The following is a 125,831-nucleotide window of genomic DNA, read 5'->3' on the forward strand; positions in this document are numbered from 1 at the left end:
CCACAATTACACACATCCTCAATTTTCAGCAATTTATTCTCAGGACTTTCAACTGTTATCTGTATAGTTACACAGTTTTTTTTATTGGGCATCTAAACAAAGAGGTTAAATAAGTATCTGGCTTTTTTAACTTTAATAAGTTATATATATTTTAACTCATTGGTTCCTCAAAAATCTACTGAAAACTGAATTCTTCAAAATCTTTTTAAAAAGATATAAATAGCCAAGCCTCAATAAAACACTAGTGAGGAATCCTTTCCCTCACTGTGAAAAATTCATATGCATGAATGCATTTCATTTTGAATTCAAAATCAATATGACTGCGCATAAAAACTCAAAGATATTTAGTTATTATGTCCATGTGAATACATTTTCCCAATTTGGTTGTGGAAGAGTTTTGACCTATAATTATGACTTTTCGTTACAATTTCGTTTGTATGTTTGATCAAATTATTTTTTATTTTTGTCAACAAAGCAATGGGAAATTACTCAGGGAAGAACGAGTCTCTAGAGCTGTTTTCTGCGGATCCGGGTCACTCTTACTCCTGCAGTGCTGAGACCGTGTACATGGGGAACGGTGTGAGTCTAGTTCTGACCAATTACAAACTTCAGGCCTTCAACATCAAAAACAAGGGATTTGGACCAAGTAAGTATAGAGTAATGACACTTCAATATCTTAAAGCACCCCATCCTTGTAGTCCTTAAAGAAACCTCTATGTTACACTCTACATCAAGTTATGTTGCTATTTGGACTATCCTCTTTGCCTTTTTTATGCACTGTATAGCTTATGTCCTGGTCACAGTGATCTTACCAAGTAAGACATGTTCCTGGATCACCATATTTTGTGTCATATTCTTAACTCTCCCCATAAATTATCCCTAAAATCAGAGGGAAATGATGGTGAATAACACTGATGTAGAAGCACTGGTTGTAAGCCATGAACTGTAAACTGAAATCTGATTGGTTGATTGGAAATCCGGTTCCAGGATCAACAAAGATGCTGTTATAAAGTCCAAAGGCTACCTAACATATTATTAACTAATGTAGATGCATGTTTTTTATTAAAGGGGTGGTTGATTATGATTTCACTTTTCTAACTTTAGTTAGTGTGTAATGCTGCTGTTTGAGCATAAACAACATCTGCAAAGTTACAACGCTCAAAGTTCAAATCAAAGGGAGATATTTGGAAATCATTTTTTAAAGACTACAACAAACGGCCGGTAGGGACTACACGACATTCCTCCCGGGTCTCTTCTTGAGTCTCTCCATCATTGTCCGACTCCAGTTTAAACATAAAAGGCAGAACATTTTAGTGCTTGTCTGCGTGAGGTAATCAGAGTTGCTAACATACACACCAGCTCTTGAGGCTCCGCCCTCTGTGCCAGGAGCAGCAGCTCATTTACATTTAAAGGGGCACACAAAAAACAACGTGTTTTTACTGACCCTCAAAAGGGGACAACTTTAATATGCTGTAAAAAATTATCTGTAGGGTATTTTGAGCTAAAACTTCACATACACACTCTGGGGACAACATAGACTTATTTTACATATTGTAAAAAGGGGCATTATACCCTTTGAAAATCTGCTACCTTTTTAAATAGCTTTTTTATTATTTGACATCATGACAACTTTAAATGTCATGCACATTCAATTATTATCTGTAATACAACTGTAAATGGGCAGTTGTGTCTGCAATTTTGGCCACCTTTTTAAGTATTATGTATATCTGTATCTACTGAATTATTGCTATTTTAAGACTGGAAAAATCTACACAACTTTTGGCCAGATTTTCAGTTTGGATGAGTCGATGCTAGTTGCTGAAAGTCAGAGCCAGTCTTCAGATTTGAGTTGACAGATTTTACAGAAAATTGCATAGTGTAAAATGATCACAGACTTTTGTTTCTTTTAGTTTCAGACTATAATTCTGTCCAGTCAGAGAATCAAACATTTGTTGTTTAGTGTTGGATTCCCAGTTTTTCTTGAACCACTCACAACGTTGGCAAGTTTATGCCTAGTGTTTTAAAAATGAAGTCGTGTAGTGTGTTCCACCCTTTAATTTTTGCCTTTAAAACTAGAAAATTGAACTGTTTTCGTTTCTTCCAATGAGATACAAGTTCACTGTGCTCTATTTGTGTTTGTCCAACAGCTGATCTATGCAAGGCTGATAAACCGGACTACCGCATTCCCATCGCCGTGGGCATAATCCTCATCATTCTCATCGTCATTGTAGTCATTGCTTATCTTATCAGCAGAAAACTGAGAAGTAATGGGTACCAGTCACTATAGAGGCCTATAAGTCCTGATTTATACCAGCGATTCAGGCTTACAGGAGATTTAATGCTGTTGTGTACGTCTTAAGTGAATGTTACTCATATACTGATGATGAACATGGATGGCTTAGGATCTGTCCAAACAATGTTTACTATTCAGAGACCGTATGCCACATCCTAACACAAGCTGCAATCATACAAACAAATGACAAAGTTTGTAAAAAAAATCAACTTTTTTTGAAAGAACCTAACCTAATCCTGAAATTACAGAAGGATGTGCAAAATCTACTTTTGCTTCATCTTGTGTAAGTGTTCTTTTCTGTAGGTGCTCTTCACTGCTTGTCTCATGCATTGCTTTTTCTGTGATTGGCTGATCAGCCCATGTTAATCTGATTAATATGTCCAAATTTGGATTTAAACCTATAGGCTGCATAAAAGGGAATTCAGTTGCTCATGTTTATGTTGGGATATATATTGGCCTTCACTGTGCTTGTAATTAATAATAGAATAGCTTTTTTTTTGCAAACTGAAGGGTTTTACTATATTGTATTGTCTGATCCTTTAACTCAAGTTGCACTGAATAATGGGAATAATGTGTAATTTTGGATACAAGTAATAAAAAAGAATTCCCCCAAAAAGGTTACTTTTTTAATATGCAGCATTATATAGAAAACTATTCTATAGTTTTCATGGTATGTCATTGTAATGCATCTATAAAGCTGGTCCTGATTTGTCTTTCTCAGTTTTTGTAGTTTACCCACTTTAATTCATTTCATGTGGATTATCTTTTGTATATTAGTGAAAAAAGAAAAGTTCTGTGGTGTAGAAATGGAAGAGGAAGAGGAGAAAACACAAGCATTATTTTTGGCAGTGTGTTATGTGGCGGCACAGATGCAGAATCGTGCAAAAGCATATTTAGAACAGTTTTCTATTCATTTCACCATAATATGAGTCCACGCTTTAAAAAATTTTTTTAAAGCAACATATCTGAAATCATCCTATAAATTCTGTCTTTTTTCTTCTAAATTTGTTTTGGATTTTAGTAAGTCCTGCTTGAGAAAATCAACTTTTTAAAACCTTTTTATGCCTTTATAAGGTTAAACATTGAGAGTATTTTTTTATTTAAGATTTTTTGTGCCATTTTCAAACTGCGTGCAATCGAGGTGGCGCTCGAGAGCTCGTGCAGCACAGATGCATCTTTAGAAATATTTGGGAATTGCTAGGAAATTTGAAACCACATACACTAGTCTTTTCTGCCTTATCTTAAAGTTGTCTTTCTCTTTCAATACATTTTACTTTGTATTTTCTTTTTACCTAGCATATTCTTATGTCTGTGCAGCTTAGTAGTGTTTGTTGACATCTCTATTGCAAAACTATTTTCTTAGTTTTCTTACTTCTTTTATAAAGTAGAGTCCCGCACTGTAAAATATGACAGTGGTTTCATGTTCAGCCTTTCCATCTGTATTGTCGAAAGACCTATGGCAAGCCGTTTTAACATCTAATCCTTAAACATTAATCCTTGCTACTAGTGCTTTTTTTTTTAGATACTATTATCTATTCCATTAGGTACTAGTACTTATTCATTTCATTTGCTACTAGTGCTTATTCTTTATTCTTTAGGTACTAGTACCTTCTTAAAGATACTAGTCTTTATTTTTTGGATAAAATTTGGATAAAATAGTGCAAATTTTTGGATGAGTGATAAGGATAAGGTCACCCATGCAATGGATAAATTAACAGCTTAAGGATGTAAAGGCAACTTAACTACTTTAATATTAATGGAAAATAAAAGTGACTTGCATAATTCTTGTTCTCCTTGTGTGTTTCTATGCGTGTTAACAATTTAGCAGCAAGCCAAAATCAACTCAAACAAAGTCCATAATGTGCATTTTCATAATGTTCACGCACCTTTTGCTGAACACCAGCCCGCTCTCCCCTCATCACACTGGCCCCGTCGTATGCTTGCGCGATGGGTTTAGCTTTGTCATCATCAGTGAAAAGACTTTTCCGCCTCTCCAGAATGGCAATCGACTCGGCTGTTGTATTCAAGATAGGGATGAAAGCATAGAAACGTTTTTGCACAGCATGGTCCCTGTCAATGTATCTGAACACAAGCACTAACTGAGTCTGTGGGAAACATCAGTAGTGTCATCTGCTTGAATTGCTACGAATCTAGCTGACTTCACCTCTTCCATTATATACTCCCTGATGACTGATAGCATGCAATCCAACAACTCATTTTGTACATTCTTTGATATACCTTTGAAGACTGTGGCAGTTTTCAAGTGCTCCTCAAATACCTCGCGACGCTACCAAGTAGACCAGTCCATGAAAAATGCCAGTTTGGCTTGAGCCTTCATTCTTCATCTTTGCCCCTCAATGCTAATTCGAACAGGCCACAAAACTTCACACAGTCGATAAGACGACCTAGAATTTGGCGGTTCTTAACCTTCTCATTGTGACGACGTACAGCTATCCGGTAACTGTCGTCCAACTGTGTGGCAATGTTGACCGTCCCGAAAGCCGCCAATTTTAGGCATCTGTTCATATGCATTTTCGCTGTTTCATGCTTTTTCAACTTCTCTGAGAGATGATGCATATCAGTGACACCTGTAGTTGTCCATACGATGTCCGTCCGGTTCTCGGGATGGAACAGAATGCAGGGGTAGCAGAATAAAGCATTAGCTATACTTCGCAAACTGCTAGCCATTTTTTCTGCTCGTACCAGTTCCTCGAGAATCCTCTATTGGATTTCCAATTCACCTTATTTTTAACGGAAATACGGACGCAGCCAGTTGACGGTATTTTGTGCGAGACTTCCGGTCAGGCACTTCCGGTAACTGGCGCGCTGATCACTTTTCACCATATCGGTTAATTAAACAAGTGTTCCTAACAACTAACTCATCGTCATGGCTTCGGGGAAGACCGGGATTGTTTGTGCAGTTAGAGGTTGTCATAAACTGATACAAAAGAAAGGTTTACTTGGAGCAGGAGTGTTTTAATCATCGAAATCATTGACATTTTAATCAGGCGCCCTACGACCAGAGACACACTGGCTGCGTGGCGTTTCTGTTGCGTGGCGTTTTACATGTCTTTGCCATGGTCTTTGCACACCAGAAACGTGTCTGACGCGGCACTGCTAGGTGACATATGATCCTCATTCATTGGTGATTATATTCGACATAATGGGGAGAGAGTTGTGGAAGGCCTTTAATGTTAAACATATATATAGCAGCAAAGACAACGTCGGCAGTATTGACGGCAAAACAGGCTACAGAATATTTCGTTCTGTATTGACAGGTGCAATATTAGAAAATCGATTTTTTTTTCATTGCATTTATATCTGCATTTGTCAAAACCTAAAATTTCAAACATCAAAATGTAATTTATTAATATGTATTCATGTAAAATTAAATACAAAGATCTTTTCCTATTCTGTTTTGTCTGGAAACGCTTCCAAAACGCTTGCGTGTCGCGTGAAAAATAGGCGTCGATTCTATTTATAGCATGCACGCGTTTTCCGCGCCTGTCACGCAGGCAGTGTGCACGTTCTAACCTGTTAACATGGGAGCCGAAATAAAAACGGACACGCAGTGTGTCGCCGGCCTGAGGAATCCCTTCGCCTGTGGTTAAAAGCTTTACATTTGAAGAAACCATCGAAACGACCGTATGTTTGTTCTTTTCATTTCGTGAGCACCTATAGAAGACCACCCGATACCAGAAAAGTGGCTGGGCTATGAAGTCTCAATAAAAACCATGATAAAAACTCAAAGGAGAAACAAAATCATTATAGTAACCCCTGTATAAAATCTAGTGATCATGGCATAATGGCATGATCATGGCATTTATTTTGTATGATTTACAACTATTTATAGCCATCTACTTATTGCTATCCATCCTATGCTTTGGTTGCATTCTTATGGCATTATTAATACATTTGACATGACAAAATACCTCCATATTAGTCCAGCGTTGGCTCGACTATGTTTAGGGCGGGGCTGAAGGCGCCGGTGAAGTTTTGTCACTCTGCCAGCTAGATGCATGAGTGTTTTCAACCAGGTCCGGTACCCTAACTGAGTGAGGCGGGGCTTTAGTTCTTTGTAGTATTCATCTGCTACGGCATGTGTAACATTTTTCTATCAACTCTGCATAATCCTTCGCGATCGATATGTTATTTAGCCCAGGGAAGCGAGGAAACGGAAGTGCCGCACAAAAACCGGATATTGGACCCATGTTTACTTCCGCGTTCGAAAATAAGGTGGATAGAGTACACATAGACATAATATACATAGACGCCCTATTGGCCGCTGGATCGTACGTCAACGGCGCCGCCATACTGCGGAGGGCAACTTTCCCATACCTCTCATAACGAGAATTGAGAAAAATGCCTATTTCTTGTGCTGCTTGGGGCTTTACAAATCGCCACACAATTGAAAACAGGTCTCAGGGAATTACCTTTCTCAAGCAAAACTGAAAATTTGTTTCTGGTTGCATTTCATTTACTATTTTTATTATCAGAGGAGAAAGGCCACGAAATTTAAAAATACTACTGTTATTGTGTCACGAAATGTAGTTTTAAGAGTTTTTCAGTCGACAATGTAGTTGTTTAAAGCTCAAATCTGTGGTTTATTTATAAAGATAGCGCCTTTTTAAAAATGTTATCTGACGGTTTCGGAGTTGTGAGATCCAGCGATCCCCGCGGGCGTTCAGCGCTCATGTACCCCGCCGAGAACAGCCTTGCCTCGGCTATAGTGCATGTCGTACACCGCTTCTGAGTTCTGACGTTCGTCGCTGTCAGTCTAGTGAGAATAATTCGTCTTGTGTTTATCTAACGGGCGATCTTTGGTTTCATTAATCTATAATTTGTTCCTTGGCAGATTGTTTTGGCTGAGGGCAAAGTGAAGTTTCATAACTTAATATATTTAGGCTATTATAACAGTGTAGCCTGCTGTATGTTTGACTGGATCGTTTACTTTATTTCTTGATTTGTATAGCTTCTTATACCTTTTAAAAACTGAAATTTAACAAAAAGAGACAGGGTTGCGTCATTTTATTTTATATAGCCTATGTAATAATATTTTAAAATGTATAAATTTACATTATTTATTATTGTTATTATAATAATATACCACTTACAATTATCAATCTATTATAGTTATGCTGTCAAATTATTTTACTATTCATAGTAACTATTTAACCTATTATTTTTTATTGTCTATATTCTGTAATTGATATTTCATATTCTACTGCTATTATTATAGTATACATAAACTATATGCTATTATCAATATATTATTATTATTATTATATTAGTACTTATGATATTATATAATTATACTTTTCATTACTATTTTATTTACTGTATACTGTTTGTTTATTTTATTGACTAAACTATTTACTATTAGCCTACCTCTCACTTTATCTTATATTTACTATTTGCATTGCACTGTAGTTGTACCATATCATATTACCATAAATGATCCATCAGTTATCTTTGTTATTGCTAAAATCGGGTCAATGACAGAATATGCTTTTCCCACAATAAGAAAACTTTATTTAATTTAATGTGAAAATTAAATTATATCTCAGTATGGGGGTGTTCACAATTCTTATCCAAGAATGAAAAGCTAAATACATGACAAGCCAGAGCTTTCGCCATTCCTTATTAAAAAAAAATATATATATATAAGTCTATCTATCGAGAGTTTAACTAACTACAGATGGAACTTTTTTGTACACCACATACAAACCACCGAAATCGGTTGATAAATGTAATTTTTTTTGGTTTTTATACAGAAAAACCGCAGCTCAGCAGTTTACTTGCATTTGATTACAGCGCAGTCTTGCCCTCCACAAAATGGCGGACGCGTTGACGTATCGCAGCAACGTTCCAAAGCGGCCAATAGGGCGTCTATGTATATTATGTCTATGAGAGTACATATACATAATATACATAGACGCCCTATTGGCCGCTTTGGAACGTTGCTGCGATACGTCAACGCGTCCGCCATTTTGTGGAGGGCAAGACTGCGCTGTAATCAAATGCAAGTAAACTGCTGAGCTGCGGTTTTTCTGTATAAAAACCAAAAAAAAAATTACATTTATCAACCGATTTCAGTGGTTTGTATGTGGTGTACAAAAAAAGTTCCATCTGTAGTTAGTTAAACTCTCGATAGTTAGACTTATATATATATATATATTTTTTTAATAAGGAATGGCCAAAGCTCTGGCTTGTCATGTATTTAGCTTTTCATTCTTGGATAAGAATTGTGAACACCCCCATACTGAGATATAATTTAATTTTCACATTAAATTAAATAAAGTTTTCTTATTGTGGGAAAAGCATATTCTGTCATTGACCCGATTTTAGCAATAACAAAGATAACTGATGGATCATTTATGGTAATATGATATGGTACAACTACAGTGCAATGCAAATAGTAAATATAAGATAAAGTGAGAGGTAGGCTAATAGTAAATAGTTTAGTCAATAAAATAAACAAACAGTATACAGTAAATAAAATAGTAATGAAAAGTATAATTATATAATATCATAAGTACTAATATAATAATAATAATAATAATAATAATATATTGATAATAGCATATAGTTTATGTATACTTTAATAATAGCAGTAGAATATGAAATATCAATTACAGAATATAGACAATAAAAATAATAGGTTAAATAGTTACTATGAATAGTAAAATAATTTGACAGCATAACTATAATAGATTGATAATTGTAAGTGGTATATTATTATAATAACAATAATAAATAATGTAAATTTATACATTTTAAAATATTATTACATAGGCTATATAAAATAAAAAATGACGCAACCCTGTCTCTTTTTGTTAAATTTCAGTTTTTAAAAGGTATAAGAAGCTATACAAATCAAGAAATAAAGTAAACGATCCAGTCAAACATACAGCAGGCTACACTGTTATAATAGCCTAAATATATTAAGTTATGAAACTTCACTTTGCCCTCAGCCAAAACAATCTGCCAAGGAACAAATTATAGATTAATGAAACCAAAGATCGCCCTTTAGATAAACACAAGACGAATTATTCTCACTAGACTGACAGCGACTAACGTCAGAACTCAGAAGCGGTGTACGACATGCACTATAGCCGAGGCAAGGCTGTTCTCGGCGGGGTACATGAGCGCTGAGCGCCCGCGGGGATCGCTGGATCTCACAACTCCGAAACCGTCAGATAACATTTTTAAAAAGGCGCTATCTTTATAAATAAACCACAGATTTGAGCTTTAAACAACTACATTGTCGACTGAAAAACTCTTAAAACTACATTTCGTGACACAATAACAGTAGTATTTTTAAATTTCGTGGCCTTTCTCCTCTGAAAATAAAAATAGTAAATGAAATGCAACCAGAAACAAATTTTCAGTTTTGCTTGTGAAAGGTAATTCCCTGAGACCTGTTTTCAATTGTGTGGCGATTTGTAAAGCCCCAAGCAGCACAAGAAATAGGCATTTTTCTCAATTCTCGTTATGAGAGGTATGGGAAAGTTGCCCTCCGCAGTATGGCGGCGCCGTTGACGTACGATCCAGCGGCCAATAGGGCGTCTATGTATATTATGTCTATGGATAGAGTAGAGGATTATGATTTCCCGCCCTTTGTAGATACTTGTTTTATTTTTAAAATTGCTCTTGGTTGCTCTCTTATGGAAGTAGTGTTTCATAATTCACAATTCAAAATTGTTTTAAAATATTATTGGATGTCACTTAATCTTAAAGATTATTAATAGAGGTATATTTGGTCCCACCAATCGCTGCACAAGTTGATGTTACGTATGATGACGAAAGCATGTTAGTGCGAGCCCTCCCGGAGCCCATAGAGAATGCATTGCAGTGCCTGCAGTTCGGAAAAAAGAAATCTTTGCATGGAAGTCTATGGGAACACTCTGGGCGATTCTCGGCCAGAGTGAAATCGCCCAAAAAGAGGCGGTACTCCACAGAACGTGACTTGATGCTGATTGGACTATATCCAGAGGCAGAACAATCAGTCTCTAGAACATTTACAGCTAGCGTAAACACTGTTGAATATTGAAAAAAAAAAAAAATCCCTACCTTTCGCACTTTGGTGATGCGTTGCCCAATCGCCCTAATGAAGAAACCGTGTGCTGAGCTTACAATCATGTTTCGTGTATATACTAGGGGAGCGCGGGGCACAACCTAACGTGGGGTTAGTTGTAACACGCTTGTTTTAAATTTTCATGTGTTCGTAGTCAGAACTCAAAAATTAGTTTATATTTCATTATTAAAAATTGCCATTATTTTATATGAAAAAGTTTTTTAATTTTAGTTTGTTTTGTATTTTTTTTATTAGATCAGATAACATTTTAAGCTGTCATATGTTATGCTACAATGTGCCCCACACGTTACAATGTACCCCAACTATTTCACTTCCATTCTTTCGGGGTATATCAAGAAAAAAGTATATACTGTATTAATAAAACAAAAACACATAATTGTACTAGACATGTGGGAAATTAATGTGGGAAAAAATAAATACTCTGATCCATAAGTAAATTTACACAAACTGAGAAAGTCAAAAAGCGTTAGGTTGTGCCCCGCTCTTCCCTATGTGTTTATTAATAATTTTGGTGTATTTTATTGTTCATTTTTGTGTGTTTTTCAAAATAAATGAAATGAACTGAATTCATTTTGAGTTTGCATTCATCATTAAATTAGTTTGGGCAAATGAGAACATAAATTAGGTTAACCTACTGCATGTCCGCCCATAGAAAAATAAATAAATATAAAAATTACCAACTGATTCAAGAAGAATGATCCAGGAATTTCACTTTTCCGTTTACATGACGAAAGTTTGGTCACCATGATTACATTATGTAACAGTCACTTATTTTTGTTAGCTGGGTAAATTGTAAGGTTTAAATGTTAAAATGGACTGCCATAGAAGTCTGTATGAACTCCGCAAGCTCCAGATGGGAGAAGGGCGGAAACATTCAGAAAACCCCATAACGGAGTCTTTTTCAGGGATTTGGGCCGCTATATAATATAACTATTGTTTTGAACGCATAAAGACCAGCCGAAGAAAATGACATGTAAGATATCTTATAAATAATGTGTATTTTAGAAATTGTTATTAGCAGGGTTCGAAATGACTTAGGACTCTTGGGGGGTCCCCTAAAATTGTATTATTTAATTATTAAAAATTCTGAAGACTACCTTGCTACACTATATACTGTAGGCAAATATGGACAAATGTTGAAGGTGGGATAATGGTCTTGGGATGTTTTTCATGGTTTGGGCTAGGCCCAGTAGCTGACAAACGTACTCTTCTAAACATTACACTGGGTATCTAGTTAATGCACTTCTTCTGACGCTGTTCCTCAGGCGAATTTTTCAGGTTAGGCCTATAAAGCAAATACTCAACTGCAAATCGAAAATTCAAGCACTGTGTTCACCAGTGGAGTTTTGCTGGCATCCAATGGGGAAAGTCTGGTACTGCGCCCAAACAAAATCTTACTGAAAGCTTATTTTTTGAGATATCGTCTTCAAATTCGGAACACAACCTGTTTAGATTTATGGCTTTGAATTTATATCAGTTTTAGACTTCCAAATGTTTCATAAAATATAATTCATTTCATAAAATGTTGCATGAATTGCATGTTTTTTGTGTATTTTTATTGTAATTTTACTATTTTACCCCCATTTCATTTGAAAAAAAAATTTTTTGCACTAGTTACACAAAATATTTATTTATAATTTATATAAAATATTCATTATAATGTTCATAAATATTTTTCATAAACTTAAACTTCTATGACTTTTTTTTTGGTTGCACTTTTTTCACTTTTTTCACTTCAACAACAATCTACCAAGGGTCTTCTTTAAAATGAGACCAAACATAAGTATTTGCTCCCAAGCGTAACATTTTTATGAGAGTTTTTTGACATGGACATTTTTGTCCACTTTGGACCTATGAGTAAGTTTTTGTTTTTTTGTTAATGTTAACTGCATGAATTTTGAGCTATTATAGAGCCAGTTGGATAAATTATGCAATGATAATTGTGTGGGTGTGTTGGTATGGATGTCAGAGTGTGGTTGGTATGTGTGTTATATAAAAAAATGTGTTTGTGTGCATGTGTGTGTTTGTAGTATTAGAGTTTTAAAATATTAAAATATACCTCTGCAAATAACAAAGCCAATCACTGTGTGACCAGTGGAGTTTTGCTGGGATCCAATGGGGACAGTTTGGTACTGCGGCCAAACAATATCTTACTGAAAGCTCATTTTTTGAGATATCAACCTCAAATTTGGAACACAATTTATTTAGATTTATGGTTTTGATTTTCTAGCCGTTTTAGAGTTCAACTTGTTTCATAAAATATATATTTTATATAAAATAATATTCATAAATCATTTTCATAAACTTAAACCTATATAACTTTTTTTGGATTTACTTATTAAAAAAAATTAACTTCAGCAATAATCTGCCAAGGGTATTCTTTAAAATGATACCAAAGTTAAGTCTGTGCTCCCAAGCTTCAACTTTTTATGACAGTTTTTTGACATGGACATTTTTGTCCTCTTTGGACCTATGTGTAACTTTTTTAAATTGATGCACAAGGGTTAAAATCATTACTGTAAGACTGGAGAAACTGGAAGAACTGGAAGAGAGGGCTATACTTTCTGAGAAAACAAAGGAAATTAACATTTGAACTTTCTTGCTATATTACCATCCCCATTCGAGACACGATCACACCTGACTTGATCACCTCCCAATTTACACATCATTCCCTTCACCCATCCCTACCTGAATTCACCCCAAAATCTATATGGTTTAATATGAACAATTATCAAGCACTGCACGAAGCACTGCTACTTGGGCGGAGTGATTTGCTCGCAGCACCTGAGAAGCCCCGTGATGAGGAGCAGAGAGTTCGCTCAGAGTTGGAGTAAATCACTCTGCAGAAGTAGCAGTGCTTCGCTTTCCGAGAATATAGTTCTCAGTATATATACGGTTAGAAGATGGCTGTGTCTCATCATGTGACCTTGTTATTTGTACACGCTGTGACTATACAAATCACAACATGTAAATAGGAAAATGTTGGCGTTATTTTGTCACTTATTGGGAGCAATATGCTAGCTAGAACCATTTACCTCTAGTCTTTGTGCTAAGCTAGGCTAGTGGTGGGTGCGTCAGACAGAGTTACATGTTTCGCTGTATATCCTATGTTTTTATTAATAATTTTGGTGTATTTTATTGTTCCTTTTTGTGTGTTTTTCAAAATGAACTGAATTCATTTTGAGTCTGCATTCATCATTCACAGCTGTAGAAATAACCTTTAAATTAGTTTGGGCAAATGAGGACATAAATTAGGTTAACCTACTGCATGTACCCATAGAAAAATAAATAAATATAAAAATGACCAACTGATTCAAGAAGAATGATCCAGGAATTTCACTTTTCCGGTTACATGACGAAAGTTTGGTCACCATGATTACGTTATATGTAACAGTCACTTATTTTTGTTAGCTGGGTAAATTGTAGGCTAAGGGTTAAATGTTAAAATGGACTGCCATAGAAGTCTGTATGAACTCCGCAAGCTTCAGATGGGAGAAGGGCGGAAACATTCCGAAAACCCCATATCGGAGTCTTTTTCAGGGATTTTGGCCGCAATATAACTATTGTTTTGAACGCATACTTAAAGAACAGCCGAAGAAAATGACGAGTAAGATATCTTATAAATAATGTGTATTTTATAAATTGTTATTTGCAACAACCGAACCTGGACTGATCCGAGACTTCTTCTGACGCTGTTCCTCAGGCGAACCCGAGGCAGATGTGTCGGATGTTGCAGCGCAGAGCGCGAGCGATTCAGGCGAAGCGGGGACGTTAGTGGAAGTTACTTTCCAGAAGAACCCACGTCAAAAATACAAATACCTGGAGGCAGAACCCAAGATTTTAGGGGTAACGTTACACGTAAAGTTCGCGTCAAAGTGGAATGCAATATGTTGTGAAACACGTCCACTACTGAAGAGTTGTATACATGATATGTCTCATGATCCACAGGTGACGGAGATCGCGCTGACTGTCTTCTTCATTGGTTGCAGAATTACGTTTTTTATAGGAATGTCTTTTGACTACAGATTTCGGTATGATTTCAAGATGTCTTTTGAATGGATGATAGACACCATCATGCTAGCGTTTTCCGTCGTCGTAAGTGTGTTTTAACTGTAGCCATAATTATTATATATTTTTTAACATATTTAATAAGCCTGCTTATAAGCCATTTTAAGTTGGTTTGCTGGTCTTAACCAATTTAAGCTGTTCCAATACCTGGTTCATGCCTTGACGGCTAAATCAGAGATTGGAGGGTCACTGTCCTGCAGCCAGAGCCGCCTTAACCTAATGTTAGGCCCCGGGGCTGAGAGGTTTTGTAGGCCCCCCATTCACTCGATTTATAGAGTCTCATTTTAAAAAAGTGTAATGAGTTTTCCCTCTTTGAACCAGAAAACACCATAAAATTGTTATTAACATATCACTGAGCCAACTTGAGCATAAACACAAGACACTTTATTTAACAACCACACACAGTAACTAAATTTCAACTTTATGCAAATGAGAAGCGAGCGACAACCAATAGGAAAGAAGCCTTGTGGAGCTCAGCTCCCCGTCACCATCTCGAGTGCAGTGCAGGCAAGACAGAAGAGTTCGAGGGCGATTTCACTGTTTTATATGATTTGACTGTAACTAACCACAAACATGGATATAATAAAATGATGCATGGAAAAGAAACTGTCGACAGTCTCAGTGAGTTTAATTCATACATTTATAGTTCGAGTGTTGTAGTTTTATGATGCAAGTTTAGCACTGCTGCAGTTGATTTTAGTTTCCCTTGCATTATGTCGACTATTAGAGACAAGAAAATGTATTATTTGTTAAATTCGGATGACGTTTTAGTAATTTATGACAGTATGAGTGAGTTTAATTTGTAGATTGATCGATCGTTATTCTAGTAAATTATTTAATCCCTGAACACTGCTGTGTGGTAATATAAAAACACTCTCCCTAACAGCATACTGTTTCTTTTGAGCCTAATTCCTAGTTAAATTAAAATAATATAGTTCTATCACTTGTGATGGTGTTTTGTATGTGGCCAGACGAGCAGTCTACCAATAACATTAGAGCGACAGCACTACCAACGGCCACAAGCGACTTCACAGTATAGAGACTAGCGACATACAGCGACAAAACCTGACAAGTTACAAAACAATATGACCTTTTCAGCTCATCATGAACCTGAACATGGGAGGCCCCTGAACTTGGGAGGCCCCCGGGCTTCAGCCCAGGTAAGCCCGTGCATTAAGGCGGCCTTGCCTGCAGCTGTGACCCTGAAAAACTCTATAACCTGCTTTCCAGTGATCCTGAAGACATTGGCTGCGTCTGAAATCGCTTACTGTCTTGTGTACTTGTGTAGGCTACTGTTGAATAGCCTAAGTAATTACTTCACGGTTGTTAAAAAAAGTATGTTCTGGGTCATTCCTGGGATTCGGTAATATTTCAGTCCCTTAGATTTTTGAAAGTGGTGGTTCACCAAAATGAAATGTTAAAAGCTTTTCACAATACTTTGGAATGTCCTTTATAATGATTACAAATAATTATTGCATTTAAATAATTTTTATCATTAAAAAAAATCTTATTTCTGTCTTACAGCAAGCATTTTGTCATGTCCCTGAGGTTCTTCGCTGAATTTGTACTTGGAAAATAATTAATAAAATGTGCACAGTGTTTATAATTTTCGGCAATAATGCAAGTATTTATTTGTGTTCTTTGCTTTTGAAAAGAAAAACATTTAAAAAATGCAAGATATTTTATAAAAAACAACTTATAAAGTTACGTCCCTCAGTCTGAACTCAACCCCGTCACGCCAACCATTCTCCGCCCATAATAATTTAGACTCCACCCATATGTGACATCATTCACTGGAAGTTGCATCATTCAGCTCTCTTCAACAGCATGGTGCAGAAGAAGTTGAGTGATATCACACTTTTTATTCATTTTTTGAGGTGTATTATAGTCAGGGAGGTTACTGTCAAGCTTAACAACTCAACCCCATCACACTCAACCCCGTCACATATGTCATTGTTTCGGGGTTGTAACCTTTGTGACAGGGTTGAGTTATTCATTTAATTTAATCAATGATTTCAGTTTATAAAATTAATTTCAGTAAATATTATTACCAAATTATTACCAAAATCATAACTAATAAGTTGAGAGTAGAAAATTAGTTTAGAGCATGTACCATACCATACCATCTTCTTCCGCTTATCCGGGGCTGGGTCACGGGGGTAGCAGTCTAAGCAGAGATGCCCAGACTTCCCTCTCCCTAGACACTTCCTCCAGCTCTTCCGGGGGGACACCAAGGCATTCCTAGGCCAGCCGGGAGACTCCTCCCAGTGGGACGCGCCGGGAACACCTTCCCGGGAAGGCAGGAGGCAACCGGAAAAGATGCCCGAGCCACCTCAGCTGGCCCTTCTCGATGTGGAGGAGCAGCGGCTCTACTCTGAGCTCCTCCCGAGTGACCGAGCTCCTCACCCTATCTCTAAGGGATCGCCCAGCCACCCTGCGGAGAAAGCTCATTTCGGCCGCCTGTATCCGGGATCTTGTCCTTTCAGTCATGACCCAAAGCTCATAACCATAGGTGAGGGTAGGAACGTAGATTGACCGGTAAATCGAGAGCTTCGCCTTGCGGCTCAACTCTTTCTTCACCACGACAGACTGGTACATCGACCGCATTACTGCAGAGGCTGCTCTGATCCGTCTGTCAATCTCCCGTTCCATCCTTCCCTCACTCGTGAACAAGACCCCAAGATACTTGAACTCCTCCACTTGAGGCAGGAACTCTCCACCAACCTGAAGTGGGCAAGCCACCCTTTTCCGACTGAGAACCATGGCCTCGGATTTAGAGGTGCCGATTCTCATCCCAGCCGCTTCACACTTGGCTGCAAAGCGTCCCAGTGCATGCTGAAGGTCCTGGTCTGATGGAGCCAGCATGACAACATGTCCCCAAACCTGACCCCCTCCGGCCCCTGGCTGCGCCTAGAAATTCTGTCCATAAAAATTATGAACAGAACCGGCGACAAAGGGCAGCCCTGCCGGAGTCCAACATGCACTGGGAACAAGTCTGACTTACTGCCGGCAATGCGAACCAAGCTCCTGCTCCGGTCGCACAGGGACCGGACAGCCCTTAGCAAAGGACCCCAGACCCCATACTCCCGGAGCATCCTCCACAGGCCACCGTGAGGGACACAGTCGAATGCCTTCTCCAAATCCACAAAGCACATGTGGACTGGTTGGGCAAACTCCCATGAACCCTCCAGCACCCTGTAGAGGGTATAGAGCTGGTCCAGTGTTCCACGACCGGGACGAAAACCACACTGTTCCTGCTAAATCCGAGGTTCTACTATCGGCCGTATTCTCCTCAGAAGTGTGATCCCCCTGTAGTTGGAACACTACAGCACCACCGGTCCCCCTTCTTAAAAAGAGGGAGCACCATCCCGGTCTGCCAATCCAAAGGCACTGTCCCCGACCGCCACGTGATGCTGCAGAGGCATGTCAGCCAAGACAGCTCCACAACATCCAGAGGCTTGAGGTACTCAGGGCGGATCTCATCCACCCCCGGTGCCTTGCCACCGAGGAGTTTCTTGACTACATCTGTGACTTCAGCTTTGGTGATGGACGAGTCCACCTCTGACTCTGAGCCCTCAGCCTCTGCTTCCTCAATGGAAGACGTGACAGCGGGATTGAGGAGATCCTCGAAGTATTCCTTCCACCGTCCAACGACATCCCCAGTCGAGGTCAACAGCTCCCCACCTCCACTGTAGACAGCGTTGGTACGGCACTGCTTCCCTCTCCTGAGGCGCCGGATAGTTTGCCAGAATCTCTATGGGGCCAGCTGGAAGAGATTGGCCTTCCAATCTGCCGTTATCTGCTGCAGTTTTGTTTTATGTTCTAGCACTGAGGAAAGTTTTAGACACTAGTAAATTTACCTATTGTGCCCATTTGATAAAAGAATGTTTGGTAATCTATTTTTGTTTTTTCTTAGCAAAAATATTTGAAAGTTACTAACGACCGTACTGTCTGCAGTAGTTTTCTTTGTTTAAATTCTCACTGCAGTTCAGATAATAAAGTAAAAACGAAAAAAACTAAATATGACTGTCTTTATTACATGGTTGCCAAAAATAAAATAGTTTTGTTTGAGTCTCCAAGAGGGATTTTCGTATTAAACTAATACAAATTAAAAGTAGGCCAATGTGTCCTTTCAACCCTGTAACAGTATTCAACCCCATCACAGTATTCTCAACCCTGTCACATTAATATTTTTGGAAAATAAAATAAGGAAGACAATTAAAAATTAAAGCATTTCTTGCTGATTACCACCCGACATGTTAAGGGCTAACACAGTAAAATTGTGGTTTTAGTGAAACATCTAAATTAAATTTTTTCTTACTAAAATAAAGAGACCACGGACAAACAATTTGGATATTTTTAACTTCCATCAAATAAAAATGTGAAAATTATCATAAATGTTACATTTGAAGTCATTGAATTGGGATGAGGGACACATGAGCAGTAGGTAGATGTTTGTTTTATAACAAGTTTTGTGTAAAATCCTGTTTAAACTAATTAAATTTTGTCCGTTACGGGGTTGAGAATAAAAGGTGTACAAATCTGAAAAAAAACTGAAAATAATAAAAAGTCTTTAATGCCTGAGATGGGAAAATATGATTTTTTGAAGGTTTGATATGTGCCTAATAATGTGGGATATTTAGAAAAGTAATCATATGTAGTTCAAAAATGAAAAAAGTTCAAGTTGAGATATTACCGAATCCCAGGAATCCCTTCTATTTTATAAGTGTGTGTGTAGGCTACTCTAGTATGAATGTAATCCAAACAAAGTACATTCGCCACAATGTCATTATCATGTGACCCCAGGGTCAGTTGCGTCCTCTCCTGTGGCCTCATGGGATAAAGTGTCCATAATATGCACACTTCAGAATCTCGCAGGATGAAGTAGGTCATCAGTGTACTTTTTCTCTACTCTTTTATGAGTACTGTGTATTCATACATGAGAGTTTTGTCACATACTGTTTTTCGCCTACTATGAATTATGCGATTTCAGATGCAGCCATTGATTAGCTCGTTCAGGTGTTTGATTAGGGTTGGAGGCGGAGCTAAACTCTGCAGGACAGTGACCCTTCAGGACAGAAGTTGCTCATCCTTGGTGTAACACTATGTTTTCCTTAAACAGGGCATTGTTGCTGGCAGTGTGGCGATAGCAGCGCAGAAACTCCACCTACCGACAGTAAGAGTATCTGGCAACAAAAAAAGAAGGAAATTTCATATTAAAAAAGTGTCATCATGCTAGTTATGCTCTATACGTAGAATGAACCCACTGACATTTTGAGTACCCATTCAGAATGTGTCAGGAAATAAGCATTTCTGAGCTTATGTGTGTCAATTTATTTCTTAACAGCTCAAGGCATGTTTGGGGATGCAGGTGGTCACATGTGTGACATATACTTTCTGTCTCCTCGCCACGGCTAGTCGACATAAATACCCTGGTGTTTGCTGGCATTACTACCATTATAACGAGACAATTCCTGAAAACAGCACATGTACATTTGTAGGGGTAAGCTAAACTGTTTTACAGAGTAAATGTCAATGCTATTATTGTCACTGTATGCTGTTCTCCTTTGAAAATAATGCTTTCTAAATGTAGAAATTAAAGGGAAAGTTCTCCCAAACATTCTGTCATTAATTACTAACCCTCATGTTGTTAATTTTCAAAACACAAATGAAGATCTTTTTGATGAAATCTGAGTTTTCTGTCCCTCCATTGACAGCTATGCAACTACCACTTTGACGCTTCAAAAGGTTCATAAAGAGATCATAAAACTAATTCATATGAATTGAGCGGTTTAGTCCAAATTTTCTAAAGAGACTCAGTCACTTTATATGATGAACAGATTAAATTCACATATAAACATTTATCAACTCACACATTAGGGTTGGTAAACAGAAGCTCTAGGACTCGGGGATTGACAAAACAGCAATTACATGATTATGAAATATTTGCCATTAAATGATTAATATATCATTTACCCTCCTTACTCACACAGCAGGGATTCGATTATCTGACTTCAATGGATCAACTCATGGAGGCGACTCAGATCGCTCTCTCTCTCACTCTCGCCGCGTACTGTTGCAAGGTGATTCCCTGCTGCACTGCCAGATCTCATGTGGTAAGCGATGCTTATTTCATAAACCTTGCCATGTTGGCGACCAGAACGAATGATGTGAAATATGATGCAGAGTTCTCGATTGTAAACCGTTTCTGTCTTTTTCAGCCTGTCATCGCCATGATGCCACCCACAGCTCCACAGTGAAAGTGAGAGTGTGTGCACCTAAAAAGGCGTAATTGTATCTAATAATACTAATAAAACTGGCACATTATTAGACACACCAATACATTATACTATATTCAAACATAATATCACTATTTCTATACATTTATTTTAAGAGCATGAAAACATCAACCCAAGTTTGTCATTTCTTAAATAATGTGCACTATTTCTGAACACATAATTGTATAATAACCAATATGAAGTAATCAATATGAATTAATATCTTTACAATACAAAATGTAAAACGTGTAAGAATGGCCTTTTACAGAACATATACTGTAAGAATCAGTCGCTATATGGACAGTGTCAATACTCAAATAAGAGGTTATTAAAATGTAACAATTTAAAAAATTACAGGTATAATGAATGATTTTCTGTGTAGCAGCATTCTTCTAGCATACATGCATGACAACAATTATATTAATGTATTAATAGCTATGCTTCCATCCACCCATTTTAATGTGAATTTTGGGATATCGCATAAAAAAAACGCTGGATGGAAACGGCAAGATGCGCATAAAAACTTGAGAGGACAAACAGTTGGCAAAAATCCACTGTGCATGATGCTTAACACTATCTTATCATATTTATCCCAAGAAAAAACAAATAAGTTTTAATTATTCATATTGTGCATATCTTAAAATCATTACTGTAAGACTGGAGAAACTGGAAGAACTGGAAGAGAGGGCTATACTTTCTGAGAAAACAAATGAAATTAACATTTGAACTCTCTTGCTATATTACCATCCCCGAGACACGATCACACCTGACTTGATCACCTCCCAATTTACACATCATTCCCTTCACCCATCCCTACCTGAATTCACCCCAAAATCTATATGGCTTAATATGAACAATTATCAAGCACTGCACGAAGCACTGCTACTTGGTCGGAGTGATTTGCAGAAGTAGCAGTGCTTCGCTTTCTGAGAATATAGTTCTCAGTATATATACGGTTAGAAGATGGCTGTGTCTCATCATGTGACCTTGTTATTTGTACACGCTGTGACTATACAAATCACAACATGTAAATAGGAAAATGTTGGTGTTATTTTGTCACTTATTGGGAGCAGTATAGCTAGAACCATTTAGTCTTTGTGCTAAGCTAGGCTAGAGGTGGGTGCGTCAGACAGAGTTAGGGCACGCACGGAGATGAAAAGGGTATGTATGGACTTATCTAACTCTGGGGGATACGATAATTAAGCTAAGGTCCCAAAAAGTCGGCGTGTTCCTTTAAGGTCCTTGCACACTGAGTCCGAAACTTTCGTATTTGTTTTTTTCGTATCCGTCAGTCGGTGGCTGTGAATTGTCAAAACACCTCTCAAAATACTCAAGAAAGTAAGTTTCGGAGGCAGTGTGCAAAAGTGATTGACAAAACGTGAGGTTGTATTTATTTTTTAATGTGCGAAAATTTCTGACTCAATATGCAAGGACCTTTACACTTTACAACGAACAAATAGCTTTTATAAAAATGTTTCTTGTCAGTTATATCAAAAAAGTGAAACAACTGCATCAGATTGGTTAAGTAACATTACCCACAGTCTAGTACTTTTGTTCATTTTTATACCTGATTATATGGTGTCTTCCCTTAAAGGAGACATATCATGCTTTTAAATCGTTCCTTTTAACATATAAATCATACATTTGTAGTCTATATAAAGCAGAACTGCAATGCTTGGGTCTGAATTCCTCATTATTATAGCTCCACAGGCCCCCTTTTACCCCTTTTCTGGTGTGCGTCTGACATCAACTCGTTTTGGTGCGGTCTCTTTAAATACAACTGAGACACTTCATACCCCGCCCCCTCTCCAGTTTGTAGAGGTTCAACTCCACCCCGTTCGGCCATTTTTGTAGTTTGATAGCAGAGATACGATTATAGCGGCACAGAAACTTTTTATTCACACGTTATTAACAAAATGTCAACAACGGAAGACTTGTCCAGCCAGCCTTACATGTTCGAGCCAGAGTCCGGAGCCGGAGCGAGATGAAAATGAAGACGACGAACCTGCAGAAGAACGTCTTCATATGGATGTATCGCAATGGTGTGTTACTTACTGTATTTACACATGAAACTTTGGTCTTCCGACCTTTTACCACCGTGTCGATTTATTTTGATTAATATGTGCGAGGGAGAGAGAGCAAGACAGCGTCTAGTATGGAGAAGGTTTACACTTTCGCCAGGGTCTGAAGAGAGAGAGTGAACGCGCGCGCGACCGGGTCTCTCTCTCTCTGCTCGTTCTTTCAGTTAAACATGCGCACTGTCATAAGCGCGGCAGTTCATCTACATTAGACGGTGTAATGAAGCGTATGGGTTACTACATCCAACAACCGAACATTTTAACTTACCCTCTCGTAACTTCTGCATCTTTTAGCTTGGACTACAAAATTGCAGCGAGAAATAATAATGGCGGATCGCTCGAAGTGTTGGGCTGGAAGTCAATGTCCTTATTTGGCAGTTCCGCTGCAAATACTGTGACGTGATTGTTCACAAAACGTCATAGATAACAGAAAAATCTGAACAGGTTGAAAAATATGACCAAAACAGAATATAAAGATATCAACGAAGCACCTGAAGAGAATAATTTCAACTTTTCTGTACTTCTAAACACTCCAAATATACAACAAAATGCATTTAAGGGCTAAAAAAGTGGATTTAGCATGATATGTCCCCTTTAATCATCTTAAATGTCTACTAGCAAATGTTACGCTGCTAGCATAGCATAATGGTTTATAACGCTGAGCTTACAATCATGTTTCGCTGTATATCCTATGTTTTTATAAATAATTTTGGTGTATTTTATTGTTCCTTTTTGTGTGTTTTTCAAAATGAACTGAATTAATTTTGAGTCTGCATTCATCATTCACAGCTGTTGAAATAATCTTTAAATTTGTTTGGGCAAATGAGAACATAAATTAGGTTAACCTACTGCATGTACCCATAGAAAAATAAATAAATATAAAAATTACCAACTGATTCAAGAAGAATGATCCAGGAATTTCACTTTTCCGTTAACATGACGAAAGTTTGGTCACCATGATTACTATGTAACAGTCACTTATTTTTGTTAGCTGGGTAAATTGTAGGCTAGGGGTTAAATGTTAAAATGGACTGCCATAGAAGTCTGTATGAACTCCGCAAGCTCCAGATGGGAGAAGGGCGGAAACATTCCGAAAACCCCATAACGGAGTCTTTTTCAGGGATTTGGGCCGCAATATAATATAACTATTGTTTTGAACGCATAAAGACCAGCCGAAGAAAATGACGAGTAAGATATCTTATAAATAATGTGTATTTTATAAATTGTTATTTGCAACAACCGAACCTGGACTGATCGGAGACTTCTTCTGACGCTGTTCCTCAGGCGAACCCGAGGCAGATGTGTCGGATGTTGCAGCGCAGAGCGCGAGCGATTCAGGCGAAGCGGGGACGTTAGTGGAAGTTACTTTCCAGAAGAACCCACGTCAAAAATACAAATACCTGGAGGCAGAACCCAAGATTTTAGGGGTACACTTAAAGTTCGCGTCAAAGTAGAATACAATGTGTTGAACACATTGTATTCTACTTTGTGTTGTGAAACACGTCCACTACTGAAGAGTTGTAGGCTACTATATGATATGTCTCATGATCCACAGGTGACGGAGATCGCGCTGACTGTCTTCTTCATTGGTTGCAGAATTCCGTTTTTTATAGGAATATCTTTTGACTACAGATTTTGGTATGATTTCAGAATGTTTCTTGAATGGATGACAGACACCATCATGCTAGCGTTTTCCGTCGTTGTAAGTGTTCATCGTTTGTGCTTTAGCTGTAGGCATATAGGCTTATATATTTTTTACATATTTAATAAGCCTGCTAAAAGCAATTTTAAGTCCATGCCTTGACGGCTAAATCAGAGATTGGAGGGCCACTGTCCTGTTGTGACCCTGATGAAAACTCTCTACTTTCTAGTGATGAAGATATTGGCTGCGTCTGAAACCGCTTAGGCTAGGCTACTGTCTTGTTGCTACTTATGTTGAATAGCCTAAGTAATTACTTAACGATTGTTAAAAAAAGTATGTTCTATATTATAAGTGTGTGTGTAGGCTAGGGGAGACCGGGGACAGTTGCAACACTTTTTGCATTTCTCTCAGTTACCCGGAGACTATTTGACTACTAGACCAACCAAATTTATATATTAAACTTGTATCTGTCTGCTAATTACCCATACCATTTAAAGATGATTATTATGACATATCGTTCACAGTATTTATTTGAATGGAAGAAGTCAGGAACCCAGGGACGGTTGCAACATGTTAAAAATACCTTAAATTTCTCTAATTAACTTTAGCTTTTTGTCTCAATGAGCATAGAATTCTGAATATATGAACTGTTTTAGGCCTACTATAATATTATAGTATTATTTATTTAAATAATATTATTGTAGCCTATAATTTATTTATTTAGTCATATTTATCAAATAACAGTTATTGAGTTTTGTTTGTTTATGTGTAGAACATAGGTCTACATAGATTCAGTGATCAGGTGTTACAGATGCTATTCAATATGTTGTTTTATTAACAAGGTTCGGGAGGAGCACGTTAAGATAATTAACACAAGTGGAGAGCACTCAGCAATCAATGGTAAGAGGTGTATACAGAGTCGGCGCCAGGGCAGATCTACTGGAGGGGCATTGGGTCATCGGCGGGGGGGGCACTGACGTTTGACAAATATTATGACGCAGTGGCGACATCATAGTCCAACACAGCACAAATGCTATATAAAACTAAACACGTTTATTATAATTATTATTATTATTATTACAATTACATGGCTTGGTTGAATTCTAATATATAACGCGGTCTGTTATTTCTTGATAACAGCCGCTGCTAAGTATAACGTTAACACACCATTGCCATGAAAAACAGAGCGTTGCTATGGACGCAGGACTTAACCGTAGAGACGGAACGGATTATTTTCTTTAGCGGAAGCAATACAATAGTTTTTAAATAAATAAACTCCTTTTTAAATCAATATTTTGTGTCAAATTATTGATTTATTTTGTTGGTAGCCATGTAATACAACCGCCTCGCTCTACATGATCCCTTACATATCTTCTTACAGGCAGCCAAGGATACACAAATGCAGATATTACTACACATTAATTGCGCAGATATTAACATAAATAAATACATAATCTCTGTATTACATACATACTACATTACATACATAGTCTCCAATACCATCTCTGCTGTTCTTCTTCGTGCAAATTTTTTTATTCCCCAAAACTACTTCAGAGGACACTAACGTTAACAACTCGCTGGCAGACAAGACAGACCAGCTTTTGATATGAAACAAAGTCTCATTTGGTAATTTCAAACACTTCAACTTTCAAATTTGGTAATTTTTTAAAGAAAAGTAAACCGTTTTGTGGCTCTTGAATGTGTCGGACAGATCGCAGTAGAGCCTCAGTTAAAGCTGCTCGTGAAACAACCATCTCTACCTTCTAGTTAATTTATATTTATAGCGTCAAATAAACATGAATGAATATAAAAAGGAATGTTGTTTTGACCATGGAACGACGTTTGTTGCCTACCCTCCGTTTTTCAAGTTCAAATCCTCATGTTAATCTACTATGATTGGTCAGATCGCCTGTCAAACAAACTGCTGTTTGAATACACCAAACACTGATCCCTAAAACTACCCGTCATTGTAACCTTAACCAATGAAATAAGCTGCAGGGCGGGATTTCTGCTTAACTGGTTTGCGCCCAGTGGGATTTTTTAAAAATATTTTTATAGAAAGATTAAAAATACGGGAGAAATTCAGGGAAATATTTAAACGGGATGATAGCGGGATAGTAAGGTATAATACGGGAGAATCCCGGGAAAAACAGTAGGGTTGACAGGTATGGGTAGGAGGGGCATCAATAACCGCTAGGGGGGGCACGGCCCTCGAATGCCCCACCACAGCGCCGACGCTGGGTGTATATATACTCCGCAGTCTCACCTCATTCCATTGACAGTTTTTGCAGCATCCCTCCACCACCCCTTCTCCACGCTTCTAGTCCTAAACACTTACATACGGGGGGAGTACTCTGAGTTCGGGCCGAACTCCGAGTTCGGAGCCCTCCCTCCGGACAGCACGCCAAATACGCATTAAACTTTACCCCTTCAAATTATATGTAAGTGTGAACTTGTGAACTCTCCATATTTCATTGTCAGACAGGAAGAATTGAACAATTTGCAATGCAAAAAAGTTTTATTAAACATGCAACTTGTTGCAACTGTCCCCAACCCTATCAGCCATGACAGAACATCATGTGCCTGCTAGACACACTGACTTTGACACATAAAAAACCATGTCACTTAGAAGTCAACAAAACAATAATTCAAACTAAGTAGGTTTTGATTAATTCATACAAAATTTCAGGACAGTATGACAAAAATATATCTCATGAAAAAATTTACTTTCATACCTCCAAAACAAGTTTTGTTCAATAAATGCAGCAGCAGATGTTGAATATGTCTACTGTCTTTTTGGTGGGGGGAGGGTCTAACTGTGCATGTTCAGTATGAGTGTCATTAAAAATGACATGTTGCAACCATCCCCTGTTACAACTGTCCCCGGTCTCCCCTACTCTAGTATGAATGTAATCCGGACAAACTACATTCGCCACAATGTCATTTTCATGTGACACCAGGGTCAGTTGCGTTGCTCACTGTGTTTCACAAATCCTCTCCTGTGGCCTCATTAAAGTTTCCATAATATGCACACTTCAGAATCTCGTCGGATGAAGTTGGTCATCAGGGTACTTATTCTCTACTCTTTTATGAGTAGCCTACTGTGTATTCGGACATGAGTGTTTTGTCACATACTGTTTTTCGCCTACTATGAATTATGCGATTTCAGATGCAGCCATTGATTAGCTCGTTCAGGTGTTTGATTAGGGTTGGAGGCGGAGCTAAACTCTGCAGGACAGTGACCCTTCAGGACAGAAGTTGCTCATCCTTGGTGTAACACTATGTTTTCCTTAAACAGGGCATTGTTGCTGGCAGTGTGGCGATAGCAGCGCAGAAACTCCACCTACCGACAGTAAGAGTATCTGGACACATGGCTACAAAAAAAAAAGCCCACTGAAATTTTGAGTACCCATTCAGAACGTGTCAGGAAATAAGCATTTCTGAGCTTATGTGTGTCAATTTATTTCTTAACAGCTCAAGGCATGTTTGGGAATGCAGGTGGTCACATGTGTGACATATACTTTCTGTCTCCTCTTCACGGTTCATCGACATGAAAACCCTGGTGCCTGCTGGCTTTACTACCATTATAACGAGACAATTCCTGAAAACAGCACATGTATACTTTTAGAGGTAAGCTAAAGAGAAAAAGATTTTTTAAAGAGAAAATGTCATTGCTATTATTGTCACTGTATGCTGTTCTCCTTTGAAAATAATGCTCTCCATACTGGATGTGGGAAAGCAAAAACTTAACTGAAACGGTTTCTAAATGTAGAAATTAAAGGGAAAGTTCTCCCAAACATTCTGTCATTAATTACTAACCCTCATGTTGTTAATTTTCAAAACACAAATGAAGATCTTTTTGATGAAATCTGAGTTTTCTGTCCCTCCATTGACAGCTATGCAACTACCACTTTGACGCTTCAAAAGGTTCATAAAGAGATCATAAAACTAATTCATATGAATTGAGCGGTTTAGTCCAAATTTTCTGAAGAGGCTCAGTCACTTTATATGATGAACAGATTTAATTCACATATAAACATTTATCAACTCACACATCAGGGTTGGTAAACAGAAGCTCTAGGGCTCGGGGATTGACAAAACAGCAATTACTTGATTATGAAATATTTGCCATTAAATGATTAATATATCATTTACCCTCCTTACTCACACAGCAGGGATTCGATTATCTGACTTCAATAGATCAACTCATGGAGGCGACTCAGATCGCTCTCTCTCTCACTCTCGCCGCGTACTGTTGCAAGGTGATTCCCTGCTGCACTGCCAGATCTCATGTGGTAAGCGATGCTTATTTCATAAACCTTTCCATGTTGGCGGCCAGAACGAATGATGTGAAATATGATCCAGAGTTCTCGATTGTAAACCGTTTCTGTCTTTTTCAGCCTGTCATCGCCATGATGCCACCCACAGCTCCACAGTGAAAGTGAGAGTGTGTGCACCTAAAAAGACGTAATTTTATCTAATAATACTAATAATACTGGCACATTATTAGACACACCAATACATTATACTATATTCAAACATAATATCACTATATCTATACATTTATTTTAAGAGCATGAAAACATCAACCCAAGTTTGTCTTTTTTTAAATAATGTGCACTATTTCTGAACACAAAATTGTATAATAACCAGTATGAAGTAATCAATATGAATTAATATCTTTACAATACAAAATGTAAAACGTGTAAGAATGGCCTTTTACAGAACATATACTGTAAGAATCAGTCGCTATAAGGACAGTGTCAATACTCAAATAAGAGGTTATTAAAATGTAACAATTTAAAAAATTACAGGTATAATGAATGATTTTCTGTGTAGCAGCATTCTTCTAGCATACATGCATGACAACAGTTCTATTAATGTATTAATAGCTATGTTTCCATCCACCCATTTTAATGTGAATTTTGGGATATCGCATAAAAAAAAAACGCTAGATGGAAACGGCAAGATGCGCATAAAAACTTGCACTCAATTGAGTAGGATAAGTTTTTTCAACCGATAAGAAGACGTGCATAAACTATGATAGAAACAAATTTACCTTATAAATCCTAGCCTGACTTCGTCATAAGCCCTATTCGGACGGGACTAGTTTCACAGGGGGACGTTAGAGAAATATCTGTTTCACAGACGTACTTTGAGATTTTAATCCTGTCCGAATCTGCCATGTCTGTCTTTTTCTCACACGACCTCTGTAAAAATTCCAGAGCAAATTACCTACTGTTTTTCGTTAAACTCGGCGGTCCTCAGAGAAATCTAATCCCGTCCGAATGCGAATGTCTGTGATTACCGGACATTTTTTTTCCAAAACGCTTTTTCTTATGTGTTTTGGTCAACGTGAACTGCCATACAATCTCTCGCTATCGCGCCAGTATTCAAGTTTCTGCTTTTTGCGCACCGATAATGGATGTAAATGTGTTTGGTAGCCTACACTGCGAAGAAAAAATAAAATAAAAAATGAAATCAACAAGAAGAGCCAAATCACGTAAACAGTTAAGACTGGCTACTGCAATATCAGTTTCAGGTAAGATTACTTTCATTTCTGCACTTAATTACATAACGTGTAAATTATATAAGTTAAAACTTTTTATTCCGGTGGGTTTATTATAAGAACCCAGTTCTATAAAATCATGATGATACTAGTCAGAATGTGAGTCTTATACCGCTCCATAGAGATTTGATTATGGGGCGTGTCTCAACCGAACTAGGAAAAAAAAAACCTCTGCACTCAATTGGACAGACCTACAACCAATCAGAGCAACGGAGTAAATGACGCATGTCCTTCATTCATATTTTCAACCAACAAAATGTCGCGGGCGCGGCTCTCTGTTCCTCTTTTAAAATGAATGCGCTGTCGATATCTTCTATAACAGACGCGATGGCAGAATCTACACATGATGTTTCATAAACAAAGTTCGGGAGGAGCACGTACAAATAATCAATCCAATATCAACTTGTCATCAAACAATACCATGTCTAACGTTACCAAGGAAGCATATTCACTCTGTCAACTTACCTAACAACACTCCTTGACAGTTTTTCAGCATCCCTCGGTCCCTCCACCGCCCCGAATCCTCACTCTTGTCTTGTTCTCTCACAACCAGGAACACGGGGGGAGTATGGCTACCGAGCCCACAGCCCTCTCCTCGGACAGCATGTCATATACGCATTTATTCTATCTTACTTATTTGTGTGAACTCGTGACATCTCATATAGCCAACGCATTTATTCTATCTGACTTTTTTGTAAATGTGAACTCGTGAAATCTCCAGCTGCAGTCATCTTTGTTGTAAACTAATTCAAATCAAGCGCTCTTTGGTGACGTGGGTGATTACGTAACCGCAGACCATCTGTCCATCATCGATTAAAGCCCGCCCTGGCAATTTGATTGGCTCGGCCTTCTAGGAGCCGAGCATAATTACTCCTCAATGGATCGAGTCCAGACCGAACTTCCCGACCAAAAAATGTTGTGGGCGGGGTTCGGGCTGGCACCCAGGCCATATAAATCCCTCAATGCACTGCAAAAATCTCACGTGACTTTGCCCCAACCGTGGATGTGATATAACCACATAACTGGACTAACCAGTGGATCAGTTTCATCGCAGCATCTCAAATGTTGGTTTGATCATTCTGAAACGCCTGAGCCCAAATCTGTCATCAGAATGATTTGGTTTAATTCCCTCCCTGAAGCGTCTCACATGATTGTTCACAAACACCAGCATCCGAACACAAGATGAACGTGACAGCATTTATTGTGTTTCATCCGTGCGCTCTGAGACTCAAGTCATTTATGATGTAAGAAAAAAGAACCACAGTTTCTTCCCCAATTGCAGCAACTTCCATTTTTATTACAGATACTTTGCGTCAATTTCCAAGGAAGAGAAGATTTTGTCCTCTTCAACACATGGGATGGAAACGCTGCTTTATTCACATGTTTATTTGATTTTTCAATTTTGCGCACAAGGTAAAATCACGACTTTGGATGGAAACATAGCCAATGATGATGAAGTTTTTGCACTTAACTTGAACTAAGAAAGTTTACATTTACACACTGACCTGGAGTAGAGAATGTATTTGTTCTTTTTAAATAAGCAGAGGACAAACAGTTGGCAAAAATCTACTGTGCATGATGCTTAACACTATCTTATCATATTTATCCCAAGAAAAAACAAAGAAGTTTTAATTATTCATATTGTGCACATCTTAAAATCATTACTGTAAGACTGGAGAAACTGGAAGAACTGGAAGAGAGGGCTATACTTTCTGAGAAAACAAAGGAAATTAACATTTGAACTCTCTTGCCAGGATCTCTTACCATCCTCATTCGAGACACGATCACACCTGACTTGATCACCTCCCAATTTACACATCATTCCCTTCACCCATCCCTACCTGAATTCACCCCAAAATCTATATGGTTTAATATGAACAATTATCAAGTACTGCACGAAGCACTGCTACTTGGGCGGAGTGATTTGCTCGCAGCACCTGAGAAGCCCCGTGATGAGGAGCAGAGTTTTCGCTCAGAGTTGGAGTAAATCACTCTGCCCAAGTTGCAGTGCTTCGCTTTCTGAGAATATATTTCCCAGTATGTATACTGTTAGAAGATGGCTGTGTCTCATGTGACCTTGTTATTTGTACACGCTGTGACTATACAAATCACAACATGTAAATAGGAAAATGTTGGTGTTATTTTGTCACTTATTGGGCGCAGTTAGCTATATAGAACTATTTACCTCCATTCTTTGTGCTAAGCTAGGCTAGTGGTGGGTGCGTCAGACAGAGTTACGGCACGCACGGAGATGAAAAGGGTATGTATGGACTTATCTATCTCTTGGGGATACGGTGATTAAAGGGTTAGTTCACCCAAAAATTGAAAATGATGTCATTAATGACTCACCCTCATGTCGTTCCAAGCCCGTAAGACCTCCGAAGATCTTCGGAACACAGTTTAAGATATTTTAGATTTAGCCCGAGAGCTTTCTGTTCCTCCATTGAAAATGTATGTACGGTATACTGTCCATCTCCAGAAAGCTAATAAAGACATCATCAAAGTAGTCCAAGTGACTACAGTGGCTCAATCTTAAGTTTATAAAGCGACAAGAATACTTTTTGTGCGCAAAAAAACAAACAAAAATAACGACTTTATTCCACTATTCATTTCCTTCTCTCTGGGCCTCGAGTTAGTTCACGTAGTATAACTGCGTAGCGCTTCTGGGTTGTACGTCACACGCATTACACACATGTCCAGCGTCGGCCAATAGTGAGCCTAAGTGTGACGTACAACACACTCGTCGCTTTATGAGGACATAAATTAGGTTAAACTACTGCATGTACCCATAGAAAAAAAAGTAAGGAATAATTGACGACAGGCCGTTGAATTATTAGAAAAATAATGCACACCCGAGGTGGTAATGCGGTCACGACGCAAAGCGGAGTGGCCGTTACACCTCAGGTGTGCATTATTTTTCTAATAATTCAACGGCCTGAAGTCAATTATTCCGCTTATACTACAGTTACCACACCTCGAAACATTGTTCAGATTATGTATTTCAAGACGTTTGTAAAGTTTTTGTCATTAAACCGCTCTTGTATGTAGGACTAATTTCTTACGCATCTAATCCAATGCCTCCGTTGCTAATTCCAAAACGTAATTTTAGAGTTAGTAACGGAGGTTTGAGCCACTGATAGCAGACTATGCTGGGGACACACGACTTGCTGACACATTCTCTGACTGTTTTCATCGCAGCATATTTATACACCGACTTTGAACACAGACTGAACGCGCTGAACACGCATTTGGGCATGATCAGTCATCAAATTACATTCATAACCGGCCTTAAAGTGTCCTCGGCTCGGCTTTATGCAGTTATTAGAAAGAGATGTTGCAATAATGAGACAGAAAAGCATGTGCGTCAAAATTATTATTTATTTATTAATTCAATTCGTTTTAATTAATTCGTTCATTCTTTTTTTTTATTATTATTATTGACAGATGACAGTAGACTAGCCAAATAAATGAAAAAAAAGCCTTTTAACAAGTAAGGCCTATCAATAATTATTTATTTGTTATATTATCTGCAATAAAAATCCGTGCTGCAGGACTATCCATTTATTTAGCCTATATTCAGTTTAATTTTCTATTGATTATATAGGAATATACTTTATTTATTAAAATAAAACTGCATGTTTCCATTGATTGTGAAAATTGCAGATCAAGCACATGCGGCTAAATGTTTTTTCTTGTTATGAATTGTATCCTATTTTCCATTATTACAGTTGACTACGCGAAGTGATATGGAACTGTAATGCGGTCAAGACCTGCCTGGAACTACTTTAGCTGTACGTTTCCCTGAAAATAATGCACACCTTAGAACGTTCGTCAACCAATCAGATTCAAGCATTCAACGGCCCTGTAGTATAAATAAATATAAAAATTACCAACTGATTCAAGAAGAATGATCCAGGAATTTCACTTTTCCGTTTACATGACGAAACCATGATTACATTACGTTATGTAATGTAACAGTCACTTAGTTTTGTTAGCTGGGTAAATTGTAACGGTTAAATGTTATAATTGACTGCCAAGTTTGTATAACCTCCGTAAGCTCCAGACGGGAGAAGGGCGGAAACATTGAGATCCTCACTGCAGAGCATAAAATCCGGGGGGAGGAGTCGGATAAAATCCAACTCCTCCCACCTTACATACCTAAACCTACCAATCTCCACCCCCTGATCCCTAAACCCACCCCTAAACCTACCCATCTCCACCCCTAAACCTACCAATCTCCACCCCTTATATATGATCCGACTCCTCCCCTCGGATCTTGTGTACTGCATTGAGGTGCTACTGGAGACATTCCGAAAACCCCATAACGGAGTCTTTTTCAGGGATTTGGGCCGCAATATAATATAACTATTATTTGAACGCATAGAGACCAGCCGAAGAAAATGACGAGTAAGATATCTTATAAATAATGTGTATTTTATATTGTTATTTGCAACAACCGAACCTGGACTGATCGGAGACTTCTTCTGACGCTGTTCCTCAGGCGAACCCGAGGCAGATGTGTCGGATGTTGCAGCGCAGAGCGCGAGCGATTCAGGCGAAGCGGGGACGTTAGTGGAAGTTACTTTCCAGAAGAACCCACGTCAAAAATACAAATACCTGGAGGCAGAGCCCAAGATTTTAGGGGTACACGTAAAGTTCGCGTCAAAGTAGAATACAATGTGTTGTGAAACACGTCCACTACTGAAGAGTTGCATGTCTCATGATCCACAGGTGACGGAGATCGCGCTGACTGTCTTCTTCATTGGTTGCAGAATTCCGGTTTTTATAGGAATGTCTTTTGAACACAGATATCCGTATGATTTCAGAATGTCTTTTGAATGGATGACAGACACCATCTTGCTAGCGTTTTCCTTCGTTGTAAGTGTATTTTAACTGTAATTACTTTTTTATTTATTTTTTACATAGCCTATTTAATAATCCTGCTTAAAAGCAATTTTAAGTTGGTTAGCTGGTCTTAACCAATTTAAGCTGTTCCAATACCTGGTTCATGTCCTGCTGCTGTGACCCTGATAAAAACTCTTTCTCTCACCTGCTTTCTGACTGGAGACATTGGCTGCGTCTGAAATCGCTTAATAAAAAGTAATTACTTAACGATTGTTAAAAAAAAATGTGTGTGTGTGTAGGCTACTCTAGTATGAATGTAATCGGACAAACTACATTCGCCACACATTATCATGTGACACCAGGGTCAGTTGCGTTGCTCACTGTGATTCACAAATCCTCTCCTGTGGCCTCATGGGATAAAGTGTCCATAATGCACACTTTAGAATCTCACTGGTCATCAGGGTACTTTTTCTCTACTCTTTTATGAGTAGCCTATACTGTGTATTCGGACATGAGTGTTTTGTCACATACTGTTTTTCGCCTACTATGAATTATGCGATTTCAGATGCAGCCATTGATTAGCTCGTTCAGGTGTTTGATTAGGGTTGGAGGCGGAGCTAAACTCTGCAGGACAGTGACCCTTCAGGACAGAAGTTGCTCATCCCTGGTGTAACACTATGTTAAATTTCCTTAAACAGGGCATTGTTGCTGGCAGTGTGGCGATAGCAGCGCAGAAACTCCACCTACCAACAGTAAGAGTATCTGGACACATGGCTACAAAAAAAAAAGGAAATTTCATATTAAAAAAGTGTCATCATGCTAGTTATTCTCTATACGTAGAATGAACCCACTGAAATTTTGAGTACCCATTCAGAACGTGTCAGGAAATAAGCATTTCTGAGCTTATGTGTGTCATTTTATTTCTTAACAGCTCAAGGCATGTTTGGGGATGCAGGTGGTCACATGTGTGACATATACTTTCTGTCTCCTCTCCACGGCTCATCAACATGTATACCCTGGTGCCTGCTGGCTTTACTACCATTATAACGAGACAATTTCTGAAAACAACGCATGTATACTTTTAGAGGTAAGCTAAACTGTTTTACAGAGTAAATGTCAATGCTATTATTGTCACTGTATGCTGTTCTCCTTTGAAAATAATGCTCTCCATACTGGATGTGGGAAAGCAAAAACTTAACTGAAACGGTTTCTAAATGTAGAAATTAAAGGGAAAGTTCTCCCAAACATTCTGTCATTAATTACTAACCCTCATGTTGTTAATTTTCAAAACACAAATGAAGATCTTTTTGATGAAATCTGAGTTTTCTGTCGCTCCATTGACAGCTATGCAACTACCACTTTGACGCTTCAAAAGGTTCATAAAGAGATCATAAAACTAATTCATATGAATTGAGCGGTTTAGTCCAAATTTTCTGAAGAGGCTCAGTCACTTTATATGATGAACAGATTTAATTCACATATAAACATTTATCAACTCACACATCAGGGTTGGTAAACAGAAGCTCTAGGACTCGGGGATTGACAAAACAGCAATTACTTGATTATGAAATATTTGCCATTAAATGATTTATATATCGTTTACCCTCCTTACTCACACAGCAGGGATTCGATTATCTGACTTCAATAGATCAACTCATGGAGGCGACTCAGATCGCTCTCTCTCTCACTCTCGCCGCGTACTGTTGCAAGGTGATTCCCTGCTGCACTGCCAGATCTCATGTGGTAAGCGATGCTCATTTCATAAACCTTGCCATGTTGGCGACCAGAACGAATGATGTGAAATATGATGCAGAGTTCTCGATTGTAAACCGTTTCTGTCTTTTTCAGCCTGTCATCGCCATGATGCCACCCACAGCTCCACAGTGAAAGTGAGAGTGTGTGCACCTAAAAAGACGTAATTTTATCTAATAATACTAATAAAACTTATGTTTTGGACACATTATCAGATACATTAAGACATTATATCATTATAAAACACATCACTATAATATCTCAACATAATATTTTAAGAGCATGAAAACAACCCAAATATGATGTTAACGTTAGTCTTTTAATTCAATGTGCAGACTGTAGTCCTTTTTCTAAATGAACAAGTGTATAAATTAAATCTTCAATAGATCAACTCATGGAGGCGACTCAGATCGCTCTCTCTCTCAGCCTTACAACACAAAATGTGAAATCTGAACAAATAAAGCCTTTTACAGAACATTTAGGCCTATTTTTTTTTCCTGTGTAGATTTCTGTGCATCGTAATACAGTCTTCATGGTGTCTTAGGGTGAATGAAGGGTGATTGGGACATATAAGTTTGGGTGGATGGGACAGCATTATTTTGGGTGATTGGGACAGTTCTTAAAGGCTTTGCTAATTAAGAGAATTATTAACCTTGCAAAATATAACCATTGTGTATGCTCTAAATTGGTGTTTCCTAACCTCTTCATTTGTGCAACCCCTAATCAACCACAAAATGTGCATGAACTTATATGCTAAAATTAAACAACCTAATTCTGACAATAGAAACATTACAAAAAATAGAAAATAGTTTACATTTTTTACACGAATCTTGTTGCAGTAATATACTATATTCATGTTTTCATAAAAGGTTTGTGAAGGTTACATGTGTTATGTAATGCATCCTTTCATTATAATATAAACTTAACATCTTATAACATCTTCAGTATTACAGAAATGTATCATGTGTTGGGATGATGTTTTTTAATTTATGGCAAGTAACCTTAAACGAGACATAAATTCAAAAACTGCCCCAATCACCCTTAATTCACCCCTACTTAAATGTATTGGCAGAAATTCTCACCATATAGTAGCCTGTGTTGTAGTGTAGTGATAGCAATGAGGCTTTCCTCTCCACTGTACCAAAGATTCTTCATAAGCTTTCAAACGTGTTCCTTATGGCCATCTGTATGGCGGCCAAAAGGTTGAATGGCACTTATACAAAATTGCTGTTTCTTTATACCCCCTGCTTTCACATCTGGTTCTGCAATAAAGATCCTTCATGAATGTTTGATTTTGATTTGTTTTAAAGCAATAAAAGTAATTATTTTAGTTGATTTAGACTAATAACCAAAGAGGTATTTGGGTTGTATTGCCACTAAAAAAAAAAACAAAAAAACATACATTTATCTACAAATACCCTCCCCTCGGAGAAATCAGGACAGAAGTGGACAAAAGAGACGGTTTAAAACACCAAGTGTAAACGGGAATGTGTCTCCCTCGTCTATTTGTGAACCGAACAAACAAAATGCATCTTAGGCCCCGAAGAATACAATGATTGGAGCACTTCTTTCCTCCTTTTATAGCAATCAATCTGGTCTTATAATCCATCCATTTCACCTGTCTACTCATTCACACTTCCCATGTGCTGATGATATGATTAGTGAAAGTCACTTCTCTCCAAGCAAAACATCAAGGAAAGACTGAAATTCTGCAGGAAGTACAAGGATTGGACAGCAGAAGGCTGGTGCAAAGATATTATCTCTGATGAGTCCTTGTCAGACTGTCTGGGACAATCTGGAAAGTTTATTGTCCAGAGAAGAAAAGTTGAATGCTACCATGTGTCCAGTGCCGTGCCTACAGTGAAGCATCCTTAGAACATCCATGTGTGAGGTTTCTTTTCATCCAAGGGAGAGGGCTCTCTCACAAGTCCAAAAACACTGGAATAAAGAATGATATCACAACATCCTGCAATACCAACTGCTCCGACCTCCGTTTATACATAGAGCAAGGTTCACCAATCTCGGTCCTGGAGGGCCGCTGTCCCTGCAGAGTTTAGCTCCAACACACCTGTTTGAAAGTTTCTAGTATGCCTAGTGAGACCTTGATTAGCTGGTTCAGGTGTGTTTAATTGGGGTTGGAGCTAAACTCTGCAGGACACCGGCCCTCCAGGACCGAGATTGATGAACCCTGCCATAGAGGTTTATACCCTACTCGGAAAGTCTCAAAAACACACACACACAACCAAGGCGATTCACACACGTGAATGACGATTTGCACATTCACATTCAAGGATAAACTCGTACATTTTAAACATTCAAAGGTTTTTGTGCACAGTTGTATTTCTACGAATTGTGCTTTGCATTTGTGAAATATATTTTACGAATATATAATTTTATTTTGTGCACGTGAATTTCTTTTTGTGAATGTATTTTTTTTTCACGCACGTGAATTTTTTTTGGGGGTACGTGAATTAGGTTTCATGCATGTGAAACTGTCTACGCATGTATGAATCATGTTTTTTGCATGAATAATAAGGATCATGTGACACTGAAGACTGGAGTAATGATGCTGAAATTCAGCTTTGCTCACAGGAATAAATTACATTTTGCAATATATTCAAATAGAAAACAGTTATTTTAAATTATAATATTATTTCACAATATTGCTGTTTTACTAGCCTTGGTGAGCAGAAGAGACTTCAAAAACATGAAAAAAAATCTTACCGACCCTAAACATTTTTGTACATCCATTACATTTAATATTTTGGCTTTCATCACTATTTACATTTGTCTTTCTTCAGAAAAAAATATGGTAACACTTTACAATAAGGTTCATTAGTTAACGTTAGTTAATGTATTAACTAACATGAACTAACCATGAGCAATACATTTGTTACAGTATTTATTAATATTTGTTAGTGTTAGTTAATAAAAATCCAGCTGTTCATTGTTTGTTCATGTTAGTTCACAGTACATTAAATAATGTTAACAAATACAACCATGATTTTAATAACATAAGTAAATGTTGAAATTAATATTAACTAAGGTAGTTAACTAATGTTAATTAATGAACCTTATTGTAAAGTGTTACCAAAAATATAAACAAAATCAAAAATTCGAGCAGGTGAAGTTTCTGAAATTTAGTAGATTTGACAGGGCATTGTGACAATTTTGAAATATTTTCAGAAATTCATCTTCATAGAAGATTCATTAACTACTTGCTGCTGCAAGACTATTGAACGTAAATGAAGAATGTTCTGATTTCTTTTGGGGAAATGGTCACATTGAAGTCCTGGGTTACATCACTAAAACCAGTTTTCTCTGTAAAAAGACCAAAAACAAACACAATGACAATTATCATCACATCTGTTCAATTTATATTTAAAGTCCATAGCAGATCTAACATTATCAATCAAAATTTGTGATTTTTGAAATCTCACCTGTTTTTCGTACACTTTCATTGGTTTTCCAGCTCCACCTCAGGAGGTCCGATATATTCCACGTTCCAGTGAGAGAACGTTCTTGAACTTTTGTTACTTCCCCTATGCCCTGCATAACTTCCTGTTGTTATAAGAATAAATGGAAACACTGTTAATAGCAATGCTTATACAGCATTATCATGCTCTCATATAATAAAAACTAAAGGCAAAACATATTGTTTTTAAACATAAAACATAAATGGGTAAAATGTTATTTTGCCAATATTCTTAACCTTAAACCCCAGAAATGAATAGATTTCATGTACCTTCAGGTTAATAGTGATGGGTTGTGACAGGACTGGGTCTTCTCCTACTTCATACAGGTGTGTGATCCTCAAAAGAATTCGGTCAAAGTCTATCTTTCTCTCTCCACCTAGGACAACAACATATACATTTAGAATATAGCTTCTGGTTTGAAGTAGAAAATCCCTCCACACAGCGCAGAAACATTCAGATAACTGTTATGAGACATACTGGCAGTTAAACTGTGTATTGTGTACTGTACTCTACTGTATATCACCTGCGCTGAGCTTGTGGAGGTGCTGGGTGTGATCAGGACTGTAGTTCCAGCCAGGGACGCTGAGGGTCTGCATGTGGAGGTTCTGGGGCAGAACAACCGGCTGAACGGACGGGCCGCTACATCTCTCTCTCGGATTCAGTGGCTTTTCTGTGCAAGGGGAACATTTTACACTCCTTTGTCTCTGTTTGTCTACCAAAATGTATGAAACACACAAAAATGATATGGAAAATGTTTTGTTATTTAGGTTAAGTTAAAGTTGAAAATGTTGCTCAACTGACAACTTTTTTAAAATGTATGATTCTTTATATATATTATGAAACATAAAGGATGGGGACAGAAAAAATAATAAAGACAAATAATTCAGACAAAAGGGAGGTAATGATAAAAATCTAATAAAATATGAATTACTGCATGAAGGTAAAACACTAAAATGTACAGCCATAGATAAAAATAAAAATAAAATAAAAAACAGTAGGTGCACTAAGTACAATTCTATACATTTGGATGATGATGCTAAAATGTAATATTTGTAAAATGTAAACAGTTTTTATCAATATTTAGAATTTTTATTTTATACTTTTTGTTTTCAGTTTAATTTTAGTTAAGGATTTAGTAATTTTCTTGCCATTTTGAAATATGCCTATATATGATTTTTTTTTGTTTTAGTTATTTTAGTACATCGAGTAAAACTAAATGTAAACAAGAAATGTTGGCTTGGCAACTAACTTAAATAAATAAATAAAAAGTTTGTTTTTAATTTTTTTTTAATTTTTATTTCAGTTTTATTTCAAGTTTTTATTTTATTTTATTTCAAGTAAAGTTTTTATGGTTTAGAGTTGTGAGTTACAAAGTCTGAATTGCAAGATATGAACTCGCAATTACGAGAAAAAGTAATAAATTAATGCTAGGCCTGACTAAGTGACTATATTCTGATTATAAACTAAGTATTACACTATTGAAGCTGTTCAAGCTGCAAGTTTAGATCTTGCAAGTTCTTAAAGAGCGTTTCGTGCATATGGTCAATTGTGAGGTAAAAAGTCACAATTTCCTTTTCCTTTTCTATTTTTATTCCATAGTTTGTTAGTAGTTGTACATTCGTAATAGTGAGTATTTGAATGCATGTCATTTTGTGATTTCACTGAAATGGACAGTGTTTGGATGAAAGGAAAGTGGAGCAAACTGTTGAGTGGTGCAGGGATGACATATTTTTGTAGGCCAAAACCTGGAAATGAGTTTGCATTTTTGCTCTTCCTGTTCCATCGTCCTGAAGTCAAGGGTTTTTTGGCTAAATGCTTGAAATAAGGTCTGTGGTGAAAACAAGCTCAAGATAGTTTCATGTTTAAATGTCATTTATATGATGCAAGCTAATGCTAACCATTGGCTAAATGGGACTACAGAGGTTGTTGGGGACATTAAACGTCTTCAGCCGAACAGGTAAACTCATCTACTCACTAGTCCGCTTTCATGGCCTTGTTCTGTTTATAATTGTGCTCTTGCAAGGATTATAACTCGAACTTTGAGGGAATTATTTTTTTACAGATACAGGGGCTGAGATTAAAAACCTAGTCTAGAAATGCCTGCATATCTGCAAACTCACGCGGTTGGTCAATAGGCATAACCACTGGTCTGTGCTGCAGCTCTAGTGCCTCCTGTTGGTAGATGGATGATATTGCAGCAGGGGATCCCAGCATCATCCAAAGAACTGGCCGCACCACAGAGGAGTCATTGAGAGTCAGGTTATAACCCAGATTCCACTCCTGGTTGTTCCAAAGCCGTCTATGAAGCATCACCTGATACACAGACAAAGAATGCACAGAATACAAATGGTACTTTTAGATAGTAAATTGCTGGGAAAGGCCTAAGAGACTGACACAACTGTGCCAAGTATGTGCGAAGCCCTCACTTCTAGTTGACCCTGACTCAGGCTGGCCACTCCATGAGCTCTTTCACTGAGGAACACAAGTCTGCTGGAATCATCTTCTATGTAAGCCGCTCGTACCATTGGGTAGTAGTTCTGTGCACGTAAACACACAACAGATCTACGTGTAAAAAAGATGGGGATCAAAAGTGCAATATAATTTATGAATCTTAATGGTCAAGCATCCTTACACGGGAGACTGTGTTGTTGACGAAGCTCTTGAATGTCCTTTTCATCATCTGGTAGCCATTGTTGTCAGTAAACAGTGTTCGGTTGTTCTGCAGACTCGTGCGGGTTCTGAACACAGTCTCTCGGTTCACCTCTAGGGGTCCCACTTTATAGCTCTGCTCCAGTCTGAAGCACGCCAGCCGACCCTGAAACCCTACCGGCACTCTGGTGACCACCGAGTAAGTGTGGTTCTTGTCTTCCTCCTCCCTGCAGAGAGAACAGTCACACTTTAGCTCTGAGAACTACTACTAGATTTTTAGGTTTCTGGAGAAAATGTGAGAGGTGTTTAAAGGGGTCATGACATGAGAAATTGAATTTGCCTTGATCTTTTGGCATATAAGTGCACCATAAGCCCACTGGTGTCAGTCGCTTAACGCCGGACATTTGCCTTCACTGGATGTGAGCGTCACACCATGTCAAATGCAAGTAGAACCCATTATAATCACTGATGCTGTCTACACCAAATACAGTTCACAGATTCAGTTTAGTTTCTGACATACTCCACACACTTGAGTCTATCGACAACAGGACAAATGCATGAATGACGTGCATCCGAGTGTAATGGACTATCAAAAAAGAATGATTGGCTAAGTCTGCAATACATCACCAGAAAATATCCTGTCATTTTGAGTTATGACATTTTGTTATAACACGAGTTATTGATTTTTCTATTTATTGGTATCTCTTGGATCTTATTATCTATTTTGGATTTTTAATTGTGCAAGATTATTTCCTATAATTTTACATTTAGATTACCTTACCTTAATCTTTAAAACACTGTAAAATACATTCTTAAGCAAAACAAATATATATTTTTTTCATACTGTACATTAGAATGTTATGATGCCTAAATTCGCTTTGTAGCATTTAAAACAACTAATTGTAGTTTTTAGTGTTTTACTTTTAAATTATTTAGACGAAATAGTATAGAATTTAAATATCGACCATTTCTCGGTTATCAGCCTCAACATGAAAATACTTATTAGCTAACTGTATCGACTAGAAATTGAATGTCACATCGCTATTTAAATAAAGGAAAACATTGTTTACTTGTATTTCAAGGAGAACAACAGCCCTAAAAACAGACAGACATAATAGATTACGGATCTCAAAGAACATCTTTTCTTTCACCTGTAGAAATACTGACGTATCTCTGAAACTATCTTCCCCGGCACAATCTCCATGGCCACAGATTTGTATGCAGGAACAGCAGAGCCGTTGGCAGTGAAGATGTAGTTGTCTGAGATCGGCCCAGAGTGAATGTCCCCGTTGGCCTCATACTCCCAGAAGTCCTGCTGTACTCGAACTCTCATCTTTTTGCACCTGTAATTGGATAGGCAAGGTCCGAAATTACATTTTCAAATGTTCCATTGAACAAAACTGTGGTGACTTAAGCCCAATTTATACTTCTGCGTCGAACTTACGCCGTAGCTACGTCGTAGGCTGTGTGTAGCGCGCGTACCCTTCGGCGTACCCTGACGTGCATCTCTCCAAAAATGTAACAACGCGTCAACTCTACGCGGACGCAAGCGCTCTGATTGGTCTGCTAGGACCGCTCCCTCGGGTTTCACATGCTCCCTCTGCGCACGTGAACGCGGACACCGACGCAAAGTATAAATGAAAACCAATGCGTTGCCTACAGCGTAGAGGCTCCGCCGTAGGTCCGACGCAGAAGTATAAATCAGCCTTTAGACACATGAAACACACTTGCCGGTCTGTGATGCTGTGCAGAAGGTTTGTCTCTTGGTCAAACATCAGTTTGTAGCACTCATTCAGCACTGGTAACAACTTCCTTCCCGTATTCTTCCACTGGCTCACATTCTTCTTCTTAAATTTCACAACTCTGGCCACATGAGTCGCCCCACACGCAGACTCAGCGTCACAGTGGGATTGTGGGAACTGCACAATGTACTTTCTGTACTGGAGTCCACCCAGCTCAACAACAAAGAACAGATCGTAGTCGGTGGAAGACTCCATCGATTGCTGGATCTGCAGTGAATTATTGAGTTTGTTATCAGTTGAAACAACAGATGACGACATGTCATGATAGAAGCAATGACTGGAATAAAGAGAAAGAATATGAAATCTGAATATTAAAAAGAAAAACTCTGAAAATACTGAACTAAATGATCAGTGTATACACATTGAGAACGGAATATGCACAGATTATGTTTTGGTACCTGAGCCGGTGCTGCCTTTCCATAATCGTCAAGCACAACTGCCATTGCATATGGCACAGAAATATTAATATATGTTGAAATGTTCCAGGCTAGAGGGTTGTACACGATGATATGCTGTTCAAGAACATTTTCTGAGTCTGAAACCACAAAAAAAAGAAAAAAATTAGATTATTAGACCCATGATCAACCAATATTTTAATATTGATGACTATTAATATTGATACTAGTGCTGGCAAATTTATTAAAATATAAATCCATTACAATTAACAGGCAAAGATAAAGATGTCTTTGGGCAGAGAATATCCAAGTGCAGAAAAGAAAAGATTCAAATCTAAATATAGAAATATACCCGTCTTCTCTGTGGAGGGTCTGGTTCGGGGTGGGTGATGGATGTCATTGGAAAGTTTGATGGTCTGTGGTAGCAAGAAAATGGCTGCCAAGAGTTCCTCAGCTCCCATCATGCCTTGCATGAGATGCTCCATATACATATCAGCCACTTTGGGGGATTCTGTCCCTGTGATGCCATCATGATGCTGAACCTGGCATGTCAGACCAGATAATGGCTAGTCAAATCATGTCTTGTCATATGCAAACCATTAATATCATAGAGGGATAATGTTTGATTTGGGCCTACTTCATGAGAGAAAGGAATTTAGTACTAGGTAAATATTAAAGGTGCAGTAAGTGATTTCTGAGAAGCGCTGTTAAAAGTGGATTGGACCAAGCAGCACAACACACTTGTAGCCAATCAGCAGTAGGGGGCGTGTCTACTCATGTTGGGGGAGGAGAGTGAGCCAATCAGCAGTAGGGGGCGTGTCCACTCATGTTGGAGGAGAGTGAGCCAATCAGCAGTAGGGTGCGTGTCTACTCATGATGGGGGAGGACAGAGAGTGAGCAAGAGGGAGATTTGAAGAAAGACTTTGTAGAAAAGAGAAATGGCTGAGAGACATTACAAAAGAGAAAAGCTGGGGAAAAAGGGCTATGATCAGTCAAGAGGTTTAGGACCCGCGTTAATATTAGAAAAGCTTTCCAGTGCCGGAGAGACCGAAGCGGGAAGACCTGAAAACAGACGCTAGGTTACGTTCTTTTTGCTTTATACGTGAGTAACACTGGTTTTGCTCTTTTTAACAGAACTAAGATATGCTGTTGTCTAGAGCTCGTGGCAACTAACAACCAACTCTTGCTTGTATTTACTCTTGTGTACTGTTTTTGTTCTTCCTTGTTGTTCATTCATCATCTTTACTTTATTTTTCGCCAAGCATTATTTTGCTTCACTTCAGCCACACTAAATCCTATTATGCTCAAAATAATGAATTGGTTTGAGTAGGGTAGACTTAAATTAAAGGTGGGATCAGTAGTTTGTGAAAAACACTTTTGGTCAGTGTTGATATTTGAAATCACCAAAACAAACCGAGCACCCTACCCCAACATTTTTTCAGGTGTACAGTGTATGATAAATAGGGTGACCATACGTCCTGTTTAACCAGGACATGTCTGGCCAGGATTTCGAGATCGCCCAAAATGCCCGGGATTCGGCTTTTGCTTTCTACAGTCACCATTCATTATGTTTGCATTATTACATTATTTGACACTGACACGTACGTGCCAGCTTTGCGGGTCATGCATTCTGCTTCACAAGGATCCCGACCAAGACGAAAACACAGGAATTTTCTTAGCAATGCTAAAACGCACATCAACCGATCACTTGTTTAGCGTTCATGTAAACACTACATTCAGATTCAGTCCTATTGAATCAAAAGGTGTGCATGTAAACAAAATGAATGGCGACGAGAAAGCAAAAGCCGAATCCCGGATATTTTGGGCGATCTCGAAAACCCGGCCGGACATGTCCTGGAATATGGTCACCCTAATGATAAAGAGACATTCACTCTTGCACTGAGTGTTCATGAATTTCAGAGCAATGAAGTGAGGGGTGTGTTTGTTTGGGCTGATATCAAATATCAACAGTGTTTCTCAAAAATCTCAGAAATCGCTTACGGCATCTTTAATGAAATACATTTATTATAAAAAGTCATTGCAACTTATTAGATGTAATTTGCGAATGCCACTCTACCTAAAGTTGACCACATGGAAATGATTGTGGCACACCAAGATAAGTTAAAAACCAGGCACCTCAGAGACAGCCCATCGCAGGGCCTTGAGTTTGTCTAGAGCCCACTCTCTCTGAACCGGGCCTTCTGGGTATCTGATGCGGTATCTAGTGAAGAGAGACTCCGCTGCATACAGGAGGGCGCTCGCTCGTCTGGCTACTCCTTTCAGAATATTTCGGGAACCATAGAACCCAGTCCAGGCCTGAAACGGTTCTAGGAAACCAGGATAAAAGACCATTCAGGACCATTTTGTCATTCAGAAATGCAGTAATCACAATTATAGAAGTAGCTGTTGGGAAAACCTGTTGAGTAAGGGAGGAAGTCTTGGTTTTCCCTCACATCCCAGGAAAGATTTGTTTGGTGCACCGTCTGAAAATAGTCCTTTAGAGTGGCGTACTGAACTGCAACTCCATACTTGTCACTGTGTGCATTAATGTAGTTCATTAAAAAATCCATGTTCGTGAATTGCACTGATGCATTGTAGAACTGCTTGTCACAACCCTGTAAATACAACATATCCTTTTAAACTGTAATCCTAATGAGTGAATATATAAAAGAAACAATGCGCAAGTTAGCATTGCAGGATGATGGAGCTAAACTGACCCAAGGCCAGAGAACATGGCTGGTTCTAAACCACTGGGCCCTCATTCTGATGTTGTCCACCATGGTCTGTGCATACAGCTCTACAGTTTCCTTGGTCACTGGCAGACTCATGTTAGGGTATATGCCATCCTTAGGAGGGTTCGGAAACAAGGCAACACCATTCCAGTAAAACCCAGACCTGGAATCAACCACCATCAATTTTTAAAGCACCTTCAAACATTTTTTTTAATGCTTTTTGTTTAACACATACACTTTTATATACTATCATGCAATATTTTGGGGTTGGTAAGGTTTTTTAATGTTTTTGAAAGAAGTCTCTTATGCTCACCAAGGCTGTAAATAAGTAAAAAAACGGTTTTCTATTTGAGTTTTAAAAAGCAATTTATTCCTGTGATGGTAAAGCTGAATTTTCAGCATCATTACTCCAGTCTTAAGCGTCACATGATCCTTCAGAAATCATTCTAATATGCTGATTTGCTGCTCAAGAAACATTTATTATTATTATTATCAATGTTGAAAACAGTTGTGATGCTTAATATTTTTGTGGAAACCGTGACACATTTCTTTCAGGATTATTTAATGAATAGTAAGAACAGCATTTATTTTAAAATATAAATCTTTTGTAACATTATAATTGTCTTTATGGTCACTATTTAATGCATCCTTGTTACATTTCTTTAAAAAAAATATTACTCACCCCAAACGGCAAGAAAAATGGAGAAATCACAAAAGAGGTGTTACAAAATAAAAATAAAAAACGTTACTGGACGTTACCTGTTAGAGAACGGGAGGTATGATGGTGTGCAGTAGCTGAACAGGTCCATGGTGTGTGTGAATATCTCTTGTTTTTCCTTTAAGGAGGGAGAACCTCTCCACACAAACTGCAAATTCTACAAATACAGTTGCATTATTATCACATGTACCAATGTATCATAATTTAAGAGGCACTCTGAAAACTAAATATGTAGCGCTGCACTCATGTACAGTGATGAGCCAAAACATTATGAGCAGTCACAGGTGAAGCGCATATCGTTGATCATCTCCTAACAAGGCCACATATTAAGGTCTGGGTAGATTAGATGGAAAGCAAACAATCAGTTCTCATAATCAACATGTTGGATGTAGGAGTCTAGGAGATATGGGCAGGAATAAAGATCTGAGCGACTCTGACAGGGGCCAAATTGATACGGCAAGAGTATCTCTGAAACGGCAAGGCTTGTGACGGCACCAGGATCACTGTGGGACGACGACAAGCCGCTGGAGGGAGTGAGATGATTTGGGAAACCCTGGGTCCGGCCATTCATGTGGACGCAAATTAGACATTTGCCACAAACCTAAAGATTTTTCCAGTTCAGATACATCCCTTCTTGACACTGGTGTTCCCTGGTGGAAGTGGCTCTTTTAGCAGGATAAAGCACCTGACTCACGGCACACATTGTTGAGGAATGGTTTGAGGAACATGATGAAGAGTTCTAGATGTTGCTCGGCCTCCAAACTCTCCAGATCTCAATCCAACTGAGCATCAGTGAGATGTGCTGGTCAAACAAGTTTGATCCACTCGCAACCTACAGGACTTGAAGGATCTGCTGCTAATGTCTTGATGTCAGACACCACAGGACACCTTCAGGGGTTTCGTAGACTTCATGCCTCTGTGTGTCAGAGCGGTGGACCATCAGCATATTAAGAAGGTGGTCATAATGTTTTGGCTCATTGGTGTATAAAACATATTTCCCACAATAAATAAAGTACAAACCACTGACGCAAAAGTACAACCTTTTTTTTCTGCATGTCATCTTTAAGGTCGTAGTCGATGCGAGAGATGAGGTGAGCGTCAAACCCGGCGAGGGCAAAGAGGATGGGGGTGGTGGCCGACGCACCAAACGGATCAACATGCCACGCAAAACGTGGCCGAACGCCAAAAGTCTCATACAAGAAACCATGACCCTCTACAAGTCAGACAGAGATGGGGTAACTATATGCAACACTAATACCATAGTACTGTGTAAATGCCATGATGTTACATACATATGGTAATCATTTAATGGTAAAGCCATCTGTCAGCATCACTTTACCATGGCAAAATCACATACTCTACAGTTTCATTTGTAAGTGTTGGGTTCACAGTCACACACCTGTGAGTTGAAGAATGGCATCATCCACATCTGTCACTGCTTCATCATGCATCACCTGACCACCAATTATGAACTCCAGACGACCCTCGAGCAGCAGCTGTCTCACCTGACAGGTAAAAACAAGTCACCTTAAACCAGGGGTTTTCAATCTTTTAGATGTGTTGTCAAAATGATCCCCATTCACATGGATCTGTGAAAATGACTAAAAACGCTGTATTATTCATGTCAGGCCAGTAGTTGGCGATGTCACGTTGTAAAGAAAAACGATGCGCCTATAGACTGCTTTACACATGTGCATGACATCACCAGAGAATGTCTAATAAGGAGAGAAGTTCCACTCTCAGTAAACTTCCGGCTTCTGAACTGGTTGCAGTTCCACTCTGGTTCCATTATGAGGGCGCTCACAGGACGAGTGCAGAATGAATGGAGGTCTATGGCGCTATACCCATCAAAATCCACTTTACTCAGGATATAATTTTTTGTCTAGTAATTTGAATGCTGTATTCAAAAGGAGATGCAAAGAAATTACACATTGCTGGGTGTTAGATTTTTTAGAGTCAATTATTTGCTTTAAAAAGTCTTTTAAAATGTCAATGACGTCATACACAGCGTTCGACCAGAGATACTGCTTTACGGCAATCCTTCAGTCACTTTGGTGCTTTCACGCTCTGCACTTTCTTTTCTCTCGAGGCATTGACAACACAGCTGACACAGGTAAATACATGTGCTAGAAGAGTTTTTGTTTTGTTTGTTTCTGGTCCCGCGGCTTCGGATGCCACGATGCCATCAAGCGGTATCTCTGGTCGTAATCAGTCCTTCACTGACCAATCAGCGTTCATTAGCAGAATGCTAGCGTGTTATGGGCAACAACAACTCAACCAGTAAGAAATTGAAAGGACATAAGTACTCGTTCATTCAACTTTCGACCTATAACCCATGTCGAACTTGCAAAACCTACAATCGAATCTGAGATTTCTCAACGGCAATCGGGTGAAAGAGACAAATTTAGCCGTCTAGCCCCATAGACTCCCATTCATTCTGCACTCATGGGCGATCGCCCCCAGTGGACCTCTGGTGGAACTACAACCAAAATTCGGTACAATAGGACTTAATAGGGAGTGGCCAGGCTCTGACATCACCGTTTTCACAAATTCGCTTTTTTTTTGTAGTTTACACAAAGGCAATAACTGTATCGGTTTTAAAAACGTGCAATTTAAAACCCATTTTCAAAGGTTTGCATTTTCAGGTCCCCAAAGCGCCGTTGTGGTGTAAATGAAAGGCCAAAACACATGAAATGTTACAAGTCTGTTTTTAGATTAAATTTTTATAATTTAAAAAGTTTATTTATTTTACTCATTCATTTATTTATTTTAATTTTATTTCTACTATTTAAGTTATATATTCTTACATTTATTTATTTCCAAAGTTTGTCTCTTTTCCACGGACACCCCTATTACTCCCTTGTGGCCCCAAGTTAGAAAACTTCTTCCTTGAGTTTAAAGGTAACCCACATTATTTAATAATAATAAAAACTAAAACACCCAACAAGACATCAGTCAGTCCTTACCTGTTTCTTGTGCCAATCTGATGCCACATTCACCCACCAGAGTCGGAAAAACTCCTGTTCAACTGCGATGAATTTGCGGCTTTTGACTCTTGACAGCTCTTCCACTACACTGCTGTACACATTGCCGGCATACGCGTGCATGCTCTCCTACGACAGAAAAGTTTGGCAACACTGACAGACAGCTCCACTCACGGAAACACACAAGTCATTTAAAATCGAAATCTGCGTTTTACCTGGACCGTGTACACCCAGCCAACATCCATGTGACTGTGAGGAACGACGAAAGCTTGAATCTTCTCAACCGCATCGTTTTCAGAGACTGTCATGAGCAGTAAACCGAGAAATAAAGATAAAAACATCATCATCGCCACAACAGGATTATCGGAACACCATAACCTGTGTTTTCAGAGTCTTATGACTGCATGTGAGCACGTGCGCATGCGCACTTTTACTTCCTATTTCATTCGCTGTGCTCGGATTGGAGCTTCACCATTTCCACTTAAAATGTATTAATTCATTGTATGTATTTATTTATTTGTAGTTATGTAAATATATGTAAATTTATTTAATTATTGCTCGTTTGTTTGTAAAAAAAAAACATCCAACCTCAAAGCATTATTTTCCTATTTATAAACTATGCCATACAAACCCAAAATACTTTAGTGAACGAATAACGCTACAAAATTTATAAAAATATTTGTAACCTTCTATTTTACTTGTCTTGGTCAAGCTGTGAATAAACTGCCGTCTCCTGGCCACTAGGAGGCGCTCATATACGCTCGTCTGTGTTTGTCGTCTCCCTTGCTCGGGTCCTGCTTTGTATGCTAAAGATGGCCGATGTTGACAATGATGGGGAGAAAACAACAGACAAAGATGATTTGCAAGTGTTAAAGGTTTGAACTGACCATTTCATTTCCTTCTCTCTTTTAATGAGCTTAAATAAATAGGCATCACCGCGTTCAGATGATGATGTCGGTGATGTATAATGCACACATGGCTGCTGCATCGCCGGTCACTATAACAACTGACACACTGCATTGCAACATCAGAGAACGAGCAGGTTACTAAACAAACAGCATATCTCTGCATCTTTTTAATTAAACTGTAGTTTACAGACGGTCGTGTTATCCATCATGTCGTGTAATGCTTGTTTTACCCATTATTCATCTCTCTCTGCAAGAAAACACTTTGTTGTAGTAATACTCTAAAACCACAATAAACTCATTTGAGCTCCTTTTAATCAATGTAAGAATGTTTTGTCATTTTATTTGTTACATCTCTCTTTTATTATGATAACTTTTTTACGACAAATGCTATTATGCCAAAGTTCTGCAGTTAATATATATTTGATAGAAGCTGTGGTAATGTTTGTAACGGAAAGCAGCAATGAAGTAGAATCTCTTTAACATTCAGTTTAATTTAATTTTCCGTGAATGCAAAAGGAGATTTTCTGACAAACTCACTCTCAAATTGCTTTCATTTCATTGAAAGTGGATGCAGTGCAAGTGAGCGATGACTGAGGCTGTTATTCTGTCAAATATCTGCTTGTGCCTTTCACAGGGAGACTAAATGATGACAGGATTTATTTTTGGCTGAACTATTTCTTTAATGCGTGAAATGTCTTTGAGTTCTTGAGGAATTTCAAATGTGCAGTTGTTTAATAATAGCACTTTCTCTGTCTCACAGGAGCTGGTGGATGATCTGTACTCCTTTAGGGACCATTACTTTGAGACACACAGTGTTGAAGATGCCGGTAGGAAACAGAATGATGTTGCTCAAGAGATGGCAAAGACACTTGAGAGGCTGCAGGAAAAGGAAGGTGGGTATTACTTCTTTGTTTTCTACAATTCTTCTTGTAAAGAAGTCTTAATGTTTATTAAAATATATTCTGACAGTTCACCCAAAAATGAAAATTCTGTCATTAATTACTCACCCTCATGTTGTCCCGTAAGACTTTCGTTCATCTTCAGAACACAAAACGCAAAATATTTTTGATGAAATCTGAGAGCTTTCAGTCCCTCCATTGACAGCTACATTCATCAACTCCCACATCAGAAGCTCAAGCTTGTTCGCTCGACATACGTGAACCAATGAGGTTCATTCTCGTGTTACGCATTACGTTTGAGCTTCAGCAAGAGGCTTGTTCTTGCGCGTCTAGCAGGTTCGGTTGAGCTTCTGTTTATCTTCGCTAATCAATGTTTAAATGTTAATAAAAGTCTAAATTAAATCTGTTCATCACGTAAAGTGATCGAGTTTCTTCAAAAAAATTCATATGGATTAGTTTTATGATCTCTTTATTAACTTTTTGAAGCGTCAAAGTGGTAGTTGCATAGCTGTCAATGTCAAATGTCTCTCAGATTTCATTAAAAAGATCCAAAAAAATATAGCAAAATCCCTCATTATTGACTATTTATTGTCACTCGGGTAAGTAAAATGTATATAATGCATTATAGTATTTGTATTATTAGTATATATTTATTAATATGTCCTGCCCTCTCTTTCAACAGATTTGTACAAACACAGCGCCCAGTTCCTGCTGCTACGGGGTCGGTGTCTAAATGTCGGTCCGGGATTCAGTCAGTTTGCAGAGGAGTGTCTGTCCCGGGCTGTTAAACTGGAGCCGGGTTTGGTTGAGGGCTGGAACACACTGGGAGAGCAGTACTGGAAAAAAGGAGACCTGACGGCGGCCAAGACCTGCTTCACAGGTGCACTACAGCAGGTGAGTCTTATTATAGCAAAAAACAAAGGGTCTCTTTCATATAAGCCCTATTCGGAAGGGATTAGTTTCCCTGGAGGACATTAGAGAAATTTGTTTTTCGCTGGCGTACTTTGTGATTTTAATCCTGTCCGAATCTGCCAAGTCTGTGTTTTTCAGTATAAATTCCAGGGAGAATCACCGACTGTTTTTCAGCAAACTCAACGGTCCTCTGAGAAATCTAATCCCGTCCAAATGTGAATGTCTGTGATTACTAATGTCGTATTATAATAACGCTTCTCGTGTGTTTTTTGGCCTACCGTTTGCACAACAATCTTTCGCATGCTTTCATGTAATTTCAAAATTGATGGTATCCAGTGAAAAAATTATACAAAATTAATAAATAGAGCCAAATTGTGGAAATTGCTAAGACTGCCTATTTTAATATCTGTGTCAGGTATGAGTAAGATACTTGACTAGATACTTTTCTGCTCACTTATGCACGTTTATTATAAACAGCCACTTCTATAAACTCATGTGAAGTTTACTTAAAGGGATAGTTCACTTTGAAATTAAATTTTGGTATGTTTTAGCTTACCTCAAGGGCATCCAAGATGTAGGTGTCTTTTTTTCCGCAGTAGTTTCAATTTTGATATTTTTAGGTCAAATCGTTTTTGTCTGTCAGCCGTATAATGCAGGTCTATGGTCACTGTCTCAAAGAGCATGCACAGAGTCCAAATTAAAACAATTCCTCATCGTCCAAATTAATTAGATGTCGCCTTGGCTACGGCAGTTCATTGGAACGAATGTCTTTAAGGCGACATCTAGTGTATATATATCTATGCACCAGTCTGCGTACATGTCACACACCAGGATGCGCGAGCGTAATTTGGATTCTGTGCATGCTCTTTGAGACAGTGACCATAGACCTGCATTATACGACTGACAGACAAGGTTTGACCTAAAAATATCAAAATTGAAACTACTGGGGAGAAAAAGACACCTACATCTTGGATGCCCTTGAGGTAAGCTAAAACATACCAAAATTTAATTTCAAAGTGAACTATCCCTTTAAATAGGTTTTTTTATACTAAATTAGAATTATAGCATTAATAGACATTAATTATTTAATGTGATATGTATGAATGTTTTCGCCCAACAAATCATGATTCACTAAAAACGTTTATACAAAAATTTATTCTAAATTTAAAAATGTAGGAACAACTGAAACCACATGTATGCATAAATCACATACTCTGGATGGCCTTATTGTGTTAAGATGAAAATTTATACAGAAATATTTCTTCTTAAATAAAAAAAAAATTATATATACAGTGAAAGAGGAAGAATAGGTGCATTATAGCTTGAGCTGCCGCCGTTTGTACTTCTAGCTATTTACCTATAACGGCTAATAAATCATAAGTCTTGCACATTGACATAAAATAGCTTACTTCTGCGTTGCAAAATAAAGTGGATGTAACAGCGTAGATCTGCATATGTACACACAGCTGGCTAATGTACAAAAGATGTTAATTGTGTTTAAACTGGTTTTGATGATGGCACACTTGGCTTTGCTCTCAGGCATCTTTAGAGGGCGTATTTGTTTTGTTTGCCGAGAGTGAATGAGGTTGCTCATTTAGAATACTCCAATTCATTATTATTATTATTAATTTCAAATTGATGTACCCTCATAATCTTTAATCAAAATAACTTCCCCTCCCTCTTGCATCTCTGATGACGTTTACTCGAGTGCACTCAAATGACTCGCATGAGATCGACCAATAGCAAACCACAACCATCCAATCAATTCCCTATAGACAAAATCAAGTCCCTTCCTAAATGATCAGTTTTATCAGACGTATCTTAAAATATGTCAAGTCTCAAAATGCACACCAGTAATGTTTTATTCAAGGCACGTTTATAAAAGCTACTTAAATGTCCTAATCGAACCTAATCCTGGCTTAATCTAAGCCCTGTCTGTGAAACCAGGCCGATGTCTTTTATGATATCTGCCTCTTTTGATATGGTACTGTCATAAAGCGCACTCATTAACGCTAGGTTTGTTCATTCAGAGTAAAAACAAAGTGTCTCTGAGAAGCTTGTCTATGGTGCTGCGCCAGCTGCCACCGGAAGGCGACGCACAGGAGCAGAGCAAGCGCATTGTGGAGAGTGTGGAGCTGGCCAGGCAGGCTGTGCAACTCGACGTCACCGATGGGACTTCGTGGTGTGAGTGAATTACTCTGATAATGTAGAAAAGGACACATTTGGTGCCTTCCTTCCGTAAATGCCATACGTAGTAGACTTCACATAATTGTATTATATATACATGCATATTACACGAACATATGGTGATTTATATTATATCAATTTATAATAGTATAATTCTTTAATATGCACAACTCAAGTGTCGTCCATGTTGAATAAACACATTTTATCAAGTGAAATGAAGTAGGGAGTAGTGAATACTGCATTGGGACCCAGTTGATCATAACGCAGCTATTGTTTCCTAACAGCATTTCTTCTGAATACACACGGATTATAATGTTGGTGAAATGAGAAAAAATAATAATAAATGATCCTTATATTTTTTTTGCTTTGCTTTGGCTTACAGATATTTTAGGGAACGCATATATCTCCATGTTTTTCACCAGTGGACAGAAGCCTCAGCTCTCTCAACAGGCCCTCAGTGCCTATGCACAGGCTGTGAGTATCTCCCTCATGGTTCACCTAAATCATATATATGGTGGTTGACTGACATCATCATCTTACCTTTTGATTTTTATCTGTCCATATTTACAGGAAAAAATCGACAAAGCATCCTCAATGAATCCTGACCTCCACTTCAACAGAGCTACGGTAACAATCCTTTCAGTTGCTTTCACACATGCTTTCTCAAACACAGGTGAGCACCAGCAAATGTGTCACAGTGAGATTATTACATTTTTATTATCCTTACTTCATCTCCTGCTTCCTGCTCTTCTCTGGCTTTCTCGTTCAACCTCTTAGCTGATGGAAGCCTGTTAATAGTTTGGTTACCAGACAAAACACTGATTTTAGGTACCAGTCAAGCCAAAGAAACCAACATGTCCTTTCTGTCACCAGTTGTTCCAGTATGAGGAGATGTTCAGTTCAGCTCTGGATGGATACAGTCGTGCTGCAGCCCTGGACCCTGGCTGGGAAGACGCTCAGGAGAGGGAAAAACAGCTGCTGAAATACCTAGACCAGATTACAATGTTATTAGAGAACAAGGTGAGAGAAATTGGCAGCGACATTGTAACATTTATGGTGCATTTACACTGACGCAGTTCGGGCGTTTTCATCCCTATGGGAGCTGAGCTATTGTGGGATTGACACCGGATCAGAGAAAGTATTGCACTTTGCAACTTCATGCAAACGTCAAGTGAAAAATGGCAGGTGGCAGCCAATAGCTGTCAGGTACAGGTAGTGATGTCTGTCATGAGCATTTCTAAATCTGTGTATTGTCCTGGAGTTTCTGTTGAATTTAGTGTGTAAACCCTATTACTTGCACTGCAGTTATTACATATGTTAACTATTGCAGTTTGGATGCTTTGTGAATTAAATTGCTGGGTTTACAAAAGTTCATTAAATTGACACTCTATCTTTACTTTGAGCATATGATGATTAAATTGGCCTTGTACTTAAAAAAAAAAAACTAAAAAAACATTGATTAAACACACTCGCTACAGAAACACCTCAAAGCCGTTGTGGTGTTTTGAGTGGCACTGAGCAGAGTTTAGCCGTGCAATATACACACACACCCTTATGTAGAATCTTTATTTGGTTTCATCAAAAAGGTTGTTGTTTTGTGTTGTTTCCATCAGATGGCAGTGGAGTACAGTTAAATAATATTCCAGATGTCCACAAGCAATCACAATAACCATACTCTCTCTGTGTTTCAGGGAAAAGTGAAGGCGCGGCGTCTTCGTAACATGCTCTCGTCCCTCAGCACCTCCGCCTTGGGCCCGTGCTCTTCCCCTCAGTTCCGGTCTCCCTCAGGCCGCGTGGGAAGCCTTGAACCCCGCATCTTATCCGCCCTCACTCACGGCCACAACGGTGGGGTGGCAGCACTTGGAAAAGTTGTCTTCAGCCTGATGTCAGAGGGCCGTATGGCTTTGTGAGTTTAAATGCCTCGGCTGAATATTTAATAAACTTTTCTGAATATGTATGCATGCATCTAATACTAGCAGTCAGATACTGGATATAGCCTAGTTAAAGGTGCAGTAAGTGATTTCTGAGAAACACTGTTGATAGTAGAAATCAACCTGAACAAACACACCTCTCCCTTCATTGCTCCGCCCACAGAGGGGATGTCTCTTTATCATGCCTGAAGCTAAGCAAAATAATGCTTCGCGAAAAATAAAGCAAAGATGACGAATGAATAACAAGGAGGAACAAACAATGAACATACAGTACACAGGAGTAAATACAAGCAAGAGTTGGTTGTGAGTCACCAGAAGCAGCTCCAGACAAACAATGACACTCAAAACTGTCCTTTTATAGAGCTAACATTGCAACAACAGTATATCTTGATTCTGTGAAACAGAGCAAACCCAATGTTCAGTCCCTCCAGGATTTCACGATTTTTTTGTGATTTTTGCTATTAAAATGACTGATTTTGTGGTGGTAATTTCCAGAAATTTGTGAAAAAATTTGCGATTTTTATATTTTATAATTAGGACATCACATTTACCATAAAAGTATTATGTCAGATGCACAATCGTCATACATGACACAAATCACAAACAAAATGCATAAAGCTTGTTTATTTTGGTCTAATCAAATTCTCATTAAATTAACTTTTAAAACAACCTATGGGCACAACACAAGACCAGGAACATCCAAGAAATGATTTAAATAATCAAGTGAACACTCAGTAATGAAATAAGAACAAAGGAACAAATAACAAAAAGAAACAAAACAGGACAAATAAATACAAGAATACAGTTACAAACAGTGGATAATTTACTTTTTTTTTTTTAATTGTGCTGTAGCCTATTGTTGTTGCTTGATTAACATTAAAAACACTGACAACAGCAGGTAAATTAGGTTACTGTAACTTTAAGACCTACTACAGTAATGACAAACGTCCCAATCAGTTATTACTGATAGTTTTACGTAAATACTCCCCAAGATGAATATTTTGAAGTAATTGTAGCTATGTGTATTTGTTCAAGCGCTATAAAGAGAATTCAATACTTTACGCTGACAGGCGGTGACGCAGTCACTCGGTCAACACAAAACAATTTACCCCCACTCTCGTGCATGCTCTCGTGCAATATATCAGGATATTGCTTAGCCCGCTCCTTGGCGCTTATGTGAGAGGGCAGGTGAGACAAATTTTCTTTCGCCATGTTTCTGACAGACCGCTCACAGACATCACGCGTGCGCAACATCTGTATCCACGTAAAAAGCATTGAAACTTTAATTAAACTAGAGATATTTCAATTGGGTGATTATAATTTAATGTTTTGTGAGGTCTTTTTCATTTTTGTGATTATTTTGCGGTTAAATTAGGAATTATGCAGGATCGCAAAAAAAGCGATAATTTGTTGATTTTGCGTTGTATTCAGCGATCGCGGAATCGTGAAAAACTGGAGGGACTGAATGTTACTCACATATGAAGCAGAAACAACGAAACGTCTGTTTTCAGGCCTTCCCACTCAGGTCTCTCCAGCGCTGGAAAGCTTTTCTAATATTAAAGCGGATCCTAAAGCTCTTGCCTGATCATAACCCTTCTTTTCCCAGTGATATTCCTCTGAGCTTTTCTCTTTTGCAATGTCTCTCAGCCATCTCTCTTTCTACAGTCTTTCTTCAAATCTCCCTCTTGCTCACTCTCTCTCTCGCTCTCTCCTCCCCATCATGAGTGGACACGCCCCCTACTGCTGATTGGCTCACTCTCTCTCAGAAATCACTTACTGCACCTTTAAATGTTTGCTTTTAGCGTTGTGTTTTACTTTTTAAATGGTTTCCTGTTGTTGTCTTGCAGCACATTTGGCATGGTGGACAGTGATGAGACCTGTTGTCTAGTCATGGTGTACAATACAGCAGACAGCTGGGGTGTTTTAATAGGAGATACTGTAGTCATTCCTGAACCACAGGTCAAACGGCACAGCGTAACACATAAAGATAAGGTTTGTGTACCAAACTTTAATGTTTTATATCTTTACTTGCACTACCGATCAAAGTTTGGGGCCTGTTAAATCTCTTATGCTCGCCATGACTGCATTTATACAATCAAATATACATCAACATATATTAAAATTATTACAATTTTACATTCCTTTTTAATTTTAATATTTTCAGCATCATTACTCCAGTCTTCACCGTCACATGGTCCTTCAGAAATCATTCCATAGGCCTGTTCAGACCAAGGATGATGACTATAACGACATAGTTCAAAAAATCATTCTAAATATAAAAGAAAATCAGAGTTCACACCACAACTATCCAGCAATATCATTTCCCTGTTCCCTTTCCTTAATCACTTTCAGAACTAAATTTTTTTCCAGCTGATGATTGTTAAAAACTTTTGACAGCCAATCAGAATCCATTCTGCTTTAAAGAGCTCGAGCATTTAAAGCGACAGACGACAAAACTTAAGCGCACGCTTAGAATAAACAGAACGATATCGTACATTGGTGTGAACGCTAATATAGTTATCTTTATAGTTATTGCTCTTATGTTGATTTGGTGTTTAAGAAATATTTCTTATTTTTATCAATGTTGAAAGTCGTTGTGCTGCATAATAGTTTTGTGGAAAAGGGTGTACATTTTTTTTTTTTTTAGGATTCTTTAATGAATTGAAGGTCCAGCAGCATGTTTTTTAAATTGAAATCTTTTGTAACACAAATGTCTTTAATGTCACTTTCGTCTTCCAAAAAAAAATCCTACTAACCCCAAACTTTTGAACGGTAGTGTATAGATTTACAAAATTAAGCTTAATTTAACCCTCTGGTTCTGCTCACGTGGCTAGCTCACATATTTCAATGAAATGAATGGTCTATATTTTAGTCTGATAATGTTTAATGTTTCATATTTTTTATTTTCAGGATATTTTATGGTACTAAATTATATTTATGCAGTTCACATAGCAAGTTTCTTAACGTCATGAAGAAAAAATTCTAAAATACCAAAATGTAAAAATTTTAAACAAGTTTGCCAGCTATAGGTGTGATAACGGCAAAGTGCTCAGTTTTTGCATTATTATAGGTGATGTCTTTGTAATATGTTTCTTGTTTGCTTCTCCCTATACAGTCATACGACTTCCGAAGTATACGTGTGGACTCTCCCTTGCTCCTCATAGTCAATGGGAAAAAACAGGTGATGAAAAGCCAAAGTGCAGCCTTTGTTACTTACAAACCACAGAGTGAATGAAACCCCAGAGACAGGACATACAGTGAGAACATTGAGAGCAATGTGTTTTTTCCATTTGTATATATTGTGTTTGTTCCTGTTTGTGAGGACAGGAAAACTCTTTGTACATATTATTTTCAAATCATTTGCCTTTTTAATTTTCCTTGATGTCATTGTTTAAATTGTGTTGTGGTTTGTTTCATATTTGGGTTGTGAAAATAACAATAAAAAACCCAGTAGTGCTCTTAAGTCTTACTCTCATCAGTTTGGCAGTGCTTGCTGAAAATAAAGCTAATTTACATCAGGGTTTTCACATATATTTTAATAGAGTTATTTTCGACACTGAAGTCATTTACATTAGTGGAAACATGTTGGGAGTATTTACGACCATCTCCAAACTCAATAAATAACACATTTGAAAAAAACATGAAAAACTAAACAGAAACAACCATACTTGGCCGTCAGAACTGGAATTAGAATTCATAAATGGAAAAAAGACATTCTGGTGAACTCAGTTTTTCTTGATGAAAGAGTGTGTTCTGTCGCGGGTGGGTGTGCTGAACTGGAAGAAACTTTGAGTGCTGTCTGGTCCCAATGAGAAAAACCTGTCCCCTTCTGGTCTCAGGAATGAAGGACTAAGGGGAGAGTGTTGTTTGACCAACCCTGATGACAATAATTGCAAATATTTTGTATACTATGCTTTAAAACAGTCGATCACATTTGAACAATTTAACTCTCAGTGGGATAAAGAACGCTTTACCTGATTTGAATGCAATAGAAAATAGACTGATTGAGTGTCAAAGTAGACAATTGCTATTATACTTGTTTCTACCTGTTGCTTTTTCCCTCTAACCTGTGGTGAAAGTGTGGGGTGTGGGATCTTTCTCTCCTATTCCCAGAGTGTGCATACGAAGCGAGTCGAGAAGTCCCTGCAGCTTCTGATATTGCCTGTTCCGTTCATTCAGTCGCTCCAAAACCTCATTGTACTTCTGCTTGTATTCCTCCAGCCCCTGGAGAATGGAAAAGTTGGAAATGGACATTTATGGCTGTTAAGTATGGAAGCTTGTTTCCGCCACAGAATAAAACATTTTGAAAGATATTTGCGACTTTTTATATCACAATTGTGAGTTTACATTTATATCTGACAATTCTGACATCTTTTTTTAGAGTTGTGAGATAAACTCATAATTGCAAGTTATAAAGTCCAATTCTAAGGAAAAAATACTATTCCTCAGAATTGCAAGACTTTATAACACGCAATTGCGACTTTATATCATGCAATTCTGACTTCAAATCTCCCAATTTCGTGTTATAGAAGTCAGAATTGTGAGATATAAACGTGAGAGTGTAAGATAAAGTCACAATTACCTTTTTTATTTTTTATTCTGTGGCGGAAACAAACTTCAATAGTTAAGAGATGTTTGAATGAAATACAAAAAAGCATCCCTAACGTGCTTTACCATACACTAATGAGACAAAACATTATGACCAGACACAGGTGAAGAGATTTGCAGCATTTGTTATCAAACTGAAGAAGATGTTTTCTCAGTTTGCTGCCGTTTTTTTTTTTCTCATTTGCAGCGCATTGAGCTCTCTAAACCACTGTAGCTATAGGTACTTGCTTCAATATCTGAAATTTCAAAGCAAGGTGAAAAAAATTGATGAGTTCTGATATTGATGTAGTGATATTGTAAAATGCTATTAAAATATTTTAATGTCATTTAAAATGTAATTTATCATGTTTAATGGTAGAGCTGAATTTTCACCATCATTACTCCAGTCTTCGGTGTCACATGATCCTTTAGAGGTCATTCTAATATGATATGGTGCTTAAGAAATATGGTCAAGTTATTATCAATGATGAAAACAGTTGTGCTGCTTAATATTTTTGAGGAAGTTGATGCTTTTCAGGATTTTTTTTCATGCATAGAAAGTTCAAAGAACAGCATTTATTTTAAATAGATTTTTTTTATAACAATGTATACTTTTGGTCAATTTAATGCATTCATTTAATGATATGAGAGCACTGTTTTTTTTTTTTTTTTTTAAAACGAGAAATATGGTTAACATTTTTGGTCTTCTCATCATTTCATAGTTTTGATGACATTTCTATTATTCGGAATTGTGGAAAGTTGAACCTGTTCTTTTTTTTTACTGGTAGGCTACTGTATATAAACAGCGAGCATCAGCATTGGTTTGATGGCATGATCATGTTTGAGACCTTTTTCAGTGATGCGATCTCTCCTCTTAATGCATTTAACTCGAGCTCTCTGCTCTGGTTCTGCTGGATCATAAACTTCTCCATCTGAAGCACTTGACCCCCAGCCCTGGACAAATTGTACTCCATCAGCAACCTCTCCTGGTTTACCTGAAAATGACCACAAACAATAGTGAAAAAGCCTCTTCTGTTTCTGTAAGTGGGATTGCAACCATGCAGACATCAAACCTGGTAGGTCCAAAAGACTAGTGCTTTATGACTGATCTCCAAAACCGTTTCAGGCTGCAGTCCGACCAAAACCATAGCCTTGTATTGCTCTGATGGTGCCAGCTCTGTTCTCAGCACGTCCAGCTTTCCTGAAAGCATGGTGGAGCAAGCAGGACAAACTGAAGGTGTGCGACTGAACTCTTCCGAGCCGTGTTGATCACAGAACACATGAGAGCAGGTCGTGACCCACGCGAACCCGCTCAGCTTTACCCGGCATTGATGTGAATTACACTGCAAGGTGTATTTAGATGCAGACATGGCGGCTCTTGTGGAAGAAAACAGACAAAAGCGGTTAAATGTAGTCTAATGGTTGTATATGTATAAGGTTTTTATGATTAACATTAAGCAAACGAACAACGATTCTGCGTGCGCTTTACGTTACATATCAGATAACAACAAAGAGCGGGAAAAGTATTTTCCTCTCACATATCTGTTCGGATACTAAAACGCTAAATCAAACTAATTCTGATATACATATATATCGCTCTTCGCAAATAAGTTGCTTTATAAGCTCATGATAGTTACCGAGAATTTGCAACTGTGTTGTTCATTGTTTACAGTCAGTCACAGGTAGATCGCCGCGCGAGCGCAATTGGCCTCATCTGATTGGTTGCTGCTGACTGAGCAAACGCGTCATTTCATCCTCCTGAGACCCAGGTGGAAAAAAGGTTTTGAAAAAATTATATTTTATTAATGTGTTACGCCATGTCCACTGTAGTGGACACCAGGATTAAAATAAAACAGAAAGACATACAATTACATGTAGGCTATAGGCAAAACCAATGGGATTTTTTAAAATCACCAATCAATTTGAAGGTTTCAGGATTTTTTTAACCAAACTTTGTATAAAGATGTTTCTCAACTATGTTATGAAAGATATAACGGAATTAATTGATATACCATTTTACTTTGCAATATAACCAACATAGTCCCATTCAATACAATATAATTTGTATATTAATGTTCTTCGGGCACAATGTAATGAAAACAGAATGGTAATAATGGTTGTAATAATTGGCAACATTTTCATTATAATATCTAATATTTCATAGGAATATTGATGTATAATTTCTTTCCCTATTCACTTGTCTCTCCCCAAAATGCCTGATAAACATGATGTAAGTCCTGGTGTCTCTATACAGTGTATGAAATCAATGCCATGTTTTGTGTCATATTTTGAGAAACCCCATAACATTTTCATGAGATGTCGATTTATGAATTTTTTTTTTGAAAATTAGTCAGATTTAAAAGATAATTAAAAAATGTTATCATATTTTGATCTCTAAATAAATGTCCGTCTTTTTTAAAGACCACAGAGAAGTTCTTGTCAAGATGAAACCTCCAAACATTTGATATATCTAAAAAGCCCTGAATGTGGTTTTACAGGACATCCAGACTGTGACATGGTGTCAGAGAAATTCATTAAAATCTAATGTCCACTACAGTGGACAAAAGTCTATTCCTGGGTCCGAGGGGGATATGCACTTTTTCCCCCTCAGGAGGACAAACAGATACTCTAAAACATTCATAAATAATTTTAATATGGACGTTCATTGGTCAAGTATGCTGCACTTACCAAAAATTTGGTGGTTTGCTCTAAAAGAAACAGATACAGGGACTGTTTTTTACATACAATATGTGATGTAGGCTACATGTACACAATATAATTCTAACAAGTGAGATTAGTTTAGGGAAAGAATAGGGGAAACTAACTCTATAGCCTATATGATTTAAAATATTTTTATTGTTGATCTCTTGCTCACCAAGGCAAGAAGAACATAGCCTTTTAATTTGAAGCTAAAACTGTTTTTACTCTGATTTTGATATAAATATAGCCTATAAAGCCTTAGGAAATGCATTTGCTTTATAGGCTATATTTACACCAAAATCAGAGTAAAAACAGTTTTAGCTTCAAATTAAAAAGACAAGCTAAAACAATTAACAGTAGATAAATATGAATATGTATTAATGAACCATTCAGAAAATCAACCTATTTGAAAATTATTGTTAGCTAATGCTAACTGGCTAGCTAACTAGATAGCTGGATAGCTCACAATTCCTTACATTTGAAGGAAAAACAAAGGATGTGATGTTCAGAACATGGTAACAGTAATTATGATGGGGCGTTTTACCCCACAGACTAGGTTTGAAAAAAAAAAAAAAAAAAAAAAAAAAAAAAAAAAAAAAAATATATATATATATATATATATATATATATATATATATATATATATATATATATATATAATTATATTTTCCCTAAATAACATGTTCTTCCTAACTACAGATTCTCATATAATGTTCTGCAAAACAAGTTTTCAAACACCTTTTTTCTTACTGTTAAAATTAAATCACATAACGTGATTTTTTAGATTGACTATAGGTATTATATGAGCAAACACATTTTATTTTATATTTGAAAAATGTGTTGGTTTGTGTGTGTCAACTTTGTACCTCTGAACAGGATTGAATATGTTTATGTCAATCAGTGTTTTGGCTGATTTGAATAACCTAAATGATTAAATGAGGAGCTACATTTTTTCTATTTTCTTTTTTCCCCATTTGTATTTGTTTAAACAGCAATCAACAACAAACATATTCACACATCAACACAACCAACAACACAGCATACAGACATTATGCCTAAAGAAAAAAAAGAAAGAATAATATTCAGTAAATCATGAGCAAAACCTGACACCATGTCAGTTCCTCCACTTACAGTTATAATTGGTTTTGAAGATAATGTATGAAAGGACGCCACATGACAGTGAACATAGACCTGGAGCAAGGACATTTTCTTCTTCTTTTTACGGACAAAAAGAAGCCCAGATTGTTCCAAATCAGCCTAATTTTTTGTCCATCCAACCAAGAACATTTTCCCTAGCCAAATTTACAGTATAGGCTTTTCATTTAAATCTACAGTATAGGCCTAAAATAATATTATTGTTATTTATTTTTATTATTATTATTTTTTTAAATAAGGTTCATTTTATGCCAAATGCGCTCACATATAAGAGAACCTGCTTTATATGGTTAGTGGACAGCTTGGCCTTATGTGGGATACGGTGCAGGTCGGGTGCTTGTTTTTGATACATCTAATTAAAAATGGCTTTTCACTTCATCCCTCCTCCACGTGGTGTATGGGAACAGAGGCGGGGGTGAAAGGGGGGCATTGTGCGGAGCGGCAATGGATCCTGGGGGTGAGGAGAGAGAAAGAGATGCCCACTCAACTGTGTCCAGGTCGCCATTGTTGGAAATTCCCTTCCCATTCAATGCATTTTAAATAGAGCTCCGAATATTCGGACGCACCGACAAAGTGAGCGAGCCGCAGGGGGTCTTTACTGCAGTAGCGCGTGCAGTTATAGTCTATAAGCCGCTTGACGTATAGGCTTGCCTCATCCCATCACCTTCCTCATCATCTCCCTCAAGTCATTAGGCTACTATTCATTATTATTATTATTATTTAACATAACTTTCTCATCTGGCATTTTTCCCCATTAACCTACAGTAGCATAATCTTCATTAAGCTATTTATATGTTCTTTCTAGGTAGCCTAACCTGATTAGGTCTACACGAAAAAAAAAAAAAAAAAAAAAAAAAAAAGTTTAGGCTACCTTCTTGTAAATCAGAAAATTTGCAAATGTCGCATATTTAAATTTCCCATAAATCGTAGACAAAAGGTGTCTCATTCTATAGGCGCGCTAAATGAAGTACAATCATTAAGTTGTTTTAAAACGGACAGATTTTGTCAGGTTCTTGAAGAACTTTTTTTTATGTTGTTGCATAAATTAGACGTAGATATAAAACGTAAGGAAATTTCATCTTGACGCATATTGATAAAACTCGGTTCGGTTGTCTAAATTAGGCTACTAGAGAGCTGCTGCTTTTAGCATTAAGAGAAACGCAAAAGAGGGAGAAAGAAAGAAAAAGAGACGGTGTTCCGCACCATTGAAATGCAAATGTCAGAACAAGGGGAGATTGTATTTTTGTGTGAGTGTGTGTGTGTCTTTGGAGAGGAGGGGAGGGGGGTCCGCAGAGTGGACAAGTTTGAGAAAGAGGGGACTTGTTGAGGAAAAACAGCCACACACGCACTCGCCAGTTCACACAGCAACAGCGGACGACGTCACGGTCCGCTTCAGCAGTCCACGCGCATTTTAAGTTTTTTTTTCTTCTTTTTACTTACTTTTTAACAGATGTCGGTGCTGTCTTAACGCGTCCTGCCAAGTGGATTATTGGCGAACAAGGGGGTTCGTAATTTATTTATTCACAACATAACTTGCAAAGTTGTTTGATGCCCGTAACTCTCACCGTCTGCTCGTGAATCATGTCACGCCGGAAACAGAAACGGCCCCAACAGCTTGTTAACTCAGACCCCGGGGGCACGCGCTTGATACTGCAAGGTGAGGAAATCATTCATTTGTTAATTATTTGTTAGTTACCCTAGACTAATTAATAGTTGTGCGTTAAGGTTTAAAAACGACAGGTTAATAAAAAAAATTTGTTGCAGTTTACATAGAGCACCTGTTACCCAAATAATATTTTATATTTATTTTTTTCTTTATTGCTTAAATTGGGCACTTTTATCACCTGAAGTGTTATGATACAGGTTCAAATGCACTAGAGCGTTTGGCCCTCTACTCAGTGAGCCATTGTTTGAGAGCTGCAACACATAGCTCACATTTCTACCATGACTGAACTTTTCAAAACTAAGTAGTTTACTGACATTTCCCGCTAAAAATGTCTGTCAAATGTGTTGTATTGAAAGAAGGCTCTTATAGACATAGCCAGAGGGTTGGTCTAAAGGTGTTCAGCCGTATGGCCGGTCATTATGTTGACATGAATCACTCAGGAGGGGCCATAACTGCGTTAGCTTTTCAGTAATGTCAATCCACCAAGAGACTTGCAGCATAGTCAGTTTGATTGCTGGGGGTCTTTCATGCATTTAGAGGAGTCTCCTATTCAGTGTGAATAAGGTGCAGGCAAGGGGGAGGGGACGAAGGGGGTGTTTGGGTAAAGATTAATCTCTTCTCATTCTATTATGTCCTCTTCTCCCTTATTCTCTCTCTCATGTTTCCATGTGCTCCTCTTTTCTGCTTCAACTGTGTTCCCCCCCTTCCCACTCCCTTGCCTCTATTCACTTTGTACCTCTGCTCAGTTGGGGGTTCCACTGTTAGAATACAGAGAGGAGAAAGAATGCACTGTTGCATGCATGCATGCATGGAGGAAAAAAGTTAGCTCAGGAATCTTAAAGATACAGCACTTTTGTGATTTGATTTCAATAGCTTTTGGCAAGAACAGGTAGTATGTTGTGAGGGAATTTCTCAGGGTTTTAACATTTTTGGGCATTTCAGTAGATTTGATTCCACAGGTCTGTGTACAGTCATTTAGTATATCCGTGTGCCACAGAGAGTGAAAATAGTTTGTCTGTCAGTCAACCCACTATTTTCCCAACCCCCTCCTTCTAGTTCTTTTTCTCCGCTCAAGATTCTAAAAGAATTTGACCTTAGAGCTCATGAGGTTAGGTCATCTAGCCAATCAGAGCACATGGACAGTGCCCAAAACCCTTTCTATACCCTAACCTCTGACCCTGTGTAGGGTCAGGGGGGAAGGGTGAATAGAGAGATGAAAGATGTAGTTGATGGACAGAGGGTTGGGTTAAGAGGGGTTGTGGGTTGTTGTGGTGATATCCATTGTCCTTTAAAAAAGCGTTGCAATAGCTGCAAGGTGGCTAGTGAGTTGTGGCAATAGTGAGGACAGAAGATGTGAGTGTGGTTTATGAAGGTTGTGATTTAAGGGTGAAAGATCATTAAGAATGCGGAATGTCGAGTGGAGTGGTATTCAGTGTTTTGTGAAAGAAAACTGTTGACAAAGGAGTTGGCCTATATTATGAAGGCTTTCTCATAACTTACCGTTATAGAACTCAATTGTAATTATTCTAAAAGATAAATTATAAAATAAAGCAATATAATGTTTTTTAAATAATTAATTGTAATTGTCTGAGGATGTATAAACTTATTCCTTATTTTCTCTATTTTCCAGATGACCAGCTTCCAGTGAAATCTCCATCCACCTCTCTTGCCTCTGAAGCTACCTCATCATCTTCCTCTTCCTCACCTACATCCCTTCAGGACTGTCAGCCTCCTTTGGCCCCAAGACCGTCTCCAGGTGGCATTCATGCTCCCTCGCTCCCCAACGAGAGCTCATCTCCTCCCCACTGGCCAAATCACATTGCCTCATATTCCACATCACTGCCTAATGCACACTCATCTCTCTCTCCGGACTTCCCACACCCTTCTCTGTCCTCCCAGACCCACTCTCCTCCTCCTGGCCAGCAGAAATCCATTCATATTTTGTCTCATCAGCCACTGTCCACTGTGACGTCCCCACCAATGGGTATTTCTGCAACCACCACTACCTCCTCTTCCTCTTCTTTATCCTCTTCATCATCGCTGGGTGCCCCACCACATCAAGGAAGCCCTAGTCCCATCCACCAAACTCCTTCGTCGCCTTCAGAGCAACTCCAGGTGCCTCCGACCCTCGCTGTACTATTGGAGGAGCTTAGGGTCCTGCAGCAAAGACAGATTCACCAAATGCAGATTACAGAAGAGATCTGCAGACAGGTGCTGCGTCTAGGTGGTATGGTCAGTGCCCAAGATGCACCTCAGGGATCTGTAGAGAATCAACAGAGAGATGCAGGCTCTAGCTCCCCACCTAATACTGTCTCTGGTGGCTCTTTAATTCCTCAAGCTCCTACATCCAAGCCCAACCTATCTCACACTAATGGAACCAGAGCTCCTTATTCCACAACTTCATCTTCAACATCTTCCTCATCCTTATTCACCTCTTCAGCCTCTATGCACCCTCTCTCTCTAACGCTTGGACTTCCACCTCGTTACCTCAATGAAAAGTCTCCCAACACCTCAACCAGTCATGGAAATGGTGTGAATTTCCCAACTCCACCCTTGCCCACGGTCAGCCTCTCCCAGGACCACCTATCTCTCAGTTCCACTGTTAGTACGTCAAATGGATCTTCAAGCTCCTCTTCAAGCCGCCAACAGCACGTGTGCCGTTTCTGTGGGAAGGTTCTGAGCAGTGACTCTTCCCTACAGATCCATCTGAGATCCCACACCGGCGAGCGCCCGTACCAGTGTCCAGTCTGCCTCAGTCGCTTCACTACCCGCGGCAACCTCAAAGCCCACTTCCTTCGTCACCGTGAACAAAATCCCGAGCTGTCACTTTCGCTCTTGCCACCTGCTTTGTCCGAGCAAAGCCAATCAGGATCTGGCTCAGGGACATCACAGAGGCGCAGAAAACGTAGAGCTGAGGATGAGGAGCCTTTTGGAGTTAAGGGTAGTATAGGTGTGCCAGACAGTTTAGCCTTGGGTTTCCTCTCTGGGTCATCTCATCCATCTCCCTCCTCCCTACCATTGCCACCCAGTGTTGATCTGGCCCTGCTTTCCACCGCCCACTCTTTGCTACAGTTAAACCGGGCCTCGGCTGCAGCCGCGGCCTCTGTTTCCACTAGTGTGCAGTCGTCATCTTCATCCATCACCTCCTCTGCCATGAACAGTCAATTCAAAGGTGCGAAGCAGCAGAGGTTTGATGAGAATACACCACCACACTCCACCTTACATCCTGGTTCTCCATATTCCCAGCTGGCACATCTTCCGAAGATACTCTTCCCATCAGGTCCATCTGCCCACCATCCTAGCCTTGCCCTTCTTCGCCCTCCTCACCTTTCCTCCCCTCACCTCCCACTTACCTTCCCTTTTTCCTCTTACCCCAAACCTCAAAACTCCTCTTCTCCATCCTCCTCTCCATCATCATCCTCTGTCACCTCGGACACCTCCAAGCTGCAGAGATTGGCGCAGAAGTTAGAGAAGCAGCCTCTTCCAAAAAGCACCAATGATGGCCAGGTGAACTGCAATACTCAGGCTAATGACATATCCACAACTAATGCTATCTCAGCTTACAGGAGGGAGATGATGGCGGCTTTAGGGCTGAACCCCAACAGTGAGCCGACTAGCCAAGAGCTACATGGGTCAACTGCCTCCTCTTTGGTCCCTAATCAGTGTGGGGTGTGCCTCCGTGTCCTCAGCTGCCCAAGGGCGTTACGTCTCCACCAGGCCACTCATTTGGGCGAACGTCCATTCCCCTGCAAACTCTGTGGCCGCTCCTTCTCCACAAAGGGAAGTCTAAGGGCTCATCTAGCCACTCACAGAGCACGTCCGGCCAATGCACGTGGCCAGAACTCTTGCCCACTCTGTCAGCGCAAGTTTACCAATGCCGTGGTACTGCAGCATCACATTCGCATGCATCTGGGAGGCCAATTACCTCCAGAAGGTAACGGGGACCTGCAGTCAGAGGAAGATTCTGGTCAAATGGTTTCCTTACCCACAACTCTCCAGTCTCTTCCTCTCAATATGAGCATGTCTTCCTCTGCCAGCTTACTGGAGTCTAGTGCTAGCCTAAGAGATGCTACATCAGGTGATGCAGACCAGATCATGGAGTCAGATCAAGATCCCTATGACATCACACCTGAGACTAGTCCAACCCTCACCCTGGAGAAGCAGGACCCCTCCAGAGAAAACAGCCCACCTGACAATTCCACTGCCTCAGATGAGAAACATTATGGCACAGTACATCACAGCCAGTCTCAAGTTGTCAATGGCTCTGCAGAAGAGGATGAAGACGCACCTTTATCCCTCTGTACCAGGACCAACTCCCAAGACACTTTGTTTGATAAAAAAAGGCACAATGGGGCTTCACTTCACACGGTGATCAGTGGACCAAAACCTAGTTTAAGCTCTGAAGCTCTCGATCTGTCACCTACCCTAACTCCACCCTCGAGCCCAGGGTTGTCCACTGAGTTAAAATCAGACCAAAGCAGTGAGCAGACAACACTTCATGTGAATGGAATAGACCATGTTCTTGAGCCCAATGATGGTGACTCTCAGCCAGCCACAGAGAATGCTTCTTTGCACTCTAAAATGCCTGACAAAGCCGTAGAGCAGAAGCTGAAAGCTGAGAATGCACAAGAATCCAAAATAGACGAATCTGCAGAAGAGGATCAAAGGAAAGATAGAGAAAAGACTGAAATTACATCACCAGAGACTCCCGTGGTCCATCCACTACCGCAGCGTTCTGAGAAACCTTACAGCTGCGCAGAGTGTGGAAAAGAGTATGCTAGCCGCAGTGGATTGAAGGTACAGTAATACAGTAAACAATTAATGTGTACAGTATTTTTGTTAGATGACATTTTATCCATTAAATATTTATGAACTTCCTGTGATATTGTTTGTGTGCGAAACAAGACTTCTAATTATTGTGTTTCAACAGGGGCATATGAAAATCCACAGCGGGAGTATGAATCATTTGGCCAGTACTGCATCCTCACAGTCCTCTGAGGGAAAAGTTGTGGAGCGTACAGAGGAGTTGACCCATCGAAAACTGAGAGGAGAGGATGCTAAAAACTTGTCAGAGGAGAGTGCAGATAAACTGTCCTTGCCTGAGCATCTGGTGTCTATTACTGACAGAGACGACAGAACTGAAGACACTGCTTGAAAGAATGTGATTTAGTTAGGTTTTAGCACTATTCTTGTTTACTGATTTCTATGACAACTTTTTTTTTCTTTCAATTTTGTGGTTAGGGGTAGTTTTTAATTGTTTGGTATTGTAGAATGGTAGTGAATCAGTCCATATGTAATAGTAGTGCCTTTTCATGAAGACAATTAAATCATATTGATAAAGACTTTCGACTTCAAATATCAGGATGCACTGAAATTGGATCTTGAAAAAAGTATTTGTGTGTAACAAATGACAAGCAAACTAATTATGTGTCTAAGTGCAATTTCAGAAATCAATTTGGAATTCCAGGATATACATTAAAAAAAAGCAAACAAAAAAAAAAAACTTGAGGAAAAAGGGATGTGAGATGTGTGATATGAGATGAGAGAGGATGTGGGATCATACCAAAACTGATCATCTGATGTGCAGCTGAATGTAAATATCCTTTTTGTTTTATGTACCCTGTTTGCATTTTCTTTCATGCTGCTGTACTTTGTAGGTGTTTCTCTAAATAGCTGCACTATATCTGAAACTCTTCTTGACAAGGGAGGTTTATAATAACAATGATGGAATGGAAATGCTGAGATAGTCAGATTTACTTTCTGCCCAATCAATGCCTGTTCTTCATCCTACTTTATTTAGGTTTTTTTTTTTTTAAATGAAAAACAGCAAATCAGATCAGTTTTCACAATGCTGTAGATGAGCAAAAGCGGCTCAAAATTGCTAAAGATTAACGCATTATTTTCTGTTATCTTGAATGTTGAAACTTTGTTGGCCCTGTTGAACACTATCCAGCTTTGTTTAGTAAATTTCTTGGATGTAATGTGGTCCTAACTTGTCAAAGAGAGAAATAAAGTCAGAATGAATGTTTTCCGATTTGTTTTTACTTAAAAAAAAAAACTATGTTGTTTTTACAATCACTCATAAAGCTATTTTTTTTTTTGAGGCATCTTTTTGTTTTTGTTCCATAAGGTTCTATGTTCCTGAGCAATTGTCTTCACCCCCCCCCCCCCTTAAAAAATGAAAAAAGGTCTGCTTCCTTTAATATGTTTAGTTCCCCAGTTCAGTGGTGTGCATGTTGATGGCTGTATGTGTTTGTGTGTGTGTGTCTGTGTGTGTGTTTGTTCACACACACGGATACTTGTGTAATGTGATTGAGTGTGCAGCTGTACAGACTTCACTCCCTCCCCTCAAACACCCTCTCGCTCTCTGTGTCATGCTCTCTTTCATATGCTCGCTCTTTCATTTTCTCTTTCATTCTTTGCCTCTTTCACTCTCTTTCTATCCCCCCCCCCTCCCTGTGTAATGCGGCTGACACACAGGAAGCTCTAATCCTCGCACAATGTCCCCCCTCATCCCCCCTGAGCGTCTCTGCGCGGGATGAAGGGGAGGTGGAGCCCGACCCGGCCAGCTGTCCCTAAAATGGCTCCTAATCCTGCCTCTGCCAGGCCCTCGAAACCATGACAACCTGTAACCAAGGAGAGAAATTTTGAGGTTGAGAGGGAGACGAACAATGAGCCAGAAACAAGGCATGTGGTAGAAGTTTGTCCACATGCATTCAGGAAGGGATAAAGACATGTCTCAATCAAAAATAAGGAAATCTTCCAGAGAAAATGCCAAATGTGCAATAATGTAGTGCCTTAAGAGGCAAAAGAGCAGCAGAAGTGATGAATAGTTCTTCAATGAGCTGACACAGATATTTAAAAAGATTGCTAATTTATTAAATGGATTAAAGGTAAATCTTTTTATTTAGACTCAACAGTGCAGGTGGTTCATAAGTTACCCCCACAATATTTCACAATATATAAAATGATTGTACAACTAAATTCTGTATATTTACAGTATATATACAGTGTGTGTCTGTATATATATATATATATATACAGACACACACACACACACACACACACACACACCATATACCATATATGTATATATATGGGCCAGTGACATGACGTGCATATTTTTGTGTCCAAGTGCATTATTTCCTTTTAAAATAATTTGATAAATTCATGACATACGTATATCACTTTAATCTATTAAACCTGTTTAGTGTGAATTCCTTTTTAGCACATTTAAATATTACATATTATTTTATGTTTTGTTATCTTAAACCCCCCAAATGTCAGGTGGTGCAACTGTCCGAACAAATGAACAGACTAAGAAACGATTTAAAATGGCGTCTTAATAATAATTTTTTTTAAAACGAAATACTATGGCAGCATTTTAGTTTTGAAACCTTTTATATAAACATAAATACAAGTAGTTTTAAAGCTGTTGAGATAATTGAAAAACTTTTGTCCAGCAATTTGTATGTCAGTGCGGCACAAATGCAACATGGCTCTTTTATTATGAATTGACGAGGTGATTACAGTAAACATGATAATGCATCATCCAGAGGAGCCCGACTGATCCTTGTGGCAGAATGAAATGGTTTGTAGATCTCTCTCAAATACTGGTAAAAACTGCTCATTTTAAGTATGGGTAGGTTGGTATGCTTTCCATGTCAAATTTCTCAGAAAAACTTCCATCTCGCTCTTAAATACTTTCTATGGGATCAAATTAGTCAGTACCAAAGGCAAAATTGGAACTATTTTAACAAAATAATTTAAGATCATGGTGCAAAAATGAGTACACCCCAATGAATGTGTCTAATCAATCAATCAATCATCATACAGATGGCCACGGGATGATTGATAATTAAGAGTGGTATTCAAGAGAGAAAATCCACTCCCATAATGCTGACAAAATGGCTCCACATGGAAAAGAAATGTCACAAGACCTGAGATAGAAGATCATTTCTTTGCACACAAAAAAGATCAAGGTTATAAGAAAATTAGTAAAGCATTCCCAGACAGCAACCATGTCGGCCCAGATCCGGCCCACATCTGGTACGTGTTGAATCCACATGTTCCAGATGTGGCCCGGATCTGGGCCGACACCATGTTGCTGTGTGGGTTGCTTATACGTTTGAATACTGTTGCCAAAGTATCCAAAAACTCAAAAAGGATGGACTTGTGGGAAGCTTGCTGAGATGTCCAGGCCTTGTCAGACCTTGTCAAGAGTGTTTTGTGATGACAGAAGTTGAAGAAAATCTCCATGCAAGTTCAGCACAGTTGGCTAAATCGTTAGAAAGTCAAACTGGGGTGAGTGTTTCCAGTGACACCATGCGATGTACACTGTGGAGGAGTGCCATGCATGGCTGTCGTCCACCAAGGAAGCCACCGCTGAAGCCCATGCTCAGAAAAAGCGTCTAGAATTTGCCCAAGCTCGTGTTGACGAAGGCGAAGACTATTGGGACTCTATACTTTGGAGTGATGAGACAAAGATGAATCTGATGGTACCAACAGTAAAGCATGGTGGTGGTAGTGTTCTTGTGTGGGGAAGAGGAGAAGATGCTACCGGTCCCTCTTTCAACATGACAATGACCCAAAAATGACATCTAAGATCACTGGTTCATTTCTGAGGAAGAACAGGGTAAAAGTGATTCAGTGGCCAAGCATGTCACCAGACCTCAACCCAACTGAACAACAGAGTTCAGAAAAGGCAAGCTGAACTTCCTTCTAGATCCAGCCACAAATCATTAGATTAGTTTAATTTGTTGTAGGGTGTAGTCATTTTTGCAACACCTCATTTGAATTTAATGTATTATTTTTCTTATCCTAAAGATGCAAGGTGACCACACTCTTATGTTCATAAAAATAAACATTTAATAAAACTTTTTGTAAAAAATGCAGCAAATTGGTCTTATATTCACTGAGAAATGGATAAAAATCTTAATTTTCAAATGGGTGTACTCATTTATATTATGTAAAATTTATATAAATCAATATATATACATAGTATGGATGCTGCACACTGGTGGCGGTTGAGGAGATATCCCCCCTGATATGATTGCAAAAGCGCTTTCGGTGTACAGTTGCACATATGGAGGCGCTATATAAATGCCTCATTCATATAGATATATATATAAAAACAGCAACAATGGAAAAGTGTTTCCTTTGCAAATCAGGAAAAACAGATGTGGTGTAACGTCCAATTCTGACCACACGATGGCGACACATGTACAGGTGTGTGCAGTGCCGTAAATAATCCAAACATCCGCTCTCAAAACAGTTACAACTAAGCACTCATTTTGAGTTACATCATTTTTATTGGGTAGTTTATGGTATATGAGGAAATACAACATTCAGAAGGCAACATGCTTAAAATTGGCTATAAGATCATTTTATGGTTATTCATTCATTCATTTTTTTTTCTATTTTTAAGTCAGTTTCTGTAAATAATAGTTTATTTTAGTATTATTTTTATACTAATATTATGGTATTTATCAATATTTTAAATTGGCTTCATATGCTATATAATATAGGCTATATAAATTTATATATAGCGCTATATAAATGAAGGTGATATATATATATATATACATACATAATATATGTATATATACTGTACAATATATATAGCTTTATTTAATATTTATTTCAGTAGCTAAAAGCAACATTTCTAATTGATTAATATTGTATTGCATTATTCATATTTCAATTACCGAAAACTATTTTAATAGTTTCAGTTAACCACAACAACTCTGTTATATTCAGATAGCTTACCTTAATGTCCCCACCACAAAATATTTCGAGATGTGTTTAGATGGTATCAAATGTTTCCCCAGACATTCATCATAAGGTTCAGTAGTTTATCGCGCTGTGTCTCATCCCTTTTCTCCTCCCCTCACGCATCAGTGTTTGACTGAGAGCAGAAGTTCATCAATCTACCCGAACGTCTCGAACGCACGAGCTGAACGGAAGAGACCTCGAGCACGAGTCGCCGTGACAGAGACCATATGACTGAGATCTCACAGCGAAATAACATGAGCTGCACTTCGACTTAGATCGTGTCTACGGAAATGAACGGCAGATAAAGCACCAGTACAAGCTGCATCCTGATGCCAGTTCAGTACCTGGAGGAAAAGGTAATGCAAAACCATTCTGCTCAGCTCTGATGTACTTACTGTGGTCAGAATGATTTCATCACGTGTTGATTCACTTACATTATAAAAATGTATAGGCCTATTGTTTTATATGGGAAAGATTTAAGCTTACATGAATGCATTATCAATAGCCTATACACCTACAATTTTCTGCTAAGTAATATAATGGAAATAGTTTCTATACAGTTAGTTTCTGAGGAAAATCATTTTCACTTAATGTTCTGCTTTACAGCAAGCTATACAGTGGCTTAGGCTGTAACCTTGAGTGATTTTATTTTATAGTTGTTGTTTTTTATCTTATCAGCATGTCCTGAACCTTGCTCTCAGTCCTTAAAGATCTTGCATTGGTGTGGTTTTTTAATTATCACGTGCAGTAATTGCCCACTGTTCACCCACTCAGCTCAGCTCTTTAATCATCCTCTCTATCTCTTTTGGTCTTTCCTGAATGCGACTTTCTTCCTTTGTGATAAGACCTTCCTAACCATTACACAAGTCAATTCATCAGATTTATGACTGCTGAGTTAGTGTGTGAAAGGTGGGAACAATTGCAACAATTTCAAATTCTAAATTTAAATGTTTTTTTCTTCTTCTTTTTTTCATGGAATCAGTGTAAAATTCCCATTTATTCCTCTCAGATTTCAGGATGTCATTAACTCTTATTAGATAACCATGCCTCGTCAGTGTATAGTTTGTCATAGTCAGCATCAATGGCTCTCAACTTTGAGCTTAAAATATACAAGCTGTCAATTAACTAGACATGTCCCTGAATGTGCATTTTTTCATTTCATCACGTGAAGACGTTTTCAAAGCTTGTGCTTTTGAGCGTAGCTCTTTTGAGTCCATTGAACCTTGAGGAGCATGTGACAGATCAGCATGCTGACGCACCAAGAAGTCTCCATACTAAAAGTGAGAGAGAGAGTTGAGTTGGACTTGACGTATTAAAAATCCCTCCTCTTGGTCTTGGTTGAATAGCGATCAGGTTGATCAATGTTCACGTCAGGGATGGCGATTGATTAAGCTGTTGGCTAAGACACACAATCCTGTCTCACGCAGTAAGGAATACGAGCAAGCTGGATGTTTTACTTGCATGTAGACCTCTTTCTCCGGGTCTGTGTTTACACACCTTTAAAAAGCCATTTGCCCTGACATCTAATGGATCAGTAATAGCCATATGTACGTTTGAAAAGCAAGAGTGTGTATGTGAGCTCTTTATGATTGCCCTGTTTCTTTGGAGATTATTATATGTGCATGCATGTGTGTGTGTGTTTGCATAAGTACTGAACACTCTCCTTCTATCTTTCCCAGATGTCACCTCAAGATCTCAAGAACTAGCTGGGAACTTTTCAGATCTTCCTAAAACTGACTGTGGAACTGGTTTAGACAGTCTTATTGGTATCTATCAGGCCTTTTAAAACAATGGCGTCTTACAGTCCTGCTCACACAGAAGAGCCGTCCTCAGAGGTAACGAATGGCGACCTGAAGGCAGGCGGCTCGCAGGAGTGCATGAAACTGAAAAAAGAAATATCTTTGCTCAATGGCGTGTGCCTCATCGTGGGAAACATGATCGGCTCCGGGATCTTCGTCTCACCTAAAGGCGTACTGATGTATAGCGGCTCCTACGGGTTATCTCTGGTAGTATGGACAGTCGGTGGGATCTTCTCAGTGTTCGGTGCGCTCTGTTATGCCGAGCTCGGGACCACCATCAGCAAGTCGGGCGCCAGCTATGCTTACATCCTGGAGGCCTTTGGAGGCTTTTTGGCTTTCATCCGTCTATGGACTTCTCTTCTGATCATCGAGCCCACCAGTCAGGCCGTGATAGCCATCACTTTCTCCAACTACATGGTGCAGCCCATCTTCCCAACGTGTATAGCGCCCTATGCAGCCAATCGTCTGCTAGCCGCAGCCTGCATCTGTGAGTTGGTGTGTGTGTGTGTGTGTGTGTGTGTGTGTGTGTGTGTGTGTGTGTGTGTGGATGTATTTACAACGAGGTGCTTTTGTAGATTACCTGTGAAGGTTTGTGTACTTCAAGTCTCCAAGAACATCATTTGAGATATGAGAGTTAAAAGGAATCCCAGACAGCAACATGGTTTCGGCCCAGATCCGGCCCACATCTGGGCCTTGTGGAATCCACGTGTACCAAATGTGGGCCGGATCTGGGCCAACTCTATGGTGCTGTCTGGGAAAATTCACCCAGAATCCTTTACCCACCATTCCAAAACATTTGATTTTTTTTCCCAAGAGAATAGAATACACTATGGTTCAAAAGTTTGGGGTCAGTCATTTTTTTTTTTTTAAAGATAATACTTTTATTCAGCAAGGATGCATTAAATTGATCATAAATGATGCTGAAAATTCAGCTTTGCATCACAGGAATGAATTACATTTTGAAAACATTTAACTTTACGTTTCATATTAAAATAGAAAACAGTTATTTTAAGTTTTAATGTTTCAATCAAAGCACTCACGTGGTCTGCACTCTAATTTTTTTTTTATTAGTATCAAACATTTGTATATTTAATCTCTTGCTTGATACTAATAAAAACATTTTTAGAGTGCAGAACTGTTAAAATTATACAATGTATATTTTTTCTCTATTTTTTAAATACAGCCTTGGTGAGCATAACAGACTTAGTTCAAAAGCATAAAAAAAACCTTACCGACCCCAAACTTTTGCATGGTCATGTGCTTTGCCACTTTTCAGTCCGTTTCTCAAAAATGATCATATAAATGAACATACACTGAATGTTGGTAGCACTTCGATATGAAAGAGCGTGTGAACAGTGAAGGAATTGGCAGCAGGAAGTGGGTAGTGGGTTAACATTACACAAACATAAACACAGTGCTACATTTTCCACAGACAATAAGAGTGAATGATGGCATTAAACGTAGTGGAAAATCTATTGAGTTAAAAAAACACTCACAAAAAATGTTCTATGGTATCACTGTCTGACATCATCACAGTAGCCTACATTTTTGTAAGGGGAGAAAAGAGCAAGAGAGGAATTATGAAGTTATGAGAAATAATGAAAGCCTGTCAGTATTTAATGTTGAATGAAAAAGGGAAGAAGAAAAGAATGTGTCAGATGAGTGCTGCTAATGTTGAGGGCTGATTTCACGTGATTCGTCTAACTCAGAACAGACATGCACAATAGCACAAAAAGTGCTGTCTGATACAGAAAGTGACGATTGGACTGGCATTTCTTGACATTCTCCTCAATTTTGAAATCTAAGAAAAACGATCAACCTCAAATGATCAACACATCAAATAATCTAGATCAGTGGTTAATCTAGATCATGGTTTGGCCATAGGACCTACATTTTCCCATGGCTGTTCAGGCTCGACCCTCTTTTTAGGAAATACAATATATATATATATATATATATATATATATATATATATATATATAGAGAGAGAGAGAGAGAGAGAGAGAGAGAGAGAGAGAGAGAGAGAGAGAGAGAGAGAGATTGTAATAAATTGGTTTTTAAAAACAGAGCAAATTTATTTCACAAAAAAATTGATGACACACACACAATTACCGCCCCAAGTAAGAAAATGACTAATACTGATGAATAAACAGTAGACCTATAAGGTAAGGCTGTTAAATAGCAGCCACAAACTAGTTTTTGCTAATACAATAAAGTTTGTAAGTTGATTCAAAAATATACCATATAATATAAACATTTACATAAAGATATACCATGGTGAATACACAATACTAACATGAACTGTTAATAAAACATGGAAACTGCAACTGATTAATAGAATGAACATCATACCTGCATGCAAATCCTTCCCAACTAACATATGCCGTACCAGTTACGTGAAAAATTGGTACTTTACTTTTTTTCATGACTTACTAATTGACAACATAACTACAGAGGTGGACAGTAACAAAGTACATTTACCTGAGTGCTGTACTTAAGTACACTTTTTGAGTATCTGTCCTTTACTTGAGTATTATTTTTTCTGGAAACTTTTTACTTTAACTTCACTAGATTTGAAAAACAAATACTTTTTACTCCACTATAATTCTGTCAGGTCCTTGAGTAGAAAGTAATAACGTCAGTCAGGGGATGATTTTGATTGCAGAGACCCGCAGGGGTTGCATTTTTGCAGGGGTTGCATTTTGGCTGGAAATGAAAGTCGGATTGACATCAGAAACCGACTGATGTTGGTTTCTGAAGTCAACCCAGTTTTCAACTGTGAGTAATATTTGACCAGTAGTATCTGTACTTTCACTCAAGTAAGGAAGTTGTGCTTTGTCCATCTCTGCATAACTATGATGTTGCTTGATCTTAGTGTCTTTTGTGCTTAATTTATAATCAAGTGATATACGGTGAACATCGTCGCATTTGCGCTTGTACTTGCACAGTATAACGTCTGACCGGACAGGAAAGTTTGTTTTTCTTAGGTGAGAGACTTTTTATTTCGTGACAAGCTTCGAAAATAACGATAGAATGATGATGACACGTACATATAGCGTGACAACATCTGAATCGAGACAACACGCTACTCTCAGGCACTATCACTTAAACTGTGTCTGACAGAAGAGTCAACAGCTTTCACACACATCTTTCAAAATAAAAGTCTTGCATCAGAGAAATGTTTCTTTGACGGCACACTCCATGACTTGTGCCCCACCAGTTGAGAAATTATGTTTAAGTTTGGGAGGAACACGTTCAAATTGCCTAACCAATCAGCAAGAAACGAGGCCTCGACAGTTTTCTGCATCCCACCATAACCCCGTCTCCTCATACTCACCTGGTTACTATCCTAACCAGATATACAGGGGGAGTACTCTGGGTTCGGGCCAAACTCGGTGCCCTCCCCTCGGACAGCACACCAAATACATTTTATTTGGAAGTGTGAACTTGTGAAACACTGATCTAGATCAACACTGGTCCTGGAGCCCATGAACAACAAGAGGCTGCTCAGTGCAGAGCCAGTAAGAGGAGTTTGACATCTAGGTCTCCCTCACTGGAGATAATGGGTAGAGCTATAAGGTACATCCACACCCTAACCCTACCCAGAACCCAATCACTAAACATAACTCCACCCATTAGGTCCACAGAGGTGGAGCCAGACTAGGTTAATCTCCACCCATTAGGTCCATAGAGGGGGAGCTGGGCGCCATTTGGCTCTGCAGTGAGCACCATCTTTCGAAGGCCAAAGGCGTCACAGAAGGCTCCTTCGAATGTGGCCTACAAATGCGTTCGTCTTTCCCTGGGACACGAAGGATAGAAACTGGATCCTTCACAGCCTAGTCTATCTCAAGATTAATTGCATGCCGGTGACGACTTGATTTTTTGAGAGAAAATGCAGGATTAGCCTTTTTAAAAGTACGTTTTGGGTTTCATCTTACCCGAAATGATCTAACGATACAAATGTAAAAAAAAAACACGGTTGCACTTTATTTTACAGTACGTGTACTTACAGTGCACTTACCCAAGAACATACTGTAATATAAGGTAACTACATGGGTTAAGGTTAAGTTTAGGATTAGGAGTAGGTTCAGTTATTGTAATTACTCTAGTAATGTAGTAACTCTGTAGTTACCCCCAAGATGGGATTTTATAGATAGTTTATACTCTTGATTAAGTACATAAGACCAGTGTTGGGGAAAGTCACTTCTAAAAGTAAGTTACAATGTTGTGTTACTCCCTTAAAAAGTAACTAATTGCAATACTTAGTTACTTTTTATGAAAAATAATGTGTTACACTACTTTTGTGAAACGTTTTTTTCTCACCTGGGCTGGGCTTACTTAAGCAATCAAACTAAAAATTAAACTAATTTTTGCTTATTCGGATGGTTGAATAGGATCATCGAAGATCAGTAGCAAAGACATTGATTAATAAAGTGAGATTAAATACATAAAGCATATTTATATTATTTAAAAGATTTAATTATTGCAGTTTTGCATAATATTCTGAGTTTGCATTTCACAGTTTTTATTCATTTTGAGGTATACTGAATCTGTTTTTGTGCAAGTGATGAGTAAATGCCAGCTCAATACCCATCATGTTTACACACAATGCCTCTGCACTTATTCACGATTTCTCTCAACATGTGGACAGAAGAGCTGTCAGTCAATACATGGGAAAACAAAGTAACTTGCGTTACTTATTTGAAAAAGTAACTCAGGTATTTTGGTGTACATTTAAAAGTAATGCATTACTTTACTGGTTACTTGAAAAAAGTAATCTGAGTATGTAACTTGTGTTACTTGTAATGTGTTACCCCAACACTGAAATGGACCATGGCGAACATATTTAGACAGGTTGTGAAACCTGTTTTGTTTTCAGACTGTTGAATAAAACTTTTAAAATAGCTCAGTACTAAGTCACTGCCGCTCGTCAATGGCAGCTGTCACAGTTGCTGTAGGCGATCCTCCGTAGGCTAGACCGTCCCATTTAACAATGCTCGATTTGACCTGAAGTCCACGTTCTTGGAAGGATGCAGCCTCTGAATTGGGACATGCTTTTGTATGCCCCCATAATCAAACACACTTGATTCAGGTCATCAGCCTTTTATAGAGACTTCATGACCTGAAATATAGGTGTGTCTGATAAAAGGAGACATTTAAAATGTTCTACATCTGAGAAGCACTAATTAAGATTAAGAGTAGATAAAAAGTTTGTCTTTCAAATACATATTACACCCGCAAATCTAAATGAAGTGTGCAACAAACACACATGCTTCATTGAAAGATAAGAGGTACTGAGATCCTGCTGATTCCTGGAAGGTAAAGTCCTCCCGATTACCAATCTTATCCTTATGACTAATAGCTAATGAAGGTTCAGTATGGCATCGAGCCAAAAGGACATTGAGTGAGAAGGAGAGCAATAGCTGTCCTAGTGGACTTATCTAGAATCCAGAGATACACTTTCAATCTCTCTCTTTCATCCCAAATACAACGTGTACTTTCTTCTGCGTGTAGCTCTTTTCTAAGGGACAGTAATACAATGTTAATATTATTGGTATTTGGTACTTCCAACACAAAAGAAGATATATTGGTAACCAAGCAGTTTTAGTGAGCATTGACTTCCAAAAGAAAGAAAAGAAAAACTGTTTCAACTTAAACTTAAAATATCAGAACAGTCTGGATTGACACGAGGGAGAGTATGTCCATTTTTTGGGTGAACTATTACTTTAGATATGCTAAATATTTACATTTAATCATCAGGCCCGTCTGAAATCAAATATAATGAATTAATAACATGATAACATGGACATATTCCTCAAGTAGAAATAGTTCACCTCAAAAATTTACATTTTGTACAATTACTCAAGTCGTCTAACCACATGAAACACAAAATTAGATGTTAGGCAGAATGTATGAGTTACAGTGAAAGTGAATGGTGTTAGTTTCATATTTCCATTGTATATTCATTGTAAAAGATGAAATAGCCATACAGGAATGAGACACATATCTGCCCTCCATAAGCCTTAGTAGATTAGAAACAGGTGTGCGAGCAGTTTATGAACTTGAGGCAACATTGATAGCAGCCTAACAGATAAGATGAAGTCACGGCAAGACTAGAAAACAGTTTTTTTTCTTCTTCAGAAATGTGTGTTCAGAGAGAATTGTCTCGATTCGTGAGAGAGAACTGTAGCATCCACATATTAGCCTATATCTTTTTTCAGTTGTTTAATGGGTCAGACTGTGATTATATCTTGTAAGCGTGATTGTTTTTCCCAAACCAGTTGTGACACATTGTTACTTCCTCGTTGGTGTTAAGGCGACACAATCTGCCCGCTCTGACTCGATTTCAGTTCACTTTCCACTGGTTTATTTCCTGTATGAAGGCATCATCAAGGGGGATTTCCAATATAAAGCAATACAAATTTGTTTTGAATTGTTTTAATGCTCTCTCATGGAACGCATTATCAAAGGCGCAGGTGCTTACAGCTGGATTTGCTGTATGACAGAAAAAATACCCCGCTAACGCACGCAAACTTTAGTGCTGCCCTAAGCTCTTTCGTTCCTTGCAAAACAACCAGCAGGAGTGCTAGAGTCAGCAGGCCTGCTTCCTCAAGCCAGGAAGACTACCTTACTAAAGACACACACATGATCACACACACACACACACTCGCTCACACGCTCACTTTGTCTGAACCTCCCACACAAATCAAGACATTCCTGGGTTAAAACAAACTGACCCCTGAAGATCATTGATCCTCTTGGAAAACAGGGGAAGACCATATCTATTTCATGTTATTGCAGTGATGTTGTGACTAGACTGACTCAGACTCACAAGAACACCCATGCGGATCCTTAAAGGTATAGTCCACCCAAAAATGAAAATTTCACCATCATTTACTGACTCTCAGTCCCATTGACTTCCATTGACATAAATACAAAAGTCTTGTCAAATGAAAATGTGACATTCTTCAAAATATCTTATTTTGTGTTCAGCAGAAGAAAGACCTGCATACAGGATTGGAACAACATTAAGAGGGAGTAAATGATGACAGAATTTTCATTTTGGGGTCAACTATCTCTTTAAAGCCTAGTAGAGGCACACCTCATGCACCTCATGTCACCTGAGCTCCTGAGTGCGATGATAATTGTTTTTTCAGCTTCACCTATGTTTGTTCTGCAGGCTTGCTGACCTTTGTGAACTGTGCGTATGTGAAGTATGGGACGCGCGTTCAGGACATCTTCACCTACGTAAAGGTCCTAGCTCTCATCGCCGTCATTATCACTGGCCTCGTCAAGATATTCCAAGGTAAAGAAGACACTTCAAGAAAATATATTACACCTGTATAATGTTTGTGACTGTTTGTATCTGTATGTATACAATATAATTAAATCCTGCTGGTTTGTGTGTGTGTTTGCTCCAGGTTACACACAGAACTTTGAAGGGCTGTTCTCAGGTTCCTCTCACGATCCTGGTGACGTGGCTCTGGCATTATATTCTGCTCTTTTCTCCTACTCCGGATGGGACACGCTGAACTTCGTCACTGAGGAGATCAAAAACCCTGAGAGGTAATCTATCTATCTATCTATCTATCTATCTATCTATCTATCTATCTATCTATCTATCTATCTATCTATCTATCTATCTATCTATCTATCTATCTATCTATCTATCTATCTAATAAAAGTGCATCTAGCAGGGTTTACCTGTTTTAAATGTCTTTATCTTTGATTCACTCCATTTGCTGCATGTCTAATTGAACACAGCAAACATGTGGTTTTGTCACATGCCTATTTGTGGGATGTTCAGGTCCGTCATGTGACAAGAGCTCCCTTTAAACTTTCCGTCACACAAACTTTCCAAGCACTTCTCCATTTGGGTCCTGGGTAGAAGTAACTACTCTGTGTTGCTAAAGACCAGAATGAGATGTTATGAACCTGTCATTATTAGAAGAAAATGATAATCACCACCAATATACATCGAAAATGGAAACATCTACTGTGGTGTCCAAACTCGGTACTGTCCTGCAGAGTTTATCTGCCTGGAAGTTTCTAATATGCCTATGGGTTTGCTCTAAGAGCTTGGAGAGTTGTAGACTGTTTACAGGCCAGGTGTTATATGCACAATAATGCTGCCCTCTGGTGGGTTTTTTATTTGTTTATTTATTTATTTGCAGAAATCTCCCACTGGCCATTGCTATCTCCATGCCCATTGTCACAGTGATCTACATTCTTACCAATCTGGCATACTATACAATCCTGCCCATCCCTGCCATCCTGGACAGTGACGCCGTGGCTGTGGTGAGTATTCGTCTCTGGAGCCAGTCAATATTGTTGAGAAACACCGAACATGGCGGGACAGATTCATTTAGTAGATTTTTAGTAGACATTTAGTCTTTTTTAAACTTAGTTCTTATTTGATTTTATTTGTAAGATTTTGTTGTGATTTTGAAAGACGTGACGTTATGTTAAAGGGATAGTTCACTTTGAAATTAATTTTTGATATGTTTTAGCTTACCTCAAGGGCATCCAAGATGTAGGTGTCTTTGTTTCCGCAGTAGTTTCAATTTTGATATTTTTAGGTCAAACCGTTCTTGTCTGTCAGTCATATAATGCAGGTCTATGGTCACTGTCTCAAAACACAAGCACAGAGTCCAAATTAAAACAATTCCCCATCGTCCAAATGAAACAATTCCCCATCATAAGTACACATTGATGGCCTAAGACACGAAACGAGCGGTTTGTGTGAGAAAACGAACAGTATTTATATAGTTTTTAGCTCTTGAAAACAGCACACGTCCAAATGGTCTGACGGCGCGGGCGAGTATAGATGTATACATAGATGTCGCCTTGGCTACGGTTTCGTTCCAATGAACTGCAGTAGCGAAGGCGACATCTAGTGTATACATCTATACCCGCATAGATATATACACTAGATGTCGCTTTGCTACGGTTTCGTTCCAATGAACTGCAGTAGCCAAGGCGACATCTATGTATACATCTATACTCGCCCGCGCCGTCAGACCATTTGGACGTGTGCTGTTTTCAAGAGCTAAAAACTATATAAATACTGTTCGTTTTCTCACACAAACCGCTCGTTTCGTGTCTTAGGCCATCAATGTGTACTTATGATGGGGAATTGTTTCATTTGGACGATGGGGAATTGTTTTAATTTGGACTCTGTGCTTGTGTTTTGAGACAGTGACCACAGACCTGCATTATATGACTGACAGACAAGAACGGTTTGACCTAAAAAATATCAAAATTGAAACTACTGCGGAAACAAAGACACCTACATCTTGGATGCCCTTGAGGTAAGCTAAAACATATCAAAAATGAATTTCAAAGTGAACTATCCCTTTAACCAAGGCTGCATTTATTTGACCAAAAATACAGTAAAAACAGTAATATTGTGAAATTACAGCTTTAAATTATTTGTTTTCTATTTGAATATATTTTAAAATATAATGTATTCCTGTGAAAATACAAATCTTTTGTAATATTATAAATATCCTCCTGATCAATATAATGCATCCTTGCTGAATAAAAGTGTTAATTTAAAAAATCTTCCTGACCCAAAACTTTTAAACAATTGTGTACATTAAATAAGTAAAGTTTTAAGTTTGAATCATCTTTGGCTAATTAAAGTTTTAATTCACAGACGTTTGCAGACCAGGTATTTGGGTATTTCAACTGGACAATACCGGTCGCTGTCGCCTTCTCCTGCTTTGGAGGATTAAATGCATCAATAGTGGCTGCATCAAGGTGAGTGCCATCACATGCAGCATAACCAGTGCCATTGGCCCCGTTTATCCATTGGCTAATGGATTAAATAAGATCATGCAATTTACATATGAATGTGACCTGAGAAAACTTTCATATGCTTTCGTGTCTGCTCTGACAGCAGTAAGACCACACCGAACGCTTTGAGTGTGTGTTAGAAATCAGGAATGGTGAGAGAACATTGTGCTTGGTGCGTTTTTCAAAAACGCTTCTTAATACCAGGTGTAAACAGGGACATTGTTGTCATCTGATTCACCACATTCCCTCTCAGGCACCATTTTCATTTTCCTTCTTAACATCAGCCTCAGCTCATTTCTCATTCACGTATCTCCTGTCAGGCTGTTCTTCGTGGGCTCCAGAGAGGGCCACCTGCCAGACTACCTGTGCATGATTCACGTCACCCGCTACACCCCCATCCCTGCCCTACTCTTCAATGTCAGTTCCCATCATCTCCATTTGTCTCTCACAATATGCTGTTTTATAGATGTACTTTTGTTCCGTTTCAATCCTGTGCATAGCCCATAAATCATTGTGTCTATAACTGAGTAGTATTCTCACACGTTTTGTTGTGTGACAGGGCGCCATGGCTCTTGTGTATCTGTGTGTGGAGGACGTCTTTAAACTGATCAACTACTACAGCTTCAGCTACTGGTTCTTTGTGGGTCTGTCTATCCTGGGACAGATGTACCTGCGATGGAAACAACCAGACAGAGTACGACCACTAAAGGTAAACCACACAAACCAGAATCTGCTAAAATCATGGTGTCATATGTGACCCTGAACCGTCATAAGTCGCACGGGTATATTTGTGGTAATAGCCGAAAATACATTGTTTGGGTCAAAATAATCGATTTTTCTTTTATGCCAAAAACCATTAGGATATTAAGGAAAGATCATGTTCCATGAAGATACTTTGTACATTTACTACCGTAAATATATAAAACATTTATTTTTGTGAGTGAATGCAACACAATTGCGAACATAAATGGACAACTTTAAAGGAGATTTTCTCAATGTTTCGATTTTTTTGCACCCTCAGATTCCAGATTTTCAAATAGTTCTATCTCTGCCAAATATTGTCATATCCTAACAATACATCACTGGAAAGTTAATTTATTCTGCTTTCAGGTGATGTATACAACAAAATTTCTAAAAACTGACCCATGTGACTGGTTTTGTGGTCCACGGTCACATATAAAGTCTCATTGTGAGATATAAAGTTGCAATTGTGAAATAGCCTGTCAGTAAACGTGTCATCAGAAAAGAGAAGAGATGTTGCTGCAAGATGGAGGGGAAGTGATTTGATTAAAGATTATGAGGGCACATGAATTTTAAGAAAATTATAATGTTTACTGATTAAAATGTGTCATTTGTCACACCTTGAAAAGGAAGTCAAAACAAATTGTTGGGGTGAAAAATACTCTTATAAATAACTATTAATTTTGGTTTAGTGCACAAGCATTATAGTGCCATTAACTATCCCAGACAGCAACATAGTTGCGGCCCAGATCCGGCCCACATCTGGTAGGTTACATGTGGAATCCACACGTACCAAATGTGGGCCGGATATGGGCCGACACTATGTTGCTGTCACCGGAAGTCATTTAGTAGGCCTAATAATAATAATTTGCTCTCTAAACTCTCATTTATCTTAACTTTTTTCTTTTTTTCAGCTCAGCCTGTTCTTCCCAATTATATTCTGCCTCTGCACTATATTTCTTGTGGTGGTGCCTTTATATAGCGACACTATCAACTCGTTAATCGGCATTGGCATTGCCTTATCGGGAGTTCCCGTCTACTTCCTGTGCTGCCATCTACCCGCCACACGCCGGCCAATGTGGCTCCGCAAGTTTATTGGTATGTCTTCTAATACTAGTTTAGATTTACAGAGTTAAAACTGCTCTTAATATTGATGAGTCAATATTTTCATTCCCCTTTTCCCCAGCATCTTCAGGTATACTCATTCAGAAGGTGTGCTACTGTGTTCTTACTGAGATGGACACCGGGGATGAAAAAGCAGAGTAGAAGAGGACGATCCGACGATGCACTGAGAAGACAACTGTGCTATACCTGGAATAAACCTGGACATGCAATACACAAGCTGCTGATGCGATTAACCTCGTTTCACACTGGTTACAATTTTAGATTTATCAGATATCACGTGAAAAGTCCCCCGCAAGTCCTTTATATTTATTAGAAATATTTATGTAGAAGAGCTGCATTTTTGACCAGTTGAATGCTGGTTTAATGGGGGACAGTAAACTAACTCCTTGGCCTGGTTTCACAGACATTTAGGCCTTAGTTTAATTATTACATTTAAAGGTGCAATAGATTCTCTACAGAAATGTCATGCTGGTTGAAAGTCTCCTAATATACTGATAGCAATCACTATGTTTAGCGGTCTAAATGTTTTTTTTTTTTTTTTTTTATAAATATATATCGTCTGTGTCCGAATGAAATGAAGCATGTGTTCCCTGTCAGTCAACGTGTGTTTTTCATCAGCTCGATCACGTTCGCTATGCAGACAGAGCGAGAATGGCAGGCAAACAGTACTATTTTAATACTGTTACTCACTGTACTGTAGTTTTCTCACTGGTGAATGACACATGATGTACCGTAATCCAATAACGTTGTCTCTGGTCACCTGTGCATGTTCATGTGCTTTGGAGGAGGCGAGGTTTAGACAGTGATTTGCTTTCAATGCTAGCAGGCTAAAGTTAGCATTTCCCAGATCACCTATTGCACCTTTATGTAGCTTTTATAAATGTGCCTTTTTAAAAACATTACTAGTGTGCATCTTGAGACAAAACAATGCACTGACATATTTTAAGATATAGTAGTGCAAGTTGCTTTCAGTTAAAACAGCTCAAACATGCATTTTAGTCTAGGACTAGACTTAAGTCTTGTCTGTGAAACCGGTGGATAATGTGCGACAAAACGATTTTTGACTTGTTGCAGGGGTAGGTAAGATGATGAAATGATAGCACTGACAACAGAGGAATTACTTAGAGACATTTGTACCATTGCTTTTTAACAGCTGTAAACCTAAATCAATCTGGCACATGTTAATTTAACATAAATGTAGATGCTTGTACACTAAAAGCCTAATGAAAAATCTTGTATTTTGAAGAAAGGAATTGCCACTACAGAATGTTTTATCTTTACAAGTTTATATCTGAATATCAAAAGCAGTATTTTCCATTTTTTGTAAAGACTGAAATGACAATGGCAGTGTTATTATCGATTTGTGATAAATAACTAGTTGAATAAGACAAAAAATAAACGAAATAAAGGACAAAATGCTAAACCTGTGTGTGCGTTAATCATGAGGACATAAATATTCGTGTTGGGCTCTTAATATTTTACCTTTCATTTTATTTATGTGCTTTGAATGACAACTTCAAGAGGGAGATCCATTAGTGTTTGTGCATGAATGCAAACAGCACTTCAGCAGACTGTAAATGAATAGAGAGGGTGGGAAGGCAATAAGATTGCTCTTTAATGGCATGAAAACAGCACAACACCTCTTCATCAAATGTCATATTTAATCTTAATATTTCTACCCATCCCGTAGTCCTTCTCAATACATATATGTACAAAGCGATCACAAAATTATTCATCGAAGTGTTAGCCAATCGTCTCTTCCCAGGGCCTCTTCTTGTCTTCCTTTGGACTACTCGATTTTCCTGTTGACATTGGTGCTGCTGACTGCTGAAGGGGGTTGTGGGTAAAAGTCTGCCTTAGAGGACCTTGGAAAGTGCAGGAATAAACGACAAATGTGAACGGCAAGCATCATCTGTATAAACATTGCCTACCCCAGCTTTAAGCGGCACAACAGTTTTCAACATTGATAATAAGAAGAAATGTTGCTTGAGCAACAAATCAGCATAAAATGATTTCTGAAGGATCATGAGACACAGTAATGATGCTGAAAATTCAGCTTTGATCACAGAAAAAAATTACATTTTAAAATATATCACAATAGAAAACCGGTATTTTAAATTGTAACAATATTAAAAAATATATTACTGTTTTTACTGTATTTTTGATCAAATAAATGCCCCTTTGGGGGGCATAAGATATATATTTCAAAAACATTACAAAAAATCTTACTGACCCCTAACTTTTGAAAGGTTTTGTAGGCATTAGATGGTTAAGACATTTCAGTAGGTTTTGAAACTGAGCTATGGAGAGCAAATCCTCACCTTTGGCTGCCATATCCAGGTGTCCTTTAATTCTCCTGTCTCTCTCCTCCAGCTGCTGAGCCAACTGGGCATTCTTCCATCCTGAGGTGAACAGACACAGAAACATCATATAGAGAATAAGACAGGCAAAAGGACAAGACCAGGAGAGAAGATTCGGATACAGAACAGTGTTGTTCTTGTGAACTACAACTAAGGTCCTGTTTACAGCTGGTATTAAGATACGTTTTGGTCGTTCGGATCACAAGTGGACGAGGGAGACACATTCCCGTTTACACCTGGTGTTTTAATCTGTCTCTTTTGTCCGCTTTCAACCACTTCTGTCCTGATTTCTTCGAGGGGAGGGTCTATGGGGTTATATATATGTATATATACATATATGTTATATATATGGGGTTTTTCAGATCTATTAATCTAATGGATGAAATAAGCTCACGCAATTTACATACAAATGTGACTGGAGACGAACATACAGAGCTTTCATTTCTGCTCTGACAGCTGTAAGATCACACTGAACGCTGTGTGTGTGTTAGAAATCAGGAATGGTGAGAGAACATTGTGCTAGGTACATTTTTCTTCTTCAAACCAAACTTGGGTCTCCAGCCGACAAAGTTTAAACCCGTCTGGCAAGAGCTCTTCCCATAATGTTCATGCATTAGATCAGTAGTGGAGAGTAGACGGTCTTTTGTGGCTGTTTGAAAACATTCGACCACATGAGCATTTACACTACGAAATCAATCCAGTCTAATGCGTTTTCGACGAACTCTGGAGGAGATTGAAAGTGGACAAGCTCAAAATGTTTAGACCGTTTACACCTGTATTTATAGTCGTCCGATCGACCAAAACGCATCTTAATACCAGGTGTAGACACGACCAAAAACGACGGAACAGCATTTTCGGTAATTGAAATGAGGCTGAAATATAAATATAAAATATAAATATTAGTTTTTGTTTATTAATAAAATTAGCTAAAATTAAATAACGGAAATAAATACAATTTGATATTAAATGTCTATTTACACCAAGAGCAAATAGCTCATGTTGTTGGCAGAGGCTACTAACTCTACGCACCATTGTATGATTGTGTCAGACAAAATTGCAAAAGAAATGCCGTTGATAACAGGATCAGTGAGTAAGGTAAGTGGCGTTAGTTTTTGATGCGACCGACCAAAGTTCATTATCCACCTTTTCCCGAACTCATTCCTCTCCATTTTCCCATTGCATACCAGCACTGAGATGTGTTTATTTTTAAATTAAAATGAAGAAAATATATTATTTAGTAATGGGAATACTTGTGTTTAACAGCTAGGGTTAGAAGTAGGTTTAGGGCTGGGCTTAAGGGACAAATTATGTTATGCATTTTATGGACAAAGTATTATATTTATCTAATGATCTATATATCATAATATATAGATCTATAATATACTACAATGCACTGCAAAGATGTAGTAAATATAGAGATGCAAAGAGGTGCAAAGATATAGTACATAGACAGCATTTAACACTATTTGCACTGTGCCAAAAAAAACTTTTTCTTGCTATTTACACTTGCAAATACCAGCTGTCAGATAAGTTTAAGTTGAAGTACTAAAATGGAAATAAAAATAAAGCTAAATATCAAAAAATGCACAGTGCATATATATATAGTAAAACTAAACTAAAACTTGACCTTAAAAATAAAAAAGCTAATTCGAAATATTAATAAAGACTTTGATGACTGAAAAATCCTTAGAAAGAATGTTCTTAAATCCATCCACACCTTTCTTGATGCTTTCTATGAAACCTTCGTTCATAGGCAGAGCTGAAGGTGGGTGTGTGATGCGTTCTGGGATGTTAAGCTTCTGTCTCACTGTCGGGTGCCTCAGCAGGGCCACCTGACCCAGCGAGAAGAGGTTAGAGGTCATCCAGTAGGTAAACACCGCCTGTAAAACACACAGACCACATGACACAGCATGACAAGAGAAGGCCGATCCCTTCACAAATACTGTGTGGCGAGAGAGTGCGGGAGACTAACCGTGGGGAAGTGAATCGTCAGAGGGAGGATAACAAAGGGCATGACCCTGAAGACGGTCTTCATGGCCCTCAGATTGGGATTGTCTACACCAGATTCAGCTCCCAACTAAAAACACATTTGAAATGGTTGCAATGCCTCAAAAATGTGGCTGTCATTAATATAGTCCACACAAACCATGGCTAAATTCCAAATCAGCAGCTTTATGTAAGATACAAAACAAATCTAATAGTTTAAAAAATAGAAAATGCAAAAGTGATCATATGGTGACTTTTATCCCTGGCTCACTGAATTAAAAAGAGCCTCTTGTACCGTAACAGAAATAAACAGTTTTGGAATTACTTTACGGTTAGTAAATTATTTCTTTTTATTAACTAATGTACCTCTAAGATGGCAAACATAGTGCCAGTCACGGCAATGGGGAGAATGTAAAATGGATCAGATGCGGTTAGATCTGTGAACCACCAGAGGCCGCCAGTCTGCAAACTTGGTACAGGGAGATCAGCCATCTTACGCAAGGCAATGAAGAAAGAGACGAAGATTGGAGCCTGAAGAGGACAGAGATAAAAAGTTAAATATATGACTACTAAACAGCAGCTGATTATCCAAGTAACTTGACCTTGAAGACTAAACAGCGAACAGATGCTCATAAGAATGAAGCATTGACGGTAACTGACCTGTACCAAGGGCACTAGGAACCCACGCAAAGGGTTCACGTCATGTTTCTTCTGAAACATCATCAAGTCAGTATATGCCTTTGAAACTGAAGAAAGGAAATTAATTCCTCTTAATTAAAAATAATAATAAAAAATAATCCACTACTAAAAAGTTGGAGACTAGAATGAGAGAACAAATTAGAGAACACCAGAGGAAAGAAAAAAGAAGCAATGCATGAGATAAGACCATTTACACACTCAAATATATAAAGGAGAATACGGTTTAGAAAGATGAGACACTTACAATCAAATTTGTTACCGCTCTGCTTGGCTTCATTCATGCGGTTGGTGAGTTTTGTCATTTCTGGCATGACGTTGTTCAGTTTGGCTGCCTCTCTCTGTCCCTTTACAATGACCGGGAACACAAGACACCGGGCAACAATGGTGCCTGAGGAAAACAGACAGGTCGTTATGGTAAAAAAACAGACAGACAAATGGATGGATAGATAGACAGACAGATAGAATTCCTAATTCTGCCTAATTTATAAACAAAGATGCACAAATCTACCTGCAACAATGGCCCCCCACCATGGCAGCCCAATGCCAACATGCATAAACTCCAGCAGATTCTGGATCAGGCCCACAGGTGTGGCGCTGCACAGGCCGAGCTCTGATAGGCTGGCTTCAGCTCCAGCTCCCTGCAGAACATCCAATGCCGTGAGAGGAGCCTCGGCCACTTGCTCTGTGATTGGTGGTGTGACTGCGGGGGCGGGGTCAGCAGCAAGACTTGGGATGGAGACTGGGACAGATAGAGCAGCGTCTGCCGTTTCACTTGGAGTCGACAAGCTCTGAGCTGCTTCTATCGACTGTAAATAAAAATAAAATATTTGAGCAGTTGAAAATCAACCACAATAGTCAATAGACAATTCCCAATAATCACTCCAATAACGATCCGATCGTAGACTCTAAAGCATTTGCCGATTTAAACCCAAACAGCAACCTTTTTTGGCCCGGGCAGTGTATATGGCAGTAGTAGAAACACTTTGCCACTAAAAGAAAATTCCTTTGGAGCAACCCACCTGCGAGCTGTTGTGTCTGACTGCCACGGCACTGACCAGCAGGAACTGGCCATGATTGGGACACCCAAGAAGTGCCCTAACTAGAGGACCCCTACTCCCTCTGCCAGTGTGAAGATGTGATCTCGGTACAAACCACTGCAACAAGATGGGAGTCAGGAAAAATGTCAGATTGCACTATCAAACAAAGACCTTTTTAAAAATGCAATAAACAACAGGCTGTTCAGGATATTTACATTTATTCATTTTTAGTAGACAATATTATATAATGCAACTTACAAATGAAGAACATCACAATTATTTTGATGCGAGAGATATTGTAGAGTAGAATGATACTAACTAGATTTGTACAAAGCAAGGCGGAGGCGAAATGCAAAAAAGGAGAAAAAGAATTTATAAATAAACGAACAAACAAATAAATAAGAGTTTTGAAAAATAACCTTTTCTTGAATATCTAAGCCAGTGGTTCTCAACCTTTTTGACTTGAAAGCCCCCACTGTCCAACACTATTTTCAAAGACCCCATATTTGACAAACTATAAAATATTATTAATAGAAACTGGGAGTGTCAGCACAGGCAAATTAACCACAACTCATTTTGTGATTCCAGAAGTTCCACGTTCTTCAATAAAAACTAGATTAAAAAGTTGGTAGAGAAACTTTGATGTTGGTTTGAGATAGATTGGCAAAAAAAGTTTGAAAGTAGTTTTAAAGTTTTGAGTTTGAAGAAGTTAAGGCCATGCTGTTTGCTATGGTGTTTCTGTGTGGTTTCAAGGGGTGTTGCTATGTGGTTGTAATGGTATTCTGTCTTAGGGTATTTCATATTATGTTTGTTTTTTACATTTTAATTCAAATCGATCATAAAAATTAAATACTAATATATTACATTTATTAATATATGAATTATATATTATAGTATTATATGAATAAGTCATCCAGCTGCGGTGCCCTTGGAAGTTCGCTAAGGGCCCCTGGTTAAGAACCACTGATCTAAACTGTAAGACAAATTGTAAAGAAAATGAGTTATCAGTCACATGACGACGCTGTTTTTCTACAAGAAATGTACATAATACAAATTCTGACACAAAAATATATGTAACACAAATTAAATGTATTTATAATCTCACCAAATAACCCTGATCATGACACCTTGTTACCAGGCAACATTAATTTATCAACCAATCAACAAATGGTTTCAATGTGAACATTAATCCTGATGTTTTAACAGCTTCATTTTAAAATGTTTTGAAGATGTCAAGAGACATTAATACCCGCTCTAAACTACACAACCTCAGCTATGCTATTTAGCTTCTGTCAAAGTCATGTCATGTGAAGTACAACGTTTTTGAGTACTTTGGGGAGCGAATTGTCAATGTACAAAACGCCACTCACCTTATTCCCTGTCAGAGCAATAGGAAGAGTAGAAATGCTCGCTGTGCTTTTTTGTCGAAACATACATGTTGTAAGACATTCAGTAACCACTCGACCCCTGAGCGCAGCCATCTTGGATCGAAAGAACGCATTGTACGGTGAGCGCAAAGGGACAACGCGTTTCCGCTCCGCCCCCATTCAAACGAAACCGCACATCTGCATGGCATTCTAGCCATAGACTGAAAAAAAGAGCAACCGATCTACCTGAGGAACAACATGAGAGACTTTTTTCGCTCGTGTAGTATAACATAGGAAAGAGATCTAACTACATTTTAAACGTTAAAAATGACGGAAGACGTGGATAACTGGGAGGAAGATTTGGAAGAGGACGCCGTGGTTGCAAATGTCCTCAAAAACTTGAGTAATCTGACTTTTTTACATTTGTTTTTCCCATTTTAGACTTTTTATGTGTATGATAAAACTAATAATTAAAATGAAAGATTAAGATAATTTGATTAAATTAAATAATAGAAAGTTAAAAACAATCACGGAAAAACCGAAAGTGAAACGGATATTGATTTTAAACGGAAGATTAAGGGGAAACAACAAAACACAAAAATATGTTTTATTGTTTTTGAAATCCAGATATACAGAAACAACATCATTTTTCCGAAGTACATTCATCTTCTGAAAGAGTGGACTCTGGTGAGTTATCATCATTAATTAATCAAATACATCAGCATTATGACAGAAAAGTGTGATTTCAACATTTACTTTATGTATGTAGGCTACTTCATCACGTTTTTAAGTAAATTATTTTTTTGTTATCAGTCGCATTGCCATGTGGTCATCAAATGCCAGCAGACTATGTTGTGGCTTGGTTCAAGTATTATCTTAAACAGGTTGGTCCCTGTGACAATGTTTATATTGTTTATTTACTGACAACTATGCTACCATTTTATGTTCTGTTTCTTGTCTTTTAGAAAATGACCGAATTTTTCTGCCCTGGTTTTAATGATGTTCAGAGGAAAACCTGTGGCTCAAAGCTCTCTTATCAGGAAATCGGTCGGCTGATACCACTGACAGACAAACAACGGGAATTCTTAGAGGAGAACCTCGCTTTACTTGCTGCTAAAAGGCTGTTTGACTTTAAAGCTGTAAGATAATTCAATTTGTCTGTTTGCATGCATATTTCTTAAGGTCAGTTCACACCAAGGACGATACTAATGATAAAGATATAATTCTAAAAATCGTGTTAAATATAAGTCGACACCACAAGTGTAACGATGACGGCAGAGAGGAACGATATCGTTATCACTTTCTGAATGATTTTTTTTTTCAGCGGATGAGTGATAAAAACATTAACAGCCAATCATAATCCATCCTTCTTTAAAGAGCTCGAGCATTTAAAGCGACAGTAGACAAAACCTAGAATAAACAGAACGATATCAAACGCTAGTGTGGACGCTAATATTAAGTTAGCTGTCTTCATAGTTATCCTTCTTGGTGTGAACCAATCAGGCCTTTACACCACCAGGTTTTTTTTTCACACTAGGGTCCGGGGACCTCGCTCCAGGGGGCTGCAAGAGAGGGAGTTTGTGGAAAAGTTTAGAGAAAAGCTGTGTGAAAAATTATTTTAAAAAAATATATAATAAAAGATTAAACTAGGCTAAGTAACTGAATAAAAGTAATAAATTGAATAATATAAATAAAATTAGTAAAAAATAATTTAAAAATAACATTGTCGTAAAAAAATAACGTAGTAGTGGCCTAATGGTTGGAAAGTCAGACTGGTGACCCGAAGGTTGTGGGTTTGATTCTCAATACTGGCAGGAAATTTTAAGACTGAGGTGTCCTTGAGCAAAACACCTAACCCCTAATCACTCCCCTGGAGCCACAGCATAATGGCTGCCAACTGCTCCAGGGCTGTGTTCCAGTCCACTTTCAGACACGCACTAGTGCACTTCCCTAAGCACTTCCCCTCGGGGGAATCCCTGCCGCCATTTTGAAGTGCGTTCCACTTCACGAAGTGGATGAGGGAAGTTTATATGGACAGACCCTCGCTCCCTCGATTTTGACAGAGGGAGCGAGTCTACTTCACATGTACACTTCAGGCAGCTCCATATACCACAATGCAACACGATTGTGACATCACCGCAGATCCCATCTAATTATCAAGTTCGCAAGTGCGTGTCTAAAAGTGGACTGGAACGCAGCCCTGGTGTGTGTGTCCACGGTTTGCAGTGTGTGTGTGTGTGTGTGTGTGTGTGTGTGTGTGTGTGTGTGTGTGTGTGTGTGAGTTCACTAGCCTACTCACTGCTCCTAAACTTAGATGGGTTAAATGCAGAGGACAAATTCAGAGTATGTCACTTTCTCTTTCACTTTAATATAGGCTAACAGTACAGAACTAAAAATCGCAATGTAATGTAATCAACACATTTATAATATTACTTTTCCACAGTATTATATAAAACTGCCTTTTAAATTTTAGGATAGGGGTTCTCCACATGAGGATTTGTGAATCTGCAGCGTATATAAAAGATTTAACACAACAGTCCAAATGAATCTGTTTGTCATTACTGCAGTGTCCAGGGTGTCAGTCTCATGTGGAAAGACGAGATCGAAGTAACCTGTGTGTAAACTGCACTATCTGCACGGCCAACCTGAAACGGACTTACTACTTCTGCTGGAACTGCCGGAGGGAATGGAAGGGGCCGGCCAATAATACTGTGCAGTGTGGCAATAATGGCTGTGGACAGAAAGCAGTAAATAAAATCATAATTTGACCACAGAAATGAAATGATTTTATTTAATCTTATATTAAAATTATTTTAATAAACATTTTGTTGCATTTGAACAGAGAACTTTAAATCCTCTTAAGCCATGCAAACCCGAGATTAAAAGAGAAAAGCTTGAAGCGGGAGAAGAGGTAAGTGCTAGAATAATACAACACACACACACACATATATATATATATATATATGAATAAATAAATTCATATATAAATAGTAGCATTGAAACAATTAAGAAACACAATATTGTGGTAATTGTCTTGAGGATGTGGGAATGTACTCTATATTTTTGTATTTTTTATTGTATTATTCTTTATGCTTGTACGGTATATTATGTGCAAATTAAGAAAATATGTTTGTGAATTCTTCTTCCTCTTCTTTGTCAAGATTTACCCAATGAAAGACAAATCTGACAGAAAACGCCTGGCACTGCTCATCAACAATGTTGAGTTTAAACACATAGATGACAGGACCGGGGCAGACCAGGATGAACTGAGTATGGAGATCCTGCTTAAGGGTCTGGGTTACACTGTGGTGACACTCAGAGACCTCACTGCACAGGTGCGTACAAGTGTCTCTAGGCCAAATAGGACAACTTGTTTAATTTACTTGAGCCAAGAACCAAACTTTTTTTTTTTTTTTTTTATTAAAGGGATAGTTCACCCAAAAATTAAAATTCATGTCGTTCCAAACCCGTAAGACTTTCGTTCATCTTTGGAACAAATGAAGATCTTTTTGATGAAATCTGAGAGCTTTCTGTCCCTCCATCGACAGTTACGCAACTTCAACATGCCTTGTGCAAAAACATTTTTTTCTTTTTTCCTCTGCATTATTTTTTGTCTTACATCTGTGATGGATATTGAATATTCTACATCACAACTGAGGGCCTTTAACTGCCGCCCGCGTCTTGATTCGGTGACGTATGAATACTGCCAGAGACTAGGGATTCTCCGTCGCCCAAGATACATACACCGTTCGCGGCGCACACTCTTGAGTTCCTTCTGTTCAAAGACTGATGCTCCTCCTTGCATCTGGACCAACAATAGACTATCTTCCATGCCTAGACAACTGCCTGCCGGTCCCACCATTCAGCGTTCTCTGATCTATCTCACTGATAGCGATCTGCAACACACACCTAATTTGAATCCATCGCATCATCACTTTGCACTTTTGAACTGTCGATCAATTTCGGACAAAGCCCCTTATCTCAATGAAATGATCACTGACAATAACCTTGACATTTTTCTTCTTACTGAAACTTGGCAAGTTCCCGAAGATTTTCTACAGTTAAATCTACTTACGCCAGATGGATATAATTATCTGTCCAGACCGCGACCCCATGGTAAAGGGGGTGGTCTTGACTCAGCATCTGACTCAGCATGTTAATTTTCCCACTCATTCCCGTGGTCACACCCTTGATTTGATCTGTACATCAAGGGCCAATATCTCCTCCATCACTTCTACTGACACTGGTATTTCTGATCATAAATTTCTTGATTTTAGCCTCAGCCTGCCTATGCTTAAGAATTGTTCTACAACAGTCATATCTTACCGCAATCTCAAAGCTGTTGATACTGCATTATTTTGTACCTCCGTTTCCTCATCTAATCTCTCTGATGTCTTTGATATCTCTTCAGCCTCACTGATACTATCTAACTATAACACCATAATCGCGGATATCTTCGATAAGCATGCTCCTGTCAAGACCAGAAGTGTCCCTTCCACACATTCGTCTCCTTGGTACACTCCTGAGCTCCGTATCTTAAAGGCCACTGGTAGACGGCTTGAGCGTTACTACAGGAAAACTGGCCTGACTGTTCACCATTTGGCATTTACTGAGCATATCAAAAAGTACAAATCGGCCCTGAACCTGGCTCGTTCCAGTTTTGTATCTGCTACAATTAATAAATCAAGTAACAGGCCAAAAGCATTATTTAACACAATAAATAAACTCACCAAACCTCCATCTCATGTTGCTCTAGCTTCTGATGAACTTTGCACTTCATTCTTGACTTACTTGCTAGAAAAGACAGATGCCGTAAACCAGTGCCTCTTTAATGATGCTACGAACATTAGTTATCTGCCGAATCAACCTGGTCAATCCCTGTCTTTCTTTTCTCTGTCTACTCCTTCTTCTGTCTCTGAGTTAATCTTGAAATCCAACCCTTCATCTTGTCATCTTGACCCTGCTCCTACTACTCTTCTGAAACGTTGCCATTCAGCTATTGCTGCACCTATCTCTCACTTCATCAATGCATCTCTTACCTCTGCTTCATTTCCTCTGTCACTCAAAACTGCAGCTGTTACCCCTGTTCTCAAGAAACCCAACCTTGATCCCTCAGTTTTATCTAATTATCGTCCCATTTCAAATCTCCCCTTCATAGCTAAATTACTAGAAAGTACTGTTGCCTCCCAGCTTCAGTCTTTTCTAGTTGAAAATAATCTTTTTGATCCTTTTCAGTCTGGTTTTCGCCCTTTGCATAGTACTGAAACTGCACTAGTTAAGGTACTGAATGATCTGCTTCTCTCTGGTGACTCTGGTTCTCTGTCTATGCTCCTGCTGCTTGACCTCAGCTCTGCCTTCGATACGGTCTCCCATCAACTACTCATTTCTCGCCTTTCGGATGTGGGTATTTCTGGTGCTGCTCTTTCCTGGTTTTCCTCCTATCTCTCTGACAGACTGTTCTACATTTCACTTCAGAATTTTCGCTCACCTACTGTCCCCCTGAAGCAAGGTGTCCCTCAGGGATCCGTTCTTGGGCCATTGTTATTCATAATCTATATAATACCTCTTGGTCAGATCCTCCGCCGTCATGGTTTTAATTATCATTTTTACGCTGACGACATTCAATTATATACTACCTGTACATCTACTTTATCTCTCACAACTGACAAAATCTCTGCTTGTGTACATGAAATAAAAGATTGGCTTCATTCAAATTTTCTAAAACTTAACATGGACAAAACTGAGATTATTTTCACTGGACCTCCGTCACTCACTAAAAAAATTCCTACAAACTTCACCTGTGAGATCGCTGGCTCTCTTATCAAACCATCTAGTACTATTAAAAATCTTGGTGTAATTTTCGATTCCAATCTATCTTTCCACTCTCACATTAATTCTATCACTAAATTGGCATTCTTTCATTTACGTCGTATCGCTCAGCTCCGTCCCTTTATCAGTATCTCAGATGCTGAAAATGTCATCCATGCATTTGTCACCTCACGTCTCGATTACTGCAATGCACTTTTCATTGGCCTATCAGCTAGCTCCATTTCCAAATTACAATACATTCAAAACTCTGCTGCCAGACTACTCACCCACACCAAGCGTTCTGCACATATTACCCCAATTCTGCACGATCTTCACTGGCTTCCTGTGGCTTACCGTATCAAATTCAAAATTCTCCTTCTCACTTTTAAGTCTCTGCACGGCCTGGCTCCCCCCTATCTCTGTAACCTGCTTCTCCCCTACACCCCGACTCGCTCTTTACGATCCGCTGATTCTAGCCTTCTCGTCGTCCCTCGGCATCGTCTTGCTTCAATGGGGGGCAGATCATTCAGTGTTGTTGCGCCCAAAATGTGGAACTCTCTCCCCCGATCACTCTGTTCTGTTGACACTATCTCTGAATTCAAATCCATGCTCAAAACTCACCTATTTTCTGAATGTTATAATTCTTAATTATTATTATTTTTTTATTTTATTTATTTATTTTTTTTTTTTTTATTTTTTTTTTCAAAGTTATATCTGTCTGTATTATGCTGATTGCCTCCCCATCTACCCATTTTTCACTTACTGTACTTGCACTCTCAACTGCCTACTGTTGTTCTGTCTGCTGTCTTTGTCAACTGCCTCGTTGTTTGTCTATTGTAAAGTGTCCTTGAGCTCTGGAAAGGCGCTATATAAATAAAACTTATTAGGGGTTCAAGCACGAAGTGCTGAAACCCTATTGTAATTGTACTGATTTTTATTATTATTAGGGGTTCAAGCACGAAGTGCTGAAACCCTATTGTAATTGTGCTGATTTTTATTATTAGGGGTTCAAGCACGAAGTGCTGAAACCCTATTGTAATTGTACTGATTTTTATTATTATTATTATTATTATTCTCCCCTAAAACGCATCGTGCAGCCCAAACCGTAAGAGCTGGAACCTTGAAACTTGGCCAAATGGTAGTCCTCAATTTGGGGAGAACCTATCAAAGTATGACCCAGATTGGCCCATAGGTGGCGCTATAGCGACCAAAAGCGCGAAACTGCTCATAACTCCTAGACCGTATGTCGTAGACTCAAGTGTCCTATATCATTGGAAAGCTGGACGCCTGAAGGTCAAAACGTATATCTCCGATTTTATTTCAGGTATGCAAATTTTTCCGCCATTTTGAATTTAGTCAAAAACCTACTTTTGCGAACTAGTCCCTGGTTTTTCGCCCGATCGGAACCAAACCAGTGCAGAAATGTTCTTTGGAGTCTGAAGATCAATAATTATCGAAAAAAAGTCGAAATTTCGATTCCTGGTCGCTAGCGGGTGATAAATTAATGTTGTGGGAGGAGCCTATTTTACTAAAATGGCTATAACTCGAAAAGGAAATGAGATATCTTCACCAAACTTGGTACACATGTGTATGAGTTCAATTTGGGGTCATAGTAAAAAAATTTCGACGATTGATCACATGGTGGCGCTATAACATGAAAAAAACATGAAAAGGGCTATGACCACGTGACCGTTTGTCCGATTGACTTGAAAATTGGTATGCAGTGTCTTGGTCCAAGGTGCCATGTATGTCTATGAGGACATTGGCGTACCTCGAAAAACATGACAGCCATCGACCAATGAAATTTGAGCACCTATTAGACAAGGTTAACGGAGGCCGATCGGAACGATACTCGATGGGCATGTTCAACTCATGGCCCTAGAGGTCTGTAAGAATTTTGAAAGAAATCGGCCACTAGTTGGCGCTAACGAGTTTTATGGCTCTGTAATCACGTGGTGTTACACTTATTGTCACAAAATGCATATCATTTGATAGATCTGCTCATGCTGAACAACTTTGCCTCAAGAACCATTGCTGTCAATCAAACCGTTCATTAAATATTCGCAATTATGTTAAAAACCTACTTTTGCGAACTAGTCCTAGGTTTTTTGCCCGATCGGAACAAAACCAGTCTAGGGTAATTCTCTGGACTCTCTAGATCAATAATTATCAAAAAAAAGTTCAACTTTAGCATTTTTCGCATGGGTATATTGGGTCATAATGAAAATGGGCGTGGCAAAATGCATTTAAAAGCCTATAAATCCTAAACGAAAACTCAGAACTTCACAAAAATTGGTGAGCATATGTACCATAACAGTCTAAACAAGCATGTAAAATTTCATGAAGATCGTACGATAGGTGGCGCTATAACTGTTAAAAAGCTTTGAAAACCATATATTTCCTATGGTAAATTGCCTGTTTTGGCTGTAAATGGTCTTTTCCATCTATTATTTCAGTGGTTAAAAGCTTTACAAATAAAACTTAATGTCTTAAATGCTTATGTGCTTAAAGGCCTTAAATGCTTGAACCCCGATAAATGCTGCTTGCAGCTTTAATTATTATTATTATTATTATTCTGCCGTAAAACGCATCGTGCAGCCCAAACCGTAAGGGCTAGAGCTTTGAAACTTTGCCATATGGTAGTACAAAAATCGAGGAGAGGTTATCAAATTATGACCCCGATTGGCCCATAGGTGGCGCTATAGCAACCAAAAGCGCGAAACTGCTCATAACTCCTAGACCGTAAGTCATAGACTCAAGTGTCTTATATCATTGGAAAGCTGGACGCCTGACGAACAAAACGTATATCTCCGATTTTATTTCCGCCATGATAGATTTTCCGCCATTTTGAATTTTGTCGAAAATCTACTTTTGCGAACTAGTCCCTGGTTTTTTGCCCGATCGGAACCAAACCAGTGCAGAATTGTTCTCTGGAGTCTGAATATCAATAATTATCAAAAAAAAGTTGAAATTTCGATTCACGGTCGCTAGGGGGTGCAAAATTAACGTTGTGGGAGGAGCCTATTTTACTAAAATGGCTATAACTCCAGAAGTAAAAGAGGTATTTTAACCAAACCTGGTACACATGTGTAAGACGTCAATATGAGGTCACGGTAAAAAAATCGCGGCGATTGGTCACATGGTGGCGCTATAACATGAAAAAAACATAAAACAGGCTATAACCACCTGACCGTTAGTCCGATTGACTTGAAAATTGGTATGCAGTGTCTTGGTCCAAGGTGCCATGTATGTCTATGAGGACATTGGTGTATCTCAAAAAACATGGCCGCCATCGGCCAATGAAGTTTGAGCACCTATTAGACAAGGTTAACGGAGGCCTATCGGAACGAAACTCGGTGGGCATGTTCGACTCATGGCCCTAGAGGTCTGTAAGAATTTTAAAAGAAATCGGCCACTAGTTGGCGCTAACGAGTTTTATGGCTCTGTAATCACGTGGTGTTACACTTATTGTCACAAAATGCATACCATTTGATAGATCTCCTCTTGTTGAACAACTTTGCCTCAAGAACCATTGCTGTCAATCAAACCGTTCATTAAATATTCGTAATTATGTTAAAAACCTACTTTTGCGAACTAGTCCTAGGTTTTTCGCCCGATCAGAACCAAACGAGTCTAGGACAATTCTATGGACTCTCAAGATCAATAATTATCAAAAAAAAGTTGAACTTTTGCATTTTTCGCATGGGTATATTGGGTCATAAAGAAAATGGGCGTGGCAAAATGCACTCAAAAGCCTATAAATCCTAAACAAAAACTCAGAACTTCACGAAAATTGGTGAGCTTATGTGCCATAACATCATTAACAAGCATGCAAAATTTCATGGAGATCGGACTATAGATGGTGCTATAACTGTTAAAAAGCTTTAAAAAACACATATTTCCTATGGTAAATTGCCTGTATTGGCTGTAAATGGACTTTTCCATCTATTATTTCAGTGGTTAAAAGCTTTCTAAATAAATCTTAATGTCTTAAATGCTTATGTGCCTAAAGGCCTTAAATGCTTGAACCCCGATAAATGCTGCTTGCAGCTTTAATTAGGGGTTCAAGCACGAAGTGCTGAAACCCTATTGTAATTGTGCTGATTTTTATTATTATTATTATTATTATTATTCTGCCGTAAAACGCATCGTGCAGCCCAAACCGTAAGGGCTAGAGCTTTGAAACTTTGCCATATGGTAGTACAAAAATCGAGGAGAGGTTATCAAATTATGACCCCGATTGGCCCATAGGTGGCGCTATAGCAACCAAAAGCGCGAAACTGCTCATAACTCCTAGACCGTAAGTCATAGACTCAAGTGTCTTATATCATTGGAAAGCTGGACGCCTGACGAACAAAACGTATATCTCCGATTTTATTTCCGCCATGATAGATTTTCCGCCATTTTGAATTTTGTCGAAAATCTACTTTTGCGAACTAGTCCCTGGTTTTTTGCCCGATCGGAACCAAACCAGTGCAGAATTGTTCTCTGGAGTCTGAATATCAATAATTATCAAAAAAAAGTTGAAATTTCGATTCACGGTCGCTAGGGGGTGCAAAATTAACGTTGTGGGAGGAGCCTATTTTACTAAAATGGCTATAACTCCAGAAGTAAAAGAGGTATTTTAACCAAACCTGGTACACATGTGTAAGACGTCAATATGAGGTCACGGTAAAAAAATCGCGGCGATTGGTCACATGGTGGCGCTATAACATGAAAAAAACATAAAACAGGCTATAACCACCTGACCGTTAGTCCGATTGACTTGAAAATTGGTATGCAGTGTCTTGGTCCAAGGTGCCATGTATGTCTATGAGGACATTGGTGTATCTCAAAAAACATGGCCGCCATCGGCCAATGAAGTTTGAGCACCTATTAGACAAGGTTAACGGAGGCCTATCGGAACGAAACTCGGTGGGCATGTTCGACTCATGGCCCTAGAGGTCTGTAAGAATTTTAAAAGAAATCAGCCACTAGTTGGCGCTAACGAGTTTTATGGCTCTGTAATCACGTGGTGTTACACTTATTGTCACAAAATGCATACCATTTGATAGATCTCCTCTTGTTGAACAACTTTGCCTCAAGAACCATTGCTGTCAATCAAACCGTTCATTAAATATTCATAATTATGTTAAAAACCTACTTTTGCGAACTAGTCCTAGGTTTTTCGCCCGATCAGAACCAAACGAGTCTAGGACAATTCTATGGACTCTCAAGATCAATAATTATCAAAAAAAAGTTGAACTTTTGCATTTTTCGCATGGGTATATTGGGTCATAAAGAAAATGGGCGTGGCAAAATGCACTCAAAAGCCTATAAATCCTAAACAAAAACTCAGAACTTCACGAAAATTGGTGAGCTTATGTGCCATAACATCATTAACAAGCATGCAAAATTTCATGGAGATCGGACTATAGATGGTGCTATAACTGTTAAAAAGCTTTAAAAAACACATATTTCCTATGGTAAATTGCCTGTATTGGCTGTAAATGGACTTTTCCATCTATTATTTCAGTGGTTAAAAGCTTTCTAAATAAATCTTAATGTCTTAAATGCTTATGTGCCTAAAGGCCTTAAATGCTTGAACCCCGATAAATGCTGCTTGCAGCTTTAATTATTATTAGGGGTTCAAGCACGAAGTGCTGAAACCCTATTGTAATTGTGCTGATTTTTATTATTATTATTAGGGGTTCAAGCACGAAGTGCTGAAACCCTATTGTAATTGTGCTGATTTTTATTATTATTATTATTATTATTATTCTGCCGTAAAACGCATCGTGCAGCCCAAACCGTAAGGGCTAGAGCTTTGAAACTTTGCCATATGGTAGTACAAAAATCGAGGAGAGGTTATCAAATTATGACCCCGATTGGCCCATAGGTGGCGCTATAGCAACCAAAAGCGCGAAACTGCTCATAACTCCTAGACCGTAAGTCATAGACTCAAGTGTCTTATATCATTGGAAAGCTGGACGCCTGACGAACAAAACGTATATCTCCGATTTTATTTCCGCCATGATAGATTTTCCGCCATTTTGAATTTTGTCGAAAATCTACTTTTGCGAACTAGTCCCTGGTTTTTTGCCCGATCGGAACCAAACCAGTGCAGAATTGTTCTCTGGAGTCTGAATATCAATAATTATCAAAAAAAAGTTGAAATTTCGATTCACGGTCGCTAGGGGGTGCAAAATTAACGTTGTGGGAGGAGCCTATTTTACTAAAATGGCTATAACTCCAGAAGTAAAAGAGGTATTTTAACCAAACCTGGTACACATGTGTAAGACGTCAATATGAGGTCACGGTAAAAAAATCGCGGCGATTGGTCACATGGTGGCGCTATAACATGAAAAAAACATAAAACAGGCTATAACCACCTGACCGTTAGTCCGATTGACTTGAAAATTGGTATGCAGTGTCTTGGTCCAAGGTGCCATGTATGTCTATGAGGACATTGGTGTATCTCAAAAAACATGGCCGCCATCGGCCAATGAAGTTTGAGCACCTATTAGACAAGGTTAACGGAGGCCTATCGGAACGAAACTCGGTGGGCATGTTCGACTCATGGCCCTAGAGGTCTGTAAGAATTTTAAAAGAAATCGGCCACTAGTTGGCGCTAACGAGTTTTATGGCTCTGTAATCACGTGGTGTTACACTTATTGTCACAAAATGCATACCATTTGATAGATCTTCTCTTGTTGAACAACTTTGCCTCAAGAACCATTGCTGTCAATCAAACCGTTCATTAAATATTCGTAATTATGTTAAAAACCTACTTTTGCGAACTAGTCCTAGGTTTTTCGCCCGATCAGAACCAAACGAGTCTAGGACAATTCTATGGACTCTCAAGATCAATAATTATCAAAAAAAAGTTGAACTTTTGCATTTTTCGCATGGGTATATTGGGTCATAAAGAAAATGGGCGTGGCAAAATGCACTCAAAAGCCTATAAATCCTAAACAAAAACTCAGAACTTCACGAAAATTGGTGAGCTTATGTGCCATAACATCATTAACAAGCATGCAAAATTTCATGGAGATCGGACTATAGATGGTGCTATAACTGTTAAAAAGCTTTAAAAAACACATATTTCCTATGGTAAATTGCCTGTATTGGCTGTAAATGGACTTTTCCATCTATTATTTCAGTGGTTAAAAGCTTTCTAAATAAATCTTAATGTCTTAAATGCTTATGTGCCTAAAGGCCTTAAATGCTTGAACCCCGATAAATGCTGCTTGCAGCTTTAATTATTATTATTATTCTCCCCTAAAACGCATCGTGCAGCCCAAACCGTAAGAGCTGGAACCTTGAAACTTGGCCAAATGGTAGTCCTCAATTTGGGGAGAACCTATCAAAGTATGACCCAGATTGGCCCATAGGTGGCGCTATAGCGACCAAAAGCGCGAAACTGCTCATAACTCCTAGACCGTATGTCGTAGACTCAAGTGTCCTATATCATTGGAAAGCTGGACGCCTGAAGGTCAAAACGTATATCTCCGATTTTATTTCAGGTATGCAAATTTTTCCGCCATTTTGAATTTTGTCAAAAACCTACTTTTGCGAACTAGTCCCTGGTTTTTCGCCCGATCGGAACCAAACCAGTGCAGAAATGTTCTTTGGAGTCTGAAGATCAATAATTATCGAAAAAAAGTCGAAATTTCGATTCCTGGTCGCTAGCGGGTGATAAATTAATGTTGTGGGAGGAGCCTATTTTACTAAAATGGCTATAACTCGAAAAGGAAATGAGATATCTTCACCAAACTTGGTACACATGTGTATGAGTTCAATTTGGGGTCATAGTAAAAAAATTTCGACGATTGATCACATGGTGGCGCTATAACATGAAAAAAACATGAAAAGGGCTATGACCACGTGACCGTTTGTCCGATTGACTTGAAAATTGGTATGCAGTGTCTTGGTCCAAGGTGCCATGTATGTCTATGAGGACATTGGCGTACCTCGAAAAACATGACAGCCATCGACCAATGAAATTTGAGCACCTATTAGACAAGGTTAACGGAGGCCGATCGGAACGATACTCGATGGGCATGTTCAACTCATGGCCCTAGAGGTCTGTAAGAATTTTGAAAGAAATCGGCCACTAGTTGGCGCTAACGAGTTTTATGGCTCTGTAATCACGTGGTGTTACACTTATTGTCACAAAATGCATATCATTTGATAGATCTGCTCATGCTGAACAACTTTGCCTCAAGAACCATTGCTGTCAATCAAACCGTTCATTAAATATTCGCAATTATGTTAAAAACCTACTTTTGCGAACTAGTCCTAGGTTTTTTGCCCGATCGGAACAAAACCAGTCTAGGGTAATTCTCTGGACTCTCTAGATCAATAATTATCAAAAAAAAGTTCAACTTTAGCATTTTTCGCATGGGTATATTGGGTCATAATGAAAATGGGCGTGGCAAAATGCATTTAAAAGCCTATAAATCCTAAACGAAAACTCAGAACTTCACAAAAATTGGTGAGCATATGTACCATAACAGTCTAAACAAGCATGTAAAATTTCATGAAGATCGTACGATAGGTGGCGCTATAACTGTTAAAAAGCTTTGAAAACCATATATTTCCTATGGTAAATTGCCTGTTTTGGCTGTAAATGGTCTTTTCCATCTATTATTTCAGTGGTTAAAAGCTTTACAAATAAAACTTAATGTCTTAAATGCTTATGTGCTTAAAGGCCTTAAATGCTTGAACCCCGATAAATGCTGCTTGCAGCTTTAATTATTATTATTATTATTACCACTTTGATGCTTCAAAAGGTTTATAAAGAGATCGTAAAAATAATCCATATGATTTGAGTTTAGACCAAAATTTTCTGAAAAGACTCGATCGATTTATATGATGAACAGATTGAGTTTAGGCTTTTATTCACATAAACACTCATGAAGGCACACATTAGTTGTGGTAAACAGAAGCTCAAGTATGTTAGAAATCATACTCAGAAATCTCTCAGATTTCATCAAAAAAATCTTCAGAACGAAAGGCGTATGGGTTTGAAATGACATGAGGGTGAGTAATTAATGACAGTGTTTTCATTTTTTGGTGTACTGTCCCTTTAAAGATATTGATGGTTTGATGTTCAGGGCATGCGTGCAGCCATGCGAGACTTCGCCCGGCGCGAGGAACATGACCAGTCGGACAGCTGCTTTGTGGTGTTGATGTCGCACGGAGATGCCAGTGGAATCTGTGGAGTTTTTGATTCCCTCAGCAGTGATGATGAAGAGGACATTCTCCCAAGAGAGGAAATTTTTAATAGCTTGAACACTCCAAACTGTGCTGGATTGCGGGACAAGCCAAAAATCATCCTCATCCAGGCGTGTAGGGGCGGTGAGTTACTAAACATTATGGTAGAAAATAAAGTAGATTTAAACTCTACTGATCAAAATGTCCGAATTTTTTATTGGTTAGAGACCCATCCAGTTCTGAGCACTGGTGTAGCAACATGCTTTGACAAATGATTCCCTTACGTTATAGGTGAAGACGGCAGTGTAGATGTCCAGGATAGTGTGCCAAGACACAGGAGAAGAAAAGAGCACCGTGAAAAAGACTTCTGCTGCCTGATGTCCTGTACTCCAGGTAAATAATATTTCCTCAGTTTGATACTTTTTAAAAATATCAAATTAATTTGAATTATATTTTTTTAATTCTCTTGAATGAATGATTCAATGACTCACTCATAAAGTCTTCACTTGCTTCATTACTATGAATCATTGTAAACAAATCTCTTGAATGAATGATTAAATGGTAAATAATTTTTTTAACAGTCACTTGTCGCCAACTTCTGGTGTAGCAAGGTAATTTATAAGATCTTAATTTTAAGATGTGTTATTTGTTTTGCAAGCAGTGAGGATCAGTCACACACACACACACACACACACACACACACACACACACACACACACACTGTTTGTCGTAATTTTTTATATTTTTTATACAGACACGGTGTCCTATAGAAACAAAGAGAAAGGCACACGTTTCATCCAAACCATTGTGGAAATATTTAATGAGCACGCCTGCCAGGACGACATCATGGAGCTCTTCAGAAAGGCAAAGTCACATTCGTTAGCAAGAAAGACATCAAATCTGTAGACATAAACTTTGTGTGTCAGTTTGTATTGCTCTAACCAGTTGAATACAAACAGGCTTAGAATAACATTTTTTAATATATGTTATAATGTGTGGTTAGGTGAATTGTTTATTTTTATTTTTGAAACAGGTCCTTAAGAAGTTTAAGGAGACACATGGAGATCAGATGCCATGCATAGAAAGAACAACATTATCTAATAAAGTCTACCTCTTTCCAGGGTTGTAAAACCTGCAACCTACAACTTCTGCTCTCCTTTTTATATTAGAAACATGATGTATGCATCTTTATCATGTTTGGAGAAAAATGTATCACATTTAAATCAGCTTGCATGTTCATATAATTCATGAGTATGATAAACAGATTTAGCTTGTTGTCTATCTTGAAGCTCGACTCGGGCACTAGAGATTTTTTTTTTTTAATAAATTCTTCTATTTTACACAAATATTTGTAAATATTTAAATTATTGAAAAAAGGGGGCTGATATTGAAATATTATGTAGCCTATAAAACAAAATATTATGACCATCAGAAAAATCATGAAAGCAGCTAGATGTACTGAATTGTGAACATAGCCTACTGTATTTACCAAATTTAATTTATTTCATTGTTCATTTTAAATTACATATGCATACATTCATACATTTGTATTGTGTTGTATTGTATTGTATGTTGACCTGTCTCTTTGCTAAATCTGCTGGCAGATTTCAGGTATAATTTCTTGTAACTGCTCGGCTGTAAAGTTGGATTTCCTGCCAGCAACACTTTGATCCCTGAAATGTATGTGCACTAAATCTGGGAGGCCATGTTATCAATTTTTGAATGTATTTTACACAGATGGAATGAGGCATTGAAGGTTAGAAATGCTTTGCTTTAGGTGAAAAACAACCTCAGTATCTCTCAAATAAAGCATCAGATGCACTTGAATGAAGGCTTTGTCAACTCACTAAATATTTGCTTGTTTTATGTTTTTTTTGTAATGTACCAATATGTTATGGAGTGTCTGAATACAGCTAGAATATAGCTATTTTTTTGTGAATAATTGCTATGAAAAAAATACTGTTTAGGCAAACTATATTTCACCGGAGGAGATGTGAAATTTGTCCACAGCAAAAGCCATACATCTCTCCCTGTGAGGGATCTAATACTAAATAAAATAAAATCAGTCAAAAAAGAGAATGTATAACTAAAATAAAAAACGAGTTCTGAGATTTTTGTCTCCACAACCGTAAAAGATTTCTTCTCTTAAGAGGAATAAAGACCATTTACTGTAAGTGTTCTGATTCACTGTGAAGTGGGCAATGCATTGATTGTTGGAATGCATAATCTAACTGTTCGATGAAAATTAAATAGGTAACTTTTATATCCTCCTGGGACCCAGGAATAGACTTTTGTTATATTTTAATGAATTTCTCTGACACCACACGTCACAATCTGGGTGTCCTGTAAAGAGCACATTCAGGGCTTTTTAGAGATACCAAATGTTTGGAGGTTTCACCATGAAAACAACTTCTCTTTAAAAATGTCTGACATTAATTTAGTGATCAAATGTAGCACTCTTATGGAAATATGAAAGTCAAGTCAAGTCAAGTTTATTTATATAGCGCTTTTCACAACACAGGTTGTATCAAAGCAGCTTCACAGTAATAAATTAGAACAATACATCAATGTTTGTTTCTAGTGGAACGTCTACGTTCGGTAATGCTGATCAATAGTATCGTTGATTGATTAATTAAATTAAATATCCCCAAATATCCCCAACTGAGCAAGCCAAAGGCAACAGTGGCAAGGAACCGAAAAACTCCATCAGGTGACCTAATGGAGAAAAAAAAACCTTGGGAGAACCCGGGCTCAGTCGGGGGCCAGTTCTCCTCTGGCGTTTATGAACTAGAGGTCGGATTTAACTGTAGAATTAAAAGTATTATATGAATGCCTGGCTGAAAAGATGCGTCTTTAATCTAGTTTTAAACTGGGAGAGCGAGTCTGAGCAACGAACAGTATCCGGAAGACTATTCCAGAGTTTTGGTGCTAAATGTGAAAATGCTTTCCCTCCTTTGGTGGACCTAGATATCCTAGGTATGACCAAAAGCCTCGAATTTAGTGACCTTAAAGAGCGCGATGGATTATAGGGCGATAGAAGATCCGTTAAATAGACTGGAACTAAGCCGTTTAGGGCTTTATAAGTCAGTAGCAATACCTTGTAATTAATACGGGACTTTATAGGTAACCAATGTAGGGATGATAAAATCTGTGTTATATGATCATATTTTCTTGATCTAGTTAGAACTCTAGCGGCGGCATTTTGGACTAACTGTAGCTTGTTTATTGAGGATGCAGGACAACCGGCTAATAACGCATTACAGTAATCTAGTCTCGAGGTCATGAATGCATGAACTAACTTTTCTGCGTCAGAAACTGATAGCATATTACGTAGCTTAGCAATGTTTCTAAGGTGGAAAAAGGCTGTTCTTGTAACATATGAAATATGATTTTCAAAAGACAAGTTACAATCTAATATAACACCCAGGTCTTTTACTGTAGAGGATGAAGTAACAGGACATCCTACTATGTTAAAGTTGTATTGTGAGAGGTTTTGTGGGTGGTTTTTTGAACCGATAAGTAGTACCTCTGTCTTGTCTGGATTTAATAAAAGAAAATTATGCGTCATCCAATCTTTTATATCTTTAACACACTCTGTCAATTTGGATAATTTAGCGTTTTCATCTGGCCGTGATGAAATATAGATTTGAGTGTCATCAGCATAACAATGGAAACTAATTCCATGTTTCCTTATAATATTTCCAAGTGGTAGCATATATATTGAGAATAATAGAGGGCCTAACACAGATCCCTGCGGCACTCCATAGTTTACTGGAGTTATGATAGATTTTTCTCCATTTAAATAAACAAAATGGTAGCGGTCAGATAAATACGATCTAAACCAGCTTAATGCTTGTCCTTGAACACCAGTATAATTTTGTAGTCGATCTAAGAGTATTGTATGATCTATAGTATCGAACGCAGCACTATCAAGTAAAACTAATATTGAGATACAGCCTTGGTCAGAAGCTAAAAGTAAATCATTTGTGATTTTAACGAGCGCAGTTTCAGTGCTATGATGCGGCCTGAATCCAGACTGAAACTTTTCATAGGTGTCATTTTCTTGTAAGAAAGAGCCCAGTTGAGCGGACACAACAAAAAGAGCCCAGTTGAGCGGACACAACAAAAATATATTGTAATTATAATTTAAAGCGGACTACTTTTCAAATTGTATTTCATAAACCAACATCTCAGGAAAACGTTATGGAGTAAAAAAAAAAAAAAAAAAAGACTTTCTGTTACAGAACAGGGCATTGATGTTTTCATAGATGTCCACTGTAGAGGACATCAGGACTTAAATCATGTTTATCAGGCATTTTGTGAGACACAACAAGTGAATATGGAAATAAATTATACATCAATATATGAAATATTAGATATTATTGTTATTAAGATATTGCCAATTATTACACTTCTTTTTTCATTAAATGTTGCTCCAAGAACACATTAATATGCAAGAGATAAGCTTAGATTCTATAGGCTACTTCACATTAAAATTTTAAAAAATCTGAATGTGTAGATTGTTTGATGTGTAGACACATAATATTAACATCACCTCTGTCTGTAGGCCTCTCTGTGGCAGCAGAAACTCTTTATCCCCATCGTCCTGTGAAGATGAGCATTTGGCTGAGTACACTTTATAACACTATTTGTCATCATTTCTGGTGTATTGAGTAGGCTGCTTACAACTGCCTGGGGTTCTGTTGGGACAGGAGGCTCCAAAAGACCAACAAAAAACCCAACCCAGAGTAAAATAAATGGAAATATCGAAAATAGCCTATATCAAAAATAACACATATGTAAACCTCTTACATTTTATGAAGGCCCTTGGATCTTCAGGAGTGACTGGCTCTGAAGTCCCTCCAGGAATTCCCTCAGCCAAAAATGCTGCTGCACTGCTAGACACTGGATGCTATTTAGTTATTTAATATGTCAAATGTCTGTAAAGTCAGGTAACCCCAGGTAAATTCCACATGTTTACTCCTGATGTTAAAATCTCACTCTTCAAGACCTATTGCACTCCACTGTATACTGCCCACCTGTGGTGTAATTTTAGTGAGTCGAAAATGAAAAAACTTTAAGTGGCTTATAATGATGCACTGAGAATTGTGCTTAAAATTCCTAGGTGGAGTAGTGCCAGTGAAATGTTTGTGTCTAACAATGTGCCCACACCTTTAATGCTGTTTTAAGAAATTGTATGTATAGATTCATGTGCAGACTGACAGGGTCTAAGAATGTGATCGTTGTGTCCATAGCTGATGTTTCTAAGAGTGACACAAGGTACACATCTTGCTTTTGGAAACACTGGACCCGAAGCCTGTATATGTTTTAATGATGCCTCATCTGCATCATTCTTAAATGTTTTGTGTTGTTTTGTATTTATGTATATATCTGTACTGTGTTGTCTCTATGGACCTCTGTGTCTTGAATAATAGTTGATTGATTGATTGATTGATTGATTGATTGATTGAACCTACACCCATGATATGCCCAAGCCTTACCTGATTGAATTATATTTTTATATTTAATTTTCAGCCGCTGCCATGTTCTTTTATTCAGGGATTGCTCCTGTCTGATCGATTTGCTCCTGTCTGCCTCGCTGCCTGCTGTGAGTGTGTTTGTTTGATTCGGTGCGATAAGCTCCGTCTTAGCCATATATTTCTTTGTTTTGAACCATCATTTTACTACCATTTCTAGTTGTTTATACTACTACATTTTACCCAACATCTCAGATTAACCTGACATCGCTAGCTTTTGTTATTAGTACTACTAGCACAAAACGCTAGTAATTCGCTAGCCTGTTAACGCGCCACCTGTGCGCTCAGCTATTTTATTTATTTATTTTTCTCTCGCGCGTCCGCGCCTTTGAGTTCATAAAAAGCTCAGGTGAGTAAGAATCACTCAACAAACACGGTGAGTAATGTCTTGTCCTGTTATTGTCACTTGCACTTCATGTCACATGTTTAGTATAGGCTTCTCTGTCGACAATATAGGATTTATATGTGATAAATGTAAGGAGACAGTTAGGTTGACAGAGAAGATTTCAGAATTAGAAACACGCATCCAAACTTTAATTGAGGATAGTAAGAGTGCTAGTGCTTTAGATGTTTTGGATGCGCATAGAATAGTGCACACTTTACATGAGTCGGTTCTGGCTGAAGTAGAGCCTGTGCAGCCGGGCAAATGGGTGACAGTGAGGGATCGCTCTATTCGCGGATCTAAAAACCACTCTTCCGTTCCGATTACCATAACAAATCGATTTGCCCCGCTCAGTGAAACACCCACTGAGAATGATTGTGCCCTAGTTATTGGCGATTCTATTACACGGAACGTGAAAATAGAGACACCAACCACCATAGTCACATGTTTGCCGGGAGCCAGAGCGCCTGACATCAAAGCAAATTTAAAAGTGCTGGCTAATGCTAATCGTAAATTCTCTAAGATCATTATTCATGTCGGCACTAATGATGTTCGACTCCGCCAGTCGGAGATCACCAAAATTAATATTAAAGAGATGTGTGAACTTGCAAGTACTATGTCAAGGACTGTAATTTGCTCTGGCCCCCTTCCTGTTCGCAGGAGTGATGAGATAGTTAGTAGATTGTGTTCGCTTAACGGTTGGCTGTCTAAGTGGTGTCCGCTTAATAATATAGAATTCATAGACAATTGGAAAAGTTTTTGGGGCAAACCTGACCTGTTGAAAAGAGATGGTATTCATCCCTCCTGGGATGGTGCTGCTCTTCTCTCTAGTAATATGGCTCATAGTCTTAGAGCTCAAACATGACAATCTGGGGCTCAGGTCAGGAAGCAGACAGACTGGCTAAACCAACTGTCTGCTAGCGGCCTCTCGTCACCAAGGTCAGATAAATCCCATCACATAGAGCCTCTTTCACCTAGCTATCATCATATAGAGACTGTGTCTGTTCCCCGAATTTGGAAATCCAAAAAACGTTTAAACCCAACTAAGGTTAAAAATTTAATTGATGTTCAACAAATAAAAAACAGCTATAATACAGATGAGCAAATGCTAAAGCTTGGGTTGCTGAATATTCGATCGCTTACTTCAAAAGCACTCATTGTTAATGATATGATTTCAGATAATAACCTAGATGTGCTGTGTTTGACAGAAACCTGGCTAAAACCAAACGATTACATTACTTTAAATGAATCAACCCCGCAAGATTACTGTTATAAACATGAGCCTCGTCTGAAACGCAAAGGGGGTGGTGTTGCTGTAATCTATAGTAATAGTTTCAAAACCACTGAGAAATCAAGTTTTAAATATAATTCTTTTGAAGCATTGGTGCTTAATGTAAAAATATATAGTGTAAACGATAAATCACGTTTGAGATTTGTGCTGGCTACTGTATACAGGCCACCAGGGCACCATACAGACTTTATCAAAGAATTTGCGGACTTTCTATCAGAATTAATATTGACTGCAGATAAAGTACTAATTGTTGGTGATTTTAATATACACATCGATAATGAAAAAGATGCATTGGGATTGGCATTTAAAGACATTGTAAATTCAATTGGAGTTAGACAACACGTGTCAGGACCTACTCATCGTCGTAATCATACTCTAGATCTAATATTATCACGCGGAATAGATGTGGATGCCGTTGAAATTCTGCAGCAGAGCGATGACATCTCAGATCATTATCTAGTCTCGTGTAATTTGCATTTAGCCAAGGCTGCAAAGCCGACTCCGTGTTTCAAATATGTGAGACCTATCACTTCTGCTACTAAAGATTGCTTTATTAATAATCTTCCTAATCAGTTTCATCATCTCAGCATCTCAGATAGCTTAGAAGAACTAGATATTACAACAGAAACGTTTAACTCTCTCTTTTCCAGCACTTTAGACACAGTTGCTCCGTTGCGCTTAAAGAAGATTAAAGAAAATAGTCCAACGCCGTGGTACAACGAGCACACTCGGGCCCTTAAGAGAGCAGCCAGAAAAATGGAGCGCAACTGGAAGAAAACAAAACTAGAGGTATTTCGCATTTCATGGAAAGAGAGCTCAATTACTTACAGAGAGGCTTTAAAAGCTGCTAGATCTGCTTATTTTTCAACCCTATTAGAAGAAAATAAACATAATCCTAGGTATTTATTTGAAACGGTGGCTAAACTAACGAAAAATAAAGCTTCAAGCACCGAAGTTTCCAAGCAACACAGCAGTAATGACTTTATGAACTTCTTCACTTATAAGATTGATAATATCAGGGACAAAATTATAACTATGCAACCGTCTACTACAGTATCGCATCAGGCAGTGCATTGTAGTCTCCCTGAGGAAAAATTTGATTCATTCGTTGCTATAGGAGAGGAAGAATTTACTAAACTCATTAAATCATCTAAATCTACAACATGTATGTTAGACCCTATACCGACTAAGCTACTGAAAGAAATACTTCCAGAGGTCATAGATCCTCTTCTTAATATCATTAATTCGTCTTTGTCTCTAGGATACGTACCAAAAAACTTTAAGCTGGCTATGATTAAACCGCTTGTTAAAAAAACGCAACTTGATCCTTCAGAATTAGTCAATTACAGGCCGATCTCGAATCTACCTTTTCTGTCAAAGATATTAGAAAAGGCAGTATCCTCACAACTGTGTTCCTTTCTTGAAAGAAATGATATCTGCGAGGATTTCCAGTCCGGATTTAGACCGTACCATAGTACCGAAACAGCTCTCGTTAGAGTCACAAATGATTTGCTCTTATCATCCGATCGTGGTTGTATCTCTCTATTAGTGTTACTCGATCTTAGCGCTGCATTTGACACCATCGACCACAACGTTCTTTTAAATAGATTAGAACATTATGTTGGCATTACAGGAAATGCACTAGCATGGTTTAAATCATACTTATCTGACCGTTATCAGTTTGTAGCAGTAAATGATGAGATGTCTCATCGATCACAGGTTAAGTATGGCGTACCACAAGGCTCAGTATTAGGACCGCTGCTGTTCACTCTGTACATGCTACCATTAGGAGATATCATTAGGAAACATGGAATTAGCTTTCACTGTTATGCTGACGATACTCAGCTCTATATTTCTTCAAAACCTAACGAAACTTATCAATTCACAAAATTAACGGAATGCATAGCGGATATAAAAAAATTGGATGACTTGTAATTTCCTACTTCTAAATTCTGAAAAAACAGAGATTCTAATTATTGGACAAAAAACTTCCTCACGTAATAATCTAGAATACTGTCTAACACTTGATGGCTGCTCTGTTAAGTCTTCGTCGTCGGTTAGGAACCTGGGTGTGCTCTTTGATACCAATCTTTCATTTGAAAGTCACGTGTCTAGTATCTGTAAAACTGCATTTTTCCATCTTAAAAATATATCTAAATTACGTCATATGCTCTCATTGACAAATGCGGAACAATTAGTTCATGCGTTCATGACCTCAAGGCTAGATTATTGTAATGCTCTACTGGGTGGTTGCCCTGCACGCTTAATAAACAAACTACAGCTGGTCCAAAACGCAGCAGCTCGAGTTCTTACCAGAACCAGGAAGTATGACCATATTAGCCCAGTTCTGTCAAAACTGCACTGGCTCCCTATTAAACATCGCATAAATTTTAAAATATTGCTGATTACTTACAAAGCACTGAATGGTTTAGCTCCGCAGTACTTGAGCGAGCTCTTAACGCATTATAGTCCGTCACGTCTATTACGATCTCAAAATTCCGGCCAGTTGATTATACCTAGAATATCAAAATCAACTGCTGGTGGTAGATCCTTTTCCTATTTAGCACCAAAACTCTGGAACAGTCTTCCTACCATTGTCCGGGAAGCAGACACACTCTGTCAGTTCAAAGCCAGATTAAAGACACATCTCTTTGACCTAGCTTTCACATAATACATTATAGACTTCTATAATTTAATGTTATGCTGCATAGATTAGGTCAGCCGGAACCGGGAACACTTCCCAAAAATCCTGATGTACTCGTTACATCATGAGAAGAATGGCATCTACGCTAATTTTAGTGTCTGTGTTTATCCCAAGGTTTTTCCTGCAGCCTGCCGGATCCAGGCCGTATCCAGATCTGACGAAGGACCTTCACCTGGACCGATGACAACGCAGTGCTGAAGTGCCAACTGCCAACTAGTCTCTCCCTATGGAGGATCCCACTACCACTCTACAGATAAGGCGTTGTCGGGAAAATTCGTCTTGCGGTCCTACCCCAAAGCAACAAATAAAATAAAATTCCTTATCAAAATTTATAAGGAAAGACAAGTATTTTGTTTAGGCTTGGCTTGTAGGGAATTCCAAACCTGCGTATATTCTAACGCACATAACTATAGAACCCATTCTAAATGCGCATGTGAACGCCATCAGCGTTTCTCACAGGTTCGCGTTTAAAGTCTGTGTAGAGAGAATGGTGTCGTCTTAGCGGCCCCTAATTTAATAACAAATGATCATTGCGACGGAACCAAATCAATTAAAACTAACTTTAGATGGAAATAACTTAACTCTGCTGTAAAGCCGAAACAATCTCTGTTACCTTAAATTATACGCTTATCTCTGTAAAGCTGCTTTGAGACAATCTACATTGTTAAAAGCGCTATATAAATGAAGATGACTTGACTTGACTTTTAATGCCTGCAGGATTGCACATGAAAATTTAATAAGGTTGAATAACATAATGTTCTTCCATTTTCACCCCAGATATTATAACAGTTGGGTAAGTTACTCTAAAATAGTTAATAATTACTAACTACAAATGACATCTTCAACAGTGTAATTAAATGAATGTAATAATGACTATCTTTAGAAAGTATTGGTCTACTTATTACTAAATCCCATATCAACCTCAACCACTTGAACAATACAAGGAGAGACAAGAAACTGCAGTTTTAATGCTTTCAAATAAACAATATACAATTGCATAAATTATTAGTGAATTGACCAAAGTGTGTAGAGGGAGAAGGTTACATTAAAAATATACCTTTTAAAAATGTATATTAAATATACAGAATTATTCTATAGTCTAATGCAATTACATCAGATTTTACTTTAAATTACAGAAGAATTAAGAGTAATCCCTTTAATTAAATTACAGTATTTAGATTACTTGGTAATTACACCCATAACTGTATAACAGTAATTAAAATGTAAACGTACGCATTGACTCGAGCAACTAGCTAACTTAACTCTCTTATCTGTCCTTCGCTGCTGGAGCCGATATTTAAAAAATAATAATAATATGTGTTCTTACTCTCCATATGCTTGCAGAAGCTCATCCAGTTCTGCTGGTGAAAAATATAAAATAATAAGAGAAATACCTCTTTTTGTCTGGCGCTGTTGCCATAGTGACTCATAATATCTGCGCTCCATTGATAAAGGCGTAAAAGTAAACAAAAATAACGACTTTATTCCACTATTCATTTCCTTCTCTCTGGGCCTCGAGCTATTTCACGTAGTGTTTTTGCGCAGCGCGTCTATGTTGTACGTCACACTTAGGCTTACTATTGGCCGACGCTGGTCACGTGTGATGCGTGTGACGTACAACACAGACGCGCTACGCAAAAACACTACGTGAACTCACTCGAGGCCTAGAGAGAAGGAAATGAATAGTGGAATAAAGTCGTTATTTTTGTTTACTTTTTGCGCACAGAAAGTATTCTCGTCGCTTGATAAACTTAAGATTGAGCCACTGATGTCACATGGACTACTTTGATGATGTCTTTATTGCCTTTCTGGACATGGACAGTATGCCATCCATTGACTTTCAGTGGAGGAACAGAAAGCTCTCGGACTAAATCTAAAATATCTTAAACTGTGTTCCGAAG

General features: G+C 38.4%; 11 protein-coding genes across 16 annotated transcripts in view; 8 read left to right on the top strand and 3 right to left on the bottom strand.

The window, feature by feature from the left end:
* LOC308704965 (uncharacterized protein) overlaps positions 1 to 4,076 on the top strand; it is an 8,401-nt gene extending 4,325 nt beyond the window's left edge. Inside the window, exons 5-6 of the mRNA XM_081389704.1 lie at positions 476 to 646; positions 2,148 to 4,076. Of these exons, the coding sequence (XP_081245830.1) occupies positions 476 to 646; positions 2,148 to 2,287 (311 nt within the window). The 3' untranslated portion in view covers positions 2,288 to 4,076. The remainder of the gene's footprint in view (positions 1 to 475; positions 647 to 2,147) is intronic.
* A 9,787-nt stretch (positions 4,077 to 13,863) lies between these two features.
* LOC308704980 (uncharacterized protein) lies at positions 13,864 to 23,582 on the top strand. Its single transcript, XM_081389732.1, has 7 exons — positions 13,864 to 13,998; positions 14,095 to 14,237; positions 14,340 to 14,486; positions 19,582 to 19,635; positions 19,807 to 19,962; positions 20,453 to 20,575; positions 20,681 to 23,582. The coding sequence occupies exons 1-7, from the start codon at positions 13,992 to 13,994 to the stop codon at positions 20,717 to 20,719; spliced, it is 669 nt and encodes a 222-aa protein (XP_081245858.1). The 5' UTR covers positions 13,864 to 13,991; the 3' UTR covers positions 20,720 to 23,582.
* A 269-nt stretch (positions 23,583 to 23,851) lies between these two features.
* LOC308683433 (uncharacterized protein) lies at positions 23,852 to 29,912 on the top strand. The gene is made up of 7 exons (XM_081353905.1): positions 23,852 to 24,003; positions 24,100 to 24,242; positions 24,371 to 24,517; positions 27,756 to 27,809; positions 27,932 to 28,087; positions 28,630 to 28,752; positions 28,858 to 29,912. Exons 1-7 carry the CDS (start codon positions 23,997 to 23,999, stop codon positions 28,894 to 28,896), a joined length of 669 nt encoding a protein of 222 aa, XP_081210031.1. The 5' UTR covers positions 23,852 to 23,996; the 3' UTR covers positions 28,897 to 29,912.
* A 2,359-nt stretch (positions 29,913 to 32,271) lies between these two features.
* LOC308683415 (uncharacterized protein) lies at positions 32,272 to 37,906 on the top strand. 2 transcript variants are annotated; one of them, XM_081353886.1, is made up of 8 exons: positions 32,272 to 32,286; positions 33,755 to 33,817; positions 34,528 to 34,670; positions 34,758 to 34,904; positions 35,570 to 35,623; positions 35,803 to 35,958; positions 36,492 to 36,614; positions 36,720 to 37,906. In XM_081353886.1, exons 2-8 carry the CDS (start codon positions 33,784 to 33,786, stop codon positions 36,756 to 36,758), a joined length of 696 nt encoding a protein of 231 aa, XP_081210012.1. In that variant the 5' UTR covers positions 32,272 to 32,286; positions 33,755 to 33,783; the 3' UTR covers positions 36,759 to 37,906. The 2 variants fall into 2 exon arrangements, with proteins under 2 accessions (XP_081210012.1, XP_081210013.1); XM_081353887.1 differs by lacking the exons at positions 32,272 to 32,286; positions 33,755 to 33,817 and adding an exon at positions 34,305 to 34,433.
* Positions 37,907 to 38,096: 190 nt separating this feature from the next.
* On the bottom strand, positions 38,097 to 51,803 carry man2b2 (mannosidase, alpha, class 2B, member 2). 2 transcript variants are annotated; one of them, XM_081353870.1, is made up of 20 exons: positions 51,595 to 51,803; positions 51,362 to 51,508; positions 49,795 to 49,900; positions 49,436 to 49,608; positions 48,437 to 48,552; positions 47,663 to 47,840; positions 47,362 to 47,560; positions 47,082 to 47,272; positions 45,298 to 45,487; positions 44,949 to 45,085; positions 44,480 to 44,757; positions 43,900 to 44,091; positions 42,732 to 42,975; positions 42,526 to 42,636; positions 42,220 to 42,412; positions 40,623 to 40,769; positions 40,369 to 40,475; positions 40,064 to 40,184; positions 38,836 to 39,944; positions 38,097 to 38,643 (listed from the first exon to the last, which is right to left on the bottom strand). In XM_081353870.1, the coding sequence occupies exons 1-19, from the start codon at positions 51,724 to 51,726 to the stop codon at positions 39,856 to 39,858; spliced, it is 3,051 nt and encodes a 1,016-aa protein (XP_081209996.1). In that variant the 5' UTR covers positions 51,727 to 51,803; the 3' UTR covers positions 38,097 to 38,643; positions 38,836 to 39,855. The 2 variants fall into 2 exon arrangements, with proteins under 2 accessions (XP_081209996.1, XP_081209995.1); XM_081353869.1 differs by lacking the exon at positions 38,097 to 38,643 and having other exon boundaries at positions 39,365 to 39,441; positions 39,728 to 39,944.
* Positions 51,804 to 52,164: 361 nt separating this feature from the next.
* On the top strand, positions 52,165 to 61,674 carry ttc5 (tetratricopeptide repeat domain 5). Its single transcript, XM_081353925.1, has 10 exons — positions 52,165 to 52,254; positions 53,048 to 53,180; positions 53,869 to 54,080; positions 56,129 to 56,282; positions 56,668 to 56,759; positions 56,856 to 56,912; positions 57,159 to 57,305; positions 57,977 to 58,191; positions 60,064 to 60,208; positions 61,332 to 61,674. Exons 1-10 carry the CDS (start codon positions 52,183 to 52,185, stop codon positions 61,449 to 61,451), a joined length of 1,347 nt encoding a protein of 448 aa, XP_081210051.1. The 5' UTR covers positions 52,165 to 52,182; the 3' UTR covers positions 61,452 to 61,674.
* Positions 61,675 to 61,732: 58 nt separating this feature from the next.
* On the bottom strand, positions 61,733 to 68,298 carry ccnb1ip1 (cyclin B1 interacting protein 1). Of its 2 annotated transcripts, XM_081353931.1 has the most exons (6): positions 68,099 to 68,249; positions 64,441 to 64,561; positions 63,877 to 64,180; positions 63,652 to 63,798; positions 62,284 to 62,440; positions 61,733 to 62,093 (listed from the first exon to the last, which is right to left on the bottom strand). In XM_081353931.1, exons 2-6 carry the CDS (start codon positions 64,464 to 64,466, stop codon positions 61,942 to 61,944), a joined length of 786 nt encoding a protein of 261 aa, XP_081210057.1. In that variant the 5' UTR covers positions 64,467 to 64,561; positions 68,099 to 68,249; the 3' UTR covers positions 61,733 to 61,941. The 2 variants fall into 2 exon arrangements, with proteins under 2 accessions (XP_081210057.1, XP_081210058.1); XM_081353932.1 differs by lacking the exon at positions 64,441 to 64,561 and having other exon boundaries at positions 68,099 to 68,298.
* On the top strand, positions 67,998 to 74,423 carry LOC308683444 (uncharacterized protein). Its single transcript, XM_081353915.1, has 3 exons — positions 67,998 to 68,315; positions 69,955 to 73,121; positions 73,255 to 74,423. The coding sequence occupies exons 1-3, from the start codon at positions 68,240 to 68,242 to the stop codon at positions 73,477 to 73,479; spliced, it is 3,468 nt and encodes a 1,155-aa protein (XP_081210041.1). The 5' UTR covers positions 67,998 to 68,239; the 3' UTR covers positions 73,480 to 74,423.
* A 3,806-nt stretch (positions 74,424 to 78,229) lies between these two features.
* On the top strand, positions 78,230 to 92,981 carry slc7a7 (solute carrier family 7 member 7). Its single transcript, XM_081353943.1, has 10 exons — positions 78,230 to 78,454; positions 79,778 to 80,384; positions 87,078 to 87,203; positions 87,319 to 87,463; positions 88,072 to 88,195; positions 89,556 to 89,659; positions 90,016 to 90,112; positions 90,255 to 90,404; positions 91,351 to 91,534; positions 91,623 to 92,981. Exons 2-10 carry the CDS (start codon positions 79,889 to 79,891, stop codon positions 91,700 to 91,702), a joined length of 1,506 nt encoding a protein of 501 aa, XP_081210069.1. The 5' UTR covers positions 78,230 to 78,454; positions 79,778 to 79,888; the 3' UTR covers positions 91,703 to 92,981.
* Positions 92,982 to 93,154: 173 nt separating this feature from the next.
* Positions 93,155 to 99,293, bottom strand: oxa1l (OXA1L mitochondrial inner membrane protein). Its single transcript, XM_081353954.1, has 10 exons — positions 99,014 to 99,293; positions 97,626 to 97,760; positions 97,115 to 97,412; positions 96,851 to 96,994; positions 96,568 to 96,653; positions 96,274 to 96,438; positions 95,894 to 95,998; positions 95,639 to 95,801; positions 93,883 to 93,963; positions 93,155 to 93,426 (listed from the first exon to the last, which is right to left on the bottom strand). The coding sequence occupies exons 1-10, from the start codon at positions 99,188 to 99,190 to the stop codon at positions 93,305 to 93,307; spliced, it is 1,476 nt and encodes a 491-aa protein (XP_081210080.1). The 5' UTR covers positions 99,191 to 99,293; the 3' UTR covers positions 93,155 to 93,304.
* On the top strand, positions 99,185 to 115,861 carry casp23 (caspase 23, apoptosis-related cysteine peptidase). Of its 3 annotated transcripts, XR_014029252.1 has the most exons (12): positions 99,185 to 99,413; positions 99,638 to 99,697; positions 99,824 to 99,894; positions 99,976 to 100,149; positions 101,578 to 101,757; positions 101,853 to 101,921; positions 102,172 to 102,345; positions 113,917 to 114,160; positions 114,308 to 114,409; positions 114,598 to 114,627; positions 114,771 to 114,880; positions 115,050 to 115,841. XR_014029252.1 is itself a non-coding variant. In XM_081353965.1 (11 exons), exons 1-11 carry the CDS (start codon positions 99,338 to 99,340, stop codon positions 115,143 to 115,145), a joined length of 1,356 nt encoding a protein of 451 aa, XP_081210091.1. In that variant the 5' UTR covers positions 99,189 to 99,337; the 3' UTR covers positions 115,146 to 115,861. The 3 variants fall into 3 exon arrangements, 2 of the variants coding, with proteins under 2 accessions (XP_081210091.1, XP_081210092.1); XM_081353965.1 differs by lacking the exon at positions 114,598 to 114,627 and having other exon boundaries at positions 99,189 to 99,413; positions 115,050 to 115,861; XM_081353966.1 differs by lacking the exons at positions 99,824 to 99,894; positions 114,598 to 114,627 and having other exon boundaries at positions 99,189 to 99,413; positions 115,050 to 115,861.
* The last annotated feature ends 9,970 nt before the right edge of the window (positions 115,862 to 125,831 follow it).

Source organism: Scardinius erythrophthalmus (genome assembly GCF_964197995.2).
Source record: "Scardinius erythrophthalmus genome assembly, chromosome: 2".
NCBI lineage: Eukaryota > Metazoa > Chordata > Actinopteri > Cypriniformes > Leuciscidae > Scardinius > Scardinius erythrophthalmus.

Coding starts and splice junctions, on each gene's coding strand:
- LOC308704980 (XM_081389732.1), top strand. Junction 14,487..19,581: donor TGCTAGCGTTTTCCGTCGTC/GTAAGTGTGTTT, acceptor TTCCTTAAACAG/GGCATTGTTGCTGGCAGTGT. Junction 20,576..20,680: donor GCACTGCCAGATCTCATGTG/GTAAGCGATGCT, acceptor TGTCTTTTTCAG/CCTGTCATCGCCATGATGCC.
- LOC308683433 (XM_081353905.1), top strand. Junction 24,518..27,755: donor TGCTAGCGTTTTCCGTCGTT/GTAAGTGTTCAT, acceptor TTCCTTAAACAG/GGCATTGTTGCTGGCAGTGT. Junction 28,753..28,857: donor GCACTGCCAGATCTCATGTG/GTAAGCGATGCT, acceptor TGTCTTTTTCAG/CCTGTCATCGCCATGATGCC.
- LOC308683415 (XM_081353886.1), top strand. CDS start 33,784: ATGCGGTCAAGACCTGCCTGGAACTACTTTAGCT. Junction 33,818..34,527: donor TGCCTGGAACTACTTTAGCT/GTACGTTTCCCT, acceptor GCTGTTCCTCAG/GCGAACCCGAGGCAGATGTG. Junction 35,624..35,802: donor AGAAACTCCACCTACCAACA/GTAAGAGTATCT, acceptor ATTTCTTAACAG/CTCAAGGCATGTTTGGGGAT.
- man2b2 (XM_081353870.1), bottom strand. CDS start 51,726: ATGATGATGTTTTTATCTTTATTTCTCGGTTTACTGCTCATGACAGTC. Junction 49,901..51,361: donor CAGATTGGCACAAGAAACAG/GTAAGGACTGAC, acceptor TTTACCTGTCAG/GTGAGACAGCTGCTGCTCGA. Junction 42,976..43,899: donor ATACGTCAGTATTTCTACAG/GTGAAAGAAAAG, acceptor TTCTCTCTGCAG/GGAGGAGGAAGACAAGAACC.
- ttc5 (XM_081353925.1), top strand. CDS start 52,183: ATGCTAAAGATGGCCGATGTTGACAATGATGGGGAGAAAACAACAGAC. Junction 56,283..56,667: donor CACCGATGGGACTTCGTGGT/GTGAGTGAATTA, acceptor TTTGGCTTACAG/ATATTTTAGGGAACGCATAT. Junction 56,913..57,158: donor TCCACTTCAACAGAGCTACG/GTAACAATCCTT, acceptor TTCTGTCACCAG/TTGTTCCAGTATGAGGAGAT.
- ccnb1ip1 (XM_081353931.1), bottom strand. CDS start 64,466: ATGAACAACACAGTTGCAAATTCTCG. Junction 64,181..64,440: donor AACACAGTTGCAAATTCTCG/GTAACTATCATG, acceptor TTCTTCCACAAG/AGCCGCCATGTCTGCATCTA. Junction 62,441..63,651: donor AGATCGCATCACTGAAAAAG/GTCTCAAACATG, acceptor TCCATTCTCCAG/GGGCTGGAGGAATACAAGCA.
- LOC308683444 (XM_081353915.1), top strand. CDS start 68,240: ATGTCACGCCGGAAACAGAAACGGCCCCAACAGCTTGTTAACTCAGAC. Junction 68,316..69,954: donor CACGCGCTTGATACTGCAAG/GTGAGGAAATCA, acceptor TCTATTTTCCAG/ATGACCAGCTTCCAGTGAAA. Junction 73,122..73,254: donor CTAGCCGCAGTGGATTGAAG/GTACAGTAATAC, acceptor GTGTTTCAACAG/GGGCATATGAAAATCCACAG.
- slc7a7 (XM_081353943.1), top strand. CDS start 79,889: ATGGCGTCTTACAGTCCTGCTCACACAGAAGAGCCGTCCTCAGAGGTA. Junction 87,464..88,071: donor GAGATCAAAAACCCTGAGAG/GTAATCTATCTA, acceptor ATTTATTTGCAG/AAATCTCCCACTGGCCATTG. Junction 91,535..91,622: donor GTGGCTCCGCAAGTTTATTG/GTATGTCTTCTA, acceptor CCTTTTCCCCAG/CATCTTCAGGTATACTCATT.
- oxa1l (XM_081353954.1), bottom strand. CDS start 99,190: ATGGGGGCGGAGCGGAAACGCGTTGTCCCTTTGCGCTCACCGTACAAT. Junction 97,413..97,625: donor TCAGACACAACAGCTCGCAG/GTGGGTTGCTCC, acceptor TTTTATTTACAG/TCGATAGAAGCAGCTCAGAG. Junction 95,802..95,893: donor TGACGATTCACTTCCCCACG/GTTAGTCTCCCG, acceptor TGTGTTTTACAG/GCGGTGTTTACCTACTGGAT.
- casp23 (XM_081353965.1), top strand. CDS start 99,338: ATGACGGAAGACGTGGATAACTGGGAGGAAGATTTGGAAGAGGACGCC. Junction 100,150..101,577: donor GGCTGTTTGACTTTAAAGCT/GTAAGATAATTC, acceptor TCATTACTGCAG/TGTCCAGGGTGTCAGTCTCA. Junction 101,922..102,171: donor AGCTTGAAGCGGGAGAAGAG/GTAAGTGCTAGA, acceptor TTCTTTGTCAAG/ATTTACCCAATGAAAGACAA.